The sequence below is a fragment of the Prinia subflava genome, chromosome 6 (genome assembly GCF_021018805.1).
Source record: "Prinia subflava isolate CZ2003 ecotype Zambia chromosome 6, Cam_Psub_1.2, whole genome shotgun sequence".
NCBI lineage: Eukaryota > Metazoa > Chordata > Aves > Passeriformes > Cisticolidae > Prinia > Prinia subflava.
This window is the reverse complement of record NC_086252.1, coordinates 22531289-22675467: the sequence shown is the minus strand read 5'-3', so window position 1 is coordinate 22675467 and position 144179 is coordinate 22531289. Positions and strand designations below refer to the sequence as shown.

General features: G+C 38.8%; 3 protein-coding genes across 8 annotated transcripts; all 3 read left to right on the top strand.

The window, feature by feature from the left end:
- The first annotated feature begins 21843 nt into the window (after window positions 1-21843).
- Window positions 21844-49901, top strand: TANK (TRAF family member associated NFKB activator). Of its 5 annotated transcripts, none has more exons than XM_063400660.1 (11): window positions 21844-21985; window positions 22528-22664; window positions 26709-26855; window positions 29926-30034; window positions 30873-30985; window positions 38077-38256; window positions 39547-39617; window positions 41734-41852; window positions 43505-44085; window positions 48393-48561; window positions 49748-49901. In XM_063400660.1, exons 3-10 carry the CDS (start codon window positions 26757-26759, stop codon window positions 48558-48560), a joined length of 1440 nt encoding a protein of 479 aa, XP_063256730.1. In that variant the 5' UTR covers window positions 21844-21985; window positions 22528-22664; window positions 26709-26756; the 3' UTR covers window position 48561; window positions 49748-49901. The 5 variants fall into 5 exon arrangements, with proteins under 5 accessions (XP_063256730.1, XP_063256728.1, XP_063256727.1 ...); XM_063400658.1 differs by adding an exon at window positions 25307-25422 and having other exon boundaries at window positions 48393-49901; XM_063400657.1 differs by adding an exon at window positions 25261-25422 and having other exon boundaries at window positions 48393-49901.
- A 31644-nt stretch (window positions 49902-81545) lies between these two features.
- PSMD14 (proteasome 26S subunit, non-ATPase 14) lies at window positions 81546-127242 on the top strand. Of its 2 annotated transcripts, none has more exons than XM_063400653.1 (13): window positions 81546-81747; window positions 84925-84974; window positions 86542-86615; window positions 89054-89105; window positions 103116-103187; window positions 103513-103632; window positions 104752-104822; window positions 105791-105941; window positions 117687-117794; window positions 120909-120983; window positions 123317-123442; window positions 124581-124643; window positions 126816-127242. In XM_063400653.1, the coding sequence occupies exons 4-13, from the start codon at window positions 89058-89060 to the stop codon at window positions 126912-126914; spliced, it is 933 nt and encodes a 310-aa protein (XP_063256723.1). In that variant the 5' UTR covers window positions 81546-81747; window positions 84925-84974; window positions 86542-86615; window positions 89054-89057; the 3' UTR covers window positions 126915-127242. The 2 variants fall into 2 exon arrangements, with proteins under 2 accessions (XP_063256723.1, XP_063256724.1); XM_063400654.1 differs by lacking the exon at window positions 81546-81747 and adding an exon at window positions 81754-81950.
- Window positions 127243-128445: 1203 nt separating this feature from the next.
- On the top strand, window positions 128446-137429 carry TBR1 (T-box brain transcription factor 1). Its single transcript, XM_063399830.1, has 6 exons — window positions 128446-132025; window positions 132460-132614; window positions 132941-133062; window positions 133404-133562; window positions 134419-134480; window positions 136586-137429. Exons 1-6 carry the CDS (start codon window positions 131334-131336, stop codon window positions 137427-137429), a joined length of 2034 nt encoding a protein of 677 aa, XP_063255900.1. The 5' UTR covers window positions 128446-131333.
- The last annotated feature ends 6750 nt before the right edge of the window (window positions 137430-144179 follow it).

Here is a 144179-nt window from a genome sequence, read left to right as displayed (position 1 = left end):
TATTGTGATTGCCACTGGGAGATCTACATTATAGAACATATATAGAATAAGATATTATTTACTTATACAATAAGAACATTTCCCCCAGCTTGCAGTTCTTGGAGCTCTCTGAGAATGGAGCTACCTAACAGATGCCACACGTTAGCACAAACATCTGATTCAGCAGCAGTATACCGAGTCCTGAGGGCCCAGCATTGCTCTCTGGAGCTGGATCCTGGGTGCAGACACCCTCGGGTGCTCAGCACGCCATGGCAGCAGCTTGCTCACACAGTGCCGCCTGTGCAGAGGCAAACTGAGTGGGAGGGCAGTGGTTTCCTGGGACACTGAATGTTAGGCAAGGCCTCAGCACTTCCCTTCACATCTTCGGTGAGTCAGAACAAGAAAAGTGGTAAAAATAGGCATGTGGGAGGTGGGGAAAATGCATTATAGTTCTACTTTAATTGCAAATGGATCATTCAAGTCACAGTGCCTTTACAGATATACAGTTTTGTATTGTGCAGAAAATAGCAATGGGAGGCTTAAGGAGCTGCAGAAAGTAGCAGTGCTAAATGTGGGATAATCTTAAAATGGGTGGGTGTCAAATGTGTCAACAGGATGTCAAGGGATTACAATTTTTTAACAGAAATCATGGTGGTCATCAAGTTGTTCTTCTCTGCTGGTTTCTTCCTCCCTGGAGTTTATACTCACAGATACATAAAATAAAACAAAGAAAATATCCTCAACAAATTGATTAATTGTTTACAGTTCAAGCTTCTCTTGAGCTTCAATGTGCCTGAAGATCGCCAGAACTACTAATATATATGTTTCCAAAGTATGTCTTGAAGGGATCAAAACATAATCTCATGTCACCTGGGATTTTCCAAAGGACGACACAAGGTATACAAGTTCTTCTGAAGTATAATGATTATAATAATAATCTGAAGTGCCACCATTCAAAGCTATAGTCAAGGGTTTGCTCACAATAGCTGAAGCCAAACTAGAGCATTTTCTGTTCTAGAACTATTGCAAGTGCAGGAGATTTATCTCTTTACTTTGTTAAATAGATCTGAAAGTCCATTTCTTCCCTTTGATATGAATATAAAATCTAGTTAAAAACTGATTTGCACTGTGTATACAAACTAGAAGTCTGTTGTTCATTGAGAGATGATGCCATTATTCATCATTTGTATGTGCTGTAAATAGAACATTGTAGTTCAGGGTGAATTATTTGCTACTGAAGAATTATCTGTCTAAATTAAATCAAGAGCTCAAGCATGAAGCATTAACCAAAGGAAAAAGCAGAAGAAAAGTAAGATCAGGAAGAAAAGGTAGTTTTTTTACAGGGTCACATGAAAATTTTATCCTGGTGCTAGATGGCGATGAAAACTTTTCCTATTAAAAAAAAAGTGAGATTATTTATAGCCTGTGGTGACAGTGTGACTATCTAAGCTCTTGATTTCTCAACATTACATCTCTAGCATGTCTAACTATCTATAAAAAGTACCCACAAAATTCTGGTGGGCCACCTAACTGAACCTTCTTAAAGACAGACTGTTTTTTACTTCTGAAAATCTCACTGAAGAGCTACCAAGTAAAAAATACAGCATTTGAACCTTGCAATGACCAAAAGCACTGTCACACTTCCCTGATGCCTTCTGAACAAAACTTACACTAAAGAGCAAGACTTGTGCAAGATGAGAACACAACTTACATTTATTCAGTACCTAATTCTCACAATTGAGTGCCCAGGTCCCAGCTGGTGTTCAACACAGTGATGAATCTCACCAGAGAGTCACCTACACATACTGGATTCAGCTCTCCTTCAATCTGTCCCCAGAGGTATCCTCACTTTAATGTCTAATACATGATTATTGTTCAGTCATATCTCTGAAAGACCCTCAGTCCCTTGCTACACTCACACTGAAAGTGGAGCCCATGGGAATCTGTACCCTGTGGCAGATAGATGGGGGATGATTCTGTGTTTGTTGTGCTTTCAGAAAACTCTTCTATCTAACTGGAACTTGTCTGAGTAGACACCTACAGCTGAAAGCAAGGTAGACTGGTGACAACATTTTCATAGCAAATTCACATAGCTAGTATTGTCACCAGTAATATTAAAATATGAATGCCATAGTAATGACTACTATGTACTGATAAAGAATACATATGGAATTGCAGCTCAGTTTAGAATTTAGCAATAGAAAGGGCATCTTAAGGTATGCTTACAAGTATGCCTGCCATATACTACACTTCAGGACAATTGTCCTAATTGCTTAGCAAAGACATAGAATCATTTCAGAGCCCTGGGTACATAAAATATCTGGGTTTTGCAATAGGACTAGCCTGTGAGATTCAGAAACTAATATAGCTTCAAGTATTTAACTCTACATGCTGAAAAACATAACAACAAATCAGAGTTGAGCCATCAAACAATACAAACAAGATCAGTGCGTGGGTCTGAAAGCCAAGGTCTGAGGGATATTTCTATTTTAAAACTCCTTATTTATTTAGGCCAAAGAATATGCTTATTGCTTTACAAAATGGAAAATGAAAGAGGTCCTAGTTTGAAATAAGCAATAGATAAACCTTGGCTGCCAGAAAACAGAGCTGATACATAGATTTTGAAGTACCACCGCTCTAATCCTGTATTCATGACATTTGGCAAAACTTCTCTCAAAACCATTACACTTACATAAAAATTACGAAATAACCCCCCTGCTTTGTTACATGATTACTACTTCAGTTATCTCTGTTATGACAGTACACCAGAGGTCTCAGACTTTGAGAGTTCACATACTGCACAAATACACTGAAAACATTACTTACTGTTCCGAAAATTTTACTTTGATTTGAAGAAAATGTGAAGACAGGAAGACAGTAACAAAGAGTAATTTATTTATGCAGAGAGAGGGAGAGAATTAGTATACATAAAGGTAGCAGTATGGTATCTACCTTCAAATGACCATAATTTCTATGCAGAATGTACATCTGTTTCTTGTAATTAATTTATTGTGATGGACCATACTTTTTTTAACAACTTTTGTGGGGTTTTTTTTGTTTGGGTTGTTTTTGTAGGGTTTTTAGCTGCAATTACTGTTTGAATTCTTATTGATGTAATGAGGTATGTTCTTGCTCACTGCTTTTCATGTCTTATACATTTCTAAATGTTTTGTATTCAAGGATAGCCTCCATTTTTGAGGGAAAATTGCATTAGAGTACAAAGAAAGTGCATTACAGAGGAGACATATGTAGGGATTTAGATCTTTTGTTTTCTGTTTATTTTTTTCTCTTAATTTAAAGGAAAATTAATTCAGGCAGAATGTCTAGAGTTGATCTCTGGGTAAGGAAAAACATGATTATTATTCATGCAGCAGTGTTTATTTCCATCTGTCACCATAGCAGTTCTTTTAATAACTTATTATACAATTAGTTCAATAGCCTTTCTGCTCCTTTGCTACCACTGCAACATGAAACTCTCTTACTCCTATATTTTTACTGTCCACATTATACAATCCATAAGTAAATCTGTTTTCAATGTTTTATTGGTATGCTGCATGTATTTTCTGTGTAGTTTCTGAGATTAATCTCCTAAACACCTCTAGAAACTACATATACAAAATACATTCATAACGAACTGTGAGAGATGAAACCAAGGACTATTTCTGGAATCTATTTAAATAGTTCTTACATCTCAAATCAAAAATAAATTTTAAACCTGCAGAACTTTTCTGGAATTCTTCATGAGGACATGAGGGCTTCCATTAAACCTTCAGAAAAGTGGCTGAGCTCCTTCAGATCAGCTGCTTTTGGAGGATACACCAAAGGAAAACTAAATGCATGGGCCTTGTACTCCTTCACAACCCCACAGGTTGAACAGGAAGTTTTATAGAAAACAAAGGGCATACAGGATAAGATTCTATTTACAGAACCCATAGAGCTTACCAAAACAAAACAACAACCAAACGACTGCCTGAAATGTCATTGGGAAAGGAAGGGAGAAGTTGGGAGTGCAGGGGAGAAAGAACATGAGACCAACAGCATCTCTGCAGAAAAGGATCTGGGATCCTGCTGAGCACGGAACGTGAACCAGCAGCTGGGAGTTTGTGCTGACAAAGGCTGCATTAGCAAGGACATTTGGAAAAGCAATGTGGCATTGCTGCTCAGAGACGTTGTGGAATTCCTGTGGAATTTTTTTGAGATTTTTGGAACTTAGATGGGTGAGTTCCTCATGAACTACGTTTAACTTTGAAGGTGACTCTTTCAAGCATTAGATTGGGCTAAATAATTTTGGAGGTCTCTTCTATCCTAAACAACCCTCTGACTGTAAGTGTAATGCTGCAGAGGTGCAACTTTTCTCATTTTTGTATCTCATCTTTTTAGCTAGTTCTGCTTCATCAATATTCCTGGCCCTAGAGGATAAAAATGGAACCTGAGAGCTGACTTTATCAGTTCTGTTTCTAATTTCCAGCCCATGTATCTCTAAAGATCTGACATCTAGAGAATAATTTCCTGCAAAATCTATCTCACAGAATTACAGAGTAAAAAAAAAAAAAAAAAAAAAAAAAAAAAAAAAAAAAAAAAAAAAAAAAGTATTAGCTAAGGGAAAATGTTTTATTTCTATTTGCCTAAAATTGGGAGGGTGGGAGGGGAGGGAATACAAACATTTCCTAATATATTTCCCCTAAAAAATAGGAGGATTTGATAAAAACATTTTAAATGATCACACTGTGTATGAGATCAATTTAAAATCTGTTTAAAATTTATAAATACAGAACATGTGAAAAAGCAGTTGTGACTGCCATCTGATTAAAAAAAAAAAAAAAAAAAAAAGAAAAAAAAAAGAAAGGAAAAAAAAAAAGAGGCCAGGGACATCCATGGCCTGTGGAGATGCAGATGAACAAATCCAATGAATAGATATTGACATTTCAATAGTTGCTATTTCAGTAAAAAAACACAGAAACTTGCTAGTGAGTGTTGTACTGCTGCTTTTTACCTCTTATTGTAAGGCCAAAAAACCACCCGTCTGCCATTCTGAAACTTTAAGCAGTCTCTAAACAGGAAATGTAACTAAAAGTTTTATATCCGTAGCACAAATGAGAGCATCACACTACCAAAGAGCACAGAGCTTTACAGTTTCAGATCTGTAGTGACTGATTGCTGCAGTCCTGGAAGACTGAAAATGTATTAGAATTATTCATGGTGTCTAATATACTCCAGAAATGGTAATAGGCTTCTAAGTGACACTGTGGATGGTCATCACTGGAGAAGACAGCTTTTCCTGAATTTACCCCTCCTCACTCAGTGTTTCAGACGCATCCCTGCTTGCCTGAGATGAAATCTATGGGATAGGTATGGTGCTCTCCTCCTCTGTTCCTCATACGTCAGAACACGACTCTTAAAGCTGCAGCATATTGCTGTAAAGGCATTTCTGTTTTGTTTAGTTCAAAAAAATTCAAAACTCGTGATCTGAAATCTAAATGTGTTGAGAAATAAGAGAGGAAAGAAACTCAAATAAAAATAGGCATGCTGATAAAATATATGTACAATGTTGCACTGAAAAGGCTTTCTTTCTGTTGTAAAATGAAGATAACCACGGTTTTATGGGCAGCTGGTAGCCCATATGCCAGAACTACCAGATTTGAGTAAAGGAATTTGGACTAGTCTAGTAAGTGTGCTATGGGAGAAATGGGGGGAGATCCTGTAGCATTTTATTATACCAAGTGAAATGCCAAGAAATGTAGCTATTTCAGCCTGACCTGAACACATCACTGGGAAAAAAGGGACCCTGACCATATGAAACTTGATTTTCACCAAACCATGTACGATTTTTTCTCTTCACTCCTTTTGTCAGACACAGATTTTTTTCTTTATCATATGTTACAGGACTTCAGTTCTTTTTGCTCTTTCTAGGTTTGGGGGTTTTTATGTTGTTTGTTTGCTTGTTTGTGGTTTTTGCATTCAAGATGTTAACTTCTTTTTCCCATTTGAAGTATAGAAGCAGAGGTACTTAAAGACATGGTATTTGTGAATAAATTGGTTAGCTTCTTATAAAATCCATGGTTCATAGTAAAACTTTTGTGTACTAATGATTATCTTTGTGAAAGTATGTTTGGATTAAAAGTTTTCTTGCTATTGCACCTCTTCAGAAGTGCAATAGCAAGAAATATTGCACCTATGCAGAAGTTCCTTTCAGCATATACCCACAAACCTGACCTCCCATTGAAGTCACCAGCCTACAGGCATAGAATGTGCATAGAAAGGTATCTGCAATTAACAAAAAAGTTCTCTAAATATCAACATATAAAATGATGAGACAAATTGCTGTAGTGAAATTATAAATTGATACATAGTTTTCTCTATATAGAATAATTAATATTTAATAAATGAAACTGAGGCTTGATGGGTGTAAAGGAAATGCTTTCAAAGGTAACTTAGTCACCAAGAGATTCCACATAGCAGGCAATCTTATCACAATAAATTTACCCCTTCATCAGATACCTTGTGAAGTCAATCCTTCCTGCTTGGACACTCATTTGCAGCACTGTGTTGATGGAGTCTTTTGAGTAGTCTTCACTGGTGCAGGGCAAAAAGACCTGAGCAAGTCCCAAAGCTTGATTTGCTGATCTGCCTGAAGGTTTCCCTGCTAGTACCAAAAGTACAGGTCAGATGATAGCAATGATGAAGGAACTTGGTAAAAAATAGCTATTTTTGAGGAGGTCAAAAATTCAATGGCAAATAATGAACAGAATGTTCAGAATGTTTTCATTCCCTTGTGAATAAACCACAGAGCTTCTTTTCAAAGCGTGCCCACGTGAAGAAGTTGTCATCTTTGATACTGGTACACTGGGTATAGGCATAGAGAGCAGAAAATGTGGTAAGCATCAAGACAGAATATGGTACAAAAGAGGGATTAAACTCATCTGCTGTATATTAAGTTAAAGAGTTGAAAAGAAAGAAACCAGAAGAAGCAAAAAGGAATAGAGAACTTACGGTTTTGTTGTGAGGAAGTGGAATCTATGCACATTTCTGTGCACTAGAAATGTTTAGGATATATTTATACTGGAAACCATAAAGTCATCAAGTCTGTGTTTGATCTGCAAGCAAACAGAAGCCTAATTAGAGTCAGGTAATTCTTGGTTCTCCTAATTGGAAGAAACATTTTAATGAGAGCTAGAAACTATCATGGAAACAAATGGCACTAGATTGTACACAGATCTGATAAACAGTGATGCTCTAAGCCAAGGTTCCTCTTTGGAGTGGCTGCAAATTTTAAAAAGGGCAAAGAAAAGGGTCAGCAAAACATGAGACAGTCTTGTGCTAGACCTTAGAAGGGAGTCAGAGCAGCTCCCTCGGGGAGCAGGAGCAACGGGAAAGTCAGACAGAGAAACTATTAGCAAACTGTCTCTTGTTTATTCATAAAGTATGTACTGAAAAAGACTTTGTATTACCTGACCAGAAAACAAAACAAAGAACCCCAAAACATTCTCAACCATTAATTAACTTCTTCATGTGACAACCAACCATACAAGGTCTCATAATATTGGCTGTCTGCTTGAGTCAGGGAGCAATAATAAAGTCTTCTGGTAAAAACTACCTGGTTTTGAGAAATGTAGAACACCAGTTCAAAGATTTTAAAAGAAAATTTTAATTTAAGACATTATCAAGCTCAGAAATGCGAAACTCACTATAAAATACCTTAGCAAGTCCAAGGCTATCTTAGCTCTGATGAAAAATCACACAGATTGTTGCCAAAAGGAAAGAAAGATAAACTGAGCTTGCAGTTGCTACTCTATCCATCTGTGGCTGAAAAAGAGGAATGGAGAAAAGGAGACAACGTAGACCAGGGCCGGTCATCTTTTAAGCAGAAGGTAAAATGTGACTTATCAAAAACCAAAATAAAACCTACTCTTTCTCCTTGTTAGCTCTGCTTTGTTAATATTAGGCTAAATTCCAAAATTAAATCCACATTCTTCTAGATCAGGCAAGTGATTGACTGAACAATGTCAAAAGTTGAATCCATAGTTCAAAGGGCAAGTTATATCCAAGCTGATGCCCACCAAATAGTTTTTAGTTTGTAGTCATTGCCATCAATATTCCATGGAAAAGACTCAGTGTGGAAGCCAGCTGTCATGTGGAAATATTTTCAAAAGAATTTTTGCAGGAAGAAGTATGACAGGAAGAAAATCAAGACTCCAAACTTATTTATGAAAATGCAATAAGAAAGATTTATGAAAATTTATTGTCTAGATCACACCATCCTATCTTTTTATAAATTATGTGTTTGTAAATACCTCTTTCCTATACTTTGGATAGGAATACAGGTCTGTAGTTCACCAGATTCTCCTTCCCTTTTCAGAAGATGGACATATTTGGTTCTTTGCTAGTCAGCAGGAATTTTCCCTAATAATCATGGCTTTCAAAAGATTTTTTAGAGATGCCTTACACTGAGGAAAACCAACAAGCTCCCTTAGCAATATGAGGTAAATCCTATGGTCTTAACACATGCCCATTTTCTCAAGCTGATTCTCATTCAGTTGTCTATTGTGAACTGTTTCCATGAACTTCGCTGCTGGGAGCAGAGATCTGTGAGGCCTTCACAGGAACAAGATCTGTGAGAGCAGACCTTGCCAACAAAGACAGAAACAAAGACATCCTTGGAGTCAGCCTTCATCCTCACAGTATTAGACTGCCTGCCCCATTCATCAAGAGGAACCATTTTCTGAGGTCTTCCATCTATTGCAAACTGCACGCAAGTTTGTTCAGCTTTTTTGCTGCCCACATTCCTTTCAGTTTCAGCTCTAGCTGTAGCTCTGGTCTTCCTAGTTCCATCCTTGCATGCCCAAGCAATACTTCCATATTCCTCCTTGATAGCCTATCCATGTTCCTGCCTACTGTACACTGTCTTTTTGTGCTTGAGTTGTCAAGAGGAAATTATGAGAATGTGAATGGTAATTATGTGACATTATGAATGATCAAGAGATAATCCAAGTTTCAAGACTGTATTGATGCAAAATCTGATTGATCTGAGAATATGTTCCACAGATAAAACATAAGTACTCTGTATTATTCCTTACACTTTAATAATTCTGGGTTTCATCTGGAAGTTCACCACTGTCTCAGTGGCATAACACAAAGTCTTGAAATCCATCATATAAAACAATTACTGGGAAAACTACAAACCTGAAATTTTGTGAGCAATCAAGAAGCACCATCTGTAATACTCTGTTAAATGTATATTACAAGAAAAAAATTGAGGCAGTATGTCTATTGTTTTGATATTCAAAAATATATGACAAACCCAAATGTCAAACTGGGTACTTAATGAATCATGCTGTTTTATGACATACACACAAAAAATATGAAAATTAAGGTCATAAGAGGACAGCACTTCTAATAATTTCCAAAAACACCTTTTCCATTTCAAATCTTTTAGTGCTTTTGTATTTTCCAGCAGACTATTTATATCCTTTGTATTATTCATGTTGACATTAGCTGAGACATGCTTACTAACAATCCTCCTCCCCAAGGATTAGCAAGAAAAAAGTTTAAAATAATGAGGAAATGGGACCTGAAGCATAGAGGAAAAATCCAAGAAGAACTGGATAATCTTAAGGTAAATGTAATTTTTCTAAATTAATCCCCACCCCTAAACTTCAAGTCAGTTTTTTTTTCTAGAAGCCCTTCACTCAGCCTTAGCCAAGCTGTTTGTTTGGGTTATTTTTAGCATTACCCTACTGCTAAACACAGTCAGGTCAAAATAAAATAAGGGTAGAGATAAGGAAGATACAGAAATCTGCTAAAATAAGTAAATTTGGTAAAATAAATATATTTGGTAATATAATAATTGTATACTCATTACCCTTGCTGCCAGGACAACATTTGTAGGGCTCTCAAATATCGAAAAAACATAAATAGATGTTTGCTTTCAAATCAATTAATTTTGAAAACTTACCTATTTAAACAAGAACAACAATTTGGTTCAACCCCCCCATCCAGTATATTCTGAATGCTGAGTGGATTTAAAGGTTCAGTCAGAAGATTACACTGGATGTTGTGAAGGCAGTGAGATGGGACAGTGAAAAATTTGCACTACAGAGAAAAGACAAAGAGGCCAGAGAAGTAACGAGCACTACACAGGCTAGAACCCAAGAAGTCCTCTCCTTACTTTCTGTCACTTCTAAAATCTGCTTCAACATATTCTCTTTTATTTTCCACAATCCAGTGTCTTTTGTTATTTTAATAGTGAAGAGCAAGAGAGCATCTTGGCAAATAGACTCTGTCTTGTTACAACTGCAGCCACTCTTTAGAAAGAACTTAAAGCTGACAATGATCACAGCTCCTTCAGGTTGCTGGGTGAAAAATCAGAGATATTGCAGTGGCTGTACCATTCAAAGGCTAGGGGATGTCTGAGGTACAAGAAGCAGAATAGGAAGGAATAGCTGAGTTAGAGAGAGTTGGTGGAGTCTGGGCAAAGGCAGAGCAAAAACTGAGAAACGCTTACAAGACATCCAGAAGCAACAGAGAATGAAGACAGGAGGATCTAGAAGGAATGGAAGGGAAAAAGAACAAAGAGAAATATCAGTGTATGCTGAAGGAAAGAAGCTTTACCTAGCATTGCCCAGCTTTGTTGGCAAAAAAATCTCAATATAGAGCACACTTCCTAAGATGCTTTGCATATTAATTGGTCGCCAAAGGTAGGAATAGGAGTGAAAGCTGTATTTGTAATGTAACAAAATACTACTATTATAGATGAAATAACTGCTGTCTGACATCTCTCCATAATTAACCTTTTTCATTATACTATATATCCATATTAACCTCTCATCAATTGCTGTTTTTTCCTGTAGTGAGATATTATCCTCTCATTTCTTTTAACATAAAAGTGGCCAAGAGATTCATTATCACTGTTTATCATCATTATTCCTAATGATATGATGAGGTATTACCCATGACATTTTACTGTGTGTCTGCTTAAGTAGATTGGGATTTGCAGCAAGGTCCTGTTTAGACACTGAATGAACCCAACAGTCATGTTTAATAAGTCTTATGTTCTGTCAGAAAAAGCAGCTTATTACTAATGAGATGTATTATGTTATTTACTACCCAAATAAAACTCTGTTTCTCAAGTATGCATGCCTGGGGCACAAATCTGACAAACACTTAGGGAAGCAAAATGCTGTCCAAAGAGACAGTGATTAATAAAGACCAGTTGGGGGGGTGTGTTGTTTCCATGTTCTAAAATACTGGCTTTGATATACTTATTTTTTGGAGTGACTCCAGTACGAGAAAACAGTGTAAGTATGCTAGGGAGAGCTTCAGGGAACCAAGAAATATTCACTGAGTCTCTGCCTACTGGCTGAAATGCTGACATCTTACATGGTATGTTGTTGGAGACAAGAAGAAAGCTTTGCTTAGCTACCAAAGTGATGTCTGTGTGTCTTCAGTTTCCTTAGCTGGAGTAGAAGCAGAAATGACAATTATGTTGAACTAGCATTACATTTTGCATTTCATTTGTATAACATTTTAGCCTGGTTCCATACTATGGATATGGCCTTCACTCAAAGTGAATTTGGCCTACACTCAAAGTGTATCATTCAATTAACACCAATTTGCACAAGCTACACTATGGAACAAAAACCATAATTGTTTTAATTCTCTGGTAGGATACTAGTGGTAGAACCTAAAACCTGGTACATACAACAATCTTACCCAGCTTTCTCACACCTTGGAACAGTCACATCTACAGAACTGATTACCTTTAATGGTTTTGTGACAATCATCTCCTTTTCCCTTGCTTTCTTCCACTAAAGTAGAAGTTCCTGCATTGCAGAAATCCCTAATTGATTCAGAGATCCCAACAGGAACTTGGAATGGATGCCTAGGAAGTGAATACTATGCACAGAAGATTCCCTGGGTAGTTTACTTCACCTTTTCTACTTCTGCTTTGTTTTATTTAAAGCTCAACTAAACACCTGCCAGCTGTCCAGAAAACACAGTAAAGCCCCCACCACAGAGGAGACAGAATACAGGAGAAATATTTTGGGAGAAATACCCAGAGGGTGTAATTACTGATAATAGTTATTTTCTGGTTACTTTCATGTAAAAGAAAAAATTCCTACAGAAATTAAAAGAAATAGATTATATATTCTATAGAAGTGACCAAAAAATCAACAAAGAGAGAAAAATGCTATAATCTACTCTAAAATTATATGAATAAGCATAATTTTCTCCTATTTAATTCCTCTGCAGCAATTCTGCTTAAAATTGCACAAGAAAGTTTGTAACTTTGTGGGTTTTTCCTGTTTCTTAATTGCTTACAAACTGTTCAAATATGTTTAGTTATATTTTTAATTATTTTGAACACAGATGTGTCTCTCTCCTTGAGACTGTCCTTTTTTTTTTTTTTTTTATGGAAGAAGGCTGAATTTTAACTATTTTTTACCATGTTATCTATAATCAGTATGAATCTATTAATTGATTTAAATGTTTTACTATTATGACAATCATTTAAAAATAAAATAATTAAACCATACATTAATTTTTAAATGGCTGGCTTTTCTCTTGACACAATGGAAAAGAAACAGAATAATGTCTTTGCAACACAGTTGCTGTAGTCAGACATTTGGGTTATGAGTTAATACACAACACATTGTCTATAAGTGGCTTTATAGTGAAAAAAGAGTTTCCATACCAAAGAAAAGGAATAAAATGATTGTTGATCCAGTCTGGTATTGCCCAAAACTAAGAAGGAGCTAACCTTTGGACTTGGGAAAGCAGAATGGGCATTGCATAATCTCTGGGGAAAGAGTAAGGAAGAGGTTGTACCTATTTTGCTGTTTCTCATTGTTCCCAAATGGATAAATATTAATTGAGAAGTGCTGTTACATATTTTATGACATTCTGAGTACACGTTCTGAAATCCCATGAGGCCTTGTTTAAATATAAATTAATCCTAAACTACACTTAATTAGCATTGCTATCATTGATTTTGCTTTTTCTGCTGTAAGGAAGAATACAATATCTCAGACTTCTGCTTTTTTCAAATGTTAAAATATATGATGGAGGTGAAGAAGTGATTTCGGAGCTGAATGACTTCCTGGCAGGAGAGAATCTGACAGGATGGCATTTTACTAATTAAGAAGAGTGCTGGACTAACCAGATGGGAAAAATACATACTGAAACTTTTTTTCTTTCATTACTTCTTTTTTTTTCCCCACAATACAATGTAGAAATAATCAAGGACAATGAAGGGCATGCAAAGAAGAACTGGTAAGTAAGGAAATTCGTTAGCATAAAATAAACCTACAGAAATCAGATAGTAATCAAATAATCCTGCTTTAATAAGATCAAAAATTAAGCAGAAGCCACTGATGTGAGCAAGACATTTCTATGTTCAGACCCATCTCTAACATAAATGCACAGTGTGATTTCTGGCAAATCAGTCAGGACTACATCTACACAGACATATTATCTCCTAAATCTAGTGTTTAGATATCATCATGATCCTTGAAAAATCTAAATGAAGGAGTTCAAGAGATTTTCTATCTCCTTTAGAGAAGGAGAAGATAATACAAACCACCCAAATGCTAGGGACAAAGTAAGAAATACACTTCAAAAAAAACCCAACATGCCATATAACAATAAGAAGGTTTTTCTAGGTAAATTAAGCTCAATAAAGTTTCCAATGACTGTAAAAAAAATGTAAAAAATGGCAAAATTGGAAAAGTCAAAATGGGATAAATAGCAATGCAGAAAAAAGATGTACTCCTGTAATACATTCGTAGCAAGACAAAGACAAAGGAAAGAGAAATCTGCTACTCAGTGGAGAAAAAATATTATTAGAGATTATGTCAAAAAAGTTGATACCTTTTTTACTTTTCTTCACTAGAAGGGTCAGCCTCAATCAACTGGCTAAAATAATTAGTCTCAGAGACAAGGAGAGAGAATACAGGACAGGATAATAACTTAGATAAAATACTTTCAAACCAGCTGAGCTCAAACAAATTCCTTTCAGATACTTAGAGAACAGAATAAAGACATTTTGGAGTCATTAGCTACAATCTTTGAGAACTTGTGATGAACAGATGAGCTTCTCAAAGAATGAAAAAAGACAGATGTCATGTTTATCTTTAAGAGCAGAGAACAGAAGAAATCGGGAAATTACATACTGTTCTGTCTTTCATCCTGAGAAAAATACTGGAGCAAATAATTGAACGAGTTTGCTTAAAAGCTTAAGTGTTTTTGTCCCATTTTAGGGATATAAAACAGTCAGCAAGTATTTGTTGAAAACTATGGTGGAAAGTCAGCTGGATCACGTTGTCCAGTTTGTTCATTGTACCTTGTGGGAAATGTGGTTCAACTGAAGAATAATTAGAGATTTAGAAAAAAAATCTGTAAGAAAGAACAGAAGGTCCCTTGGGAGGCTGTGAAATCTTTATCACCAATATAGATCTTCAAAACAGGCAAACATATGTTAGAAATGGTTTAGGTAAAGCTGATGCTGCCTTTGGCAAGGATGGTAGCTTCAGAGGGCTGTTCCAGGCACCAGCAAAGTAGAAAATCAGTCAGTAAAACTGATTGTCAAAAGCAGAAAAGTGCCAATGACCTAATGCCTACTTTGCCAAAAAAACACGTAAACATGGTTAAAAGGAGACTGGAACCCAAAGACTGTTGTAGCCAAGAGAGAAATAGAGTCTCTATAATCTGTCCCAATTAGTCCATGCAAAATCTAATTCTCATCTCCAGGACATGTGACTAGAAAGAATCCAGAACTACAGAGTATTACCCAGAGACAGCAGCTATACTTAAAACACTGCTTTTCAGCAAGCTCCACATTCTGTGTTACGAAGTTGTGTACCAGAGGCTGTAGCAGCCTCCGTGAAGCCCCACTGGTACCATAATCCTAAATTCCTTTTCTGAATCTTGTCTTTAGTTACTCTACAATCTGTCAACAATAGTAACGGATAGGCTGGAAGATAAAAGTGTGTGAGGGGTGGGACTGATAGAACAATACTTTATCTGTCCATTGCCCCCTGAAAATTTTGAAGAAAAAACTTGAGAACCCTTCTTTAAGTTCCAGGCCATAGTGTAGGTCACATCTTTTAAAAGGGAGGTTTAGAGACAGCTGCCAGTTTGGCTGTACTTCAGATTATGGACAGAAAGGCAAGGCTAAGCACCAGCAAAGGAGATCCTCTGGTACTTCATTTTCTTACTCCAAACTAACCTGACATGTATGATTTTATCTTTCCTCGTTTTATCCCTCATATTAAGAGTTGCCTTCCTTAATGTTTTTTTACCTGATATTGTTTTGCAATCTAAAATGCAGTTGTTACTCACTGCTGCAGGAACTGATTTTTCAGTTCTATATAGATTTCTCCCATTTGATTTAATACACAATAAACTGACTGCAGTGCAATTTAAGAGCACTGGCAGGTATGTGATGACACTATGGAAATGGCCAAAACCAGTTCAAATGAGGGTATTTTCAAATGATACAAAGGCAGAAAATAATATGAGCAAAATGCCACTTCAAACATGTCATTCATGTTGCTGTGTACACACCCTTGGTGTGTATCTAAAGAAGTAAATTGGTAATTAATAAATACAAATTAATGTATAATTGCTTTTATAAGACTGTTTTGAATTATCCTATTCTAATGCAGATCTCTGTTACAAGCCAAAATTCTCTTACATCTTTTGCTTCCCAAAAGCCAACAATAAGTGGATACAATGCTAGAAGAGCAGGTGTGTTTTCACTCAGAGGAAGCAGCTACAGATAAGAAAATGCCTTAGCAGCTGATGTATCAGAAGACTGAAGCTGTGCCAGACGAAGTGAATGTGTGCATGTGTGTGTGTGCACACGCGTTTTGCCACTGTAATTATGCAAAAAGGCCCAAACCCATTGATCATGTGTTTCTCTCTCTGCTTCACCGGGAATAAATCTTGAGGTGTGACAGCTCTTCCAGAAAGCCAGAGTTATTACCAGTGATGTCATTTCTGTATTAGAACTGACAATACACAATGAATAATACTTTTTTTTCTTTATGTTTTGTACATATATTCCTGTTTATTGCATGGTAAGAACAAACTTCATTTGCAAGAAGCTGGTCTGAACTTTTATTATCATTAGCTCCTCTCAGCTTCACAGACGATGAGACTCTGTTCAACCCAGCACAGCGTGAAGGCACAATGAGCTACACAGCACAGGGCTTCAAGCTTTCTTTGCTTACAGCTGGGAAAGATTTACCACTAAATTCAGCAGGCACAGCTGCTGATTTCTCTTTGGTGCAGATATCAAGAAATTTTAGTTAAAACTTGAGCAGCCTGACTGCTTAATGACTGCTCAATTTTATTTATTTTTATTTTGGTTTGGTTTTGATTTTTGTTTGGGTGGGTTTTTGTTTTGTTTTGTTTATTCAGTTATAGAACTTCACTGCAATGGTACATTTTAAGACTTACAGAAACACTCATCTGAGCATCTTATTTTTGTCTTGCCACTCTAATTAGTCACGCTTAGATCCACCAAACTCTCATAGTAAGATTGTGAGTATGAATCAAGAAAAGTGCTTTTAATCTCACAAAACTTTTCATTTATAAAATGATTTAAAAATTAAAACAAAAAGTTAGAACAACTAAATCACAAAAAAAAAAAAGACAAAGATGAATAATTCCAATAATTTCTTTTCAGTATGCAGATAAACAGAAGTACTTATTTTCAAATTTCACTATAATATACAATCAAATACTGTTGAAAGAATGTGTATCAACTCCATGTGTCAGGGAAATTATGGCTATAGTTTCAGTTGCTCTATCATCTTATAAAAATACTTAAGCAGGACTAGTGGTTTTGTTAAAAGGTTACACAGGAGAAGGAGGTTGCCTTGCTGTGTATTTACACAGACATACCTTCTATTAAGCCTTGTGAGCAGTTAGAATGACATTATGCAGCCAATCTGTTGGTCATCATAATTTAACTAGAAACACAGTCAAGTTATACACAGCATCATTGAGAAACCAGTTAAGGCTGATTATCTTTAATAAACTTGCCCAAAGGTTCTATGTTTAAAATGGATATTCTCAAAATATTAAGAAATAATTCTGAATGGATTTTCCAAGATCTTTGGAGCTTCTGCAATAGTAATGTTCCCTATACTTCTGCAGAATCCAGTCTTTTACAGGACGTTGTTTAATGTAGAGAAATTCCTACACATTTTTATCAGCATGAAGTCATTAACGTAAGAACATATGCCACATTGGTTCAGACCCATCTTCTCTTCAGCAGTGGCTAGAAATCAATGCCCTGGGAAGAATGAGAACAGGGCAAGCATATGTAATACTTCCTCAGAGTCTTCTCCCAGCTGCCAGCTATTTTCAGGTCAGAGAACTTCCTGAGACTGATGCTGTCTGTCTCTTTAGTTTCCCTCAGTGAATCTCTCAAGTTTTTACTTGTCCAATCTCCCCCTGAACACCAAAATTTTTACATCCTGAACAGTTCTGACGAGAAATTCCATAGGTATACTAACACAGGTCCATTAACATGACTTTGCATCAACACCTGTCTCCTCCTTCTCCCCAAACATTGGAATTCTATGACACTACACTAACCAAAATAATACTGTGGAGTCTGTGATCTTGCTGCATGACACAGCTCTCCTTTTTGTAGAAGAGGAAAAGAAGTCATAAGATTCCAGAAATTAAATGTTTCATTTCAAATACATCTTCCTTGACTTCTTCCACTCTTACTCCATGCTGAAAACCTAAATAGAGGCTTGGGATCAAAAAACATTCAATAAATAGTGCAAAGGTTCAGTTTATCAGTCATGTTTTCTTAAATTTAATATTGTATATAATGTGGTTCTATACAAGTCAGCTATCAAGATTTAATGAATTTTAACATGGAACAAAGAGAAAAGGCCTATGTAATGCAGTTGATATCAAAATATCTCACTTTTTCACATTGACAAATCTAAGGAATTAATGATTATATGTTAAATTTCCCGAATACTTGCTTCTATGGCAAAAGGGCATTCATGCTAGAACATGAATTTTCCAAGGTGTTTTCCCTACATTGTTCTACAGAAATCAGTTTCAGTGGTTTGAGGGGAAGTGGAGAGAGACACAATTACCATAAAACAGAGCTCAAGGGTCTGTCTGATAAAGTTTCTTTGGAGCTAAACTAAGAATCAGTGGATTGGCTATTCTTCTCAAAGAAGCATTACACTGCCCACCTTCTACTCCCTCTATACATAACACAGGTTATATTCTATACAGAGGAATAGCATTTGTTTTCCAAAGCTGTTGCTACTTTCTTTTGGTGTCATTACCATCACGGGCTTTTTTCTTCACAACATATTAAAAAGCATGTATTATATTTGGTACAGCAGTTGCTCTGTATGTTAACTGTTCCCACACACTCAGGGTTGCCTGTTCATGAACTGCTCCCTCTTCATGCAGGGTAACCTTTCTCCAGGATAGGGAGCCTCCAGAAATCACTGACATCACGTATGGCAATAAGGAACATTGCACGGGGTCCAAAACGGGTTTGCAGGCTGTTTCTGCTAAAGGCTCTGTTTCAGAGAATGACTGACTGCACACAGTTGCATTTAAGGAAGTTCTTCAGTTGGGTATTTCTCAGTGGAAGTTCCGAGCTAATATTAGTCATAAGCAGCACAAAACCACATTTCATAATCCTGTTGATACTCCTGCAGGCAGCATGAAGATTTTCTATACTGTTACCAAAGAGATGAGAAAAGAAAATCCGAACTTTTTGTTCCTACACTCTGTAAAGCCAAGGAGTGAATTACGCTTATCAGCTTCAGCATCCAGATACACTGAAAAAGTATAAGACATTACTTATATGCTCCAAATGCATATGTCTGCATTTTGATTAAATATCCTTTAGTTTCTGGAACCCAGAAACTAACTTTTTCTGTACAACCTATAGGTAAATTACATTCTAAGTTTTGCACAGGCTCATCAACTACTGTCCTTGATGTTGGGAAAAAAAATAATCAGCCTCACCTTCCTTCACACTGAGGAACGACAACATTTGTTCTAAATGAATCCACAGATCTCATTTTCTGACCAGGAAAGGATTTAATTTCAAGATCAAACGCTTTTTATTTTGTTAAAGCAGCAACAGATTAAAAGAACAGTGAAACACCCCAGAGCAGCAGAGACTCTTTCAGCACCCAGCACACTCCTTTGGGTTCAGTCTCTATGTTCTGGGAAAGGTTTAACATCTGACGTGAGCCACCTAGCGTCTGAACGCATGGCTACATTAACAACTTGCAAGAAACGTTTTAACCTCTTTCTAGTGAAGCCAATTTGCATTTATAAGCTTAAAGATCCATAAAAAAGAATCGACTGAGACCCCTGATGAACTGCAGCCTTTTGCCAGCGGCTCCAGCAGCAGCCTCTCCTGAAAGCAGTGAGTTCCTCCCCAGACCCCAGTGCAGTGTAACCAATGAGCACAGGGCTAACACATCAGCACAGCCCAAGCAAATTCCTGTTAAAATACCATTTCAGAAGTAATGTGAAACAGCAAGCTGCATATAAATGATGTTAAATAGGCTGTTTGACCCACTGAGCACAAACTTGAATTTTCACTACGAAAAAGGTATCAACTTGCTAATTCCCAATCACCAAGAAGAAACAAACAAAAAACCCGAAACAAAACCCCCTACCAACAACAAAAAACTCCACTCGAAGATTCTAAGCATAAGTAGTCAAAGTAACACTTTCTCTGACTCTGAACACAAAGTGACATAAAATAGTAAAAACAAGAAGCCCTGCACCAACACTCCCAAACCCCAGATAAGTGGTTTGAAACTGTTTTTAAGATCAGTAGATTCCTAAAATCCTAAATAATTTTTAAATACAATGACATACGCTTCTTCTTTCCAGCTATCTTTTGAGGACTACATATAGCAATCCTGCCTCGACAATGACATAAAAGTATGAAATATTGATGTGGGGCAGAAATACAGAAACTTGTTCCTGGAATAGCTGTAGGGAAGGGAATAAAGAGACAGGAGAGGAGAAAGCAGAAAAACAAAGAAAGCAAGATGAGGAAGAAAGGAGAAAAAGTAATTTAGTAATGTACTGTAAAGCAGAAAATGCTCTAAAAGATCAGAGATCAAGTTAGCTACAAAATAGAGATTTTTGTGCTATTTTCATGGCTATTTTTCTTTTCTTCTATTTAATTTATTCAAAGTTTGGAGGTCTCTAAGATTATCAAGATAGGTTAATGTAAAGCTTGTAAAATACACCCTATTGTACTGTAGGAAGAAATGGAAAGAAAGAAGGCACTAAATAATGAAGATAGAAGAAAAATCAGCTTCTCCCATGTTTTAGTGTGAAAGAATATTACTGATAAAGCACTAAAAGATTAACGCATATGATTTGAAAATTCATGGTTATAGATGGTTGTCAGTTTTGAGTTGCTGAGTTTGTGAGACCTTCACAGCAAATTTACATTAAGTACATTCCTAGAATTTAATTAACAATTTTTCTCCTAAAACAACTAACAAGCAATGGTAGTGTTTCAGAGGTCGTACACATGTTATGGCTCTATTTGAATTCAGGTAGCCATAATCTTAGTTAAGGCATGCTTATCATCAGACAACACCCACTTGTAGTTTTCTACACATTATCCCTTTCTAAAGTTAAATTATATAGCATCTATTGATCTGCATTAAGAAATATGGGTTATATTTCAGCTAATATATCCATTATAATTTTAAGTGCTTAACTGCTTGCCAAAACTGACCAAAAAGGTAACATGTAGAATTAAAAGAGAAACAATAGCCTTTTTTGCCCATACCCTATTTTATTAAGACACCATAGAATAAAATTTTAACAATGGACATCTCAAACACTGTCTCTGAAAAAGGAAATTGAATCCCCCTTTCTTAGAAATGCTAAAAGAGCAAACTGCCTCTGAATCTTAATAGTTCATTAGGACCTCACCTGAAGTTACTAAAAATGGCCAAACAGGCAGTATATTTATAGGCTCATTAAGCTATCCGCCTGTAAGTCTCTTTAGCCTTAGTACAGGCCAAAACAGACCAAAAGACTTGCTAAAGTGTTTGCAGGAAAGATAAATTATAATAGAAATAATCTTCAAAAGAGCACAAAGAGCAACATCTGGCGACTTTTTGAATATGTGGCTATGTCTGGGTTCAGTCCTCAGGCTTCCAAGGGCAGGTGGCTGGTGATAGCTGGAACGCAAGTTCTGATCTGTGAGTGGGCAAAGCAAAAAGCTCTGCCCTGGAAGAAACACCACAGCTCGGCTGTTCACTGGGGTTCCGAGACAGCCGAGACTAATTCAAAATCCATAGCGCTTCTCTGCCACTGGCTCTTGTGATGGTATCCTGGGCAAGTATGAAACAAACGCCTCATGTTCTCCCGTCAGCTCCCATCCTCCTACACACCTTCGGGAAAAAAAGTTGTACTTATACATGAGACCTAAAGGGAGAAGGGCTTGTAGCAGTAGCAAAATTAAAACTGTATGTTTCCATTATTCTTACACATAGTATTGGTTGCCTGCATGAAATAAAAGCAGGCGGGGAAATGCCTCAGTAGTAACCTACAAAAGACCATTCGGAGAAATAACCCTGAGCATGAAAAGTATAACATATGTAACTATTGATATGTCACTCAAAGTCATGGAAAGACAGGAATAGGAAAAGGCTGTGGACATCGGGAGCAGCACAGAGGCTGCTTGAGCGGTCTTCTGCAGCCGGGCGGAAGAGGCGCTGCCCGGCAGCCGGAGGCGAGCGGCCAGGCTGCCAGCCGTGAGCGACCCCGGCGGCTCCGCCGGCCGCTCTGCTCTGCCCTGCCCTGCCCTGCCCTGCCCTGCCCTGCCCTGCCCCGACCCGGGCAGCGCCCCGTCACGGGGCGGGGAGAGGCAGGGCAGGAAGTCGGTTCTGGTTCCTGGGTTAAGGCGCCCAGGCAGGAGCGAGCGCCCTGTGCCGGGAGCGGCCGCGGGCTCCGTGAGGCGCTCGTAAGTCGGAGTGGCTTTGGAAACCGCGCGCTCCCCGCGCTGCCGTGAGCGGCGGGGCTCGGCCCGGGGCCGGAGCGCGGAGCGCGGCATCCCGAGCCGGGGCTCCCGGGCCGCGCTTCCGCCCCCCGCTCCCGGGGCTGCCGCTTCCCCCTCGGCGCGGCTCGGGAGCGGGGCCGGGCCCGCGTGGTTTGCGTGCGGAGGCGCTCCGGGAGCGGGGAGTCGGGGGCCGGGATCAGCGGGCTCGCCGGGAGGCGACGGCCCGGGCGGGCGAGCGCAGGAGCAGGAAGAGGCGGCTGCCCCCGCGGGCAGCGGCGGCGCGGCGGGGGGAGCGAAGCCCAGCGCTCCGGAATCACCGTGCCGAGCCCTGCGGCTGCCCTGCTCGAACGCTGGGTGCCCTGAGCGGCTCCCGCTGTGTTAGCCACGCATCTCGCCGTCGGGCAAAGCAGGAATTGTGTCTACTCAGAAAAAAAAAACAAGGGAAAAAACAAAACACAAAAAAGTACAATGAGCTCTCAGTCTCTCACAAATGGTTACCTCAACAGGCTTCCAGTTCCCAAGATGATGGCAGTGTAACTTACAAAATATAGCGATCAAAAAATCTGTTTTGAAAGCAGAAACACGTAGAGAAGTACTTGCGGTTGGATAGCACCTGTGTTCTCATCTCTCATGAAACTGAGAGGTAGGAAAGTGTATTATGAATTAATGTGCATATACACGATTAGCTAAAACCTGTCTTTCAGAATTTAAGGTGGTTTTTGAGGCAATATGAAAACTATATGAAAACTAGTGAGCTGTGAAGCTGAGATTGCAGCAGAAATATGTTGCTAATCTTTGTGTTGGAGTTTTTTAGCATTTGACTAACAAAATGCATATTACTATTTCTTTTTTCCCCTGCCACTTATATCAACAAACTGTTTCTGATTTGAAGCAAGTTTTTTAAGATAATCTGGAGGTTTCATTTGGTGTGTTTACTTAGAACTTTGTCTTACAACATCAGCTATACCCAGTGGTTATCCAGTGTACAAGTCTTTACTCAAATATGAAGCTCCAGTTGTCATTGCCATAGCTCCGGCAGCATAGCACTCACAGGTATTCACACCTGCAGGACAATCTCTGTAACTATCTCTTCCTCTAATTCTGTCCCTGTTAGAATAAATGCAGCATTTTGTAGTTCTGCATCTCTGCTGACTACATATTGCTGTTAATGTCTCTAGGATCTAATGAATATCCAGAATGTAAATTGCTAAAGATCAGGATTGTCAGCTTTGAGCTGAATTATGTTCCAGCTGCCATTTGGATACAGCATAACTAATCATAACTGATTAAAATAGCAGGGATATTTGGGTTGGGGGTTTTTGGTTTGTTGGTTTTTAGGGGTTTTTTTTAGGGCTGTTGGGAGGGAGTTTTTCCTCCTCATTGGATGCAGGGAGAAGGGTAAATGACAAGGAACAGTTGGCAAATTCCCTGATAAATATTGATGCCTATGGAGGAGAAGCAGGAAAATGAGCCAGTTTTTCTAACTGCAAGGAGTTCTGGATATGAGACAGATAACATAAGAAGCAGTTATTTATTCCAGCAGCAGGCAACCCGGGGTGTGACTACAGAGTAGTTTAATCCAATCTAAATCTAGACTGCGGCAGTCCTGCCCACGGCTCGTCGCATGTTCCCACTGCCTCCTTGTGCTGGTAGTAGTGCTCCAGCAGCCTTGCAGTGAGCTAGCTCCAGTTTTAATTTCGAAGATGGTTTTTTTAGGGGGTTTGTTGTTGCTTTTTTGAGGAAGTAGGGAGCTACTTTGGCATACTCAACTGTGTAGCATGGAAGTACTGACAGCAGTGCCAGTAAGCAGCAAAAATGCAGGGCCAGAGATGGGGGAAGGCTGGTCTATCCTTCTCAGTGGCAGTGCAGACTTGTGACAGTGTTACATAACTGTGACTTAATGTTACGACTCAAAGCCACTGCTGCTGTTGAACACGGGAGTTCTGTCTGCCTATTGGGGATTGCTGTCCCTGTGCACGCTTCCTTGTGTTGGCGTGCCATTTGAAATGGTACTGACCTGCATTAAAACGAATGCAGCAAAAATATATGTAGTATTTAGTTGTAAACTGGATTGGTTTGCTGATACAGTTTCCAGCAAGGTTGCTCATGCTGGAAGTAAAGGAAGGGTAAGGTTGAAGAAGAATGTCTAGGGTATGGGGCGAAGATAGGACCAATTCCTCTAGTTACAGTGCCATCTTGAAGTGTCAGTGTCACTACTAATGGCTTTCGTTGACTTTTTCTCGCTGCATGGAGTCTGCAGTTTAGGGAGCTACCAATAAGTAATTTTTCCACGCCAAGTAGAAAATCAGGCAGTGCTACAGTTCTGCCTGTTGGATCAATTACTTTTGATACCATCAGTCCAGATGACAGCAGCACTCTTTGTTAATGTTCCCAGTCACAATGAATGACTAAAAGGCTAGAAATTAGATAGAAGATTTAAATACCACTGTTCAAATGGATGTTTGAGTTTGCATGAATGAAATTAAGACCTTCATTTTCCGTGAACTGTGAGTCACATGGAGCTGAGCCCTATTCTCTCCATTAGAAGCTGAACATAATTTCTTAAATCCCGTTGCGCTCATTTTTTGTAGTTATCTCTTATGTCTAAAGGACATGCCATTTACTAGGTAAGTTGTTAATAGTGGAGGATTTCAGAAGAGTAAAAAATCAATACTGATGCAAACTTCGCAAGCTTTTAAAGATTGTGATAACACACTTTCAGTCACTTTCAGCTGTAACAATGCCCTCTGCAGTTTAGCACCTGTCCCCGAAGGCAGATATAATATCTGATTTTATTCATTGAACTACATAGAACAGTCCTTCATTTGAAAAGGAAAGAAAGCCTAGCCATTCGGTAAAAGGTGTGCCCCAGATATGAGCGTGAATATTCCATTTAGTGAAGGGATAGCGTTTGGGGGAGGAAAAAGGTGGATGAAGTAGTCTGTGTTACTAACAATGCTTTGAAACAGTGTGCACTGTTGGAGATTATAAACTACTGAACCGGTGTTTAGGAAAACAGAACAAGTCAAAACAGACAAAGCCTTTCATGTGAAACAATGTAGGCCTTTTATGCAAAACTTGTAAGCTTGGATTTGAGTAACGTTTATCACATCAAAGGATCCCTAAAAAATTCCAAGTTGTTGAAGAATTCGCTTTGCTGCTATTAAAGTACAGCCATGCCAGAGGTGAGATACAATTGTTTTTCCTGTATGAACATATCAGTAAAATAAAATTTGCAGGACAAAAATATGTGATGTCCATACAGTACTCTGTTGAACCTTCTAGAAAAGTCCGACCACATTTCTGTATTCAAGCTCTACAATAGGGAAGATATTCAAAAGCAAGGAAACATGAACAAAATCTTCAAGCTGCAATCTTCAGAATTTTGAGCAGTGTCCAAGGCAAGTTACCCCCATACTCTTCTTGCTGGGCTTATCCTCATATTTCTTTAGTAGTATTTGTGGTTATGCATAATCCCAGGAGATAGTGAGAGAAGATAGTGGCAGTCCATACTGCTTTAAATACCAGGAGAGATGAAATTGCTAAATTTTTTTTGCTTAATGCTGTTATCTTTTTTACAAGGGGCCATGGGTTGGGGTTGAGACTTCACTAACTTGTTCTCTACTGTACTTGTATAATGCTAAATTTTGATCTTAAAATTAGTATCCTATATTATTGTAGAAGCAAATGACCTGTGTTTGCAAAGTTCTTGAAATTGGAGTTTAATAGTGTTCTAGTCTTATTTGTCAAAGTTCACGAGCTGTAGTTTTGGCAGTTGTAACTGAAATTGTACACAAAGTGTAGGTTCGTTATATTGTGTGAAAAGATCCAAGTCTTGATAATTCATACTGGTTGGTATCACTGATTTTTAGATAAAAGATGTTTTAACTCTACCTTAGGGTAGCTTGTGTTGACATTTTCAAATTTGGCACAGAATAGGATAGGTTTGTGTAATCTAATTGAGTTTTTATCTTTTTATTTCTTAATGCTGATGGGAAAGATGTGTGCTAATATCTTTACAAACAATTCCATGGGTGAGGGTATGAGTGTTAAGATCTTTCAGATGGATCTTAATGTCTTTACAAGCAGCAAGTTTGTTGCAGAGCCCAGGCAGTTTGACTCCTGAAGCAGACAAATGGGTCCTTACAAGCCTGAGTTTCTGAACTTTGGGGTAAAAGGACAGGTTCAAGGGGGATATGTGGAAGGCAGTTCAGGAAGGCTGTGCCTTCCTAGTACCTCAGCCAATGGAGAGGGCAACCTGCGGCCGGGAGTTCAGGATAAAAGGAGGCTGTGCCCTCCGAGACCGCGGGAGAGAAAACCTCACACGCCCCAGTGGACTCTTCCTCCCTTTATTCGAATAAAGTTGCAGGACCCCTCTGTCTCTGGACACTGGCTTTTCATAGTATGGTTTTTTCCACACAATGCCAAAAGCTGAGTGTAGCTTTGGTTATTAATGTTGTCTTTATTTCACAAGCTGATCTTGTTTGTCTTTTGTTTAAACCTATCCCTGGACATAAAATTAAATGTTGAGGTGAACAGAGTTATAGTTCAAGCTATGCTGTTAATGGTCAAACATGCTGCACGTATCAGCTGAATACAACAGTGGTACAAGTCATGCTATATATGATTTTAGTTATATACTGCTCTTTCTTAGTGTTCTATCTTTTTCCTTCTGATTACTTTTCAGGTCTGTTAATTTGACCACCTTTCCAGTGATGAAACAACATTGGGAATTATGGACAAAAACATTGGAGAGCAACTTAACAAAGCTTACGAAGCCTATCGACAAGCATGCATGGATAGGGACCATGCTGTGAAAGAACTACAGCAAAAAGTAGGTGTTGGATTCTGAATTCTCTCTTTGAAGCCATCCTTCTCATGGAGGATGGTACTACATGTACATACCAGTTTCACTTTAGCTATGCACACTTTAGTACATTTGTTAAAGTTGGAAATTTGCGTTATGAAACCGTGCCAGTACTCTGCAAAGTAACTCATTAGGCTTTGAATTTAGTAGGCGGGCTTCTGGTTTTTGACCTTGGATTTTTTTGTATTTTTATTAGTTTTAAAGGTTAAAGGAAAGGGTTGTCTGTTTTGGAGTATTCATGAGGTCTTCTAATGTAAAAACAGCAAAGATAGACATAAAATTTAGCTAACTTGACCAAAGTACTTTTTATAATTTAATTTGCCTTCTTAATTTTTTTTAATATTATTAATATAAATAGCTTAAATTAAACAATTTTTATGACAGATGTACCTGAAAGTTGCCAGAATAAGTATTCCTCTTTTAAAAATAATAACCTGTAAATTTATTCTTTAATGAAGTAACAGAAAGTTTCTGGAGACATTCTGACCAGTAAGAAGCACCTTTGAAGTTTTAGTTAGTATGTAGCAGAAAACATTAGTTCAGTCAAAATTCCTCTAGAACTTCTCAAGTAGGACAGCATATCTCAAAGCTACCAGGTTTTGGCTTTGTCATACTCATTTTATCCTGCATATTCTGCCCAGCAATGGAACCTCTGTTACAGGAAGGCTTGAATGTTTTCATTGCCCCAGGACTCAGTAAAACTGGTAGGCTGGGACTTTGTTCAGGGGCCGATGAACCATATTCTGTGTCAAGTTATGGAGCAGTAGTAGAATCGGAAGCAGGGAAGGATCTAATAGAGAATACTCTGATATTTGGGCCCAATCTTGCCATCTCCCTGCGTGACAAAATAAACTAGCCAAGGCATCACAGAACACATTCCAAGTCAGTCATGTGTGCAATCATCCACTGTGCAGTCTGTCTCTATTCATAGTCTTGCAGCAATGCTGGTGCAAATCTGTAGAGGTTTCTATACATAACAAGCATAAGTAGTGTGATTTTTGTGCTGAAATTGCAACTAATTAACAAAAGGCATGACATTTTAGAATGTTTAGGGATCTTTTAAATTCTGTCTCTTAGGATGAACTATTAACTATTTGAAGGAAAGGCAGTTAAGTTAATACTCCTGAGTCATCTAAAAGTACATGAAAGAATCTTCTGACCGAGAAACAAGGCATCGAGTACAAGATCAGAGCCTTCTAAAGTCTGTGCAAGAAAGCCAGAGAAGTGTGAGATTGTCAGTGCTAAGTGAACTGAATGCTTGCAAGATTGCTCTCTGCATTTTCACTGGCTCAGAAATTAAAAATTTAAAGCCTTTGATAAAGGATTACTACCAGTTTAAATCTTTGTCCTAATCAAACTTTCAGTAGTTGAATTTTATGATTTCAAGAGAAAAAAAGTATTTTTTTCAAGAAGAGTTGATACAAAAATTACTTGGGTTTTATTTGTTCCTTTTTTTCACCAAACTCCTGTTTTTTGAATGACCTTTGTACAGTGCTTTACTCCAGTAAGTTCCTCTGTTCATTGTGTGGCCTCCACACTCTGTTGGATTGTCCACCATGCTGTTGTTAACAGTTTACTACTTAAGTTACCGGTAGGCCACTTGTTTTGCCAGTCTCTAGAGCTGGGAGCCATGTCAAGCACACAGAAGCCAGAGTCATCTCGGCCAGATGGTGTTTGATACAGATGGATGGTTGGTTGTCATGCAGATCTTCTAGTTGGTAACTTGTTGCTGCCATCTGACTCAAGGAATAATTTGTGCACACTGGCTGTCAAAAGCATCTTCTCTTCTGTCTGTTTTAGCTGTCATGTCTGTGCTCTGTACAGAAGTGTTGACAAGACATTGCTGTTGTACATTTTCAATTTGGTTCTCAGTGATTTTTCTGCTTCATGAGGTCTCTTATAGCTGCTGGAGTGTACTGCTCTTTGATCACTTTTTTTTTTTTTTTTTTTTTTAAACACACAACAAAAAATCTTCTCATAGTACAACTACTACCAACTACTACCTGGCCTTTTAAAATCAATTTTGCTTGTAGATTTTTTTTTCCTGCCTGCTTTACAGACAAACACAACGGACAGTAGGAGGGTATAGAATTTAAATGTGGCTAAGATTTGAGAATTAGATATAGCACTATGGATCACCTATGAATAGACGTGAAAAAAATGCTGAGTCTTGTCCCTGATGATGACAGGTGGTGACCTGTTCAGTAAGAGACATATTCCTAATTTCAGAAAAATTTCTGAAAGTTTTCTTGTTGGGATTTCACAAGTTTTCTTGCTTGTTTTTAACACTGCTGTAACTGCAGCATTAGGCATGTGCTAATGAAATAATAGTTTTGAATATTAGCATCTTCCTGCCAGCTGGCCATTCATTCAATTAATGGACTGTCTAGCAAAATTTATAGTTTGATGAAATACAAGCAGTATTATTAGAGGAGTCTGTGTGGCCTGTTTATGGCATAAATTGTAGTATTGGAGACAAAGGATGCTTACCTTTTTTTTGCTTCCTCCCCAGCCCCATTATGTAGGTTAGAGAAACTAGTCCACTACATTCAAAGAAACGTACAAAACTTTTCATAGGCAGTCAAAATGGTTTACAGAGTATATGTTGTATGGAATAAACAATACTGTTTTCCATTAAAAATTTATCTTTTTAAAAGCCTATTTTTATATAATTTGTTAGAAAATATGGGGATAAAATCACATTTTTCTATAGATAAGCTAACTGACAAGCATTCTGAAGAATACTAAGATTTTAATTTAAACCTGATATATTCTACACCTGTAAATGAAGAATCCTAACTTAAAGGTTACCCTTTACAACTTTCATAGCTGAAAGAGTTGTTAAAACTCAGGGGTTATTTCCTATAATACCTTTTCTAATCAGTACAGTCCCCAAAAGATGGACTTGCCAAAGGTTTTTACACAGAGGACCACAACTACAGTTATCCTTAAAAATCAGAGCTGCTTTTTATGTGCCAAACAGGAGACCCCTAGTCAAAACAGAACAAGATTAATGCTAATTAAATTATATTTGCAGACAGAAAACTACATGCAGCAAATACGTGAACAGCAGGAAAAGATAGAGCTTCAAAACAGCATTATTGTAAAACTGAAATCACAGTTGGCTGCTCTGAATGCTAATAGAGGTATGTACTCCAGTTTGCACATTATTGCTTTTTATGCTGTGTTGCACTGATGAATAGTTCTGACTTTGTTACTTCAGTTTTTACAATATACATATTTCAAATGAGTATCATACTTTCCTGTGAATGTGAGAGTTAACACAAATGTGCCGTTTCAAGATCTATTTATAAAATTCAACACTTCTGGGGTCTCTCTTTATCCTCTTCAAGAAATGGTGAGATTTTCTATAGAGGTAGAATCTGCTTACACTGAAGCCAATAAAAGTTATGAAAATATGGGTTCAAATCATTCACTACAATTTTTTTTAATTGTTGCATAATTATTTTTGCACTTACCTGTTAATAAATTTATCTCAGGTTGTTCTAGATGTGAGTGTTACGATTATATGTCTTTTATATTAGAGAATCTTGTGATGCTAATCTTATTGCATAACCAAAACTTTATAAGCAGGTAATTCTCTTTCAAATCAAATAGTCATTGATGGATAATTTTTCACTGTTTGACTGTATTACACAAATAAGAGAAAAGAGTCAAAGTAACCATGTGTTAATCTGCCATGCTCATTAAATATTTATTCACACTAGCCTAACACTCCTGGTTTTCATAAATACTAGCAAAGTGGCTGACTTTTATTTTTAAGAGTACATGTGCATTTCTTTTTTGCTGATTTAGCCTTGCATTGTCTCTAAGCACAGAATTTAGCATCTCTTGCTTGTTTAATTTGAAGGCTCAAAGAACATAAAGAAGTTAATGTAAGTCTAGCCTCTTTTAATTTTGCTTGTACTTGGAAGCCGACTGTGAAAAACGCAGCGACAGTCAGTTGCTTTTTTTTAATTTAAGGCAATGCGCATCCTTACATTCTGATGCATGAAGACATTGAAACATCCAACTTACCTTTCAGCCAGCTCTCTGAAAAACTGAACATAGCAAAGCAAAGAGAAAAACTCCTCAAGGTATGTTACCTGCAGTAAGTTCACTTTTGTGCTGTGATTATACTATGAAAACCTAAGTGAGATTTTTACTGGTGCATTTGACCTGCACATGAAGTGCACGAGTGTTGTGCCACTGCAGCCTGTGTAGGTGAACTAAGCGTTACCTTTGGTCCTTCCCAGTGAAATCTCTGTTTGGCCATCAAGCTCTCTAGAACACTTTTGGTCATAAAGCAGGAACTTAGTTGTTTATTTATTTCTTAACTTGCCAAAACCCAAAAGAGGGCTTTTTCTTTTTTATAAGAGCATTTCACATTGTGAACAGTCTCTGTATTTTTGCAAGAAATGGAGAATCTGCACTCAAAAGTGGTGGAGTGGGAAGTGAACGATCCATTGCTCCGGAGATGCTGATTTGTTTGGGTTTTTAAAATAGCCAGTGTTAAGATGATGTCTCTTCTGCCTCTCCTCACTGAAGTAACATTAAGATTTTCACTACATCCTATTGAGTGTAACAGGAGTAAAGTAATAGCCCAGAATAGCTGAGAAATGCCTTGAATGGATTTTATATCTTGAGAAAAGACAATGACAGAGATGCACATTTTCTTATTGTAAATCATCTCATTGTTGTTTTTGAAAACTGTCCTGTAACATAAAGTCTCCTATTTTTGAATGTGAATCTCCGTAGCTCCACAGCAGAGACTTTGTAAGGGTTGTAAAAGACCCTTGTGAGAAATTAGGCATTAGAATTAAAAATAATCCATTTCAGGATTTATTTCCTAAGCTACAAACAAATTAATTGTGCTAAATTCACAGAAACACATTTTTTATCAGAAATGGAATTCCATTAGGTCCCAAAGGTAATTTCATTGGATTACTGGTGCTTGCTTAGTTATCCTGAAGGAATCTTATATGAGACTAAGCCTTTGCAAACATTTTCAACATACTGTCCACAAATATTTATATACACTCCTTTTCTATTTAAAAGAAAGTCTTCATATAATTTTTCTACACCAGAATCTGTAATTGTAAGATGTAATTTCTTCCTAATCTTTGCACTTATTTCGATTACAACACAACCAAAGAGTTAATTCTTTGATGGAACATCTTTGCATATTTTTGCAGTTTCCTGTCTTGAGCTGGATAAAAATTGTATCTTACGGTTGCACATGAAGATCTGACCAAGTATTCATAGTATTTCAAAAGTATTTCATACTTTTCTTTCTGAATGCTTACTAAAGAACAATAGTTCTAAGCACACTAGTCATATAATGAGTTAGGAGTGAAAGGAAGCTGTGTTATCCTCCCTTCTTATGGGGAAACACTAAAATAATGTGATCTCTAAAGAAGATTATAGGCAATGCATTAGAAGCTGGAATCTTTACCTCTGGAGCTATTTTCCTTATGGAATGTAGGTTATTTTCTTTATCTGTATATTTGTTCTGTGTAGTCAGTAACTGCAGTTACCTCTCAGCAACAGGTATATCATCTGGATTTTTCTTCTTCTATTCCATGAACAGAAATATTTCTGAAATACCTCCATGCAGAACAAACTGTAAGTCTGTCTGCATGGTGGCAAATCTGTCTGCATTTAAACCCAGGCACATTGCTATTCAAATAAGGCCTTTTTAGAGGGGATGTGTAGAGATTTAAACCCATGCAAAGTTGGGTTGACCCAGCCTATTCTAGCTTCCTGTTACTGGGAAAAAGCATGGAGCTGAGGAAAGTAAGTTTGACTGGACAAAGGCTGCCTTCTCCAGAGGCACATGGATACATCTGCACCATCCTTCCAATGCAAGGAGGACCCTGATGTTGGGTATTGTGTTTGGTAAACGTGCACTGATCTGGCAGGAGTGACACAAAAATGTCCGGACAGCACAGCAGAGGCACACACACGTGTACTAGCTCTGGCTGTGTCTTGGCCATGCAGTTCATGGCTACGAGTGAAGATACACAGCAGTGTATCTACACGAGTTATCATCTTCTTGAATTTAAAAAACCCCACAGTAAGCCAGTGGAAGTCATGCTTCAAGGGAAAATTGGACAACTCCATGGAAGAGACATCTGTTGAGAGTTAATAAATAGATTGAAACTATTACTAAGAAGATCTGAGAATTTATTAACAGATATATCATGAGTATCTCCTGTTTTCTTGTACTTTTTTTTCCCCAGATGTCAGATTTTGACATCTCTTACACTCAAAATCCATCATCATGTCACTGACCCATATAGTTTTCTTGTATGTAATTCAATAAAGTATTGGCTTTTTCAGGTATTGAAATTTGGAACTTTGAGTATTCTATTTGAAAGCCTGTATTTTTCTAATCATATTCTATCCACATTCTGCTCTAAACCAAATAAATTATTCCTGCAGCCATTGTCCTCTACAGTGCCCTTGAAATTCAGAGCCTCTCCCATGGCAGAAGGTGCTTGGGTTTATTGATACCTTTTTAAACTGTCATTTGCTAAGTCCTGTGGGATTTTTCAGCGCACTGTATTCTGTCCTGCAAAAGTTAATAGAAATCCTGAATTGATTATAATAGGTGCGTGATTTGAGCTTAAATTTCAGGGGTTTAAAATGAGGGAGGAGCTCTTTTCTTTGTTTTCTAGTAGGTGGCCATACATGCTGTTGCCCAGGTCTGTTGCCTGTGTGTCATAAAACACTTTAGGATTTCTTTTGTTCACATTTGTCTTCACTGAAAGAGGTGAGTGGGCCAGATGGTCTTGGTGGTCAGTACTAAACTATATACAAGATTACCAGAATTTTTCAGCCCTCTGCTTGAGAAGACCATATTGCTGCCTAGTTTTGAGACCATGGCTAAAATTTGTCAAGTAGGAAGAATTGGGATCCAGCTGCTGTCTCAGAGCCAAAGCTGTGCAGCAAACCAAAAACCTTAGAGATGAGACCATGTCAAGCTTCCACTTTTTAGTACAGCCAGACATCAGAATCCTTGTGAACTCAGTAAGACATGAAGCTAAAGTCAGTTCCTGTGGCAGGAAAACATGCTTATGATCCCATTTTGCTGGTTCAAGAATTTCGGTATTAAACACTGTCTGGAATTTGTTCGTCAAGCATGAAAAGGAGGAGGAAATTCTATGTCAGGAATGAATGATGCAAATGTTACAAAATTCTTCATCCTGCAATAAATGTTGAGCTCTTCTTTTTTTGTGCAGGACATAAGCAGAGGAATGGCAGACATATAGTAGCCATCTGTATGTTCTAAATTATGGGGCTAAAATTACTTACATAACTAAGAGCAGCTGCTGCAGCAGTCTTGTGGAGTTCCATGTTCCAGTCCATACCAGCTTCACTTGTGTCAATTTGTTTCCTATCTTTAATGCAAAGAAAGCTGTACTTGATTTTTTTGCTGGCTGATAATATTGTGCATTTAGCTGTTCTTTGATGCTGGTACAATGTGTGCAGTAGGATTAGGCCCTAATATAAGATATAAGAAATTCTGGTATTGATAGCCTTTTCTCCTATTGCTTCATCTGTTTCATCTGTCTCTACCCAATAATATAGAAGAGTTTGTGGGGAAACTGTTAAAAGTCACAGTTAATATTCCTTGAGACCACTTATAGTTCATCAGTTGAATTGTGTCCTTCCTTGAAACTACCTGACCATTTGTTTGTTTCAGGAAGCCACTGAAACCAGCCATTGTAGCACACTTTAGGGAAAAATAAAGGGACCTGCCTTTGCTGCAGTACAGTCTGGGGGCTGACTGGCTCTGGAGCCTCTCTGCTGGAAAGAACTGGGATCTTGTTAGATCTTGAGCATGAGCCAGCAGCGTGTCTTGAGAGAAAAAAAGGGCAAGAGCTCCCTGTGTTGTTCTAACAGGAGCACAGCTAGCACTCCCAGAGAAGTATCTCCCTCTCTTCAGTGTTCTCTGGACTGCATCTAGAACACCACATTGGGCTTGGGGACCTCTAGTACAGGAAAAACTTCGACAAACTACAGTGAGTTCAGCAGAAGCCCCACTGAGGGGCTGGAGTACATATCCCATGAGAAGATGCAGAAACTGCTTCTGTCTAGCCTGGAGAAGAGGTGGCTTCAGGGAAAGCTAATAGCGTTCCTATGCCTACATTCAGTTTATCAGGGAGATGGAGCCAGGCTCTTAATGGTTGTGCATGGCAGGAGAATGAGACAATGGGCAGATGAAACAGGAAAAGTTCAGACTGAACCTAGGGGAAAGACATTTCACCATGAGGACAGCCAGGCATGGGAAGAGGTTGCCCAAAGCGGTTGTGCAGTCTCCATGCTTGAGAAATTCCAGACCAAACTGAGTAACATGATCAGACATTGTAACTGACCATGGCTTGATTAGAAGCTAGAGAAACCTTGAAGTCCCTTCCAATTTCAGTTGTCCTCTGATCCTATAAAGCCTCTGCAGAAGAAAAGATACTGATCTGTTCATAATACATGTGTAACCACTTTGCTGGCAGCTAATACCAGTTTGCTTAAAAGATCCATTGTGTTTCCAAGTACTTAACTGAGCAGGTATGACCTGTGTAACATATTTATAAAGTTTATAAAGCTTATAAAGTTTATCAAGCATTAGCTTTGTAATCTTAAGCCAGTTTATAGGGGTTACCACATCATTGCAAACCACCAGGCACAGTATTGGAAACTCTCAAGATCATCAAGCTATGAAGGGTTGCATTATTGAAAGATCCCAAAAGGTGTAATTGTTTTTCCAGTGTTTTTCCTGGAATCCTGATGGTGCACAGGAATGATGATTTCCATCAGTATGTACTGATATGTCTTCACTGTAACATGTTGCATGGCTCTTCTCATGTGTCTTTTTTCCCTGCTTGCTTAAATCTTGTCCTCACTTCCTGCAGATGTAGGAGAAATGGTGGAGAACTACTGGCCCTTAATGCAGTGCCCCCAGTTATCTGAAGGCCTTTGAAAGCCCACATGTGAATTGGAGCTGTAATAGTCTCAAAGAGATAAATTATGCTGTATCACAGGCTCAGTGAGGACATTTTACTGTCCTTAAGATACAATTGTTCCTCAAGGGCAAGTGTTATCTTTGATGAAAGCTTTTTCCTAGGTGTTTGGAATTCCATCAAATAATGATGAAGGAAAACACAGAAAAAACTGTATCCCCTTACCTTATTTAAATGGGAAATTGAATTTGACCTGTCAGAAATGCAAAGCATAGAAGAGATAGGATTAAGGAGTTTTGCTGGGATTAAAACATGCCATTTTTAGACAATGTTTTGAAATCGCTGAGCAGAAGAGGCTTAATCTGGATACTTAAAATACCACACAAGTCTGGAGTTACATTGAAGCTCTTACTGTAGATTTGCTATTCAAACTTGCAATTGAGACTATAAACCAATGGCTTCAAAGCTATTTTTTCTGCAGGTTCTTCTTTTTTATCCAGCTTGTATAACTTTTGAGGCTAAACAGTTGTGTCAGCTGCATGTACACACATGCTTAGCCAGCTGGTGTCTTGGTAAAGCAGCTCTGGACCTATCCCTGCATGGCTGTCTTTGTCTAGTAGGGTAGCCCCTACCTACCTAATCTCCAAATGCACAATCTCAGCCTATGTAAGTTCCATTTGAAAATAAAACAAAAGGTCTTGGAAAAGCACTTAGTTGCTTCTTTCCTCTTCATCTTACCCTACCTGTCTACAGACTAGTTAACTGCATTTCACTTACATTCTTCTTTAAAAGTTAACCCTTTGGGCTTACTTCTCTTGCAGAGACAATCATGGGGCTTGGGGACAGTTTTTGTGACACTTGATACAGTTCTCTAGATTTCATAAACTAACAACTATAAGGTTTTCATAGCAGCAGTTTTTAACTGTAGGTTGATTCTTGAAAATTTTTGCAACTACTGTGTTTTAAAAATATTAAAAATTGTTTGTTATTTTCTTCTTTATTCCACAAAAATCCCACATAGTTAAAAGTTCCATGAATTACTAGATGGATCATCTAGCAGCCAGGGCTTTTTTGTTCCACAGCTCTTTATAGGACTGAACTATTTGCAATACAATCCTGGTTATACATAGAGATTGGAGGATGAGAGGCTGGAGAGCAGCCCTGCAGAAAGATGTCTGCAGTTTGGGCTGATGGCAAGTTGATAGGAGTTAACAGTGTGCCTTGGCAGCCAGAAGGGCCAGCTGTGTCCTGGGGACATCAGGCACAGCATCGCCAGCCGGGCGATGTCCCGCTCTGCAGTGGTGTAGCCCCACCTCGAGCACTGTGTGCAGTTTTGGGAGCCACAAAAAGGACATCACACCATTACAGCATGTCCAGGGACGGTGACCAAGATGGTGAAAAGTTTTGGGGGCGCGAATTAGGAGGAGCAGCTGAGGTCACTTGTTTGTTGAGCCTGGAAAAGAGGAGGCGCAGGGGTGAGCTCATCGCAGTTGACAGCTCCCTCAAGGGCGGCAGTGGATGGGAGGAGCTGCTCTCCTCTCTGGTGAGCAGTGACAGGAGACAGTGGAATGAAATCACAGCAGGGAAGTTCAGGCTGGACATTAGGAAAGGGTCCTTCCCTGAGAGGGTGTGGGTCACTGGAACAGGCGCTCCAGGGAAGCTGTCATGGCACCAAGCCTCTCAGAATTCCCAGAGTGTCTGGACAATGCTCTTAGTTCTGTGGTTTAGGTTTAGGTAGTTCTGCCAAGAGCAGGGAGTTGGACTTGACCTGTATGAGTCCCTTCCAACTGGAGATATTCTAGGATTGTGTGATTATGTTCTTGGGTTTGCTCAGTTTGCAGAATTATCACCGTATTCAAAATGGTGTAAGATTGAAATTAATTTAATACTATTTTATATATCATATGTGCAAAATATTATACATAAAATGTTAATGTAAATGATACAGTAAGTGAACCAAGAAATGTCCTTATTTTGTATAAACACTAAGATAACTTTCAGAAATTCAGAAGATACAGTTGTTTTGAGTAATCACCTATGATGAGTTACAGCTATGTGTAGTGGTAGAAGTTCTTTACTATCAATTGAAAATTATTAATGTAATATACAAGACTGATCCTTACTTATTATGCAAAACCTACATTTAGCTTATTATAGACTGCTGAATAGTGATATCCGCAAGCCTCAAATTTATTAATTGTATTGGTGTTTCTAAAATTATTTTTTAGGAACAGTTAGACAGTGAGAGCATGAAATTGAAGCAACTTGAGGACAAAAGCAATCAAAAGGAAAAGAAGCTTTTATCTATTATTTCCAATCAAGATGATAAAATAAGAAATCTGGAAAGCAGATTGCAAGAATTAAATGAAGCACAAAAGGGTATACAGATGCCAGCGTATAAAAGGGAGGTAAGATAAGAAACCAAGTAGAGAAAAAGTAAAAAAGACAACGTTTGTAAATTACTACTTCTTTCAAACATGAAATATTTGGAATTCATACTAATTATTCTAAGAAATCTATTTTAAATTTCATCATTATATAAGTACTAGAAAATTATCAAATTATACAAAGCACATAGGGAACACCATTAAATACATATTGGTTAGTCGGTTGGTTAATTATTTTATGGTATGTATTGAAAATTTTCATATTTGTGAAAACTCCAGATTAGCATTTCTGGTTTATAATTTTCAGTTGGAAGTTTTCACCCAAACTGAGTTGATTTTTTCATTTTTATGCCATACTATTTTTGTTACAGAACAGCATCCAGGGTGCTATTCTGTCCTTGTGGGATAGCTAGAGTGCAGTCACTGCTATGAATCTAACCATGTATTAGCTACCTAATTTAAAGTGAACACAGGTAAGCAGAGGAGCACAGCAACACGGACCTTGTTGCTATCAGACTTCCTAAGCATTGCTTAGCTTACTGTGGCAAGGACTTGCAGCCTGTGTTGCTGGGTGTAGGGCAGCTCAAATGCATCTGCAGGAGCTGCAGCCATGCTTCAGCCTTACAGGTAAGACACATCTGTGGTTATAGGCAAAGTATCAGCTTATGCAGATTTCTGAGCCTACACATCTTCAAAGTCAGCTGTTTGGCAGGCATGCTCAAGTTCGTGTCTGGCTTGGAGCACATATGAACTACCCAGGCCATCTGGTAATGTAGCTCTAGTGCAACTGCAGCTTAGTGACTGGTTATTATGAAAACTTCCCTCAATGCCTGGCAGATGTAAAACCATGTAATACTGGAGTGAACCACACGGTGGTAGTCAAAGTTAATAACTTATTTAAAAAACTGCTAGAACTCCTGACATATTTGCTTCCTACGTGTTCATTGAAATTTCCAGTGAATAAATTGATTTTTAAGAGGTAAAATAGCTGGGTAACAAGATTATACAAAAGACAGAATCTTACCTTATATATGACTGAAAATGAATTACAGTCAAGCAGTATTCTTAGAACTAGTTCCCTTTCAAGGGAGTTTGAGCAGAGAAATGCCACACTGAGTTAATAAGTTAACCTAAAAGGAACTAGGAATTTCATACAAACTGCTTTTGTCATTTTGACAATGCTTTGACAAAGCTTTTGACAAAACTTTCAACAGGACTAGGTGAAGGACCCCGTGACATTTTTATTCCTGTCAAGGTGAAGCACAAAATTAATATGCTAACGTGCTCAATATTTTCATATTTTACTTCCAGGGGAAAAGTAAGAAAGTTGTTCCAGATAAGCCTGAATTATCTCTAGGGATCTCTGGTATTTCACCTGAAAGGTAAATACTTCTGCAGCATTTTCAAATTTGCTTTTGGCTTTTCTGCAATTAAGTAAGGCCAGCTATTGCCCTCTTTTCTACACCATACCTGAAGAACTGGCTGGGCAGCAAGTTGGGAGGGGGGAGCTTCAAAGGTCAAAGAGCTAATGCAGGAAGATAATAAAGCCAACAACCATGTGGAATCATAGCTGGGGCTGTATGGGGGGCTAGGCTGCAAGGGAGAGAGGCAGCCAGTTGGTTCAGCAGGAGGTTAAACTCTGGGAAACAGCAGTGGATGTTAATGCTGGGGTTTGGATAAGCATTAGCTGCCTTGCATTGGCTCTGCTGGACAGAAATGTATAGCCACTATGGATTAACTGATGGCAGCACAGCACAGGAGCCTGCTGTGCTGCCAGGAAAAGGTCTGATAGGCAGCATGGAGAAACATTCTTGGCCCGATCCATCCTAAGTGAGATTGTTTGAAACCAAGTTTATCTGTAAGCTGAAGCCAGCAAGTCCCTGCTATGATCAAGGGCTCAAAGGCAGTAGATTTCCTCTTCTGCCAGTGATTTTGGAAAAATATTGACCAAAATCTTAGGTTTGAATTTTTCATAGAATAGGCAGTAATGCCACTTTTAACAACTTTGCTGGGGTCAAATAGAAGATTCTCTAAGGTTAGGGGGAGTATTAAGGGAAAGTATCAAATTCTTGCTGTCTTCTTATTCTCTTGCCTAGGCATCTGCTTTTGACCACTCCTATACATAGGCTAGGTGAACCACATGGATCTTTAGTCTGGCTCACTACTCTTTTATGATAAGAAAGAGAGGAAATAAGACTTTAATGTTAGAAAGACTTGTTTGTCTTTTAGAATTATATCTAAAAAATGAAAAACCTTTACGTATCTTCTGTCTCCCTGCTCTCAAATAGCTTCCTTACCTTACTGTTTTCTTGGAAAGAGGTATGTGACTGGTAAGATTACTGGTAATCTTACACTAGTAAGATTATAGTATCACAATGTCTAGCAAATTAAGACTGCTTCTAAAATACCTATATTTTAATGTTCTGATTAGAAACTTCATTTTTTTTATTTCTTATTCATCAAAACGTCTGGAAATCATCAGAATATGTGAACAGTAGCAATTTCAAGTAGATCTTTTTTTTAAATGAGATACAAATAGACATTTGTGTCGTCAAAAAGAGAAACATGACAGAAGTAGGAACACAGTCTGATTGCTATATGAATAAGCAATAGAAAAGGGAAACAATTCACTGGATTAAAGAAAAATCCCTTTTGAGATCTTTTGATGTAAAGATGCAAAAAAGAACACAAATCTAACTTCACTTTTTCATATTTGAAGTTCATTTTATAAATTCCATTATATTGTGCGTAAAAATATAAATTACTCTACAAGTTTATCAAAATTTCACAGTGGAATTTTATGGATGCATGAGTAACTAAATAACAGTGCCTTTGGGCAAATAAACTCACACCAACATGAACTATTTTTACCATCCTCAGTGCAGATAACTAAATATCAAATTTCCATATGATACTCTGGAAAAGGTATAATACAATAAATCCCTCAGAATAAAAAGACAAGTCATATGATATTGTATGAAACCAGAGGGAAGCAGTTCACCAACTCCTCCCCAAAAGGCAAGGTAGACAGAGAAGGAAAGAGCTGTAACAAATGCTTGTGTGTTCCTTCTTCTGTAGTCTGAAGTGCACTGGCAACAACAGACAACAATTAATGTTCACAGTAGAAGCATCTAATTTTCCCTAGAATTGAGGTAGAAACAGTACCCTTGGGAAAGATAAACTCTTCCACAAAATACCTGAAAGACTGAAAGAACTGGAAGGCTGGATTTTTGGGGGTGGTCCTTGCAGGGTCAGTTCCTATGTTCAAATATATATGTGTATGATATGACTAAACAAACTCTTTGACAACATTTCCTTTTCTTTTTTCTGCTTGCTTTTACTGAGGAGAACAAAAATATGTATACATATGTTGAGGAACAAGATATCCAAGAAAAGTCGCTTATATCTTGTTTTTCTCTGGTTTAGGGGTATGACTAGATTAAAGGTCACAACAAGCTGAATTGGTTGACTCTTTAATTTACAATTTTGATCTTGCAGAGAGAATCTGGAGACCATTTTCCAGGACATGAAAGAAGAGTGTCATCGAATACGTATGCTAGCCAGAGAACAAACAGACCAACTGAGTATATTTAAGATAAAGCCAGAACCTGAAACTGGTAATATCATACTTAAGCTCTTATTGTGATTCAACTGTTTGAAAGCTTTGCTTTATATTTGAAAATACTGCAAATTACACATACATAGAAGTACTTCCACTGTTTACCATCTGCCTTTTTCAAGTCTGTTCACATGGTGCTCAGTATTTCACCAAGAAAACGCACCGCCAGTTTTGGCATTCTATGACGAATGCTCCAAATCACATGCTAGAAAAGACAGTCATCACATCAATGGCTCTTGTAATTGTTTTGTCCCTTGGAGTGAGAGGCAGGCACTTACTACATGTGATATCCCATCATACTGTGTGAATGACAGCACTTGCTTGCTTTTAATTTAGCTGTCAGTTCAAAAGATGTCTGCTATGAATGTCTCTAGCCCCATATCTGTTAGAGGAAAACTGCAGGACTGAGGAGACTCAGAGGACTTATTTTCTAGACTTCCTTGTGCAGACTTCTAAATACTGTTTTCTTATATGGGACAAGAACTTAATCCAACACTTCCTGAAAACAAAGGGAAGGCTTGATTTTTGTTGAAACTGCGAGAGATCCTGAATGTCCAGTTCTGCTAATGCTTACCTTTAATACAATGTAAGCTACTATGGATATTCTTTACTTACTTTTTTTCATAGTAAGATCAGACTCTTAAGTGATTTCAATAAACACCTGCCAAATGCACACAGTTGAAGCAAAAGATGCTGATTTCAGCACTTGATTTTAATTTAGGTCATCCATTACTGAAGTTTTGCTACATGAAGTGCTGACATGTATCCCCGTTGCTTCAAATTGCTCTGTCTGAACTGCATTGTGATAGTCTGACTGTATGCTAATAACTTCATTATTTGGGGGTGGGAATTTTGGAAGAAGTGTGTTTGGCAACTAACTTTACAAGAATGGTTTTAATTTTGCAACAAAGTGCCTAACTCAACTGTATGAAAAGCCATACGTGATGTAAGCCATATAGATAAAAGAAGTGCTAAAGTAACTGTTTGTAAAGGTATACATGATGAAAGCTATATAGATTTAATGTTTGATTTGTTACTTCTGTGTTCCACTGTCAGAAGGCTGCTGTACAATCAGTTTTTACTGAAATTATTCTCTCACCTGATTAGGAGTAACCATTACTATTTTTATTAATATAGTGCCAAAAATGAAGGGTCAATTCTCGAAACAAAGGGAAAGCATGGTCCCATTTCTGAATAGTTATCCAGTTTAAATATTTAGCTAATTTGGAAACCAGTGGGAGATGGGTACCTGAATACCTTCTAAAATCGTGCTCATGGTGCCTAGCATGTTCTTGGCACTGTGTGAAATGGTTTGGATTCCAGCTTCTATTTCTGCCAGAACACTTCAGCAAATTTGCAAGTATGTGTTAAGAGTACGGGACAACATAATTTTCAATAAAATGAAAATGTTTATAGCCATAAATCAAAGAGAAATATAATTACTAGAACGGAGTATTTCCTTTTATTTCTGTTCTGATAGTTTTTGTGTCAGAATTCTTGTGAAAGAAAACTACACCTCAATCTGATTTTAAAGAGAAAATAAACAGTTAAAAAAGCAAGGAAGCAAGATGATAAAATACCCCAACATCACATTTTTAATAACTATATTTCAATGGACTATTTAATATTTTCTTCATTCTTTCTTCACAGAAATACAGTTTTCCATGCCGATACAGTGCACTGATAAAACTGATGAACAAGCAGAAGAGCTTTTTAAGCCTCGGGTTATAAAAGATATAAATAGAGGTGCATCATGCATCACATCTATCACACCAAGAGGAGTGGGCCAAGATGAGGACAACAACTCTGTAGAATCACTTTCTAAATTTAATGTCAAGTTTCCACCTACAGACAATGACTCTGCTTTCTTGCAGAGCACTCAGGAAAAACCAACAGTTCCTTGCACTGGTATATCTGAAAACATGCTTCAAGATCATCATTTTAACCTGGAGCACAGAGACCATGCTGTTAACCTCAGTAAACTGGAACCTAACTCATTTGAAGCTCATGGCATTGATCTCATGACCTCAGCTTTACAAAGCTTAACTACTGTTGACAAAACAAACCCCTCAGATCATGCAAAGATGCCCACAGAAAATATCTGTGACAAACCATGTTTAAAAACAACAGACAGTGGTTTCACATTTGTACCTAAGCACTCAAACCAGGGTGTACCTGAAGTACTTTTTTCTTTAGAAGCTGCTGGAACAACCGTCAGAGGTCCTCATCAGGTATCTTTCTATAAATATTCCACATTTCAAAAAATGGTAATGATTCAGACACGCATTTTGCAGCAATCTTTGAGACTGGATTAATGTATTCTCTAAGAAACCTCATCAGTCTTTTTTAAAGACAATATCTTCTGTCATTTCTTCTTCTTCCTAATACTGCAGAATATGTTCAAGATGCTTCTCCAGTGAAATGTCAGGAATATAAGCAGACATAAGCACTGGATGCTTTTACAAATTTCAGTTCATCTAGATATTAATTGCTTCTATATCTATTTCAAAGCTGTCATTAATCCTAAATTGCCCCCTAGATTGCTTTCTGTCTACCCTTGATCTCAGTTGTATAGGGCACACATTTGTTTTAATTGTTTTTCATGTACAGCAGAGAATAGGAAAAATGAACCAATTAAAAAGCTAAACAGATAAATACTTTCACTATGAAAAAATACCTACTTTTTGTCTCAATCTGAGGTATCAACAACACCCTTTTCCTCTGCTCTAAGAAACTTAAATTTTTGTCATTGTAGGAAAAAAACATAATTATATTTTCGAATGAAGGAAGGTTTGCTAAAAACACTTTCTTTTAGGTTTACATATGTAATTTGGGCTTAAATTTCAGTTATAGCTTGAAGTCCATGGGAGTTTCTGAAAAAAAGGCCCAGAAGCTGTAATGCAGCAAAACATATTGGCGTGTTCTGACACTCATGTCCCTGAATACTTTGCTTCTTTTGTGTAATGTCCTGTCTCAGCTGAAAGCTGGCAAAATTGTGGAGCTTTATAGACTGATTTGGTGTTTGTTTGTTTGTTTATTTATTTGTGTGGCTTTTCTGGTGCCTTGTGAAAGGATGGATTTTCAAGAATAAGCAAATAGCGATAATTAGGAATTCTCTGAGGGTAGAATTCTCCTATTTTTACTATTTACATGGATGAAGTTTTATGTTCTTTCCCAAAGACCAGATAGATGCAGCAGAAGAGCTTTACCTCTCCATGTGGTCACTGCATGACCTGCAAACCCAACATTTGAAAACTGTTGTAGGACATGATAGCCTTGATGTTTTCTTCTCCTAAAATTTACCCAGTCTTGTTTAATTTTTTATTGCAATCCACTTTTGAGTGAAAACTTTAAAGCATTGAAAGATTGTTAGTATAAGCTTGATTTTTTCAAAAGTTATTTTAAATATCTATTTGTAATGTAGGAGATCTCAATTCTTTACTAACTTATTAACTACAGTTTTTATTGTATTTTTCATTGGGTCCTTAGTTAAAGTTGTGACTAAGTTAAACAAATTAACACATTTATTTTACTGCTAGTAGAATTCCTGTGGAACTGCGAAGAATTCACTCCATTGCTTGTTACTATCCTCCTTTTCTGTATTCCCTCTCCAGCCTGTTCTTTTACTAGTTAGTCTGTGTATTCATTTTTCAATAGATGGCACCCTGCATTGTACATTACAGCAAGGGAAACAGCTGCTATGTGATTATAAATTGATAGGGGAGTATGCAGCTTAAAAAGTACAGAACAGTGGTTGGATAGCAGGACACCTTTGACCATTGGTATTTCTGCAAAATAAGGAAATGAATTTGGAGCCAGCATTTAAAATGTGAATGATCTGTTTTGTGGAGAAAAATGTACTAATGCTGGCACTCAGAGAACAAGACAGCTAAATGGTTAGTATTTGAAAGTCATATCTACAATAGTGCTGCATTGATTAAAATGTTATTTCTTGTCCAGAAGTTTATTTGAAACAAGTATTACTTTAGAATCCATTAAATATACATCTGTGTATATCAGTATATTTAAATATCCATCACTTTTATTCAGCTGATTTCAGAATAGGTTTTTAAGTGTTTTTCCCAATTAATTGGACTCAGCTCTAGAGGTTTTTCCTGACGGTAAATTGTGCTAAAGATTTGGTTACAGATAATACATATGCAGATGAAAATAGTATTTTTTTAAAGTTATTTGTATGCATGCCCTTTTCACTGTGTTAACCTTAGCAAAATTTATGCATAAACTTGTTCTTAGTATTTTTACCACCTTTCTAGGGGGTGGTTATTCTGCTTACAGCTTCCATCTTCCCCTCCAAAAATGAAGGAAAAGCCAAAAAGGAGAGAATTACATACCTCTTTTTTTCTTAGTGTAGATAAAACTTTCAAGTATTTACTACATATGTTAACTTATAAAATGGAAAACCCCATAAATGCAATAGATTTGGCAACAGCAAGTTCTTGGAACTGCTCTCAGTTGGTGTAATAAATTTAGCTCTTTCCTTCTATGTGGATACTAAATCTAAAAACTCAGTACTGTTTTCTTAGAATGTAACTTTAAAAAAAAACGTGACTGAAAAGAGCAGTAGATTAAAATAAACATGGATATTAGTGAACCTAGGATTTTACAGACTACATTTAGCTGAGACTTTCATATAGATGCACATGTTTATTGGTATTTGCATTATTTGGTATTTCAGGGAGTTATTTCCACCAAAATACTTCTAAGTATGTTCATGATTTTAAAAGCAAATCAGTAGTCAATTAATTTCAATATTAATGTTTTTGAAATTGAATGTCTGCTTAAATAGATCCCTGTTCTGACAAGGATATTAAGTACAAGCTTAGCACTCAAGAAATGGAAGTCAAGTGCCTGTGTGTGTGGGTTGCTGGATGGGTACCTCCCCTTGTTATGTTTCCAAGATGACAAATAGTTTTTACAATACTATTTTATCTTTTTTTTCAAACGGGGCTTTACATCATATCAGAAACAAATAATTCTAAACACATTTATGTAGTGTGTTTAAGTCTGTTAACTTCTTTAAGTGTGTTGGTGTCTAGATAGATTTAATATGCAATTTACACCAGCAACATACAATAAGTAGACTCTTTGAGCTGAAAAAAGTGGTGTGATTGCACTTAATTACTAATTAGTCAATTTAATTATATGGATTGCTGACCATAATGAAAGACAGTAAATCTGCTATTGCTATGTGATAAGCTAAACACTGTTTAAATACAGAATGGGCAGGAAATTGACTCCCAGGAAGTTCAGGGTGATTTAAAAAGAAGGTTTAACCGCTGAGAAAGCCAGATGAGTTGTACAGTGGGTTGCTGTGGGAGAAATAAACAATAGATTGTAACTATTTGGCAGGATGAAATTTAAAGAGCTGAAAATTAAGAATCATGGGTATCGGTAGCAAGAAATTTAAAACTTCTAAAGAAACAACTTTGTAAAGTTTTCTTCCTTGCCTTCCCATGTGTGAGTGAAGCAAGAGGAAAAAACTGAGCCAAAAAAACCCCTGTAGGGCACAGTCTCTTCTAAATTCAATCCCCACACAGAGCTCATATCAGCTTGCTGCCATTCTTTCTACTTTGTAGTCACAACAGGATGCATTTGGTTTTCAATTTACTCAAAACCTGATTGTCCTGGCCACAAAACATAACTATTTGATCTTGTGTTGCTAATACTAAAGTTATGAAGCTTAAGTTTTAACTTTACTTTGAAAACTGGTAGAAGACTTTTTGATTCCCATTTGGTACGATTCTAACTAGTGTACACTTAGACTCTGAGCTTAAGTGCCTTGAATTCCAATATTGAATAAACAGTGTTGCTGGCTGGAAACGAACTAGCTCAGGGACCAAGAGCAGTGCAGCTGCTGAACCAAATCCAACGTAGTTTATAGAATTGCCTGAATGCACAGGTAGATATTCAGAGGGTACCGGTGAGTTTGATGCTGTCATGGCAGGAGGAATCCCAAACAAGATTATTTATGACACATTTATACTAAAAGGCAGCCAGAGCAAGTAAGTACCTTAAGCCATGACATGGATGTAGTCATTTTGGAAGTAAACTGAAAAGTAGTTGTATGTCAATAAGAATGGAAATAAAATATGAATCATATTAACTCTGTACAGGAGACATTTTATTGTAGGGTAAAAATGTATTTCCTCATTTCTGCTAAGTGGCTATTGTGTACTATGACTTCTACAGTAAAATACTGAAATGCCAAGTTAAAGAAAAGCTTTAGTATGCAGCAGACTGATACCACAGGTTTCTGCTTATAGAAATAATTATCATTAATAGATACCAAGGTATTTTGAAATATTTGGAAGGATAGTGTGTTTATAAAACCTTAAAAAAACAAAGTCCTTTCTTGCTTTTCTCAAATGAGAACTCTCTAGTTAATGTCTCTAGCCAGGCAAGTGTAAAGGAATCCTAATTTAAAGAGGCAGGTATTTTTTTTAATATAAATATAAACTACAGCATAATGTAAACCACATTGTAAACCTCAGCAATAATAATTTTCTGTTTCTTTTAGCCCATTTGGCAGCCTCAAGACAATGATTTGCTGGCACAAGCATATGCAGACTCTGAACTGAATCAGTGTGGAATATGTGAATTCTGTCGAGAAGTTTTCCCACCATCTCTAACATCTAAGGAAGATTTTCTTCGGCATCTCAATTCCCACTTTAAAGTACAGTCTTAATGTATGAGAATTCAATGGTTCACTGTTTTTGCATACATTTATACATTTTTTTTTATTCAATAGTTATGGTAAGAGTTTAAGAATTAAGACTTCTTGTAACAAGAACGCATGACTGAAATTGTTTGTCAGATAAGCACATTTTTAGTTGTCTTTTGACAAGGCAAAATGAAACAAAGTCACTAAGTACTGTAATTCATATTATTGCTTATTATGCTTCACTATTAACTTTGAGAGTGATGTCAAACACTTTTTTTTTCCCAATTAATCTTTGCCTGAATAGGCCTGAAGTTGTGACTATATTTATGAATGTGGACTTTGCAAGATTAATGCCTTACTCTTGCAAAAATTGGTGTAATGCTAGGATTTTTTTTACAATGTCCAGTGATGCGATTATGTTCTTCCTGAAGTAAATAGGAAGAGAAGTAGGCCCTCATTTTTCGTTTATATTATATAATTTCCAAATTTAACTTACAATACTGAACTTCTTGATTCAGATTGTTGTAAAATTATCATAATAGCTGAATCCAGGTGTGCCAGAATTAGGATAGGCTTGTTCACTAGTAACACAAATTAATGGTTGACTTTCCCAGATGAATTTTTTACTAAAGTGAGTAATCAAAAGTAACACAGAAATGACCCTTTTGCCAAAATAGAACAGTAATGATTTTATGAACATCTGTTACATGTTATTAAAAAAAATTACCTTGTTCATGTACCTTTATAGCATAAATAATTACTAAAAGTGCTTTCAGGGAACAGGTTATATTAATATGAAGGATAGAAAATGTTAAACTTTCCCCAAAACTAGTAATACCAAAGATTATTTGCCTTCTCTTTTGGTCTGCTATGATGGATTGCCCAAGTCTGGTACAGACTAGAAAGGAAAGGGGAAAACCTAATCACCCAAATCTCAGTGACTTTATTTTTAACCTGAATATGCTTAGTGGCTTTCTCAATGCAATTAAAAATCTGTGTTTAGTTGAAACATTGAAGTCTGATAAAGTTTGCACATTTTCTGGATTAACTGATATCAAATTTAAAATTAGGGATGTTGCCGGGTATTTTAAATTAATGATAAAGCATGCTTGCTTTTTGCATTTGAACTGAATATAGAGTTTGGCCCTGATACGGATAATTAGCATTAATATTTTCATAGCAGCAAAGCACAACCTTTTTTCTTTTTAAAGATTTGTTTGCAGGTGACAAATTTCTGGAAGAACTAACACCTGCGAAATTTTTAGAAATGGATTTTTCTGCAATTATTTTCCCTATTTTAAACATGTCATGTTTGTGACGGGCTGTCAACAGAGTGTACTGTAATAAAGAGCGGTGTACAGCGCACGTCTGCTCCATGACCTGGAGGAAGAGTTTGTTACTCCTCGGAGCTCGAACCCTGCGGCCCGCAGCGCTGCCGGGCGATGTTCGGGGTGTGAAGCGCTTCCCGGAGAGCGCGGCTGGGGGTGGTGCCCGGGAGAGGCACAAGTTCCAGCCTTGGCAGGAGGGACGGGGATTCGCACATCTCCAGCCAGCCCGACACGCAGCACCGTCTCGTCCTCTCAGCCGTGAAATTCGAGCTCAGGAGCTGGCGTTATTAAGAGATGCACAAACTGCGAATCACCTTTGAAGAAAATAAAGTCATCTGTTTCTCCCCCCGCCCCCACGCGTGGATGCGTTTTCCCCGGGAGCCCTGCGCCGAGCCCGAGTCCCCGCGGGGACAAGGCTCTGTGTTCCTGGGGCAGCCTGGTGTCCTCCGCAGCCGGGGCACAGCGGGGAGGGCGGCAGGAGGTGGGGGGAACACGGCTGACCAAAGTCTCGTCGAGCCGCAGAACCCATCCATCTCCCGCCGCGAGGGCTCCTGCTTGGTGCGGCGCTTTAGGAAGATGTTTAATCCTGCGTTCGCAAAACTGTTGCTGCCTGAGGGCATACAGATAGGCTCGCCGATCAGACCACTGCGAGGAGCACTCGCGGTGTTTAGTTTTTAAAGAAATAAGAAATAAATAAATAAATAAATCTCACGCTAAGCAGTTGTGAGCGACTCGAGTGCGGTCCCTGAATGGGCCCCCCTTATCCAGCTTTCCTGGAGGCGGCTGCTGCTGCCAGCAGGGACATCTGCTTTATTACACTCATCAGAGGAGGCTCAGTATTCCTCCCCTTCCCTCCCTCTTCCACACGAGCTCAACCCGGCAGAGGAGGTTGAATCCAAATGGGAAGCAGAATGTCATTAAAAGTAATAAATATGGTGGAAGGAACTTGAGGGGACAGGAAGAGCAGCAAACTCATGCCAAGGTGTCCTACCGAATTCCACCTCGGGCAGGGCCAGCGGAGCCCTGGCCGGGGCAGCCCCGGGGCTGGAGCAGCTCCAGGGCTCCCGCACGAGTTCACTGTCACCCCGCCCCGCGCTGACGGTGCGAGCGTGAACCCCCCGCGCTCGCAGAAGCGCTCGCAAGGAAACAAACTGCTCCCGTTTCCTCTCGGGAGCTCTCTGAGCGAAATTCCTGTCGGGAGCTCTCTGAGGGACACTGCGGCGGTACGGCTGCCTCAGCCTGCTGCGAGGGCTCGGTGCCGGCGGCCGGGTAGAACACATGTAGATCCTCTGTCTCTCCGGCTAGCTCGACAGCTGCTCGTGGCTCCAGTAATTAGACTGTCACTGCTTGTTAGAGGAGAGGAAAACGCTCCTATGACAGATTCCACGAGTGCTCTGTTTGTTAAAATCTCGCAGAAATCACCAGAGCATTAACTGAGATTTCTTATTTCTCTAGAATCAGAAGGAAAGAAGTTCCCTCTCCCATCTCGCACTCCAATCAGATCTCTCTTCCGACTCCCATGAAACCGTGAATTCGCTCTAAAGGCTGAGGAAGTTAGCTTCCTTCCCCTGCCTACCCGGGAGGAAAAGGGAGCTCCCTGGCCTTATGAACTTGCTTTTAAAACCCCTTCCCACTATGGCTGTATGTAACCAGATAATAGAAATGCAGTCTTTTCTCCATTAACTGAGCGGAGGAGTCGCTCAACACACGATCCTTCCCCATCCGAGATAATTCAGAGGATGCTCGGGAGAGGCTGTTCCCCCTTACGAACAAAAGCACTGGAGGATCAAACCGAGACGCTTCTACCCCCACCCATGGTTCACTCAGCAGATGAGACTCAGAGGAGGCGATTTCTTCCCCTCCCTACCGTACATTCCCCTTTCCCCCGCAATCATACAAGGTTAACTCAACAGAGGAGTCTCAATCCAAATGGCAACTGGGATTGCATTAAAAAAAAAAAAAAAAAAAAAAAAAAGGAAAAAGAAAAAAAAAAAAAAAAGGAAGGGGGAGAAAAAATCAGAAATAGGGAAAGAAAAGAGAAAAAGCAGCAGGCTGATTACGAGGTGTCAAAACTGCCAGGAGCAAGAAGGTGATAGCAATCAGGGGTGAGAAGAGTGCGCCATTCGTGCGGGGCAGCTAATTATCCGTCTCATTTGAGAAGAGCAGCATTCGAGGCAGCAGCGTTCGCCTGCTGAACGGTGACAGATTGGCGCGGAGGAGAGGGGAGGTGTTAAAACAATGGAGCCGGGCTTGCGAGCGCTGCTGCATGCTAATCAGCCCGGCCTCCTTCCTTCCTTCCCTCCGCCTGCCTGCCTGCCGCGATCCCTCCTTCTCACTGGCCGCATGGCAAGCCCAGCGCTACCCGGCCCCTCCGCAGCAGGCGGCACCGCACCCGGCATAGGTGGTAACCCAGAGAGAGTTCCAGCGGGACCGCGCAGCGGGGCTGGCGGCACCCGCGGGACCTGGCAGGCTGCTGGGCATCAGTGGTAGATTTCAGAGCTCGCCCTTGGCGCCCGGGCTGGCAGGAGCCCGTCAGTGCGCTCCCCGCAGGGGGCAGAGGCGAGGAGCTCCTCGTACGAGCCCTGCGCCTTCTCCGGGCCGCCCTCCCGGCTTCCCCCCCGCCGGAGGCCTGGCCGCAGCCGGCGGCGCAGCGGGCTGTCCCGAGACAATCTATTGCCGCAGCCCAGCCCAGGCCGCCGAGGTGAGGGAAATCAGAGCTGTGCCAATTACTGATGGACTGCGGGGGCTCCGCTGCCCTCTCAGCTCTGCACGGGAACTAGAGACCGGAATGCTAAAACATGCAGTAAGCAAGTGGTACGGCCTCTCCACCACCGCCTTTTGCCTCTTGGATTGCTTGGCCTTGCAAGCCTGAATGACTCTGCATGTACGCAGTGTGTGCCTTGTGAGGAGGTACTAAAAGGTCTGGCCCTCTCGCAGACCAGGAACAGCCATTCCCTTTCACAGACAGTGCAATGGGTCTGCAGAGACAGCAGAAATGCTTTCTGAGGGATCTCTTTGGCCCCAGCTTTCCCGGGAAGTCCATGCTCCGCAGGACTCACAGGGCAAGCCCCGGGGCTGGAGCATTAGCAGCCCAGCTACAGTAAGTGCTCCACTCTGCCAGGGAGAAGCAGAGGAATGAGCGTTGGAATGTTTACTCTCCAATATTTCTCAGTTTCCATTCCATCCTGCCCTGAAAGATTTTTGATTACTATACACTTCAAAATAGTATTTATTACAGATTTACATAATCTGTATGTTTTATGTTAAGGCAATAACACATTGATGCTGTACTACTGAAAGGAGTTAATCTAAACTATGTAGTGTCTGTTATAACAGAGTTCCAACTAAAACATATCCTTGCTTTCTGGCACTGACAAGAAACACATATCCAGAAGGACATTGCCCAGCGCATTAGGTAAACTGCCAGGTGAAGCCGTTGCTCGACTCCTGAACCTTCACTGGGTTATGGATCAGCACTTGGCCAAACTAAATTATGTAAGTCTGTGTGTAACCTCACATTTAATTAGACAAATGTTATTTCAAAGAGCATGTGCCTGGTTTACAGCGGGATTCATGGGGATAAGAAAACACTGAAAGGGAATAAACTGGTTTAGGCCTGAGGTAAGCCGCATGATAACTCAGGTTGAATGCTATTTAAAATAGATTTGAGTGCATGTACAGCTAGGCGGTAGTAATAGCGTTTAAATTTTGTTATTCTAAGTCTGTCGTTGAGTGTACTTGATGAGATTGTCCATGAGCATACAGATGGTGAGATTTTCATGCTTCTGTGGCATACTGACATCTCAGGCTGTAAAAATAAATTCCCAGATCGCTGTAATACCTAAGAAATAGAAAAATGCAGTCCACCTTAATGCTCTACATTTGAGTCCTTTATGTTTTAAGAGATTTTATGTACTAGATACACAAGTTTGTGCACATTGGGAAGACATTTACAATATAAAGCAAAATTTGAGATAAACTCTGCACCCTTTTTTAGGTGCTTCTGAATTTAGAGATATGGGAGATAGAGATAAAAACTTGCCTTTGCTATTAGCTGTAATTTTTTTAACTATTATTGTAGTTTGTTTGTGGTCCCTCGCTACCAAAAACCAGGCTGTGCCAAACCAATACATTTGCACATAAGGATAAAAGGCAAAAATAAGTTTTCATTAGGTCAAGTTTACTTTTCATTAAAAGATTCTTGGATTGTTTCTTGATTTCATATATTTTTTAAGCTGGAAACAGACTATTGTATCCATTTTGATGATTTACTCTAAAAAGGTATTTGGATCAATGACGAATGCCAAGGTATCTTCTCTAATATAGTAAGTTTTTCCTGCCTAAGAAGCCATAGTGTGGAGCAATCCATGCATCAGCCTGTGCAGCTCAGATATCAACGCTGATACTGCTCATAAATACCCAGGGTAGGGCATCCCTATTGGTTGCTGCCTGGCTGAAGACAAGGTGCTGTGCTTATCCAGGTTTCCGAACTGACCGAATTAAAAATTTAAATAAAAATATATAGCAGGGTGATGTGGTGCAAATGAGCTAAAAGAAAAACGTTTTGTAGAGACAAGTACATAGTTTAAAAAGGTTTAAAATATTCAATTGGTGTAAAAAATAACTACTTGTAAAAACGTGTGTATTTTCATTATGCTTAATTTGCCATTCAAAACAAGTTTTTCTTAATAAGCTCTATTGTTTCTATCTGTTTTGTGAAATGTAATACGTGTGAGACAGAAAGCAGACTCGGAATGTGAATGAGTCTTGTTTTCTCTTTCTCTCTTTCTTTCGTTTTTAAAATACAACTTTATTCATAGTCACAGGGATGTTTAAGTTGAGAAAAGGATTAATGGAAGTGGCATGACACTTCTGAGGTCAAGATCTGAAAATACGAAACACGAAATTCTATCTACCAGTCTTCTCCTATATCCTATTTGCGTGCGATGGAAAGTATCCATAAGCAAAACACTCTATAGTTAATAGTTATGTTTTTGCTCTCAGCAATGACACGAGCTTTGTCAGGTTTTCACTGTTTGTATAGTTCATTAAAATACTTTAATAAATGACTCGTTGTTTTAAAAAATCACCACGCTATCACCCGAGTAAAAACATCTATATCCTCCCAATTTCTGCGGTGTCAAAAGTACAGTCTCTGAGGGCAAGAGGTTATGGAGCTTTCATAAAGGTTTCCCATCTGTCATCAAGCACAACATCGAGCTCTCTAGGTGCTGTGAAAATGATTTTCTCTGGAATTCTCCAGCCCAAAGATGCCATCCTCTTAATTACAAGCTTTTGAGATAAGGAATGCCACTGAATTCCCTGGAGATTCATAAAAGATATGCAAAAATAATCTCTTCTCTTGCTTGCCTGCCAGGGCTTCTGTACCTGCCCACAAGCTAGTCGGCTCATTTGCTAGGTAATGATGGATGAAGCCAGGCAGTGCATCTGCACTGCTGCCCCTCCTATCCTTGCTGGCATGCAGTCTTTCAAAGTTTCTTCTTTATAATTGACTGCCAGCAAAGGAATGACAAATAATGGTTGAGATTTGTTTTTTGGTTTGGGCTTTTTTTCTTTTTGGGGAGAGGTATAGTTTGTTGGGGAGAGTTGTTCATTTGTTTGTTTTTAATTGATCAGCTGCCCTTCTCACCATCATGAGCCTCCTTTACATGGGTTACTCCACACACACACACAGGATAACAGAATGAGACAAGTCCTTGAGTTCACGGAATATAAGATGTTCTAATGAGAACATCTGCTTATAACAGTTGCCCTGAAAAAAACACAGAAACTCTTCCTGGGGTCAGTGCACAAGCAGAGTATATGGACATACAGGGTGTGTGAGACAAGCCCATGCCTGCTCAGCAGAAACTGAGCCTCTGGTCAGGTGACAATCCTATCTACAAATGTCCATTAGCACTTTTCCAGCGGTGACAACCAGGTGAAAGGCCATTCGACCTACCAATTTATCAACAGTCAAGTGTTGGAGGCTTCTGTGGGGTTAAAGGGATTACAGTAATTGTAGGAGGAGGTACAGAACGTAAAGTGAGCAGGAAAAAAAAATCACTGTAGTTTAATGCAAGTTCTCTGCCAGTACAGAACCAGCCCAGAAGAACTAGCTGGCTGGAATGGTACTGTTCGGAGTGCACATAGACCTGGTGATGGATATGTCTGGAGAGGCTAAGCATTGTAAATCTGAGCTGTATAGACTGCATTTTTAATATGTGGAAACATGTACATAACTCTGGACATAAGGGTGGGGGCGTAGAAAAAGCCACGTCCAAGCTCAATAGGATCACAGGAGAGAAACCTCGGGCTCCATGCCATCCGAGATGTGAAAGCCCACAGAGCCTCAGCAGCCAAAATCGCATACACTGATTTTTTAATAGAGTTCTTATGCATGTGTCCATTTAACTGCGGTTAATACAGATCAAATAAGCTTGTTACTTATAGATTCCCAGTTGCCTCAAGTGATACAAGACAGCAGCAACAGGAATATCCCTAATTAGAATGGATTAATCTGATTTCTTTATTCAGGGAGTTTAGTGTCCCTAAGTATTCTAAGAAAGATAAAAATCTTCCAGAATAAAGCTGCTAGGTTTAGACCTCCTTCTGCCCAGGGAAGAGCAACAGCAGGTTTACACCTACCTTTAATTTACTTTTTTCCATACTTCTGCCATTACTTCTAACTACTTCCTCTCATTCCTATGTATCATTTCTGAAATCTCTTTCAGCACACTTGCATTTTCCAAAGTTTTTATTCCATATAATTCTGTGTACACACAGAAGCATTTCAGGCAAGTAATATTGAAAAGAATACGCAGCTGGAAAGTAATATGAAATGTCATATCAGTTGGTTATGAAATATCTTCCTACACCTTAGCAAGAAATTAAGAGTCATCATTTTAAAATTTACTTTGTGTAGTGATAACTTGGCATTATATGCCATGACTGCAAGTGCAACTCTTTGAAGATGTGTAGTAACCTGTGAATGCCTCTTCTAAGAGAAGAAAATGCTGTATGCTTCATAAATTCTTTTAAAGTTAGTTTAGTTCTACTTTTTAAATTTTATTTTTTAAGCATGTGCATGTTGCTCCTTTACATGTCTCACTGATCTACTCACAAAAGAGACGATCTAAGTGATACCCACACAGACAACTGGACACTGTGTGCCTTGAGCACCCCGTGTTCCACACAAAGCTCTGTCGTGGTGAGCGATGGCCAAGTGTGCCAAGAGACCAACACGGATGTCACTGGCAGAGAGCCTGTAGGCATGCATGCAAGCTCACCAGCCCATTGAAACACGACAGGTGTAACTGCAGCAACGATTTATAAGTTATTCTTGTTTTTACTTTCATGTAGAATAGCAGGAATGCCAAGAAATGCCCGTTGAACATCACAAACACAGAAAGAAAAGGCAGTCCCCTCAGCCTTTTTCGACCTCGCCATCCAGTGGAAAGTGGATGCAAGACCTGGAAAGTGATGTGATTCTCAGACCTGTCAGATCTCTTAAGGGCCTCAAAGGAATCACACGGCCACCAAGTCCAGCTTCACTTTGATTCAGTAGCCCATCACAGAGATCACCAGAAAAGGCGATCAGCAGAACAGCAGAACAGCAGTTTCCTAGCCTTTGCGTGAGGGTAGCAAGGTGATAAAGATTATAAGGCTCCCACAGCATTTCAGAAGGTCTGTATTTTCCACTGGGCCTAAGTGACTTTTCTATTAAAATGGTTATTATAAGAAATTGTGGTGAAGAAAATACTACTATATAACAGGCTGGTTGCATCCTTTGATGAAGACTTTGGAGAAAACTCACAGACAGTAGACTTGCTGGCTTGCTTTCCTCAAAATTGGTACCTTTCCTTTCTGAGATGAAGCTAAGAGGGCATTAGCTTTCTTTTAAAATGTATTTGTGGCATGTGTGGGTGTATTTGTGCTGGGAGGGAAAGTTTTTTTCTTTATAAACAAAACGGTTAATTTTAAAATTTTTTAGCCTAGGCTAAAGGGACATCCCTTTCTTTGTCTTCAGAAGCAATGGCACAAAGTTTGAATCTCTACGCTTTCTCTTCCCAAAATAAATGCCTTATTAAGATCAGATACGTGATGCCCTAAAAAAAAAATAAGCAACAACTTCCAGGTCCAAGCACGCACAACAAACCTCAAAAAAAACCTTGTCCAAAATATTTTTGAAGAAACAGACTAATTTCAACCTTTATATTTACAGTTGCAAAGCTGCAGTGTAATTCCATTCAGCTGGGTTCTGAAAGTTTTACTCGGTGGCATTTTCTGAGGTTAACTGTTTGCAGTGATGAGATGCTGTGAGCAATAACACATCTCCCAGAGGGACCTGTGCCTGAGAGCACTGCTGAACAGTTGAACTGCCATGTCTGCTATATCACAGCCTGGGATGTACACTGGACTGATTTTACCATCTTATTTAAATGTGATGGTTTTCTCATTTGTTGCATTGTTTGTATTAATACGAATATCTTGTTATGTTTGTTTTGTCTCCTGGGAGCCAATAAAGCTGTGAAGTTTTTCTTTACACCAAATGCAGCTCTACGGGCGATCAATCAATGGGTAGTTTTTGGATAATCTGTGAGAGTGAGAAATCTAATAAAGCAAGCAACTAAAAAAGGAAAACAAAGTCTATTTTCTGTTAGGTTAACTACGTCAGGAGTCAGGCTTTCCACCATGCCTTTATAAGATATTTAAGCAACTACATTTTACTATCAGGGTAGCACCTCACTAAATTAACTTTCTGACATATAAAGGAAAAAGTTTAGATATCATGACCTCGGCATCAATGTGGTTTACTTACTTATACAATTAAATTTACTTTGACACTTGCATTTTTCCCCACCTCCTCCTCCGCAGTGGTATACGAAAACACATTAATGCAAAATAAAGACCAATCATGAAGTGAGAAAACAAATAAGTGACATTTTAAAATTGCTATTGCTTTGCTATACCAGGCATGATGTTAAGAAATAGGTAGACAAAGATTATATAGTTAGTTTCTAGGTCGCAACAAGGTCCATAGGAAAACATGCCATTTAATTTCAAGGCAGCAGTTCTCTTATCACAACAAAATGAGTTATCAACAGATCAAAATAACAATCTGAATTATCTAGCATTAGTGGCTGAACTGAACAGCCCCAGATTACGTGATGAATTGTTAAATTGTGGTAGCATTGTTTTGGAATTGCTAATTAAAAAATAAGTAAACCCCCATGACTCTGGATATGACAACTGAAAATATCCACAAATTATTTAATAAATGAAGCGTCTAACAACTCTAACACTTCCTGCTCTCCTTGTTAATAAATGTAATTTGAGGTAGATTTATAAAATCTCCCATCTAAACAGTGAATTCATTACGCGACGTTCAGATCTCCAGATGCCTATGGACTCCTCGGAATTAGGTGTTAAATAGACAAAAGTGAACCAAACTGCCTTTAAAAGCACAGCATGACCATGTAATTCTTTTTCCAGTTTGTGGTAAAAAATGATGAAACTTCTTTCCAAGTAGCTATCACCCAGATTTAGTGTGAAAAGTAGTGTAATTGTAATTCACGCCATCAGGGTCTATCACTGATAGACTATCAGCTGTTCTGTAGTTAGGAAGGCTTTCTTTTCAAATAGGAAAGCTGCCAAGTGCTCTGTGATACCTCCAGCAAGCTTATCGGATGGAAGATCGGAGCCAAAACAGCAGCTGCACACATATGCAAATTGGCAATTAATAGTATAACATTCTGGGGAGGGTTGGTTTGGTGGTTTTTTTTAATATGGGAAAGTATAGCAGAGCTACCTTAATATTAACCTTAAGAGTGACAGGGAACTTCTTGCCTGAGCGGCCAAAGAATAATTACCCTCTGGAGAGACTTTCACTCTATTACTTTCTTTCTTCACACAAAGATCAAAGCTTTGTTGTCCTGCCGAGTTTTTCTCCATCATGAAAGTTAACTTCAGGGGATTAAAAAAGAAAGGGGGATACCTTGTAGCTGCAACTCTCGAAAGCATGAAATCGTGGCGATTCGCGCTTCCCTCCGCCCCCCACCAAATGTCAAAAAAACCCCCTCCCAAAAAGTTAGGTCGTTTTGTTTTTTGTTTAGGACGCTTGTCCTGTTCCCTGAAAAGATGTTCTGTGCTACATGGGACTCTTAAATTTGTTATGGATACTCTAAACAGCGACAAAGTAATTGAAGGATTAGTTTTATATATTTTCCCCAGGCTGCCGCAGCGAACCAGCTTGCTTTATTTAGCCCAGCGTGTATGAATACAAGACTCCCAATTAATGCAGTTGCTTGCTTAAGTCAGAACATTGCCTTTCAAAGGATCCTCACATGATCCTTTTCTTGTTATAGCAGGCTGGAGCTGGAGATTTGCGAGGCTGCTGCATTTCACACTAGCCCATTTCGTCCCCAGCGCTTTCCCCAACGTCTGTCTGTCTCTTCTAGGACAGGCGTGGGGTGATTAACTGATGTTTTCGATAATCTGTGAATTCTTAATAGTCTTATTTTCACGTTTAAATATCTCGGTGTCTTTAGGATTAGGATTCTCCAGGAATCCAGGCCAGAAAGTTTGCTCCTCTCTAGAGGCAGGCGCCTCAGGAAGGGATTTGCGTGGCGCGGTTTGTGCGGCGCCTGCCTTGCGGCGGCAGCCTGCCTCCGACCACCGCCACTTCTGCCGTCTTTTCCCGCGGCCACGGGCGCTCCCGTCCTGCTCCCTCTGCATTCCCCGGCTCAGTAATTCCCGTGGCAGCGGCAACTCGCCGCTCCGCTCCGCCGCTCCCGGCGCTGCTCGGCGGGCGCTGCCGACGGACCCGCAATCAGTGAGCGCCTCCCGAGCCGCGCACGGAGCCCAGCGCCGGGGGCGCTCCACGGCCCCGCGCCCGGCTGCGCCTCCCTCCGTCCCTCCAGTCCTCCGTCCCTCCGTCCCTCCACCCTCCATCCCTCTGTCCCTCCGTCCCTCCTTTTCCCCAGCCAGCTCCTCCGCGGCTTTCCAAGCAGCGCCCAGGCATTCCGACAAAGAACGCTCGTTTGGATTAGACGCTAATTCTTCACCGTTCTGTTCCACTATCAAATCAACATCGCACACAACTTAGAGGAAAGCCGGGATATAAAAAAATCCCTACGTTCTGGTTTTCAGCAGGAACTGGAAAATATACCCATTTATATTCACAGATCCTTAAAAAGTCCGGTCTTTGAGAAGGACAATTTGCCCTGAAATATCAGGGTTCCAAAGGCAGAAAGACGCAAATCCTCACCTGAAGTCGACTAGAGCAAAAGGAAGACTAGCTTACCTAAAATATCAATTCAATCGGACACAGACAGGAAAATCTCTTTGTAGGACATTCATCAAGCAGTATTTACATTCTGAAGGGTTACCCTGTTTGTTGGGAGAGCATAATTTGTGATGCCTTTTTCCAAGTTGCAATACCTTTGTCAGTTCACTCCTTTATTTTCTCCAGTGTCTCACAAACATAGAACACAGTCATCTTTCAAAAGTGCTTCAGTTTGTTTGAAAACTTCCTTCTATTAATGCTCACAATATGCCAAAGTTTATATAGAATACAATAGGACCTAATAGTTGCTGTCATGAAATCATTCGCTTTTCAAGTTTTAGTTTGAACAAAGAATGGCCTTCAACTTTTCTCATTAATGTATATGTTTGTGAATATATAAAGAAAATATTTTGCCTTCACAAAATCCTTTCCTTCTTCTGTTTTCATGATGACATAAATCTCATTAATCAGCTAAATTTAAAGAACAAGGCATAGATAATATTGAACACATTGTTTTAAACCATGTAAGGCATAACCTAATAAAAAAATTGTGTTTACAGTGTCATGTCAATCTACTGTATCCAGAAAATTCAGAACAAAAATAAAGTGGTTATTTTCACTATTAAGGAGAACAGGGTTTAGACCTTCATCCTGAGTTCACTTAATTAAAACTGCACACTGGAAAACATGTGGTGCTGTACAACTGCATGCAATGCTTTGAGTATTTGGTGACATCTGGACTTGCAGAACACAACCTCTCTTTCTCAACTTTGGGTATGGTTTCCACACAATTAGTATCTGGAAATATTTGCATCAGATACACACACACACACAACTGTGCAAAGAGCAATTAAAAAATTTCTGAGTACTCTGCTCATACACTTTTAATGTATCTCACTTTAGGAGACAATGTTGTGGTGTTTTTTAAAATTCTCATCTCCAGATAAAAAAGGAAAAGGTGGGTTCATGGCCTATTGCCTAATAATTTTTGAATTTGTGAGCAAAGTTCAACCAATTTGACTGAAAAATACTCATTAAGGTATTGAATTTTTTCATTTTTATAATTAAGAACAAGCTTTGTTACTACTATGTGAAAGGTATAAAGAAGCCAACCCTTATTAGGCAGCAGTTGGTTGATCAAAAAAACCTACATAAGCTGCTGGACCTGTCTCACCATGTGATGTCTCTTACCTACCTAGCAGGCCAGAATTCAAAACTAGAGGTGAAGGGGAAAGCCAGAAACATGCTGGGGATGTTCCATTAAAGGAACAGAGCATGTCTTGCAGGTCTTAAGATACAGAACTAACCTAAGGATAACTTGGGATACTGAAGAGATAGGAGTCGGTAAGGCAGTACAGGAAACAGAACCATAACAAATCAGTTTTGATGTTAATTGAACAGCTTTTCACTTTAACTATTTTAATATTTCATTCACTGTTTTACATGGTCCTGAGACAATAGGTAAGAAAGAAATTCACAGTGAATTTCAGAACTTTGTCCATCAAATCAGTATCAATTTTTGTGCTGCAGAAAGCAATCCTTCAACTTTTACAGCAGTTCATTGGGGGAGAAAAAACTGGATGTACTTTTACAAGTACATTCTCCAGATGTTACTAAAGAGAAGCTGTGAACAGCAAAGATTGAAGAAGAAAATAAGTCCATTAAATGTGAGGGTAAAAGAAGAGTCATACAGCCAGCAGGCTCCTATGTTGGCTACTTCCATTCAATTTGAGAGACAAATGAAAAAGAACTTTGTTTTCTTACTATTGCTTTTCTTACAATATTTAAGCACTTCAGTAATACAGTCTTCTAATGTTAAAGTTGATGCTATATTGTTGCACTTGAAGGGTGAAATTTGAACAGTATAGACTAAATTGCTTATTAAAGTTAAAAGAAAAAAAAGATTGGAGAATTCTGTACAAGAGGAGACACAAGGCATTCTCTAGAATATTGCCCTCTTGAAAGGCAGAATTGCTCTTCAATGAGACAGAGTAAACTTCAGAATTGGATTTTTCTTGAGAAAGAGAGAAAGAGAGAGAGAGAGAAAGAGAGTATGAGAGAAAGAGCAAGAGAGAGAAAAAAGAGAGAGAGAAAAAAAAAGAAAGAAAGAGAGAGAAAGAGAGAAAAACAAAGAGAAAGAAAGAGAAAGAGAAAGGGAGAAAGAGAAAGAAAGAAAGAAAGAAAGAAAGAAAGAAAGAAAGAAAGAAAGAAAGAAAGAAAGAAAGAAAGAAAGAAAGAAAGAAAGAAAGAAAGAAAGAAAGAAAGAAAGAAAGAAAGAAAGAAAGAAAGAAAGAAAGAAAGAAAGAAAGAAAGAAAGAAAGAAAGAAAGAAAGAAAGAAAGAAAGAAAGAAAGAAAGAAAGAAAGAAAGAAAGAAAGAAAGAAAGAAAGAAAGAAAGAAAGAAAGAAAGAAAGAAAGAAAGAAAGAAAGAAAGAAAGAAAGAAAGAAAGAAAGGAAGGACAGTACAGGAAAGTAATTAAGGTGTGACAGAACCAACATTTCTAAATAATATTTGCAAAACCTTACTAACCCTGGCTAATCTGTGGCTATTCCAGCAACTGTAGTCATTTCACTGAAGATGTTTTTGCAGAAAGTGAAGAGATCGCAGTGGAAACTGATAACTTCCACATTTGAGAGAAGAAAGCAATGTTCCTATGGATATAAACCATAGAGGAGTAGAGGAGAAAAGTAGAAGTAGAGGAGAAAAAAAAGTCCTCTGAAGCTAAGCTAATTAGATAATATAATATTAAAACATTAAAATTAATTTGCTTGGTTTGTATAATGAATTTGCAATATTATTCACTCATACAGAATATTTTCAGCAATAATTCTAAGCAAATTTTGGATGTGATATTCAATATATAAACCCACATCATCCATACATAACTTACAATGAATCAACCCCCCAAGAATAAGTACTGAGAAATTAGGTAAAACCCTAATCCAGCATACAGTACTTAGTAACTGAAAGGCAAGAACAATGTTGTATTAGTTGTAGGACTGCTACTGTTTGTCTCTGTCGATTTAAAGGGATAGATCTATAGATGGTATGAGAAAAAAAGTACCATAAACATTTCATCTCAGAGAGACCTTAACTGATTAGGAAAGGTCACAGTAGGAAAAATCGAATTTTGTATGATCTGAAATACTGGAGCTGGTCAGATGTTCACAATATATTGCTCACCAAGAAACTGAGCCCAAGAACTATTAAGTTTTTTGGTGAATAACTTTGAATAATTAATCCTTCTGAGAAAATCACAATCTGTTCACCAAGAGTTCATGAAAAAAACAAGGTGAATAATTCATTATGAATTATTTGACCAGTTTTAGCAATGAGATTCTAAATCTGTCTTCTTATGGATATTAACCTCATTAATACTATTTAGATACAATGCTTAAGGATAATTTAAATGATGAAATACTGCACATCTAATATGATAGAATTTAAGCTTGTGACTTTCTTTTCTATTTCTTGTAAATACTTTGGAAACAAGTCTTCATTAAATTTTTTAAAAGGCTCTGTGTATCACTTTAGAAGCACTGTTAGTCTTGGAACAATTGATGCAATAACAGGACATTCTTAAATAAGAAGACAGCCTTGATGGAAGACAGATCTAAATGTTTAAAATCTGAGGGGCTATACTGCTATAACGTATAGTTAGGCACCTATAGTAAGATGCTGTCATACATGAGTTTTAGGGAATCTGTGAGTATGTCTAGTCCTGCTCTGGGAAACAAAACTTCTATGGATTTGAAGGAAAACAGGTTCATATTCCCCATTTTTCAATATTTACAAAACATTAATTATAATAATAGCAATTATTGTACAATAATTTAAAAATGGAATAATGTTACAACTGATTTCAGATTGTTCTAATGTGCCATCCTAAATTAACACATTTAAACATTACTACACTATTTCTGTTTAATTATAAACATGAAATTGTTTTAAATTAATAGCTAACATATCCTGAGCGACATATAGCCAACTACACAATTTCATTAGTTAAAGCTGCAGTTTCAAGACACTTTGAACTCCTCTACATCGGAGCTGCCACTGTGCTTTGTGCAAAGTGTTTCTGCCTTCTCTCCTGCATCAGAGCATGGAGGCCTCTGTCCCCCACTGCCTTCCCACAGAGATGAGTTGTTTCATGGCAGAATTCCATTCAGGGTGAAGCCTGACAATATAACTAGGCTGGTCTAAAACAAATCCCCTATAAAAAGAAATTATCCAGCTTCTGTTTTGTTCCCAAACCTAGCTCCATCCTCCCTGGCATAGGTAATGATCTGATCCCACGGAGAAGTCAAAGAGACATAAAAAAAATCTTATAAAATATACTTGTCTATACTAGAAGAAGGCCCCTGAGCTACAAGACAGTTCAGTTTAAAGTCAGAGGAATGAAGGTGCCAGTGAAAATGCTGGAGAAGAGCACAGCAAAGAGAGCTCAAGGGAAAGCGGTGGTAACATATGGCCAAAAGTAGGGTTTGCAGCAATCAACATTTAGATTGGCTTCAGCTTCAGTGGAACCACAGGCTTGGATTTACTGTAAATAAGATCTAATTCTGAAGGAACTTCCTCAAAACAAACATAAGGCGAGTCATTTCATACTCCTCCTCCAAGAAAAAAACCCAGGAAGCACATCAATTACAGTGATAGTAATAGTAATAGTAACTTACTTCATGTAATGTATTTTCAGCCACTTGGCATACAACATGTGAGTCTACCAGCTGATTATACTTCATGCTGAACTGAGTTTTACCTATGCAAGATTTAATCCGACCTTCAAAGAATATTTTAAAAACATTTAGCTGTAAATGCAAAGCTATGCATTTTAAAAGTTTTTCACTTTTTACTATGTGAAATACATTACTTTGAAATGTCAGTAAAAGCCTCTTAAAAGAGTAGCTCTCTCTGGAATAAATTTTACATTTAAATAATTCTGAAAGTATTCCTCTGTTGGGTGGTATGATGTTAAAAACCATTTATCCATTATGAAACTATTTACTATGCCCTATTTATATACCTCATTAGTATTTTCAGTACTACTGTTTAATTTTAGTATAAAATTTGAAATTATGTAAAGATAATACTTCCAAAGCAGTTTTCTTCTTTACATTTCATTGAAGTATATGCAATACACACACTATATATAGTAACAATCCACTGTTTGACACTTAAAAATTATGTTAACCATTGTTTATATAAAGCAAAAATGTCACAGCAGCATGTTGGTAGAAGGTAAAAATGTGTAGAGGTGGGATTTGGCTACATTGTTCGTATTCACACCAATTATTCAATTGCAGATCAGTTTGAGGAATTTTCTTCTTATTAGCTGAGTATTAGGGGTTTTATCTCTGTGCATTTTAAACTGGAATTAAAGAGTGACTGATCTCTGCCAGTTTCCTCAGATGTGGCATTCAGAAATGGAATCTTCCCAATTTAATTTTTTTTCTCCTCTGTATTGAAACAGAACTATTACAAGACAGGACTGCAACTATTTAAAACTAATGGCTATGCAGTTATAGTTTTTATTTCAGCTGTACTAATGTTTTAGTCTAATGTTCCTTCATAGGACACCATAATAATTTAGGAATTTTGAAAGAAAAATTTATTAATTCATATATCAGAAGATTATGGATTGGATTGACAAGATTTCATAGTAACAAAATTTTAGAGGAAAATGTAGTAAAAACCTACTAGTAGAAAAATGCTTATGGGAGAAACATTAGCAGTATTTGTATTCATCACTTCTTGCTAGCTAATTTTCTCATAAGGTCCTGGAGAGACCCTGAGCAGATCTCTCATAACTGCATCTCCTTGCAGTACTGATGGGTTACCTGATGGAGCTCTATTGCTCTGCCCAACCAAAGAATGAACTTTTCCTCTTTGAGGCTATGTAGCTTTTTTGAAAGGTTAGTTCTTTCATGCTGTTGGATGAGTTTCCTGGCCATGAATAGCGAGTGAGATGAAAGGTCCACAGAAATAAGTAGCAAGTCTAGATGGGCATATCTTGTTGCCTTTCAGCATGAAAGAAAGGGGATCTAAATGTAAAAAAACCCAAAAAACAAACAACAAAAAACCCCAAACCCAAAAACAAACCCCCAAAACTTTGCAAAAACAATAGATTATTATCCATTTATTAAGAGTGTGAGATGAGACCTCCGCCACCTACCAAGTCATTCCACTTCAGCTTTAGTTCACTAAGCTTTTGGCTGCTTGCTTTATGATTTTACTGAATTTTTTTCAATATTGTGTGACGAATTTCATTGAGAATCTCAGCTCCCATTAAGTCAAATAAAAACATGAATTTTTGCACAAATAACTTAAAACTTACCTTTAAAAAATATCAGTGATTTAATAGCGGACAGCGGTAAGAACGAAAACGTATCTGTTTTGGCTCTTTCTCTAATCTCTCTCTGATATTCTATGAACTATCTAAAGGGATAGACGAAAATATCTCAGTTTCAGACTCAATTGCTTCAAGCAGCCTGATTTTTAATTTTTGGTATCTTTATGGTATCTTTCCAGATCTTGTGGTTGAATTACAGTCTTCTGAATATTATTGTTCCAAAATGATCACATTGGTTATAAGGATAAGCAATTATTATATTTAGTCTCCCCCAGTTAGTAATTTCAAATGCTCCAAATATATACATATCAAATTTCAGAAGTTCTTTAAGTGCAGGTACACAGTCTTCTTCCACTCCATTTAACCAGACTTGTACTAAGATGTTATGTAATTTCCATAAAGTGTAGACAGTTCACAACAAAGCCTATGATATGTTTTTTTTCAGTACTGTGTTGTTCCCTCTAACATACTTTTTTTTTTTTAGGATCAGATAAATATGGGCATTGTGTGCTAAGTAATCAAACTTGCAGCTAAAAAATGGATTTATGGCTTTTGAGATAAAAATATGTTGTCTGCATTTTACTATTTTTAAGGTTGAAAATTTCAATTAATTTATAAAAGAACTATTTTAGTATCTGTGATTGTGGTTTAATTAGTAGTGCTTTAGAATGTCTGCTATGGAGGAAAGAACAACACATATCATGTAAAGGAGTGAGCTCAGAAATGCTGTTGTTAACAAAACGTGCTAATACAAGAGCAGGACTGAAAATTAGGCCATGCTGTTTTCACACTGGGAGAAGCTATTGAACTGTTTAGATTTTAGAGGGAGATTATTTTCCTTCTGAAGACAACAGCCTCCCTTTTGTTCTTGTCTCTCTTCTATTCCTTAAGGCCATGACTTGATCCTGCTTTCCAGCATCCTGTTTTCTCAAAACAGCAATATAATTCTACTTTCAGCAATACTCTTCTTGGAGGAGCAGACAAAAGAAAGTGGCTGCGAATGGCCAGCAAAGAAGACCTGTCAACTTCAGATAGCCACAAATATGAGATTTCCAAAAAGATTAACGGCAACAGCTGATCTGTAAGTAGCAAAACCAAGTCTTCTCCAGATAAAAGCTTTGTTCAGGCACTCTAGCCTTAATTAAATAATACCACTTCATTGATTTAAAAAAAAAAGTTTAGGGGTTTGCAGGCATATTTAAATTAAGCAACAAATAACATGAAGAAGTTCAGAGACATATCTAATTGAATATGTTTCATCTCCTCAGTTTACCCATCAAGTGCTCTATATTTTAAGAGTTTATATTCAAATATGTATCTTAGATTCTGCAAATTTAAAGATAGTCATTTTGGTCTCACTACATTATTTTTAACGATGTCTTTGGTGCTCAGTTTAATATTAAGCAAGATGATTCACTAGTTAGTTCAGCAAAGAATTCCATAAATGGTAGTATCTGTGAGATCATTCTTGCCCACCCTCCACTCAAGCAATGAGGACTCCCTGTAATACAGTTTGTAAGTCGTTGTCCAGTTTAAATCTGTCATGCATTAGCGCTTTCATCCATCATCTTTCAAGTCTGAACGCGTAGTTTAGAATTAATGAAACTAGGCCTTAGTCTTATAAAACAACTGAACATTTCATTTTGAAAAGCAGATACTGCAAGCAGCCTGACTTAAAAATACAAGGAAATTCTGGATCCATAATTCACCCTCCACCTTCCGACCCCACCAACCGCCATATTAGTGTGCCCCCACCAAAATACCAGCTTGTGTTTACAGTTTCGTTTCTCCTGATGGTGGATGGGCGCGTGTACACGCACTCGCTCTATGTGCACTCAATAGGATCATGATCTGGAGAGCTGAAAATGTAAACACAAGCTGGTATTGTGGTGTGACTAGCGGTTTGTGGTTTCTTTGTTTGAATATTTCAAAAATGGCACACTGGCCAGAACTTAAGAAGAGAAAAGCAGAGCTGCTACTTACACAAAAATTTGATGGTTCCAATGCTTAGATTTCAGATAGATAAAGCGGGCGGCATAATACTTTATTTTTTACATAGTTGACTACGCTTGAGGGCAGGAATTTTGTTTTCAGGGATAGATAAAACACACTTTTGCCCTTCATTTCACATAAGGAGGAATATCCTGCTTATTCAAGTGCCCAGCAATTGGTTTCTTCAGATTAGGAATGCTCTATTCATCTCAAGCTGTCTGTAATCATGTGACTGAAGTAGAGATATGGTCAAGCATTCACAAGACTAGCACATTTTAGGTGAGTACAGCTCATTCTCTTTTCATAAAAAAATTTATTGCATCATAGAGCTGACCATTTTCTATTATTTAAGCTCGAACATGGATTCATATGTGGACCCCATGGAGAGCCCCAAAATTACATATCTACAGAGTTACAAGAACACAGGCTTAAATTGGTGTAATTTCAGATTTTTCTTTCTTTTTGCTTCACTGAAAGTAAGTGAAGCAGAGTTACTTTATGAAATCACCATGAGTCCAAAAGCTCCTCTATTTCTTTCTAAGTACATCAGCCAGTCTTAATAAAACCTCATAATATCATTTTACTACTGTTCTGAACATGGAGGGGAGGAAGGAGAGAGGACTGAAATTCATCTTATAAAGTACTGGATTATATCCAGATATGATATATTATTTTATTTTTATACATTAAAAAATTTTAGTAAGCTTATCAGAAGTAGATATTTGAAGTAATTTTTTCCCTCAATAATTTATTTTCATCAGTTGCAGACTGGTTATAAGACCTATTACACATACTATACAAGCTTATCACTGAAAATTTAAACAACAACTGAAAGCAAAATTTAAGAAAAGATGGAAAAAAGCAGGGTGGTCTTCTCAAAATAGTGGAAGAAGTCCAGAAATTTCACCAGTACTAATGCAACAACTCTTTATTCAAGAGAGGGGCAGTTCTAACTTCTATGTTCCCTATAAGAATAGTGGTGTTATTCTTGTAGTACTCACAACTCATGAAAAGAGCATCTAGTTTATAAATACTTACCAGTTCATTTGATCGGAACATATCTGTCTCATAAAAAAGGAAATTCTTTCTTAAAGTATGAACTATTACATTACACACAAAACCATATAAGAGTATTAATCAATTTTCCTCTTCAAATACTTTTCATGTGTATTTTAGAAAGACTTGATTACTTTACACAAACTGCACAACTGCAATGCCATCATAAGGTAGAACATCTTGCCTCTTTTTAATACATTACTCTATATAAGCACCCTCACAAAGACAGCTTGTGAGCTTTTCACAAATTATAATAATGGAACCACCTACATGTATATCAGTGCTGACAGATCTGGATCATCTTATTTTCACCTGCAGTAAGTTCAGAGTCAGCTAAAAACTAAATTATACAATGAACAGCTTTGTTGTAGGAATATGCATGGCCTTATTTTCCACCAACATTTGCAGAACAAACGCATGCAGCTAGCATAGATATTTAATGTAAATGGTAATAAATACTAGTGAATTTGCAATCTCTTTTTTTTCATCCAAATTGAAGATAAAGTCCATCGGTTTGGGGTTTTTTAGAATTTTACATGCTGCTCTATAGATGGATGGTTTTGTCTACACAGATGCACACCTGTCCAACAGCCATTATCTGCAATAGTTTAATGTAGAAAAAGGAAAATGTATCCAAAAAGTTCTTCTTGCTGTTAGTTGAAAGCAGTAATAACACAGTAATGAATTAGATAAAGAATTAACTAAGGCAGAATTCTGTGTTCAGCTACTACACAAAACACCATAAAATTTTGATGACCATTTGAAATCAAGACCTTTACTATGTGCTCTTCTAAAGGCAGTGGCACTTCTGGTCTAAAATAAGAGGAATGCAGCTGAGATAACCATGCCACTCTGGAACACCTCAGTTTTAAATACCAATAGTGACCAAATATAGACCAATGAGACCAAACACTGGTTTCATGTTATGCCAAGGAAGGTTTAGACCGGGTATTAGGAAAATATTAGGAAAGCATTGTAAGCATGGCCAAGCACTGAAATAGGATGCCCAGGGCATTGGTGGAATCACTGATCAAAAATCATGTTGATGTAGCACTTGAGACACGGTTTATATGTGAAGGTTTTAGGTTAACTGTTGGAATCAATTATCAGGGGTCTTTTCCAACCTAAATGACTCTATGATTCTATTCTTGTTCCTTGGGCATTGTAGAATGGTTTATGCAAAGATGGCTTGAGTCACACAGAACACATTTGTAACTCAGAAGGGAAAGACAGCATTATTCAGTGTTCCCTTGTGTTTGAAGATGCACCTGAACCATTTTTTCTAAAGAAATATAAATATATATTTCATGAAAACATGAAATAAATTTGTGTGCAATACGACATAATAATACATGCCTTCCCCTCCTACTGGCATCAGTCAATGTAAAAATAAAATAACACTATTGTTCTTCAGTAAGCTGTATGAAAGAGTACATTTAGCACTCTCAGCTTCTGGGAAAAAGAAAGCACCCTGTTTCTTCAACTACTAAAATGACAAAGATCTCAAGAGGCAAAATATCTGAATGTCCAAATTTAGGTAGAGTGCATTCTTCCTCCATAAAAATACCACTTTATTCAAAATATAAGAGATAGCTCCTTTTTCTGTCACAAGAAAGACTTGATATTAAGGTTTTTTTCTATTTGTATAGTAAAAATGCTAGAACCAATGAGAAACAAAACTTAACTACACTATAACAGCACATAATTATAACAACACACAAGTAAAAAAACAACCTTACACTATTTTATTGATGACATGAATATAATCCACATCAGCCCAGTATATGTGAAACCAAATTTCAATTAAAAGAGAAGTATCTCAACTACCTAGAACTTTACTGGTAAGCAGTGAAGAAAGTTTAACAAAGATTCAGGAAATAAAGACCTGAAAGAAGCACCACAAAATCAAAAGGCCTACACCATGTTAATAATGTGAACAGCTCACCAGCTTTAAGTAAAATGGTTGTTTGAAAACTAACTGCAGTATCAGAAGTATTTTCAAGGAATTCAAATCACAATTACGTTTCACACAGTGGGCAGCCTATTCTTATGCTTCAATACAGTTACAGTGGATTGCACTTATAAAAATTTTCCTTAAATATTTGCATTCCTAACAATATCAGTCACATAAAAGTATAGATATAGACTGGACAATTTCCACATTGCCAGAAAAAAAAAAAAAAAAAGTTACAACAGCTTCAAACTGTTTTCTCAAAAATGAAAAGTAGAAAACATTTCCTTAAAAATTTTGTCCCACACAGGTGGTCAAAAGAAATGGGTTAAGACACCTGGGCTTTAAACCAAATTTTTATACTTATTTGAACACATCATTTGATAGTCTACACATGATGATCATTACTGGTAATTATTTTTCTCTTACTAACTTGAGAAATAAAACCATAAAAGATTGCATGAAGAAAATTTGAATGAACTGGATTTCAATGTTTTTCAGAGGAATGGAGATCTTAAAAGGTTACTGCTTATGTACACTATTAACAGAATTTTTTGCTGTCTTCCATTATAAAGGAACATTTGAGAGCTGGTTTACCTACCACTTATTTAAATAATATTAACTATTTGTGTATTACTGCTACTATAAAATCCCAGATCTATTAAAAAGAACAAAGTCAATGGGTAAAGTGGAGCACAACATTTGACCTTTGAAAATATTTGTAAAGTTTTCCTCATTTTTAGAGGGAGAGAGATATTTTGCTGAGTGGTTAATGAATTCAGACACTGACCATTTGACCTGGGTTTTTGAAAGTAATTAGCAGCTCCAGTTACCTGAAAGATGGAGCTAAGATGAGCAGGCAGTTTTAAATCAGCGCATTTCTAATTAAAAATGATGTTATTTACAGTCACTCAATAGACGTTGTAAGCATCTGTGCCCATAAAGAAATATGCAACAAAGGACTGATGATTTTTAGAGGCTATCCACAGTTCCTGAAAATAACAAGTGAAGGATGCTGAATATAAAAGGCAATTGTTAGCTAGAGGAGATTATGTTTCTTGCTTAAACACATTTTTCAGGTAAACTGGAAACATGTTATTTCATAAATTTTTATATCCAAGTTTTGTGGAGAAAGGAAATGTTCTCAATAATGAATGTAAAATTAAGTTGAAAGGAGCAAATAATTGTGTTGGCTTGGTGGATTAATACTGAGAGTGGTATCCCAAAAGTACAACAGTGTAAGTTTTAAGTATACAAACACTACTCAAAAACTCCAACCTCCTAAGTACACAAAAATAGTATAAGGTTCTGTGGCATGAGGTAGTTACTGGGGAGTATAATTGCTGTTAAAAAAAGATTATCAAGATCACCACCATTGAATTTATTCCACCCCAAATTCCCTATTGCAAATATGCTATATGAATAATCATATCATATTTCAGATATATTAAACATATATATGAAAACCAGTCAAATACTCCAAAGCATTTTTAAAGTGCTGACATTAACTCTGTGACCTGTGGACTATGGTAAAAAACTGCCTGTGGAGTATTCTTTGTCCTCAACCTATGTTTCTACTGCAATTCCTCATCCACTGAAATTTTTACGACTTCCCAACTCGAAAGAGATTGAAAACTACTGCCATATACTGCCATACATAGTAGGAAATCAAACAAGAGCCAAAGCAAACTTTAACGTTTGAGTTGTATCGGGTTTGAATATGACCAAAACTCGGCAGCAGATACCTGAGCACTTCCTTGCAATTCAGTAACTTTCAGGCCATTTCAGTTATTGCATTATCTGGGTATTAAACCAGTTACATTGATGCAATCAGGTAGGTAGAAAAATCAGTGGTCTCAAGCCAATTTAAGATATTTCTGTGCTATAATAATTCAAATCCACTTTCTTCAAAAGACTCCATACCAGAATTAAGAATGTGTATTGTATTACATGTTAACAACCCAGCAACTTAAACACCAGTAATACAACAGTTTAAGACCTAGTGAATATTCCTTTCTCATTATCTGGTTTCAATAGTCTTATTTAAATACAACAAGCTTTTGTATTTACTTTTGCCTTGAATATTCTTCTTACCTGGATTTCGACTCATTTTTATCCATGAAACAAAATATAATAACTTAGACAGTGCTGTGGAGATTAATAGTTAAACAGCAAGAATAAACAAGGGAATCATATTTATTCTTTTCAGCAGAGTAACTAAATATGAAATTAAATAGTAAAATAAAGTTTAAATTTAATTAAAAATAATTTAATTTAATTTAATGAAGTACTCAAAGAACAAATAAATTATGCCTTAAGCACTTGATACTGAGAGTTGCCTCATTAGTTCTCAGGAATTAAAAAAATCTTGCAAATCATTTTATAAAACAATAGGATGTGCAAGTGTAATATTTGCATCCACCTTTTCTGCATGGATAAAATGTCTCACTCTTTGATCATCTTAGCAAAAAATATCTGGAATGCATTGCATTTTCCACACCCTACCTTTGCAGAAAAAAGGCTTAGGTTCAACTGGTGCTTGAAATGATCTCCGGACCTGGAATAAGACAGGAAAAAAAAAGTGGTTAGTAGTCAAAGAATCATGACCCCCCAAATGAAAAAAAAAAAAAAAAATCTGGAGGAATATTAATTAAAAAAAAAAGAAGTTGAAATTAGAAATCTGGGCAGTACTCAAAGCTTCTCCAGATCCCTTCTACAATGGAGACTAAAACTGCCACCACATGGACCCAAATATTTAGGTCTCCAAATACCAACTGTTACAACATATAATTAAAGTAATTTTATAGTTTTTAATCAACTGAATCAAATAAGCTAGTGAGATAAATTGCTACTGTATTTATTTATGGCATATAGCCAATATAGCTAAAATAAGAATATAGCCTTACCTGAATAGTTTATTGGCAATTGCAAGTACTGTGCCTATCAAAATTACATTTCTCTCAGTGTTTGTAAGAAGCTGGTCTATTCAATATAATAAAGCCAGGAAGAATTACATTTCTGACAATTTGGGTGCTACAAGAATGAAACGAATCTTTTCTATGTATTTCTCGTATTTTTTCTGTGACACAACAAAGAACAAGGCATGATCACAACTCCACAGACTGTGCACAGTCAAAAAACAATTATGTTGTATTTTATTTTCCTTTTCCTTTGACCAATGCCTCATGTTCCAAAAAGCTGAACTGACTGAAGTATATGACGTATATGTTTAATCAATAAAATAGCTATTTTTCTAAACCAATCAAGGAGGAGAAATATCTAGTTCATCTTAGCTAGCTACTAATAATTTGTATTATCTCAGAAAAATTCCAAATGCAACTGGGCTCCATCATGATTTAATGCTTTATAAGGACAGTAGAGAATTCTACGAAGGATGACAGAAAAAAGAACCAGGGTAATGAAGAGGAAAAAATGCCATGGTGTGTATCTTGAAGGGCTGCAAGAACTGAAGCCATCCTAAAAGGAGTCAATATATCGGATTGATAACTTTCAACTTGATAATTCTGAAGACTATACAGAAGTCACAAATTCAATGTCTAAGTTAGATATACTATCTTGTATTTACCTCCAGTTTCTATTTAAATAGAGAGTACAGGTTCCTCACATCCTGAGTAACAGGGTAAATTACAAATGATGAACAGACCTTGTTTTGTAGAGGCACCAAGACTGTAAATACTTTATTCTCTGCTATATCTCTGTGATTGGTAGATTAATGTAATCTCTAAAGATTTATTTAATTTAGGTAGAACTCTGTGGAATGAAGCTAATTAGGAATTCTTCCTTACTTCGTGTCATCAGAGAATTTTCAAAATCTGCAAATTGCAATCCTGTTTGTGAGTTAATTTCAAAGGTAAAGTCCTGGCCCAGCAGAAAAAATGATTTTTTAGAACAGTATCATCCCTAGCATCCTTTTATTTAGCTATTGTAATCACTGTTGTCATCCGTTGTGTCCTCCAGCAGCGCAGTCCCAGACAGCTTTTCCTAGGCAGATCTTTGTAAGTTGAGTTGAAAGCAATTTAATTTCGGCAAAATGGCTGCTTTCATTGTATACAGGACACCGAACCTCTTGTGTAGGACCTTTTCACCATGTTGTGATTGATTTTACATCTATTGAAAACAAGTCTGGTCTCTGCCATTTGTTTACCCTTGTATTCTCTCTTTATGCTTTGGTATGCATTTTTAATTAGATACACTCCAGTTCTTTCACCACTAGCTAACACTTTTATTTGGGAAGCAGTCTTTACTAGCCCTGCAAATATCCGCTGTTCTTTGCAATGTCAAGTCCTTTTCTCACCTTGCTTTGACTTGGTTATCACTTATATCACAAGTAATTCATCCATCTGTTAACTGCTCCAATTCACATTACTTGGCTTTATTTTAAAGATCTTAACAATGGTCAATGGTCTCATCTGGCAGCTGGTTTCTTGTAAAAAATGTGCCTTTCCCAAGTGACATTCTCGTGAGGATCAAAATATTCACTGAATGGGTTTTTATCTAGCAGTTTACAGGTCCCTCAGGCTCTCCATAGAACATATTGTATATACCCAGTGCTTTGGGCATGCCATGTGTAGCAATGTGGAGGACTTCACCTTCTTCAATTTCATTTCACTCTTCTCCAGCTTTCTGCCATGTTATCTTTACACATTGTTGGTTAATTCTTGTCAAAAGAAAAGAAAAAGACGATACATACCATGCGTCTACATGATTGTTTAAGTTTGCATCCAGAGTGTGCCTTTAAAGCAAAACTCTCAAAGCAGTTTGGTGCTTTGGTTTGCTCCGTGAAGCAAACAAAGTTTGGGAGTGATGGAAGTAGCACTGAAAAACAGCAGAGCCAAGACATGCTTCATACAATGCAAATGGGCATTCACCCGTGGGACACAAGGAGAGTTATCCAAAATAGAAAATGCTAACAGAAATGCATCATGCGTATTTAGCCCCACACATTTACTCCTTCTAGTCTGTACTACTCCCTAACGCAGACATAACCACAGAAATAACTGAAACTGGCTTTGCTCTCACTACCTGAAATGGATGAAAAGCATTATGCCAATTACACAGCACTTCTATAAAAGTAATGTTTCAGCCCAATAAGAAATATCTTAAGTATTAAAGGAAGTATTAAATTAAATTTTGTGTCACAAATAAGATGAAAATCTCCCACTGAATAAAGGGTGGGGGGAAAAAAAAAGGTGTAGTATTGTTCCATCCCACAGCAATCCAGAAAAAACATGCAGTATGTCCACTTTACATACCACCTTTCTCTTAATTTACAGTTTTCAATTTACAGTCTTCTACACAGTTATTTAAATAAACTGTCTCTCACAGAGTAGCACCTTTGCAATTGCCAGGGACACAAACCCACTTCTCTGTTTCCTCATAAAAATTTTCCATAGACACCCCCAACACAAGCATTTCCAGCAAGACTGATTTTTTTTCTTGGCCTTATCTTCTCCAGATGGTTTGTAGATAGTTCTCACAACTCAGCCATCACTTTAAATAGACTTAAAAAGACAAAAGTCCAGTTTCCTTCAGGACTGCATGTGAAACTTGTGGCTGGTGAAATTTCCAACATAAACAAGATCTTTTGGCACAAACTGGAGGGGGGCTGGGGCTGTGCTTACGGCTCACTGTAAGGAATGTTTGCTTTCTTACTATCCTCTCCCTTCTTAACTGGAATGGATTATATCCAAATACATTGTTACCATTCTTCTCACTCAAACTGCCTTTATACTTGTCATGCTTTAATGGGCAGGTCTGTAATCTGAAAGAGATGCAAATAGTTTTGTTTGCAGGTTTTCAATAATCATATGTTTCATGATTAATGAAGCCTCTTTCAAGCCTCTAACAGCCTTCTGCAGCTGATTGTAGAATTGTTGAGGAGTCTAAAAAAAGTAATCTCACTCATATACTATCTTTAACTAATCCTGTAAAATTTTATGCATTGTTTGTGACAAGAGTTGCTATTACTCTGCATGCAGAAAGGAGTTGATCAAGCATTGTACAAGCTGTTGGGGATGTCACAGAGGCCACCACCAGCACTTCCAACAGAGTGAGTGCTTGCCAAGGATAACAGAAGAAACCATTTCCCCATTTACAGGTCTGCCAAGACACAGTTCCAGTCCATTCCCAGGGTGAAAGGCTGCAGTTTTAAACACTATTATTCCTTCATGACTTTTTCAGTGTATAACTACCAAACATAATTCTAAATCAATCAAACAATCAATCAAATTGTGTGATTCTGGCTCTATTAGCCTCTCACAAAGATGATGTCAGCTCTTGCACTCCTTGATGTACATTCATTCCCCATGCTCTGTTGTACATGTTTAAACACAGAAAACAAAAATATCCAAAACTCCAATGTTTTGGTCAACCCACAGTACATCAGGTATTCTAACACCAGGCTTTCTGAAACTGTATCTTCTGTTGTGTTCATTTGGGGTTTTTGGTGCTGATGATTTTTAAAATATTATAACAGTCCTGGAGAATTCCTCCTGTCCCAGCACAAACAGCACTCTCTACATATATGATTTGCCAGAAAGTTGTGTCCAATCTTTCAGTGCATTCTTCACGGTCTACATGCCATTCTTAAATTTTGCCACTTAGCCATGTAAAATCAAATTTTTAATTACAGAGCTTCAGCAATATTGTGGCTTTAATCTAATCACAGACAGATTTGAAGGGAAAATTATATACCAGGAGTCAGGAAAAGATGATGTGATCTCTTAGCAAGTCTGATCTCTGTTGATCACTTCACTACAAACAAGGATAGGTTAGCATGGGGAAACCAGGAAAAATGTAAGGGTCCAATCAAAGCTAGTATTTACCATTTACAAGAGCCATCCAAATTATAAAAAAGGGAACAGACCTTGAACATTTTCTTGCACTGCATTACTGCAAATCAATAAATCAAATCTTCTATAGATTAGCACTGGTTAGACCAAAACAATGAGGGATTTGGTAGCATGCAAGAGAGTGCCCTTCAGATTAAATGACAATTTGGAAGTGTTTAACAACATATGGTCTCTTTTCTTTGACATATACGATTAAGAATATATCTTTTTTATATAAAAATATAAAATACCATCTGTCATAAGTTCCAACCATGATACTGCCTCTATATATCCAATTAATTCACTGTACTTTCTAGTGTAAATATTTCTCCTATTTTCTCTTTTTTTTCTTTCTCTGTAACTATATTTACTTATAAAATTTCAATAAATGTATATATTTTAAAAGTCAATACTATGACTTGAAATGCAATTAGGAATAACAATGAAAGTCTGTTTCACTTTGTATTTCAAAGAAGGGCCAAATCTCCAAATGGTTTGAAATGCCATTGCTCATTTAAGTCAGTAGGTATAGGTAACTATAAAGATTTAACTATGTTGGTTTTCCTTATCATACACATTAATCCAGAGAAATGCTCACTTTTCACAAATAAATATTTGTTTCTTTCTTTTTTCAGAAATGCAGGGTACCTTAAAAGACACATGATTGCAGTGTGAGAACCCAAATATAATGGGTATTTCTCCTTAAGATGTCAGAATTCCAGAGAACATGAAGGAATAAAGGGATTGTTCTCAAAATCATGGTACAAACCAGCAAAATACATAATGCATTTATTTCAATTCAATGAATTAATACTTCACCTCATTGATTTAATCCAAAAGAAAAATCTTTGACCAGATAATTATTATAATGACTTCTGAGAACATTAAAATATGCACAAGTCTCAAAATACAGCCTCAAGACTATTGCAGCTAAGTTTTGCCAGGTTTTAAAACAGGAAGGACCAGAACAGCCTGTTTGAAGCCAGGTGCAAGATTTCTTCTGTTTGAGACAAACATACCCAGATAAACATAGACACACAGACAGACACACATAGGTTTCACTCTTTGTTTCTGAGTAATTTGGCTGTGGGTGCAGCAATAAATTACACTAATAGGTTTTGTGTTAGTAACGTGAAAAAGAAATTACTGACACACAATTTAAAATACATTTTAAATCTCTAGCTTGTAAGAATCTTTTGGAAATTCTAACACTGGAGATTCCCTCAGCCTATGAAAGATTTAAAAACAAAATGGAAAATTATTTTGCTTTTCAAAAATGTTGCCCTTCTTAAAAAGTAGAATATCATATAATGATAATTCCTTTTCTCTTTCTTTGGATTAATTTTATACTTTATGTTATAAAAAACTAAGATTTCTGTGTCAGCTAAAGGGTTGTGGAAGTGGTGACTATATCGGTCTGAGGTTGTTCCCATGTAATTTATAATTTAGTACATTTTCACCTGCTTTCATGTAGCTGGTCTGTGAGCAGAAAATGCTGATCATCTTCTAATATTACATTCTTGGTCTTTAAAGGAACTTTCACATAAACCATGATGCTCTTCTTGGTCATACATGGCAGAAACTCTATAGAGTCCTAATAAATTGCTCGTATAGGTTCTTAAGATGTCCCAATACTTTCTGAAATACTTGCAGTATTTCAGTAACTACAACTGAAATCAAATTCTAAAAATTTTTATGATGTCAGCCATAAGTTTGTAAGGGGCAGTGAGATCCACAACTTGCACACATGCTGTCTGGTAATATGCTCCCTTGGCCTTGTGTTTTCCTCTTTCAATTTCCAACAGAGTTTTTGCTCCAGAGTTAACAAATGGGTAACAGAAATTCCAATTTGCTTCTCTGCATCAGAAAAGTTTGCATCATTCATCAGCATGCATGCTTTTATATGATTAACTCCCTATTATCTTTGCTTGGTGAAAATGCTCGCGCTTTCCTATTTCTGCTTGTGCTGGTTTTATACAGATGGCCACTCATATTTCTCTTCTCTAAATCCTCATCTTTTTTGTTATACTGTTTTTCAGAGGAGTGCATGTGATACTGTTCCTTTTACAGTAATCATTCTTTTATCGATGAGTCGTTTGGTGGTTTTTCTGCCATCCCATCGTGTCGTTGTTGCAGCCCTGGTGACATTCGGCAGTGAAGGGACGAGGTCAGCACACAGCCCCTCACGGCACAGCCCCTCACGGCACAGCCCCTCACGGCGCTCCACTCCGGCCCGCTCCGCTCGGAGGCCGCGCCCCTCCGGAGCTCTCCGCTCTCGGAAGCTCCTCCCCGCCCGCCGCGGGCCGGAAGCCGCTGCCGAGTGCCCTGTGAACCGGGAAGGGCTCGGTTTGAATGAGATCCGGCTGATTCACCGCGGCCCAGGCGGCTCCGGCCCAGGTGAGGGCCCGGCCGGCTCCGCGCCGGGGTGCTGAGGGGCCCCGCGGCGGCCCCCGCGTGGCGGCGGCGGGAGGGCGGCCCGGGGAGTCGGCCCGAGCGCGGGGCAGGGCCGCGGACGGGAGCGGGACGGGGCGAGTCTGGCGGGCCGCACCGGCCCGGGCGGGGAGCGGCTGGGCCCCTGTGCTCTCCGGTGGGAAGTTCGGGTGCGTCAGGGCAGCGGGGGCAGCTGCGAACGGGCTGGGGGAGGCGGCGAGAAGGGCCGCGGAGCGGCGCAGGGCGGGGGCCCGGCCGCTGGAGCCGGACGGGCCTCAGCGCCGCACGGGCCCAGCACCGGCCGCCTCCGCACGGCCCGGGCGGCCGCGCTCGTTCGGCAGCCACGGGCGCGGGCTGGTGCTGCGGGCAGCGGCAGCGCTCTGTGCCCCTCTGAGGCGCCTCACGGGCGGCAGCGCTGCTGCTCCCGGAGTGCAGCACTGCTCGATCCCCGCCAGGGCAGCCGGAGTTAGAGGGGCACGGGGGGAAGGGAAGGCGAAGCACTGGCTGGGATACCTGAAGGGGATGGAAGCAGAATTAGGTAGAAAAGGAGCGATAATCACAAATTAACGGCGCTATTGCTAGTCTACAGCTGACTTAAGTAATGTTTCTGTAACAAATTTGTGTCGTGTAGTTGGATACTTGTAAACGATGTGCTGGCGTCATGTCTTAAGGTTGCAGTTGGTTCCTGTATACTGTGGAAAAATAGAAAACCAACAGGGATTGAGATTTACTTTTTAGAAAGAAGTTCCATGTAGATGTATCTCAAAGCTATATACAGCTGAAATGGTATTAGGCAAACTGAAAAGAGTGTTTTGTGTTCATCTTAAAGCTGTCAGCCCTGGGAGTCCAAAGTGTCCTGTATGCCTCAGGTAGGGAGTAAACTTGGAAGAAGATTTTGTGGAGCAGAGCATTTGCTGTTTGTGACCTTATTGAGACAGTGAAAAATACCTGTTTGTGAAGAAATTCAGAAATTGGCTTGCATATGAATTGTTTCTGAATCACTTAGTGTGACTTTGAGCAACAGGGTTTAGCCTGTAGCTTAATGGGAAATGTTGTGTTCTATCAGCTGTTGTAACATGGCATTTCAGTGATGTTCATTTGAAAACTATGGTTTAGAACATTATAAATTAGAGAATACTTAAAAAATAGTATTGAATAATACCAGTATATAAATTAGTTTGTCAACTTTCTTGAAAGTGATTCACTCCTGACAAGAATTATGGAGTATAAACTAATAGTATCTATAACTACCTTGTAACATCTAGGATGATGAGAAAGGGCGGGTGTTAAGGACTCCCTGAATAATAGAGAACTGGTATGATGAGTACTTGTTGGACCACAATAGTTGGGTGTCTGCTTGCCTTTCTGCAGATTTCAGAGAAGGCCATTACTTCGTATATTACATAAAATTAATTCTGTCGGTTTCTGTGGTGGTGTAGCTTGTTAGTGAATCTTTGCTTATCTGTAAGTTTTATGTGAATGTACTTCAGCAGCTTTAAAGCAGTCTGTTTGAATCTGTGTTACTGAAGTAACTCCAGCTCAGCAGTGTAGTAGATTTAGGGTTGCTGTGCTTCTGGAGGTCAGAAAGCAGAGTCTGGGAAGCTGACCTGCAAACCACCTAGTCCAGCTCAGGGCTGTTGAGATTCAGGTCTGTGTGATCCAGAAACACGGTCTGGGATTACAGAACTGAGTATGGAAGCAAGAGTCGTAACTCTGGACTTGCACTGCTGAGACTGCATTCAGGCACAGTATGATTAAATTCCAGCTTTAATGAACAGTTTACTTAAAACTGATGGCACCATGTGTAATTTTTTTCTTATTTTCATACAAAATGTGTAGCAAGATAGACAGACTAGCCCCCTCCCCCCGCTCCCTTTTCACATGTGAAGTCTCTGTTCAGGTCTGATGACTTTAAGTGCAGTGAGTTTTTTTCTTGGTAAAATAATGTTTTTCTGCAGTGAACGATTTCTCAGCTGATTTACCTCTGTAGCTGTTTATTATCTCTAGTGAAGCTGAAATGGTTGCAGTTGCACCAAAAACCTTGAACCACTTTTGAGCACTGTTAATAAAATTGTTGAGCATCCGCTGTGTGTAGGTCCTCAGCAGATCTGGAAGTGCTTGTGCAAAGCTTGTAATGCAGTCTCAGGTGGAGAAACTGAGTTACTGAGGATGAAATGATTTGCATCAAGTCACGCAGTGTACAAACTGCAAAGTAAATTGCTGTCACCTGTGTGTAGCCTGATACTCCCTCCACTAATGGGGCGGTTCAGTAGCCATTGTATTCTATTTATGTCAAAGCTGATTTTGATGTTTATTTCTCTACTAACTCAAAAGTTGCCAAACCAGGAGAACTCTCTTTCATTGAGGGATCACATCGTGGAGTGTTAATGCTAGATAAAAATAGTGCACCGTAGTGTGAAACTCATGTGTCTTATGCAAGGAGATAGAGTAATTTAAGACTGTTTCAAGTTGATTTCAAAATACATGCTGAAACATGCCAAGTATAAACACAGTAGCTATTGGTTTATACCTATATCTGTGTACATATTTGCAAAATCCTTTTATATAACTTCATCCCTATGCTACCTAAGAAAAAATGTTTTCATTATTAAAACTTGCAGTTTAAGTGACTTGAAAATACCAGTGAACAACTGAGTGGTGAACCAGGGCTCTCCAAATGGGCAACTCTTTCCAATTATTACAGTTACCTAACAGTAGTATTAGGAGCAAATATTAGACACGGGTTTTAATATTTCTGTTTTCAGATCAGTTTTGAGATGCTCTGTGTATAGTCTCACTGCGTTATTAATATCAACTATTTTTCCCTTTTGAGGTAAGGACAGTTAAAAGAAAATTGCAGTAATGGAAGTTCGGATTTTTAAAAAACATCCTATGACCAAGCTTATTTTAGTTATGGTGTTTCCAATCATGGACATAGGTAAACAGACAAGCTATTTAATTTTTTTAAGCCATTAGTGACCATATTGATGTCAGTGATGAGTGCTTGTCATCCAAATCCTGCAGTGCACCAAAATGCAAGTTTATTATGATAACTGTCCTGTATTTTTTCTGATACACAACTATTGGCTACATTTACTTCTTAAAGTTTCACTTTAAACAGAGACTGTTAACTCTTCCTTGCAGACAGAAGGAAACAATCAAAATACCTTTTGCCAGCTTTGGAAGGAAAAGAGGTGAGATTTACTGTGAACTGTTTGTTTACTTTTTTGCCTTTTATTTATATATATGTATAATTGTAAGTATATGTGTGTGTGTGTGCGAATATAGGGAAAAAACCAACAGAGAAGTTGCTAATTAACCCAGCTTTTGCCCTTTGTGGCACAGCTAAGAGTCTCAGCTGTACGTTACCATGTGCCTCCCTGGGGAACACACCAAGCTTGCAGGGATTTGTTTCTTTGGTATCTTTGCAGTAAGTGGGGAAGGGAATGCAAGACCAATGGGTGGGCAGGTGGCTAAAGGTGAATAACTCAAGCCCAGTTGAAGAAGTGGCTGCAGTTCTCTTGTTGCCTGTGCTACTGGCTCTTGTGGTCTCTCCTGGATTGTTTCCTTCTCCAAAGCTGGCAGAAGGAAAGTAACTTTCTATTTAACTTGTTAGTGATTTCCACTCCAGCCTGTCAGCACTGAGAAACTCTGACATGTTCTTTCTCTTCCAATTTTCTGGTAAGGTGGACACATCATCCTTTGCTCTTGTACTACTTTGAGATAAGCTTCAAAAGGATCTCTGTTAAAATGCCTCAATTACTGAAAAACAAAACAAAAATCCCCCACCCAAACAAAAATCTGAAACCAACCCCCAAAGCCCACCAACATTCTTTGAGCAGCTTTAGCTTAAAGAATGATTTGACAGAAATGTCTTCTGGAGCCTGTATTAGTGTTACAAGCAATCAGCTTTTCCAAGACCTCTTTTTCTTTTATGCCAAGACAACTATTTCTGGGATGCAGCGTGAAGCCTCTCAGAGAAGTGAACAGGGTTAAACCCAGCATTTTTGATAGCCTCTCAGTTTGCTGCAGGGCTGCACAAATGGCTGTCCTGGCAGTACTGAGAAAGCAGCATCAAGTTGGTGAGCAGCAGCAGCTTCCTCATTGCTCCTTATGTTAACACTGACATTGAAAAAAATGTCTATCAAATCACGGCCACAGATCATTTCACAGATCTGTTTCAAAACACTGCTCTACAAATGATTGAGTGGATGCAATTAATGGGCAGTGTTCTTAGGGAGGAGGATAACACATTTTAACTCCTAGATTGAATGTGAAGCAGCCCTTTCTCTACCTGAATTCAGGCAAACCTAAAGATCTTTGTCACTTTTCCGGTCACACCAACTGCTGGAAAGCTTTCTGTACCTGCAGACTGCTCTTACCCTTGGTGCTTAGGGCATCTTAGTTACAGCGAGAGCTTGTAAAATAGTAAAAAGACACAATGGTTTCAGTTTCTAACAGCATTTCAAATGATCAGTTAGCTTTAAATTGCTTAAATGAATTATTAGAATATTTTTACATGTAATTTTGAGAAAAGTGGAAGCTTCTTTCTATTATGGATACTTGAGCAGGACATGGTATGTACCACTTCAAGGACTTGTATAGTAAAAGCAAAAAAACCCCAGTAAGCATTCTTTGGGTTGTTCTTCAATGGTACCTTGTCCTTTTGCAGATTATCAATGTAGCATTTCTTTTTACATGTGCCATGGCTTCTGAATTTTACTGGGTTTCTGCCTTTCTCCTTTCTATTTCCTTCTGCAGGGGAGAAACCTACTGGTGTCATCTTTACAGTCGAAAAGTGGGAGCTGCTGCCAAGTTTGTTCTCTGAGCACCAGGTTAGAAATGTGCATTTGCTTTATTCGTAAGGGGTAAAGTTAGCTTCATTAATGTCCAAAAATTTTGCTCAAGCTGTTTCAAGTTTTACAAAAACATTGTTTGAGGAATGGAGTTTATGGCTGAAATAACATTTAGATGGATTAACAAAAATTAAAATCTGTTTTGGTGAACATGATTCACTAACCTACATTTTTCAGATGTTTATACATCTCAATAAATGAATATGTTTAGGTCCATATAGACTACAGCCGACTAAATGTACCTTATCAGTTAATGAAGTTGCTGTAGTTGTCAGAACTACCAGTTTTAGGGTTACCAGTTGTAGAGACTAAAAGTTTCTTAAAATAAACCAACAACCATGATGGATTAAAATAATAATTTTAGTAGTTTAAATATACTTCTTAGTTACTCTTCAGCCCTCTTCAGTGTCACAGAAGATGAATCATTGTGGGTTTCAATGGAGGAGTATCTACCACAGAGGGGTAAAATGAACTGTAGTTGGCGTTCATTTGTGGTAACATTGTGACTGTTTTATTGAAGCCATTTAACATATGCTTACATAATATCTTTAAACAGCAACTTAACCTTTCCAAGGAAATCCTCCAACTTGACTTGGAATTTATTGTAGTTCAGGATTGAAAAGCATATACTCTGTGTGCAGCTTTTGCCTCTAAAAAAGAAGCTTAGTTTCAATCACATCACTGAAAAAGTGAAGCATAACCACTGACCCTTTAATAAACTCCTTTTTAATTTATATGGAGCCAGTGGAGCTTTAAGAAAGTACTTACTGCTAGGTGAGGCTGCACATGTTGGATTTGCAGGTTCTACAAAATTAAGAGAGTGAATATATTAAACTAATAGCGTGATAGTTCATTGAACTGGGAAAGTGAACTTAGCAAGTATTGCTGATCAATGTATCTTCGATATTGTTGTGAAGTTATTAAAGTAGGAAGTAAAATGCTGCTTCTTTGTGTGTTTAGAAGCTTTAACTATTTGTCTTAAACTTAAACTGAAATAAAGCTTGTTAGTATTTGCCAGTAAACATTCTAGCAATTATTAGAAGAAATTATGAAAATGGTGGTGACATTCATCTTCATCATATACAAAGAAAATATATTTTTCAAGGTCTTTTGCATAATTACTTTTGAAAGAAGGTTACTGAATTAGTATTGTTAATATAATCTGAAATCATGTATATAATTCTCTTATGTCTAATGTAATATCCACTTGGAGGATGAATGTATTTTGGAAATCATTGCTTTCATATCACCTAAACAGACTTTGTTGGGTTGTATTAAAACTGGTCCAATTAAGACCATAATCTTCAGTGCTGTACTTTGCATCTTCTATTTCACAAATTAAAATAAGCCAGTAAAACTTTCAGAAATAAAAGATTTCTGGAAGCCTTGGAAATTACTTGATTTGCTGAAAACAGCTGGTTAAAAATTAGTATTTAGTAGGCCCTTTTTTTCATTTTATCCATAAATTTTGTTGTATAGAGCTAAGAAGTTGAAAAAGCCAAGTAAGCATGGTAAAGTTCTCTCAAAGCTGGGGCAGAACCTGTACGTAGGTACCCACCATAAAATTGTAGATGTCTTTTCAACAACAGAAAGTGAAGAAATTGTAGAGAAAGAAACAGCAGTGTAATTTGTCTGGTTGGGCACCTTAACAACCTTTATTCCTGGGGATCACCCCTTTGAAAGCTACAAGACACAAAAACTAATGTGTTTTTTGGTTGTTGTTTTTTTAAGTAAGATCTTTCATTGATTGGAATAATCTTGCAGCAAAGCAATGGCACATGCAACACTGGGAATGTAATAAATGACTGTACTGTCACTAGTCTTCTAACTATATACACATTAAATGTTTACTTTACAGTATTTCTTTTAGTATAATGAGTTCATTAAAAAAAAGCTTTTGATGCTAATTCAGAGATCCATAATCTGCTTAGTGTCTTTCACATGTAGTTTTGATGATAACTGACAAGCTGTAAGTTAATTAGCGCGGAACTTACTAATGAGGATGCTAAAATCCTTACTTTAAGATTTTTATTGATGATTTCTGAGCAAACTAAAGTAAATTTGATTGTATATCTAATAAGTTTTAGGAACTTTCTGGCTGTAGGTACTGATCATAAGCAACAAAAATCCCCCAATTAATTGAATGATGGGAAAGTTTTGAGAAGTTTGACAAGAGTGGCCGTCTTCAGAAACGGGGATAACCCAAAACCAAAGCAATGAAACAAAGTCTGTTAATTAGCATGGAAGACAGCTTCTTGAATTAATATGTGGTGTTAATTAACAGGAAGTCTGATGTTGTGTTGTAATTACCACCAATATTTTTGACATACTGAGTGACTGAAGGTGAATTATATAGATAACAATTTAGTAAACATTTCGAGCTTGGGAACATTTTTCCTTTGTTTCTGTTTTTCTAGAAATATGGATAGACTTCTGCGACTGGGAGGAGGTATGCCTGGGCTGGGACAGGTTAGTATAGCTTGTCAATCTTTTCTTTAAAATTAATCAATTCTGGAGTGTTCCTTCTATTATATTATTATATTTTAAAACAGCATCAAAGAAACAGTTCATAGGAATAATCTTTGACTCAAGAGATTTTATACATGTATGCAAATCTTTGTTACAACCTGACTTTTTTTGTAAACATAAATACCTGTGTTGGCACTAAGTTTACAGAATGTTTATAAACATTTCTTTTTGTGTCTGAGCATTTAAAATTTGTATTGAAAAGCTTTGAAAGCACATAATACATTTTTTTAAAAAACAGTTTCCAGTGATATGTAATTTCAGAACATGGGGTATTCTAAATGGCCAAGCACATCCACATCTCTTTAATAAAGTATGCATTTCAGTTCTTGGATCACATTGTGAATGCAGCATTATAAGATACTGAAGTATACGTAAATTTCAAGAGGTAATTTGAATTGAATTTGTCACTTACAGGTTGTTGTAGCTACCTGTATGTGTGATTTATTGTGTCTTCTCTTGTTGATTTTCCTCACTTCTGTCACTACGCACAGCAAAAAGGCCTCCCTGGCAGCTGTCCTGTTCTAGTGAGAGACCTATTCCCATTGTGTGGCATCTCCTACCTCTACAGCAAGTCCTAGTGCTTTTTTCCTTGATCAACAGGCATGGCCAACAGTCTTCAGAAATAAAATCAAGCTGATCTTGTTACATTGTGGTGATTACTGTGGGTAAAGGGGAAAAAATAATCAGGAACTTCTTTGTTTGAGGTCTGTAGGAAGAATTATTTCCTTAAGGAGTGAGCTGCAGTGTGATTTCCTTTGTAGTCCTTTCCTTTGGTTGGCTGCAGTAGCTGGCCTTTCTCTGTTTCCTCATCTGCCTCCTGGTCTCTTTCTAAATTGAGAATCCAGACTCCTGTTCTTCTGGAGGAATCAGTTCTGTATGTCTTGGGCTTCAGGATAGGTGTGCAGGGTGTCTTTTGGGATGGTTGAAATTGCTAAACCCAAAGCTTCTTCTGGTTGTGTATAGTGTGTTTGTGTCCAGTATAAACTACAGGAGTAGTTTAATACTGAAGCATTTGGTGAAATATTCCAGGCTGATCTACAGACTCTAGATGTTTTGCCAAATAAGCTGTAACTTTTGGTGCATAATTATTTTTCCCTTTTTATAGCTAAAATTCTATTCACGTTCTCATAGTGAATCTTCAAGCCGCCCTCAGTTATTTTTAGTTTCACTTTCTTAAACAGTTATTTCTCTTGTTCCTCTGAGCTGCCAGCCTGCTTCATGACTCTTCATTTTTTAACATCTGTGCAGTCTAATCTCTCAAGCTTTCACTTCTTAGTCCTCTCTGAACTTGACGCATATCAAAGCTGTTTTTCAAATTTATGGTTAACTCTCTGCTGTTTCCTGAATTTTTCGTCTTTAACTTAAAGCTTGCTAGAAAATTGTGGCAGACAATAGAACATAACATTCAGAGGAAGCTCACTGAACTCCTCTGGTAGCTTTGGCCTACAGGGCTGCTCTGTGTTTTAGATGTGGAATTGTTCCTTAAATGAGTGGATGAGTATGTGTTGGATTAAAAAAAAGGCATAAAATGGAATTGCTCTTTACTCAAGTTGCTGCTTCTACTGGATGTCTTGACTACATTTGTAGTCTTTTGGTTTGTTGCATCAGCAGGAAAGCTTTTCAAATAGAATATTTTTATATCCTTAAAATACGGTGTTTCAAAGGACCTTGAAAGGTCACTTATATTTGGAGTATCAATTGATGATCATTGAGATTGAGAGATAATTCAGAGTGAATCAGATGTCTTTGAGATAGAAGAGAGGAGGAAGGTATTTTGTGATATATTTGGTAATGTTAGAAGATTAAATTCTTACCATTTGTTTGCACTAGAGTGTTTAAAACAACAGTGCAAAGCTTTTTGTTCTTATTGCTATGTCACAGTTGTTCTAAGGGTTGAACATAGTAAAAACATCTGAGTCATTCTTGCCAGCGTAAGAATCATCTGTGTATACAGTCGGCTACAAAAAGAGGCATTTTCAAAGTAATTTTATCACATACTTTGGAGATTTCTTGTTCTTGTAACTTGGAGTCTGCTTAGCAAGAGGACTGCATCACATGAAGTCTGCTAAGAGTCTGTTTGATTTGCTTTGTAACTGATGTTAAAGTACCAGCAGATGCTTGGTCAGCACTGTTCCTGTTTGATTTCTGCCAAGGCATTCTTTCTCAGTGACTTGCTTTAGCATTCTTCAAATGCACTTTAAATTCATGTGTTTGCAATATGCTTTTCAAGTCTTGTGGTGTAGTGTATTACACTTGAGAGCTGCTGTCACTGAATTTGTGGTTCTCTTTCCTTACTTCTCGCTCCTTCAGGATGCTGTTGAGTGGCTGATTTGCCTTCAGGTGTCTAGAGGTGGTCAGTGTTAAATCCCATCTACCCTAAGCCTGTCTTCAAATGGCTAATAAACAAATCTTTAAGGGAGTAATCTTAAACTGGTGCTTCAACAATAAGCTTTTCTTCCAGTGAAATGTGGCTCAGAAATCTGGAGCATTTCTTCTCTTTTAATCATGGATGGACAAAGGGCTGTCTCAGTAGGGCAGGAGGTGGACAAGAGAGAAGGGAGGAGAATCTTACAACTTTTTGGCATCACATAAGCCATTCACAGTATTTTCTGACAGTGCTTGGTCATTAACTGTGTGTTCTTTTTATGGCAAGGTACCTGTGTTTAGTTTTAAACTTGATGCCAGAAGTATGACCTCCTTTGGAACACTGCTTCATGCAGAAATGGTTTGTGTCTTACATGACTGCTGTTGTAGACCTGGTCCATAAGTTTGTTTTGTCTTGAATTTATGTTCTCATGATAAATGTGTAAGATGAATGAATGATTGAAGCCTTTTAGAAAAGATGTAAAAGATTGACAGTATTGTGGTGTCTCAAAGAAAATCTTATTACTTCAGTTTCCCTCTTGTAGTTCATGGGAAATCAGGATTTGTGAAATTAAGATTTTGGCAACGCCCTTGTTGTTCTTAACTTATATGGTCTCCTTTCTCTCTCCTTCTGCCCCTTGTCATGTTGGGTTTTTCTACTTACCTTCTCTTTCCTGATTCATTCTTTTCTGTCTGTCCCTGTTTGTGTCTCTGGAATACTGCCTACCACTGAATTTCACTTGTGGTTTAGTACTTTGATTTGCATTGTACATTTGCTGCAGACAAATGAACAGGTTTGTGGGGTACATAAAAGCGTTCTGCTTATGTAGCAGGCGGGGATTTGGAGCAACACTCCTCTTCATTTTGTATGCTGAACTATTGTTTGCTGGTGAAATCAGTTCCACATATGCCTCTATTAGGCAATCCCACTGCAAAGGGTGTGAGCAAATTAAGTGCATTTATAGCCAAGCTTTCTCTCCCCATCACTTACAGAACAGTAATCCAAGTGAAGCAAGTTCTTGTCCATACTAGCACATGCTGTCTGTTTTTCTGAATCCAGATGTGATAGGAAGCAGTGAAATAATGACACTTTTAAAAGAGGCTTTTAAAGTAATTTTTCATTGCTTGGTAGATATTTGAAAACACTCATTTACACTGCTCGGTTAGTGCAGACAACTGTTCTAGTACAATAAATGAAAAATAAATCTGATTCTGTATTTTTGAATTAACATATTTGGTGACAGAGGGGAAGGGGAAAAATTCCAGTGGGAAGGGAGGGGGAGACAGAGAACTGACCTGTGTCTCCTGAGGAGTGTTTACACCTTGACTTGGAATATAGAAAAAGAAGTGCAGATAGCTATTTTATTTGAATCATGGACTTGCCAATTAGCCATCAAGTGCTTCCATCTGTGAAATAGTTGATCAGATGGGTTAGCTGGGATGTTTCCAGATTAGGGCATTGTAAATGGCACTTGAAAACTGTCACTTTGATTAGGAGGTTTCAAATATTGCACTGCTTGGTGCTGTGGAACCTTTTTCCCCTCATAGGATCTTGGGTTTTTTAGAACATGCTTATCCTATTTAGTGAATCTGTGACACCATGGGAACTTGGGAGACCTGCTGCTGATCTAAAGTTCTGCTTCATGTGCTAATCTGGTGAGGGTGGTTGTTGGAGGACAGCACAGTGCACTCTTGTGTGGGGCTTCCAAGGAGGATTGGATGGTCTGGCAGACAGAAGAGGGTCAGGCTCAGTGTAGATCATTCTCAATTAACAATTAGATGCAATTTTCCTTGACTTACTTCATTAAGCTGATGTGTTATTTGAAGTATATGACTTTTTCTTGCATCTTCCATCTTCCATATATAAACAAAAGAGGGATAATCCAGACTTTCTCCTTTCTGTATCTCCTGGGTATGTATGCTTTATGTAGTTTGAGTTGTGGTGATGCACTGTGTTGCCTGCTTCTCTTACATTTTTGAAGCTTCAAATGCACCTTTTGAGAATATTTTGCCCGGGGAATAAATCTGAATTATTGCACTTAAAATTGTGCATCATTTCTGTGCCATTGCTTCTGAGATGTTTTCCAGCGAAGTTCTAAGTATGAAGAATGTTACTATTTCTAGAACTCAAATGTAATTCCCAGTAGATGAGATGGTGTACAATTTGGGTGGGTTAGTCCAGTTCTACTTTTTTTCCCCTGGAAGCTGTCAACCCATTTAAGGAATGAAAAATTTTTCTCAGTGACAAACATTTTTCATCCATTAAAAATATCCAACATGAAATCCCATAGAAAGTTCAGAAGATGTAATTGCCTGCATTATCTTCTGTAGAAAGTTTCAGAATCAGTTTTTATGTACAAAATATATGATTTTGTTTTAAGGAGAATAAAAACACTGTAGAGATAGTAAACTGCTGTTTTGCTTTCACTGTCTGGGATAAATTAGTGTTTTAATACAGGGTTGTTCAACAAAAGCTTCATATCAAATTTAGGGTCCAGGTGTGGTCTGGGTCTGGTTTTGCTGGACATGGTAACTCCATGGGTCACGTTAGGCTTGTTTGAAAGTTGCTGGAGATGGCAAAGCAGAGTTTGGCAAATGAGTGGTAAAGCTTATACACTTGAAGTACAGTTGAGTTATTGTAATGTAATTTGTCTCCTATGGAGCTGGTTGGGAGAGGGAAAGAGAAACCTGCTAGAATTGGTTTAGGAGCATTAATATGACTTTACTTAAACCCTGTGTGTAATTTGTGTTATAAAGGTTTCGTAAGGTAGGATGGCTGCACTACAGACGTGTCTTAGATATTAATCACAAACAAACATAAAACTAAAAAAGCAAGTGGATTGTGTCTGAGCTTTGCAGTTTCCTCTGATCTGCTGTTTTACTCTGGAGAACATTTTTAGCTGCCTCTTCTTGGCCTCAGATCTTAAACTTCTGTATTTCTAATAATCAGGCAATTAGATTCTCTTTCCTCAATTTAATTGGCAGTGTGGTCCAGCTGACTTTTGACTTTCCCAAGAAGAGACAAAGGAGGTTGGACAAGGAAATGAGTGTAACCATAATGAGAACATGGGGAAGAAAGAGTAAAGAAGAAGAGATATCTACATTTTGTATTACAACTATTTACTTGTAATGTTCCTTTCTGCAAGCAGGAATCAGCTCCCTTATAGTGATAGGTTTAATTTATTTCTTTTGGAAATCATATTTTTCTGAAATCCCATGCAGTTGAATATTAAGTTGCAATGCCACTATGCAGCACAAGGGTTTCTCTTTTCTTCCTGCTGTGTACAAGAGTCCTCTGCAAGTTTTTCTACAAAGTTTAAGTATTGTTGTGTTATAGCATTGTGGTCTGGTGCGTGTTGGCTGATTGGTTTGTTTTTTCAAGTGTTGCAAACAGCTGACCTTGCTGCTTATTGCCACTGAGTCTCCCTGCTTGTATCCAGGGACCAGCTCTTCACAACAGTGAAGCTACAGGCATATAGAGCTGAGTGCACTCTTCTTCACATGGAGGAGAGACCTTTCACTGCTTTGCCTCAAAAGTGTACTTTAGGATGAGCTTAGGCAGAACTTGCTGAGGGCTACCCTGCCTTCTTGGCAGAAATGTGTTTAGAATAAGACAATTAAAAATCTGCATTGGAGCAAGACTACTGGAGGCAGATGAAATTACATGTGCTGACTTATCATCTGCCTTGAGGCTCTCAGTTCTAGATCCCAGTCCCTTCTGTAATGCTGATGGGAGTAGATGGGTGGTTAGTCCTGGCTTTATTCTGCAGTGAAACTGCTCTATTTTCTTTTTATTTCCAGTAGACTGAGGCTGTGAAAAACAACAGTTCTTTTCAAAAAGATGCACGGTGTTACTGAGAATTTGTTTTGTGTCCCTAATCTTATGGCTTTTTGCTAACCATAACATTGTCATGTAATAATGGAACAGTTTGTGTTGGAAGGGACATTTAAAGGTCATTTAGTCCAAATTGCCCTTATGCTTGATGAAGAAAACAAACTGCAGTACTACTGAACACTTACCCCTTTGGGTTATGTGCCTCAGTGAATGTGTAGATTAAATGGGGTAAAGATAGAGGAAACACTGACCCAGGGAAGATTGACCTTAAGCAGCCATTTCATGCAATGGTTGTGTCAGGAACATTGCAGGAAGTCTGACTATTGCAAACTTCATCAAGGTGATATATGTAAATAATTTTGTATCATGAATACTTGTTAATATTGAGTAGTAAATGATTATTTCTAATAATAATGTTGTCTGAGTGTCCCATTAAACTAAAGACTATTTTTGTTTGAAGTTCTGCTTAGTTAAAAATAGTCAAATAATGAAACAAACCAACCAAAAAAAACCCAACAAAAAAACCTCCCCCAACCCCCCCCAAATAACCAACCAATGAAACAAACAGAAATACACCCCCGCCCCCCCCTCAAAAACCCTAGCAAAAAAACAAAAACCCACCCTACACACACACTAAAAAAGAAAACCACAGAACCACCCCACAGAAACTAAAATCCTAAATAAGCAGAAAAGCTAAGCAGTAAGATTCTGGCTCTGCACCAAAGAGGTGTTGGCAAATTTATGATCCCAACCCGTTTAACCAACTGCTCAAAGCTATACAAAGTTCTGTGTTTTGTAATTTTGGTTTTGAAGAGGAAGGGAGATGGGAAATGTTATATATTTCAAGTCCATCTATATTGCTGTTCGTAGAGTTCTGTTGTCAATGTGAACCTAGGTAAACTTTTTTTAGGAGACAGAATTTTGTAAAACATACTGAGACAGTTTTTATGTAGCCTGTTAAGGTGGGGTTTTTTTCTGAGATTTTTCAATTTAAGGTAGCAGTTGATGCCACAGTACTTCCTTAGTATCCCTAGTCCATTTTGGAGTCTCTGAGACTAAACATATTACTACAATTTTTATTTCATCTGACATATGGTGTAACAAGACAATGTGATCCTTTGAGAAATCTAGGCTGTTTGCTGAGACTTATGGTATTTCGTGGTCTGTTATGCATGCTTGATTATAATTGGTATAAAAATGGACCTAAACATACAAACTGTTTAGACATAATGGTAGCTTCGAAATCTAATCCTGTTGATGTGGAACCAACTACAAAACTGTGTGTGTAATAGCTTGGAAATAGCAATAAAATTTTGAACTGCTACTAGTTTTATGTGATTCACAGTGCCCTTTTTTATTGAGCTCACTGATTTTTAAAAATTTTTGTATGACCTCAATAATTTTCTGTCATGACTGATCATGTTAACTTCCTGTACTACAGAAAATGCAATACGTGGCTTCTGGTGCTTGTCATGACAAAGTTGTCAGAATCATTGAGATCCCAGAATATGCCTTGCTCCCTTTGCCACTTCCACATGAGTTGGTAATTTCTATAAGTGTATTGTCTCAGTACAGGAAAAAAATGGTTCCACAATCCCAACTCTGCTTAGATTTGTAGGCTTAGCGTTGTGTAAAAAATACTGTGCTGATCTAAGGAATTTCTTTATATCTTTATATGTATATATATTCTTTATATCAATATATGAGCAGGTTGTACCACTTACTGGCAAAAAGTGGAGAAGAGCAGTGGTGCTCTGGTGAACTTTCAAGGCCTTGCTGTCATTAATACCTCTACCTCCTCTGCATGCTTGCTCATGTTTGTCCTCTGCAGCTAGGATTTTGTAATGGTTTTTTTCCCCTTGTACGAAGCTATACACACAAAATTGAATTTACCTCCACAAAATAGTAGCTTTAAGCTCACTTTAAGTGCCTCATCCTTCCGTGCATCTTTTAATATGATAAATTATTATTTTATAATGATTGTCATTGCATTTATACCTCAGTTGCCTTTCTTTCCCTCACCTACATAATAAAATGTCGTCTTTACCTGTAACACTTATTCTGGAGGAGGTAGAGAAGGGCAGTGAAGAAAAATTGTGGGGTGAATAAATTCAAAAGTAATCAAGTAATCCAAAGGTGGGGGGGGGGTGTCTTTTTTTTTTTTTTTTAGCTAATCTTTCTCAATTGTCTTCGGATATAACAGCTGAAAATATGTAGTGAAAGGGTTAAGTCGGCATGAAAGAATTCATTTCCACTTTAATGACCTAGCCTTGCTGGGTTAGGACGATGGGGAACATGCTTCTGACTTGTACTCCTATTGCCAATTAACACCTCCTATAACAGGTTGCCTCAGCTAGTCATTGAAGCAGAGGCAGTAGAAATAGTTTACATGCAGCTTGTTTTTCACACTAGTTGTTTAATACTCACAAAATTAAACTATTAAAAGGTTCTTTCTTAGTTTACTGGGAAAGAAATAAAACATGATAGCAGTCATTGTTTGCTTGTGTGTCCTGTGTTTGTGCTTAAATTGTTCCAGTTACAAAAATAAATAGATGTAGTAATGATTCTTTTCTTTTACACGGTAATATGTTGTTTGGTGCATTAAAGCTGAGATGTGCTTTACAGCACTTAAGTTCACTGCCTTTGGATTTTTATTACAGCTGCCCCTGCAAAACTGAGTTTCTTTGAAACAGCTATGATGTATTTCAAAATCTTTTTTTGTGCTATTAGCATGAAACCAGAGCAGTGTTTAAGATCCATTGAAACAATGGAAAGTGTATCCATTTGTGGAATATTTCTCAGCTCCTTGTGTAATTAATCAAGTCCACTTTCTATACCTATCTGAATAAATCTAAAATAGTACAAATAAAGAGCAGTGCTCTAAAATGACACTTTAGTTCACATTTAATAATAAAATTGGCTAAATAATTTATGTTGGTTCACACTAAGAGAAAGGTGAAGTAATATCCCTAAAAGTGTTAACAAATTTGCTAAAAGGCCTGAGTAGGTAACACTTCAAGGCGTTAGTTTTTATCCTGTAAGAATGGCAAATGCCTTTAACACTTCGTCAACGAGGGCTACCCAAGTAAAGGACTGCTTTTTATATTGGATCATCTCTTTAACTATTTGAAACAAAAATAGTAACATGCATAAATTTAATATTACAGTGTAATCTTTTGTCCATAACTTGCATGTGATTCTTTTCTCCTTACAAGTCTTACTAAGAAAAAAAAATATTTGAATAGTGGTAACTTAATTTTATCAATTATTATAGAATTTGGAATTTTGCCATTCTAAACAAAAACAATCCTAAAACTTGGTTGGGTTTTATGTGGTGGCCATCAGGCAGCTCATTTCAGTGACTGGGAGCATAGAGTTGATTCAGAAGAAGCATCAATTTTTCAGTAACACATAACAGTATTTTGTACAGCAGTTCTGTAATTTTAATAATTACTGTATCCAGCTTACACATATGCATGTATAAGTTGGGAAAAAGAATGTTCAGTATTCCTTGCAGTTTCCAAATCAAATTTTTCTTCAGTTCTCCAAGAAATAATCCAATAAAGCTATAGGTATGCAATATTCACTATTTTGCAGTGAGATGGACAGTCTTCCAAAACTATGCAATGAGATAGCTGTCTTTTGAATATGATAATGTAACCAAAAATACCAGCAGCTCTTTTGCAGTGCAGACACAAATGCTTTCTTGTCTGGGTTCCTGATACCAGTTAATTTAATTTGGTGCTCTGCTTTGTAAGGATGGTGCTTCTTTGTTAAAGTTGGCAGGCAGTGAAGTTTATGAACAGTGGTAATAGCACATGCTGTGGAGGGTCAGTGTAAAATATTTGCCTCCATGTAGAGATTAGCTAATAAAATCTTTCTTCTTCTTTGCTTGATGAAAGAAATGCATAAACTTTTGTGAAAGACTACCAGAAACAGGCCAAAGGGATCTCAAAACACGTAACTCATAGCTGGCTCCCACATACTGTGTAACTAACATGCAGAAGCTGGGACTGTCATTCCAGGGCTGTGTTAGATTATCAGCCATTTGTGGAAAAGAGGTGATCAGAGATGGAAGAAATTGGTTCCTGTTTCCAAATGTGTCTGTTTTCAAATTTCAAAACTAGTTGGAAGACCCACATTCCATTTGGCTTTATCTGTTAAATCTTTGGAGGTTTTATGTTAAGAATTTGATGAACTTTGGTATAGAATTTTCTGGAGAAAAATGAATGTGTGCTTGTAGTATTTTATGTGGCAGTTTATCTTTGGTAGAAACACAATGTGGACCTGACCTATGGATCATTTCCTCCTCAAAGTTCCTAAATTTCAGTTCTCTTTTGAGCAGTTCATTGTAATTGATACTCAAAACAAAGGAAGAAATATTAACATGAAAATTAATACACATAATTGGTACAGTGCAATGAGGACTTTAATTTTCCCATAATCTAGCTAATAATTAAATTCTGTAAGAAGAAAAGAGCAGACAGAAAGAAGATAGTGAGGTCACACAAAGAAGCATCAATGACCAAGGAAATACTTGGTATGTGCTGTGTGTTTATAAGATGACTGAGCATTAACAAACCTGCCTTGTGTACTATTAGCTAAATTTTACAAGTTAGGTTAATTGGTTGAACTGCGTGGTAAGAGTTGAAACTCATGTTTGATATTTTTACTATGTCTTGCATGTGCTTAAAATGAAGCAGTGAAGTATGCATTTGATACCTCCTAATCTTTAATGTAGTAGTTTTTATATATGTTTAAACACATTTAGTATGTAAAATCCTTCACAGTGAATACTATGGCTTTAAAAAAATTGCAAAAGTTAAGCAAGTTGGTTTACACCAATGAAGAATTCTTTTTTGGATTAGTAGAGTTTCCCATGCCGAAAATAAATTGTTGACTGTGGGTGCTCGCAACAAGAATTCAGTGTAAGTTTGGAAAAAAAAAACTGTTTTAGCTCATAGAAAGCCTAAATGTTTGATGAAGTATCATATTAAGTATCCCCTCTTCTGCTCCATCATCAAGGTAAATAAGCATATGGATGCTCTAAGGAATATAGAAATCATAAGGGAATATTGAGAAGACCCTGCTTTAGTTCCTACCTTCACTTAAACTAAAGGTGATTGATTTGCCTTCTTGCAGAAACAAAATATATTAATGTTTGTCTTTGTTTCCTCCCTGTAAGTGGTGAATCTACTGACTGATGCTAAAATGAGAAAAGTTTTGAAGAGTAAGCTTTTATAAGTTGAGAGCACAGGCATCCATATAGAGGATAGAGCTGTGATTAATGCCTCAGATGCAGGACATGTGTCATTGTGACTTTAACAGACACTAAAAATTCTGTAGAGGAGAGTTCTATGATCCAGGAGCCATAGTGTCTGGACTAAGCTTCAGTTCAAGCTCCTGATTTTTGAGGAGCTAGTCTCAAACAGCAAGATTAACCTTCCAGAAATCATGGACCTATTTGTGCTAATCTGGGGGAGATTTTTATTACACTGTTTGTTATTTTTAAAATTACTGAATGATGGGATGGTTGCTTGAAGTGAATGTGGAACACATGTGGAATGCATTTGGTGATCACAGCATGGGTATTATGGTTCTTCCTAAAGCACCAGGTTACTAGGTTTTGTTATCTTCCTTCAGACCATCTCTGGTGTGGAACTGGTGGAAAATTGGGAGAGTGTTATGTATGAAAAAAGGGTTTTGTTAACTAACTAAATTGCTTTTAAAATTAAATTGCTTTTAAAATTAAAACTCGACTTACCTGGGCTTTTTTCTTTGCACTGATTAAGTGGAAACATAAGTCTTTGTGCTTTCGAAATTCTAAGTGAACTCTTCTAAGTGAATAGACTTACAGCAAGAGAGACACAGTTTAAAAAGTAAACTGACATGTTGATGGAGAAAAAAACCATGGGAACAAAATGATTGGGCATTTGAAGTTTTGCCAGTCAAACAATTTAATTGCAGAAAATTCGGGGTAAGTAATGCAGGTGCTCTGCCTGTCTGGTTCTGGGGGATGTTCTGGAGAGCTGCTTACAGAGTTTTTCAGTGTGAGTGCTAGAGGAGCACTTCTCCACTGGAGCATCTCACTGTTGGGCTAGGGCTAGGACTTGATGAAGGGGTGAAGCTGGTGAAAAATGGACCTTTGGTGAGAATGCTATGGAAGGTGAAAAGCAGAGAAAACTACTGGAAGATTGCTGATGAAAAGGCCAAAGTGACAGAAGAACTAGGAGTGAGCAGTAAGAAGTGAGGAAGGGCAAATATCGAGAGATGATGGTCAGCAGTATCAAAGTTGGAAACAGAGGTTTGAAGCTGTTAGGAAGTGGGTATGGTTGACAGATCCATGCATATATGTGAGTTTCAAAATACAAAGATTCATAATATAAAGATTGGATATAGAACTCTTAGATTCATTGACTTTAGGGGGGAAAACCCCACAACTGAATTTTCTTACTGTCCTTAAAGTTTTATTCTGAAGACTGATGTTTTTCTGTCTTTGTCAAAATCAAAGTATGCAGAAAGCCTAATTCCTGTACAAATGTAATGTGTTGATTACTTAAGTATCCGGTTTTATCTTCAGGAGGTAATGGCTTGTGTTGATTGCTGTGTCTTGTTTGATATTATGTGGATGCATGTTTGTTGATTTTTTTTCATTTTTAGTGAAAAATTAAGAATTTATTTGAAACTTTTTTCTCATATTTTGCTTATAACTGTGGAATCAAAGTTCTAAATCTATAAAGTGTTTGTGTAAAGGCACCATTTTTCCTCTTTTAACTTGATGTGGAGTATCTTTTTATTTTCCCATAGTTGCTTTGTTGCCCTTCTAAGTTTACATTACCTCATGCAGAAGTAAGCTGTGTCATTTCAGTGGAAATTTGGTAATAAAGTAATGAATGTGCTGTTAATTGGCTGTAATGAGGTGCACTGATATGGAATTCTGTATATAACAGCAATATTTCTCTCGTTCCTCAAGAAAGGGACATTTAAACTGCTGCCTCCTGTGTTTTTCAATTTCAGCAGTACACAGAACCTGCTTCAACCAATCATTCACACCTGGGACAGTTGTGCTAATTTTTGAATAACTACTCATAAGGCAAAGAGCAAAGTATTTTGTTCACAGCTTTTCCACCTAGGGATCAGAGGTCCATTTTTTCTCTCACTGTACCAGTGTATCTGCAAAGTACTCCCATAGCCTTTATCTGCAAGTCCTCTGTAGCTGAAAGCTGATGAAGCAAAGGGAAATTGCTGTTTGTGTTGGTGCCAGTTAATCATGCTAGCCCAGCAGCATTTACATTCACACCACTGTAAGAAACACATAGTTAATTGGAGAACTGGCCATATTTTACAGCTGACGAAGGTTAGCATTGCAGCAAGGCTGACTAATGGAAACTTATCTGACTCTTAGCCTGAATGGCTTGTAACAGGTTTGTATCCAGTGTAACACTTGCCTGCTTTCTATTTGGCTGCCTCTGGTAAGATTGCTCTTTAGTCTGTGTTGTTTGGGGTGGGGGGCAACAGGGTGATGGCTGGGTGACCTTGTACAAAATAATTTTAGTGACAGAAGGTGCTGTAAAGATTTGGGGATTGGGTGTTCGGCTTTTTGTTTTGTTTGTAACAACTACATCTGACCCATGCAGTCATAATTACATATGTATTTTTCTATAGGTTTTGTAATATGCAAAACAAAAGAAAATATTTAGAAACCACAGAATAAAAATGATGGTGAAAATAGTTGTTTATTCTTTTTACAGGGGCCACCAACAGATGCTCCTGCGGTTGATACAGCGGAACAGGTTTATATCTCTTCCCTTGCACTGCTGAAAGTAAGTGTTCTGTGTACATACTATGTCTGAATATAATGCTGGAGTTAGAGCACCTGGCAGCAGTCCAGAGTTAATGGACTTGTGTTGCCTAAGTGCTGGCCAGACTTATTTTAAAAATACATTAATACTGATTGGAACCCTCAGAAACTTATTTTAATTAGTTGTCTTTTGTTGGCTTTGTTTTTCCTGTTTTATAGTTTGTTACATTTTCCAAAAGTGCTACAAGTTGCAAATTAGCTACAGCTCAACAAAGGCTGAAAAAACTACCTAAAATCAAACTTGGACCTTCTGTTAAACATATGGTGTCATTTGGTCTTCATTCCAGATGTTGAAGCATGGCCGTGCTGGTGTCCCTATGGAAGTTATGGGTCTGATGCTGGGGGAATTCGTTGATGATTATACTGTGAGAGTGATTGATGTTTTTGCAATGCCACAGTCTGGAACGGTGAGTTTTTCGCATCTAGACCTTGATAATTTTATTTGCTTGTTTGTTGTTTTTTTTTTTTCCTGAGGGAAAATTTATTTTTTAAAAGCTTTTTGTGCTTTACCTCATTGAAGCAATCTGAAGGTATAAGCTGTGAGTTATAATACAAACAAGTCTAATGGTTAAAGAGTTTCAGAAAAAAAAATTTAGTCAAAACTTCTTTCTTAGCAAAGGCTAGTACTGAAGTGTGTAGATCAATATATGCAGATATTATGTCCTTTTTATGTATAAATATAGCAGTATAACATGACTTATAAGACTTACAAATTGATAACTTTCAGAACTCATATACTATGAGCCAGCAGAAAGATTCAAAATGTAAAAGGTTTTATTAGAAGTGTATCATGCCCTTAATTGTGATGGTGCTATATACTTCAAACTTACTCTCTTTGACACGTCTTAGTTGCATGTCTCTCAAAAGATACTTCTGTGATTTGAAAAAAAAAAAATGTATTTAAATTTTGATTAAGAATATCCATTTTATGAACAGATGAAAGAGACTAAAGAGTCAAGGGGCATAACTGGAATTCATGATGCTTTGTTTTGTGTAACTAGAATGAAATGTTCTTAAAACAAGCATGAGATGATTGCTTTGTAACTCAGAACTGCATTCCATGAAAATTTCAAATTCTTTTGTCCTGAGTTTATTCTATACATGTGCATAATATAAAAATCTGCAAAAGGCCTGCAAATATGTGATATTTATCTTGAATAAAATGTTTAGAGCTGAACTTGGAACACACAACAGGCCACTGTTTGCAGAGGGGAAAAAGGTGAATTCCTGTGCCTATTTAATCATGTTTACTCATAGTAAAGATTACTTAAATAGCAATTCAAAATAATCTTTTAGCATTTTAAATCACAATGAAATCAATTTTCATGTGATTAAAAATCACATTGAAATACATTTCTAAAAATTGTATTTTGCGTTTAAGGGTGTTCTGTCATGTAGTACTAAAGTATTCAGGTTGCCTTTTTAAACAGATGCTTATGAATATTTTGTTTGTGCGAAGTTACAAGTTAAAAGATAATATTGCTTCATGTACAACTACTATGATTTTTGTCTGTCTTTTAAATCAGGGTGTCAGTGTGGAGGCAGTTGATCCTGTATTTCAGGCAAAAATGTTGGATATGCTGAAACAGACGGGGAGGTAAGTCACTGTAAAGGGGGCTGACAATAAGTACTCCCTCCACGGTTTTTAGAAGAAACGGCTGGATTTCTGCAAAACTAGTGATCTAAGACCTATTAATAATGTTTAAAAATAAATAATTGCCCCAGAAATTAGGTGAGTAGCATAGCATGTAATTCAGTCCCCCTCATGCATTTCAATTGTCAGGAGATTGTCTCTCCTGTTAAACCTACAGCTTTGATTATTGCCCAGAAAGATTAGAATGCTGCTCAGTTTAGCATAGGTGATTAGTACACAGAACCTGCTTAAAAGATTAATTTTTTTATTTAACCCTTTAAATAAAATTTTTAAAATTTTTGAAGTTACAGTTTATCCATGAGCAATTTTAATGAAAAGAAAGGGAAAATAATTTTGCAAAAGATCCTACTATTTAAACAAATTTTTATTTCACTCCTACCTCTCAACAGTTGTCGTCTGCTTGCTCAAATTCTTTTACTGTGGGAAAAACTTCAAAATTAATGTTAGCAAAAGGCTCAGCAGCTGAACAGAACAGTGCAAATTGCTTTTTGACTGAGTTCCTAGTTCTACTGCTGGTTTAATTGATATTTAATCCTTTCCCACCGTTGGTTCCCGTTGTCCGTGTCTGAAATGGACTTTCTGCCGTGAAAATTCAACCTTCGATGCCAAGGAGTTAAAGAGTAGATATTTACTCAAGTGCTGAAAGGGTAAAAACTGGTTCAGGGAAGGTGTGGTAACAGGGTGAAAAACTGAAAGCATGATCTACCACTGCTAATGTGTATCCCTTAATGATAGCCCTCTTTTGTCGCATTTATTCACGTCCATGTTTTCACCATACTATGCTGAGTAATTTAAATATTACTAATGGTGTTTTTTCACAGCTTATCATAATTTATGTCCTGATATGATCCTATTTCTTCTTGTGATGAGTGTTTGTATTTTTAAAAATCTCAATGTCCTCTTTATTTCAGACCTGAGATGGTAGTTGGTTGGTATCATAGTCATCCTGGCTTTGGCTGTTGGTTGTCTGGTGTAGATATAAATACTCAGCAGAGCTTTGAAGCCTTATCAGAAAGAGCTGTTGCTGTGGTGGTGGATCCCATTCAGAGTGTAAAAGGAAAGGTACAGTAGGCTTGCTTTTTATTTTTAAGGTACTTCAGTAACATTTAATACAGAAGCGTTGTAAATAGGTTTAAGTGCTTGATTTTTGGAGGCCCATACTGTATTAAAAAAAATCTTAAAACCAAAATGTCATTGTAAATGAAAAGATCTCTTCCAGTTTGTTCTGCATCTTACATAAGTAGTCCTTAAACTGGCTGAAAGTCTTTGACATTGTCAGTACACATAATCCTCTCTTAATATTTTGCTATTCAGCTGTCACTCAACAGGTTTACAACTAATAATCCAAGTATACATTGTTTTCTAGATTACATTTTAGCTACAAAATCTGAGATCAATTACTAACAAATTGGAATAGGTTCAGCCCCAGTAACATGCGTACTAAGAATGCATTGATTTGCAGGCGTTGCATATGATGATTTTTATTAAAATTCTTATTCCAAATGTTTTGGGCAATAAAACTTTACAGAGAAGTTGATATCAAGCATTTGAATTTTTGAGAAGTGTGCAGATAAATGATTAAGTACGTTAAGTTATTATGAAAAGAGATTAACTTGCAAAGCATATTGGGTTATAGTTGTCCTTTGTTGAAATCTCTTTTGTTCTTGTTTAGTTCTCTTTTTATTTCTTTCTAGCCCCATATGCCATTTTCCTATTTCCTGCCTCATGACAGCAGGGAGCAGCTCTATTATCACCTTCACAGAGCTGTCTGCAAATGTGAGAGGCAATTCGATTTTGCTCAACCACAGGGAGAGTGGATTAGAAAAACTACAGAACGTACAGAAATTGGCTAGGTGGTTTACTGCTTTAAAATACTGCTGAGGTGTTTTGTTTGAGCATGCACTCCCATTGTATTGCAGAATAATTATTGAAATGCGTCACGCTATATGTGGATGATATTCATGTAAATTTATAAATATTTTAAGTGTTCATCTTCTATAAAACTGTAGTATCATATTTCCTGTGAGGCAGATCTTATTAAAGATAACAAACACTATGGGTTCTCTTAATTTCACTGTAGAATGTTCTGAAGCTCCAGTTGCATTTTCAGGTTTTTTTTTTTTTTCTTCAATTCTAGATTTTATAACAAATACTTCTATGTAACAGGCAATTGAAAAATTACTAGATTCTGGTTGTTTGGAAGGTATTAGACATCTGTCTAAATTTTGTTCCTTCTTAAATTGCTTAAAGAGTAGAAGAAAATACAGGTAGTCTTGGCGAGGGGGAAAGATGCAGTAGAACACTTAATTATTCCTAACTTATTTTTCCTAGAACTTCTATTTTTCCACTCCAATAGAAATGTTGAAAAAGGATTCCTTTTGTTTTGTCAAAATATAATTGTCAAGACTATTACTAGTAATTAATTGAGACCTCACTAGCTATTAAATCCATTGAGAAGAAAAGCCTCCCAATAAGTCACACTGCTGTTATAACACACTTGCTCACTAAGTGCTTCTTTTTAAAATAATTTTATTGCCACTGTCATTAACATAGATATCTATCTTTGAAGTCTCTGAGATCTTCAGTAAAGTAATATTTGGCATATTTATTTTGAATGTGAATAAATTTTTGTCCATCTAAGCATTTCTCAGTTACAGCTGCTCTTATGGCATTGCTGCCAGTACTTGAGATTACTGGAAGTCTTGTAATGTTTGTTTTTCATACACGTTTTTTAACTGCTACAGTCAGATTAAATTACGTTCTCGGGTTTCATGTTAAAAAAAATTTACATCTGTCATGTTTCTGGCAAGTGCATACTTTAAAGCTTAGAAATAAAAAGAATCTCCCAAATTATGAATACCACTTGTAATTAACTTCTTGATTTGGAAGATGTGGAATGTGTTCGAGTTTTATGATCCTGGTTGGCAAGATCACTTACACTAAGATGTGTTTGGATTTTAGATGAACTGAGAGAAGAACAGATATTTTAGGGTTCAAGGGGGTTTCTTAGGTCAGGTTTCAGTGCTTCATGTGCCTGGCTAACTTATCATGGCACCCAGAACCTCTTGGTCTGCTACAGAGCTCAAGCTCAGCCTGTTTCAGGAGAGTATCTGCATTTGCCAGCACCAGCAAATGAAGAGCCCCTTGCAGAGGTAATTTTGCGGTTGTAGTAACCACTGTACTGGTGGGCTTGAGCTACGTGAGTCCAGGATCATTACTCATTATACCTTATACTAGCAGGACTGTCTGGCAAAAAAATACAGTGAGCATGTGGCATAGAAGATTTTAATATGGCATGTTTTGTCTGAGATTAGACGTATTTAAAAGCAGAGACCAGAATAACACATCAGCTAATTTTAAAGCTGCCTCAGGGCAGGTCCATGCCCGTATAAATTGCCATAGTTTATGGTCAGTGAAGCAGTCATGGTTGTGCTAGTGAAGAATAACTGGGGCAGGGGTTATTTTCATGTGTCAGGAAGTTGCAGTGAATTCTGATGAGGAACCTCAGATTCACCTTGGCTAGCTAAAACATTAAAAAGCAGTTTACCCTGTTACTGTAGAAAATGAAAATTTGTTCTTTGTTAACTGTCTTGTCTCCATACATGTTTTCTGCATAGCACAGGGATGTATGGTTGCAGATTAAAAATAAGTATACCTGTAATTCTCATAGTTTAAAAAATCAAACCAAAGTCATTTTATGTCTTAAAGCCAATGAGCAAAAATAAAAAGTCATATAAAATCCTTATATAATAATAAATTCCTCATATAGATCTATGGATTAAATGTCAACTGCTTTAATAACCTTTTTAGGACTGAGATATTTTTCCATAAATATAGTAGGACACATGAAGGACAAGTAATTCCAAATACTGATCTTACTACTCTACACACGTATTCTTGCATAACAAAGTGTGTTATTTTCATGACTGTGTACCACATTGTGCAATATTTAGGCTAATAGTGCTCTAATTGTCTGTGAAATAAACTTGCAATAGAGCAGTGAGTTTCAACTGAAGGTCAGTGGTCGCAGAACCCAGAGAGGAAAAGCTTTGTTTTAAATTTTTTTATCAGTTTGATTTCTTTGAATGAAGTCAAAGTAAACACGCTGAAATATGGCCAGTGGGGCTAGCTGTTGTTTCCTTTTATACTTACTAATAAACTTTTCTTTTATCCCCTCCAGTTTTCCAATCTGTGCAATGGAAGCTGTAATACATATTTAGAATATTGCACAGAAGCAGTAATTTCATTAAAGATCTGGAATACAGCTAAATATTGACATTTCATATCTATTTCCAACATACACTTTGAAATGTCTGAGAGCCATAAACCTTTGCCAAATGTTAAAAATAAGTGTGTTTTTTTGGACCTTAACTTAGCAGCTGTTCATCACCTCTTAAGGAAAATATAACTACACTAAACCCACTGTAACATAGTATCTTCAACTCCAAAAGCATTAACCTACGGGGTTACACTCACTGTATTGTTAAATTAATTAAAAAAAAAAAAAGTGGTGTTTTCCTTTTTGAACTATTTTAAACTTTGGATCTTTATTATAAGAAAGTCACCATTTAAAAAGATTTGTTCTTTTGAGAGCGTTAACTGATTAATAATTGCTTGCATAAGGCTTGATAAAATGTCCAAAATTGTCAGAAGTCCATTCTGTACGTCTGAGAAGCTTGTTGGCACTTGGGGTGTTTAGCAGGTTTGGTAGCAAAATCTCTTACTCATACAGCAAACTTTCATTTCTGTTAAGCCATATTTTTTCCTAGCCAGGCACTGTCAGAAGTATTTGTAGGATGATTTGTTGGTTTGTGGCAAAATTCTGTTTTTTGATTGTTTGCTGAGGAAGATAGTTGTCTTTGCAATAACTTTTTTATAACTTCTGTTTCAGTCACCTCAGACAGATAAAAACAAATATGTTATGCATCTTAATCTTGTGCTTAAACCAGATCCTACCATGTTCATAAGAGGATTTTGCTGTCATCCTTTATCCTTATCTTCAACTCATTCAGATGGTAAAAGAAAATAAATATGTACATTTGGGTAGCCTGGTAAATCAAAGCAATTCTAGTTGAGAATGATCCCTGTAGATCATCTAGCCCAACTTTGTGCTGAGCATACTTTCAACATTGAGTTCAGATCAGCTCACTTGGTTTTGTCCACCTGAGTTCTGAGATTCAACAGCATCCTGGCAATTCCTGTTCCAGTATTTTATTTTTCTTGCAGTTCTTTTTTTCCACTTGTATGCAGATGGTCAGCAGCTCTCTTTTCAGTTTATTACCACTTGTCTGCTGCCATATACATCATTGAAGAACCTTGTTCTGTGGTCTGAGCAACCTCTTCTGGAATTGGAAGGATTTTTAACTTCAAAGAGTCAGAATGTGGGCTGTAGTCTGAAACCATTTTGTGCATGCAGTTTCTTTTCATTGGCAGTTGAAAATTGCTTTCTTTTGTTCAACTTAGGAGATCTTTAGTATTTTATTCTAAAAGGAGTAAAAATGTGCTGGACTTTATAGTTATTTTAGTAATTTTTGAAGTATGAAAATAATTATTCGTATTGTATTGGAGGGAGAGAAAGACACATGCTGATTTTATCCTCCTTGCCACATGGGAAGACCCTGAGGAGAGCTGGAGGACTCATTTTAGCAACTTCTTTCCCTGTTCTTGCCCAATGATACTTGTAAAGCTAAGTGAGAACCTGTGTGTAATTAGTGATGTATATGAGCATTATGGGTTTGTTAATACCTGGCTTCAGGTTTTTTTGCTTTTCAGAGCAATAGATGGTCATTTTGTTGAGTGCTGACCATAAAAATAGTGATTTGCAAGTTGTTTGGTCTGTATATTACACTGTTTCAGATTGGTGACTTCTGTTTTTGTGCTGCAAATCAGTTTATCATGAAAAATATGTGTGTGAATGGTTTTATAATTTGGTAATTACTTGTTAGTCTAAAACACTAAAACCAGTAGGAGACAGCAATTTAACAATTAATTTCCTGAATATTGGAATTACCATCTAGCTTCAAGATTTTCTTCAGTCGAGCATGTTTTACACCAATTTTTTGAAAGATTGCATGGTTTTAAACCTCCACTCTTTTATCAAACTGCTATTATTTTTCCTTTGAACTTTTCTTTTTCCCTTCTTTGTTTGAATTAACCACGGGATTTAAAGAGACTTTGTTTTTTAAGAAGGCAGAAAAAGAGCAATCCTTGATATGAGATGTGTGGAGACACTAGTGTAATGCCTGAAATTTAAAATAGCCCATTAAGAATAAAGTTTGTGAGAGGTGTAAGCAGATTGGAGCCACCTAACAAGAGTTCTTTAATACACCCAACTCCTCCTCCCCACTTCATGCACTTGTCTTGTTTTTTGCCTTAGTAAGCCTTCCCTAGACACTAGTGAATGCAACAGTCTTTAGGGTAGAGTTAAAAATAAGCAACATGGTTGAAATTAGTAATTAAAACTAAACAAAACAGTTTATTGTTACCATTTTGGAGACATGCCTATGTATTGTGAATTATTATGCAGATAGCATTTAGAAGAAAATGTATTTTTAAATGTGATGCCTACAATTTTGTCAGGTTCTTTTATACCTGGAACAACTTCCATTCTTAGAACTGGATTAGCTAATATGATTTTAAATGGAAAAATGCTCAAATGGTTAACATAACTTTGCAGTAGGTAATTTGGATTGAAGTGTTCTGCACAGTGTATAGTACTTTTAGATACCCTCACAGTACTCTGCTATTTCTTGCCATTGGCTGGACAGAAACATCGTGGTTTGATCTAGGGAAGAACCAAGTGTCCATAGGGGCCTGGTTTGGAGAGTAAGGAAGTCACATGTTCTGGGTTTGGTGACTGTTGATTTAGTTAAGATTGATGTTCTTTTGCCTGGAGAATCATATTTGTAGGAGATGAATTGTGTCTGCATCACAGGTTGGTGATGGGGCCACTTGGCATTTGCAGTTCAGGCTGTGTAAACCTAGGCATAAACTCCATGGTTTTATTACTACCAGTGCATCACTGTTTTGTTACATTTTCTAGAGTGGTTATACATACCCAGATTAACATATATTGTATATTTTACCTCCTATTTTTTTAATGGGGTGCTGAAATTGTTTGTATCAATCCTAATGTTCCAAAATTTGTTACGTAATGTCCTTTGGACTTTTGATTTAATTAAGTAATGTGTGTTTACCTACTAAACAATTTACATAGGTTACTTGAGTTCATGCCCTTCCCTAAAACAGAAAGTTCCAAGACTTTGTTGAAAAGTATTAAATGTTTAATTTCCTTTTGCTGTGTTGGATGTAGAATAGTCCATTTATCTTCATGAAGGCATATAGCTTTAAAACTTGTGGCCCAGCTACATGGCAGTTATGGATGCATGCCCTCACTTGTCAAGATAAATGTATTATGCTGTAGTTCTCTTCCTCTTCCAGTATGGATATTGAAGTTGTACTGCAGATTTGACCACAAGTAAATAATTCTCCAAGGAAGGAGAAGGAAAATGCACATACTCCTAGGAATATGTTTTCCAGAGCTAAAATTGACATTTTATAAATAATTTCCATGTTGCAAACTTCAAACTCACAATCACAGCAATTCAGTGATATGCATTTGGCATGAGTCAGTTTCAGTTCTTAGTGCTTTTCATTGGAAATGGCATAAAAAGTACGATTTCTTTGAATTTTTTATGTTGTGGGCTTGCAGGGGACAGAAGATGTTCTTCACTTGTAGTTGTCTAACAGTGCATGGCAGCATAAATAACGAAATGGTCATAAACCTGAGCTGCACTTCTCTGGTCACATGTTTCATTTCATTTTTAAAGAATCTAGAAGCAAACTAAGCACTTGATAACAGGTCAGTTGCAGGTGATAAAAGAGATTTTAGATGGGACATTACTTCTTTTTCCACACCTGGCATAACCACACTCTATCCTTTGCAGTTGTCTTTAAGCACTGGTATGTTTGTTCATAAACATATGGCATCAACAATACATTGCTGTTTGAATTCCAAGGACACAATGCATTTTTAAAGATAGTCACCATATGTCATAGATTCTTCACTGGAAAAATATTGATGTTAGATTTTTTAAAAAATTTAAACAATAAAGACTGACGCTTAACTAAAGTTTACCACTAAAATATAGTGGGACTTGAAAAACAGAATTATTTCATTCAAAATTGTTTGGAAATTTAATATTGCAAGGATTTAAGAATCAAGTGTGTGAAGTACTACTGAATTAATCCTTTTTTTTATTTTTAATACCCCACAAAATTATGAAGATGTTTAGAAAAACTGATAATATTCAGTTGTTATCAGAATCTGATAGTAAGAAACTAGAGTGATAGCATTTACACTTCCAGGAGAAGCTAAAAAAAGTCTGGCTACTAAATATCCAAAATTGTAATCAAGCCCTTATTTTTAACAACTGTGTGGAGACTATAAGAAGCCAGATTTTTGTCTAGCTAGCAGTTGAGGTGTCCAGTACTGAGATTGTGAGTAAATTTTAATCATATTAATTACAGCTGTCCTGAAATTTACGCAGGACATAATTGTAAATTTTCTTTCTAAAAATACATTCTGTGAACTCTAGTATGGGCTGTTGACCCCAGGCAAATGCTAAAAAAACCCTCTAGAGTTATTGTTTTTTAGATTGTTATGCATTTTGAAGCTAAGACAGATGTACAAAAAGATGCAGTTTTTATTTTGTATTGGCAGCTTCCAAATATTTAGTATCTATTTCCAAGAACTGCAATTAGTAAAGCATCCATGGTACTGAAATCCACACATCCCACAAGCTAATTATATTTGCAAGGTCAGATTGAATACATATTTTCAGAAAAATAAAGGGTTATATAAATGTGTCTTCTACTTGGCTGTTATATCACAGTTTGTTGATCTGGAGTATAATGTGTACAATTCACAAATTTGTCTGATAACAGAAAGTGGTGTGTGATTGTGTTTATTTTACTAACCAGTATATTCACAGCAATCACTTCCAAATATCTCTCCAGTAAAGATGTGTTAATTACAAAACAGACAAGGTCTTCTATTATATTAAAGCTACTAACAAGAAGACAGCAGGAATCACACATGTAAATAGCATCATCAACCCCTATTTTAGTCCTCTGTTTTGATCTGTGAGTTGCGCATAGACCAAAGGTGCTATTAAAGACTCAGTATATGAAATAGGCAGCATTATATGAACAAAATTTATTCAACAAGAAAACAGACCTTTAACATGAATTTAACAAGCCTGAGAAATTATAAACTCTCATATGCTGCAGATTCATGCAGTGATAATAAACAAAAAAGGAAAGTAAGAGGTTTCCTTAAGCTAGCCAAACTGCTAATGGTTTTGTTATAAGCTGTCTGCTGTTGAAATGACCTCTGAAAAGTCTGGAGACACTTACACAAGGAAAAATTAAATGGTCAGAGTGGTGAAAGAGTTGCACTATGGAAGTGCATTTAAAAAAATATTACCTTCGAATTTCTGGAAAACATCCTAATAGCATAGACTTCTGGTTAACTTTTTAATGTCTTTTTAGGAAAGGAATTCAGCATGGAGCTTGAAAACAAATTTTTACTAGAAGAGTACATGCTGTATTTTATAGGTTATTTAAGTACAATGAAAGCTTAAAATTTTTGGTTGGGAAATACTGACTTTTTGCAATAAAAATCTAAGCAACTGAGTGGTGGTTTGTGCTGGGTTTAATTAATCCTTAGAAGTTCTTTGTTCAAAATACTGTGTCTAAAGTTTCCTTCATAGAATAGAGGGTGACCATGTTTCTGTCATCAGCCTGCATCATTCTGTACTTCGAAATACACAAACATAGAGAGGAGACTTCAACTTGTACACACCTCCAAGTGCTCACTGGGGCTTTTTTCTTGGATCTTACTGTGGCATAATTAACACCTACTTCACCCATTGCTCATTAGTATACTGGACATTAATGAGTCTATTTATTTTTATGTAATCCTCTAAAGGTGGGACTGATTTATGCTTGCTATGAAAAAAGCAACTACATTTCATAGAAATGAATATGTAGGATTTATTATTGTATTTATGTTTTTATTGTGTATTAGGTCTAAATTTAGCCTCCAGGTTGCTGAGCATGTTAGTTTCTTTAAGATGGTTGCTATAGTGATAGCAGCAAATTCCTTTAATCTTAGTGTAGTTAAAGTATTTAGTTATCATTGGTCATCACAGTGCAGCTAAGACGAAAAATAGCATTTGCACATGGACTTTTTATACTCCTGAGATTGTAGGAATCATCATTTTATCCCTTGTAAATGAGGAATATTTGGTATTTGTGATTTCAGTTTTTCATACTGCTTTCTGCTAGATTTATATTTGTTCTCCTTAGGAAATACTTGCACGTCATTCCTTCAGGAGGACAGATAGAGAGTGCAGTGTATTCCCATGCAGCTTGTACCCGAAACATAGTGAAAGTTACTTCATCAGAATGAAGATATTTGAGCAATATTCAGTATCACTCATAAATAATTCAGTAACTTGTTCTCATATTTTAATGTGAAATGTAACTAATCTGAAAATTCTAACTGAAATGTCGCATTTTCTTGTAAAAAAAAAAAGAGTTTAATATTTTTTTTATTTTACATGGCTCAAGCCCTGAAAGAAATCCAAGCTGGACAATCCATTCTTTTTGGATAAGCTCAATGTTGTCTAGTAAAGTTCTCAGTTAAATTAAAGTCTAGAAGTGGGGCTGTTAATGGGGTATAAACAACTCCCTATCATTCTAGTGTACTGCCAAGTTCATGTTTCTTGCTCCTCAGGGTAAATTTTTGCTTGCTTAGTTTTTTTCCATTATCTAGCTAGTCTCTGGAGAACCATGGTGTGCTTTTTTTTTTTTTTTTTTTTTTTTTTTTTTTTTTTTTTTTTTTTTTCCCTTGTTTGCTTGACTTTTTAATTTATATTTCCTGTTTGTTACAGTTGAGCATTTCCAGGTGTTGATGAATTAGAGCATCTGGTTAAAACAGAATACAGAGATACATACAAAAGCTTGTCACAAATGTTCTACGATAGAGAAAAATAGTAAAAAATGAAAAAAACCCCAATTACTAGTTATGTTATGAGAAAGAATGTAAAGATATATAGTAACAGTTTTAGATATTTTGCGAATTCTTCTAAATGTAATTCCTTTTTTTGAACCATTGGTATCAGATAGCACATTTCTGCTGCATTCTAATTCTGAATTGGGGTTTTTCTATTGTTCAGAAAAAAAAATCGCTAGTAACTCACTTTGGGTCACAACTGAACATTTTTGATAAAGAAGATCTTTTTTAGGAAGGTTTTCTGCATGCAATTTGAAAACATGGCATATGCAGGTGGATCTGGCCAGCAGCTGAGAGACCAAGCAATAGCCTTTAGTAGCACTCGGTCAGTCAACACCACTGTCTCACTTGGATCCCAAAAGTAAATCACAACAGGTGGGGTTTGTGGGGGTTTTTTATTACACCTGATGATTTGTTTTTGTTATAAATACTTGCCAATTCATTTCATTTCCACATGAAGTACCTTAATATTTTTTCTTGTAATCCTAAAAAATTCACATTATTTAGTTATTAATATTTGTGTAAATGGAGAGGAAATTGCTGGAACAAGGTGGGAAACTCAGTGTCACTTTCTCTGCAGACTTTCAGTGACAGCAGTTGATTTCTTGTTTGTTCAACATAAACAAGGTTCAAGTCTAATTCCTCAAAATACTCACCAACCATGTAAATGGCCAACTCATAGTACAGAGAAGAAAAGAATAAAAGTTATTATAGAAAAACTGTTAAACAGAGATTTAAGTTAATAACTCTTCAAATACATGCAGACAAGATGCCTGCAAAGTCTGACTGCTACTGTTTTAGTGGATGTGCAAGGCTGCACTGGTTCAGTTCAAAGACTGGAACCTAAACACAAATTCTTCTTGCAGTTATGAACCTGTGCTGGTCAGGACACAGTAAGAGAGGTTTTGAGTGTACTGTTGGTACATTCTTAGGTCTGTTTCAGCTCCTATAGGTTTTGGATAGGGGTGGGGGTTTTATTGCATGGGACCATGAATTTCTCTTTCCAAAAATTTCCATAGACAAATTTAGCACAGGACAGAGTAAGAATCAGTGATGGGTTTACATTAGTTGCCATGAAATAGCACTGAATACTGCCTACCATGTACCTTTAAATCATAAATGACCTTGGTTTTCTTTTTCTCTATTTTTTACTCCTGAGCATGACACTGACAAGGACTTTTTAATCCATCAGACAGTTTATAGACCCTTTCGTAGTCACAAGAAGCAAAAAGCATCTGACTAGAAGGGAATACATGGGGCAAGTTCCTTGCTGGCTATAATTTTGTTGTCATTTCAAGTATTGTGGTAGTATAATTGATGTGACAGGACTGGGCTTTAGACTTGGTCCCTTAGCTTGTGCTCACTTTCAGTTTTAGTCTCTCTCTGTCATTCATTTTGATTGGATAAGATTTAGGTGACAAACATATGCATAGTTTTGAGGCTTAGAGTAAGTGTACATAAAATTCAATGTTATATGGTGATAGAATGTATATAAAACTTACAGCTCCATGGAAGAGGTAATAATTGGTGTCACCTTACAGTACAAGGTAGTGTAGTGTGCTGATCACATAGCCAGCAGGAGGTTCTTTTTTATTAATATTATAATTAAATGATTTTCTGGATAAAGGCCAAAAACAGATGAGAGTTGATTGTGCCTTGTCCACTGTTGCTTGGCTCTATTAGTTGCATTTTCTAAAAAGAATTGACTTGACATCTTGTTTTTACAGGTTGTTATTGATGCCTTCAGATTGATCAATGCTAATATGATGGTCTTAGGACATGAACCAAGACAAACAACTTCAAATCTGGGTCACTTAAACAAGCCATCTATCCAGGTAAACCTAGTGCCAGTAGTCCTAGAAATTGCAAGATTTATTCATCAATTTTTGGGGAAGGTACTTAAAACAGTAGGTTACAAATTATTTATTGTTCTCTCTATTGCATTTTTCCACATGCATTTATAATTGATGGGATTCATCAACGGACATGTGTATGTGAGAGGTTTAAAACTGAGCCCTAAATTAGCTACCTGAGTGTGAATGCATGTATTTAATGTGTACAGCAAAGATTCAAGTATAAATGTATGGAAATGCAAACTTTCAAAAGTGACAATTGATGGCATAACATGCAATGCAAGGCAGGTGCTGTTTTCAGTCCTGCTGAAAAACTGCTGCTTATCAACATCTCAGCTTTCCTCAAGATAAGTTACTTGTGAGCAAATTATGGAAAAAGTTCTCTCTTTTCTTTTTACTCTAATTTTATAGAGGTTCTTGTTTATTATGTAGTCTACATTAAACCTTGTATTGTGTCTTAAATAATTAATCTCTGATTTTTATGTAATGCAGTAATTTGCTGAAAAAATGGTGCAATGGATAAAATGGATGCCTGATTGGCTTCTGCTGTAATGTTTTTGAATACACATTTGTGAAACTTTATTATTCAAAGTTTGATTTCTGAAGTTGGCTTTCACTAAAAAGACAAAAGTTTTGGTCTTCACTGAAGCAAGCCTTTATTTTGAGAAATAGTTTCTATCCTGAAACAAGTATCCTCTGGAGTGATAAATGCTTTTACCCCTGTCATTCTTCTGCTTCAATGTTTTTTCCTTTAAGAAACTTTTCACCCTTACTGTGTATTCTAAAGGCATTTGTCTTTGAAACCATGAAGCCCAGTTCCTGCTTTTGTTTCATTACTTGAACAATAGAAGTAATATTTTGCTAGGTAAACATTCAAATAAAACCCATCCACTAGTCAGAGCAGAACTGAAATAAGGGCTGAACTCGTGCTCTAAGAGAGCCGTCCCGTGGGAGGTCCTAGACCACCATACCCCTGGCTTGAAAAAGATAAGTTGCTTTTTGGTAACTAATACATTGAAACTCTTTGCTGTTGATAAAAATGCTAGCAGAGAAGCATCTTAAAAATTGAAGAGCGTCTGCTTCAGGAGGCTGTTTTACTTTTGATTTTTGAATTGGTCAAAACGGCGAACAATAATGAGTATGAAATAAGCAGCTAATACTCTTGATTGGATGTAGGCAAGCCCATGCTTGCATGTTTCAGGGCTTTTCTAACTGGGCTTTTCTAGACCATGTGTAATGCTTTCCCTTGGAAACCCCTGCAGTATTGTTCAGCTTCATTATTTTAAGATCACTGTCACTACAGCGTGGCATATTTTGGCCGTGGGATTTTGGGTTTCTGTTATTAAAATGGGTAGTTTTTGTTTGTGTTGATTTTTTGCAAGCTGGCAATGAGCTCTTGCAAATGTCACTGTTAAGATAAAAATCATAATTTTAAATGATGCTCTGTTCCTAAAGCTGCAAGAGCTCTTGCAGTGCTGTTTTGCTTTTATTTTAAGCCATGAATAAAATTCTGACCCAGTTGAGGACAAAAGCAAACTAAATATTGATTTCAGCTAGGCTAGAAGCAGGAATTATAAGAAATTATTTAAAATCTCAAGAAGAAGAATAATACAATAGGACATGCCTTGGCATCATTCCCTTTTTGTGTATTTGTTTTTTTCTTGTGTTTCCTTACCAACAGCTTTCTTACAGTTGTTTACCTTTTACATTTGCCCACTCTTTTAAGGGGTAGTTTTTGGAAGGGGGTAGGAAAGGGAGAAGATGGTGGGAGAAGGCAAACGTGTTTGTCAAATTTTAAGAACTTGAGAAAACTTCCTAAATTTCTACTCCTAAGTTGATACACAAACACCTAAACCTCATATGCAGTCATTTTGAGTGAGATAAGAAAATGGCAGTGGAAATTACTTGCTAATGGTTTCAACTGTAAATTCCTTTGTTGATGATAAAACCCATATTTTACAAGTTCAACTAAGTTGCACAAGTAAAGGTTTTATATAAGTGCTAATTCTCATAACTTTTCAAGTAGTTTTTTATCTTTGTATATGTGTTTGGAATAGAAATCTGTTTAAAATGTGTGTATGAAAACATTTTCAGCTTCCATAGAGATGATTTTATAATGCTGAAATATTAAGTTGCATATGATTCAAATACACATTCGTTTTGTATAGCTCTAAATATATATTTAAATGCAAATAGGTAGAATGCTTGAAACAGAAATATTTATCACAAATTCAGCATGCTTTACATATGATATATTATATCTTGTTTGTAAATGTGTATTTCATATGTGAAATTTTATTTGAAAATACTCTATTAGTTGTGATGAGGATTGAGCATAGAATTTCACCTGCCCAAATATTAATACAACTCAGGCTTAAGTCATAAGTGTGAAAGGAAATAGCTAATCTGCATGAGCAAAATAGAAAATGCATGCATACAGCTATCACTAAAGCTAATCTCAGTTGATCAGATTGTATTTGCAAAGGGCATAATTATAGTGAAAAAGGTGGTTTGTTTTTTTATTTACCGTTAAAAAATAAAATTAGTTTTAATATCCAAGGTTAAATTGATGCACATTGTCTAACTGAGTTTTTGCTTACTTCAATTAATCCCTCTTCATATTGTACCCTGGAGAATAAACTTCGGAATGTTGACAGTGGTTATAAATAAATAGATAGCAAATAGTCTTTTGTTTGTAACAGAATATTTTAGTAGAGTATTTTAAAAGAACTGATAACCAAATTTATTGAGAGAGGAAGGATTTGAGAGAAATATGTTTGTGCATATGTATCGGTCAAATGTTTGAAGGCAGTTACCATTTTTTCTTATTATAGTTGCTTCTGTGTGAAAAAAAAATCTGGTTTAGAAATAGAAAGCATAACTGTCAGTTAATGAACACAAAAAGAGAAATAGAACCAGGTATATTTACTTCATATCTCCTTATAATCTCTGTCTTTTTTTCTTTATGGTTTTTTTTTTTCCCTTTTATTTGTGTGATGTTTAAAGCTGTTTATATTGAAATTAGCTTTGTCTTTCTGGTATTTCTTCATTTCAGCAGTGAGTGATTTAACTCAGTTTCTCCCCTGAATTTTGCAGGCACTAATCCATGGACTAAACAGACATTACTATTCCATCACCATCAACTACAGGAAGAATGAACTAGAACAGAAGGTAATTGTTTCAGCTTAATTCAGACTACCAGGAACATTATACAAACTATTTAAAATTTGTGGCAATATTCTGATTTCAATGGCTAGTAATTGTAATTTCCAGTAATTGTTTTAACTCTCCTGGAGTAGGTGGCTTCTCTTCCAGAAAGCACTTGAATGTACAGTTGTGGTGATGAAACTTTCCCAAACCACATTCTATTGACCATCTGAATAGTTCAACAGCATTTTTGTCCGCCTTATGGGAAGCTGTCATGCTGTTCTCTGCACCTAAGTTTGTCCAAAGTTTGGAGTTTTCAGTGGTGAAGCTGAAAGATGTACTAACTGCCTTCAGTTTTCACAGGCTGGAATTCCTGAAGCTAGGAGAATTTTTAACTTATGTTTTCCAAAATGGAATGTATAATCAAGGGATGTTGGGTTTATTATTTGCTGTATTCACTTTGACAGAAGGTACTTCCAATTGGTATGATTTGGATTCCCTAAGACATCACTGAATATCAGGAAGTAGTCATGTTCTGCGTTTACAGAAGAAATATTACAGAGTTACTGACAACAAATGTTCTTTGTTATTTTTGCATCAAACTTCTTCAGGTTACATGCAAAATCTAGCTTGAGAGTCTCAACCAGGAAAACAAAAAGGAAGGAAAAAACTTACTTATAATCTGCTGAAGTTAATTCTTGAAAAACCAGATTCTATCCTCTGTGTACATTCTCAGATATGTCTGTGCATTTTCATGGCCTTGTTAGGGTTATAAATTGATCTCAAAGCTTATGATGAAATGGCCAGAAGAGTTTTTTCACAGAATTCAGACTTTTTGAGTTACAAGTAATAAGAAAAAAACCCAGTTTCAAATAGTGGAAGAGTATGTGTGCAAATTAAGGAGTTGAAAAGAGTGTGTGAAGTGCACAACCATTTTTGGTGCAGTATCAGACTTCCAGGACCTCACTGTTACTGAAAAGAGTAACAGATTCAACAAAAACAGCTCTCTCAGGAAATGTCTGTGAGGCTTCCAGAGGGTTGTTGTTTCCAGTCAACAATTTGGCAAATCCAGTCTTGTCTGAAGTTCCAAGTGTACTTTTGTCAATGGCTTTACATATTACCTTTGCAAGCAGCAGAATAATCTTGACCAAGTTAGGAAGACTTTAGTCTGTGAGGTAACAACTCTCTCTCACATCTTTCATGAGGCAGCTTCATACATATCTCAAACCCCCCTCGTGGTGGTGGTGATCTGTTATCTCCATCTGTGGTAAGAAGAGTACATGCTTCATGTATTAGATTAGGAGCTCATCACACCAAACCTTAATTTTAAAATCAAGATAGCCTAGCTAAACTGTCCATATGCAGTTTGCCTACGACTCCTTCTGTCAGTAGCTAAGATCTTGCTAACACAAATTATGACACAAACTTTCAACTCAGTTCACATGTTCCAAAGCCAGGTTTCTTTGGAAGCTCTGCATAGGATGAAACAGGTACTTTTATTCAGGTGATAGCAATTACAGGGATTACCAGTTCTCAAAAATGTCAGGTAAATGTTCACAAATTGAAGGCAAGCTGAAACTATTTGCTGAAAAGGCTCTCCCTTCAGTCATCAAGTGTGCAGGAGATCCACAAAATACACTTCCTTTATGCATGAAAATAAAGAAATTGCTGTTGTAGCTATTCCTTTGTTTTTTCAAGATTACATGAAAATGTCAAACCTTTCAAATATTTTTAACAGTGCTGCAATTTATTACCATCAAATCTCTGCACATTTTATCTTACGGTTTTTATACTTGTTTATTCTATATGAAGCAAATACACACAAGTCATGCTTTGGTCACTTTCAAAGTTTATCTTAACTGTCAGTTGCTTGCATGCAGATCAGATAATCACTGAAGCCTGTGACTACTTTATGAATTTAATCCAAGCATTAAAATATTTTTCAACTTTGTCAGAGGCCAAAAGCTTCAACTATTCCACATACGGTGGCTAAAGTATTCAATTTTCTCTTAGCCTTGCTACAAGGCAATTGCGCATTCTCAACCTGCAGCAAAAGTAACAAATCACAGAAAACAAATCTACGTATTCCTGTCAAAGTAAATGTGACCCATGTTTTCATGCCTCATCTTCATATTTAGGATTCAAGAAGTTCAGTCTTTAAAAAGTATGCAAATCTATCTTCTACTCTAGCCAGAATAGTTGATCATTGTATTTCCTCTATTTAAACACTGACATTGTGAGATCAATATTTTTTTTAATATTCTTCTTACTATAAATCGGTTGCCTGTCAAAGCAAATCTTCATAGTATTCTGAAAGTATTTTGTGGTGAATGCTCTAAAGAGGTTTTGTCTTGCAGATGCTGCTAAATTTGCACAAGAAGAGTTGGATGGAAGGTTTGACACTTCAGGACTACAGTGAACATTGCAAACTCAATGAAACAGTAGTGAAGGAGATGTTAGAATTAGCTAAGAATTACAACAAGGTATTTATATCCCATAATGATAGTATAACTGTAGCTGTGTTTATGAAGTGAAGAAAGCAATTGCTTAATTTCAGAAGGAGTTTTTTATCAAAAGCTTTGTTCAGAATGACTGTAGTTCGTACTAATCAGCCACGCTGGTTTCTGGGTGAAGGTGCCAGATTAGCTCCTCAGGCATTGCCCCCAGACTTTTTGCCCTAAACTTTTGTCAAAGTGTTTATTTACATGCTTTGGTTTGAAATGTGAGTAACCATATCGCTTTTGTATTTTTAATTGGTGATGAGACTATAAGATTTCTGTAGATCAAAATGAGCAGTGAATGATATTTTTCAATGCTTCAGTCAAGGACTATTTGATCACTGTAGCAGAGTAAAGGTTATCTGTCTGTATCCATCTAGTAATAGGCTGTAAGTATTTAGAATACATTCCAGAGCCAAATTCAATGTTCTGTTTAGAGAAGAAATTTGTTACTGGTGCTGTAAGTAAGAGGAACTACAGCAACTTGTACTGTTTTAGTACTGACACACTTAGAAATATTTCTTACAAATACCAGGTCTCAACAAGCATTCTATGAATAGTAATCATGTGACTATTTCTTAATAAGTGTTATTTTTTTAACTCTTTAGAAGTCCTTAAAACCAAAATTCAGTATTACATTCACTAGTTAAGTTAGTGGATGAACTTCATGAAGACAGTGTATTTGAAGGCAACATAACAGCATCAAAATATATTAAAATAAATTTAACAGTACAAAAATATATTGAGATCAAATCTCCAATAGTTGAAACAGTGTAGATAATGTTGAGTTTGGTTGTAGTTTACTATTTTAACCATTTTCAACTATCTTTAACTATTGATACCGCTCATTTAAGATTTTTGCTTGATAATATTTTGGTGAATATCTGACAATAAAACCATTCATACGTATTTGCCTTGATCTTTTGCACTAACACTCAGTAATTAAAATCACGTCTGCTGAAAAGCTGAAGTACCTTTCCTTTTGACTTTCTGAAATGTGTTGCTGTTTGATTTTTTTTTTTTTTTTTTTTTTAAGGAACAGAATTGTATTTTGAGAATTTGTGGCTTGGGGAAAAAGTAAACGAAATCTGAAACACTGACCTTTTCTGTGTTTCTTTCACAGGCTGTTGAAGAAGAAGATAAGATGACACCTGAACAGCTGGCAATAAAAAATGTTGGCAAGCAGGTGAGGTGTGATGAATTAGAGTGAGGTGGAATGATATGCTTCGTTCATTCTAAATACTAATTTTTTACATGCACATAGGTGATTTTAGTTCTATGTGCGTGATATTCTTAATGCTTCAAATAATAAATTTATTTTTGTTGGACGTTGTGCAAGGAACAGGGCCATTGACTGTAGGTAATTGGCAGAATATCTGCCAATTCTACATGGGTTTTTATTATATGCTGAGGAGCAGTGTTAAAATTCAGTAGTTTCCCTTGTCCTTCTTCATTTGTTTTAAATTCTTTTAAGAGACATAAAGAAACCCAAGTCTGTGTCAGAGAGACCCAAACTGCAGAGACACTTAAAAAATGGTGATCATGGAAACAGAGGTGAGGGTGCTGTGTTTGTGCATTATCATAGCTGAAGAGCAGCTCACCCCTGGCCTCCGTTCATGAACACTGTCAGTGCTCAGCTCTCAGACACCCTGGGCAGGCAGGCTGAGTTCCTTTGTATTGGTGTTTGAGGAAGACTCCTTAGAACCACAGCTGAAACTGAAAACAGCCACTCAATTCCTTCCATCCCCTTGCAATGTTAGAGTATAATGTCTTTTTAAAGACTCAACAAAAAGCTATTTCTGCATTTGATTTCAACATAAAGGTTGGGGAAATGTGCTCTTGTGAGCAAAAGGAGAGCAAAGCAAATTTGTAAGAGCTTGTGTTCAAGAACGGCAATGGAAACAAGAAACAGCTTTTAAAATATCTAGTGTGTCCTTAAAGAACCAGTACTTATTGTATTGCTAGTAGCAGTAGAGGAATTTAAAAGATTCTGCATTGCTCTTATGTGTCAGCTTCTAGCAGCAATGTCATAACACATCTGCACTATTGTTCAGTCACTCATGTATTTCTGTAGAATTCAGAACAATGGAGTTTATGCACACCTACACATACATAAATATATACATATAAAATATGTAAGAAGGGTTGTATTTTAAGGGTTATGATGTCATCTCAAACAGAACTTGCACTTCACTAGTTGTTACACATATGTGAAAAAACTCCATTTTGATATGGTTCTTCAAAAAGAATTTTTTCCTGATAAAATTTTTGAGTTTTCTTTAAATTAAAAAAATAGTTCAGTGAAGTAATTTTCAAGTGGTTTTTTTTTAAACAGCTTAGATAAAAAACTTTGTAAACAAGCAGCCACGCACAATAGGGATATTATGTTATTAGGTGTATAATTTGCTAGTAACAAAAAGAATATTGGAGAACTGTTTGATCTTTGAAAAAGAATTTTTTAAGAAGGGCAGCGTACACAGATTCAGTAGCACCATTCTATATAAATTTAGATGGGTTCATTCCATTATGACAATAATTCCATCTTTTAAAGAAGATACAATTCCCATGCATGATTGTCTTTCATATTTTAATTCCTTTACACGCAAGAATTACTACAATAATACTATAATAAAGTTTAGACATCTTTTTGAGGTATGCCTGATATTTTTGCAGTATTTGGAGATTATTTCATATCAGTGGTGAAACTGAAGAAGTGCATGGGTATGATTTTCAACCAGAAATAATCTTATTGTTGCATGCAGATGCCCACAAATGCCTACATCAATTGAGTAATAGTGTGTGGGGATATGTATTTTCAGAAAACTGCTCAGGCTTAACATTCAATTCCCAAGAGCATTTGAACAGGGCACTGTTCACGTTTCATGTTTTTATGGGTGTGGATACACTAATTTTCTTGTGCAGCCAACACAACTATTCAAAGACTGTGTTAGATGATGCTTGAATCTTTGTGGGATTAGAACACACATTTGTGCAAAGATATGAAAATAAATTGCAATGTACCAGGACTAAGATTAAAATGTTGGCCTTGGTGACATGTATAGTAAAATTCACATGTTGTGTGTTGTCCTTAAAACTAAGTGTCAGCTGCCACAGTTACTCTTGATATGCTGAATAGAAACTTAATTCCTAAACCTTCTTCAACTTAAATGTTAGTATGAATTAATAAATTTTGTTCATGGAAATTCATCATTTGCTAGGTCTTCCTAGAATGGAAAATTTAGGAGCTTTACTAGCCTGTGTTCATTAACTCACAGACACCTTAAATAGACTTGAAGTAAATGAAATCTTCCAGAGACATGTTTCAGTCATTCCTCTCATGGCCTCCTTTGTATTTCAGGACCCTAAACGTCATTTAGAAGAGCATGTGGATGTGCTGATGACCTCAAACATTGTCCAGTGTTTAGCTGCTATGTTGGATACAGTTGTATTTAAATAACTGATTGGTAAATGTTTGTGATACTTTCTGTGTATATTTGTTTATTCTTTCTGATACTCACAAAACAGAGACTGTTGAGGCTCTATTTGATTAAACGGAGACATCTGACTTCATTTGCAATGTAAGTGCAGCACTATAACACCTCTCAGTCTCTAATTGTGCATTTGCTTCAGTTTCTTTATGTCAGGGCCCTCACAGGTTCCAAAGCATTCAAGAACACAATGTGGGAAAAATTTAGTATGTTTTCATTTAATAATTGGGGGGGGTGATCAGTAGTACATATATATTTTGATTGTTGCAACATAATAAAAATACATTTACAAATCTGTCTTAAGTTCTGGACAGTGTTTTTTGAGTAAAGACAGCGGGAATTAACAAACTAGAAAAAGCGTTGGTAAACATTTGTTTCTCTCCACTGTAAAACTACTGAGATACTAATTGCTAGGAAAGCAAAAATTCTCTACTGGAATTTGGCTCCCATAGATTACCAGTTACTCTCATGGAGATTAAAACCAAAAAAACATAGTGCTGAATTCTGAGGATGTGCAAAACCAAAAATGCTGAAAATTCCTCTCTCAGTTCCCTTTGAATATTATTCAAACCCTAATATCTACAGAAGACAACTGACCTTAAAGGAATTAATTCAGTTGCTGATAACTGAATCACAGAACTCTCACAAGCAGTGTCATAAATAGCAGTATTCTGAGAATAAACATTAAAGTGACAGAGGCTGCTCTAGGTTCGATGAACCCACCCTTCTGTGAGAGAATGTACATGAGATGTCCATTAATACAAATATATGGAAAGAGTCCCAACTAGAATATGACATTGAAAACCATTTCCACTGACTGGAGAGGGAAAAATTTGCAGGCAGGCGGGTGGTTTGACTGCTTGGTTTGAAGCAGGCAAAGCCAAATATCTGGGTTTGGGGAGTGACTCTGGGTTTTGGGCAGGGACTGATTGGAATTTTTCATTAGGGGTTTTTTTCTCAAATGCTGGGTGTTGATTAGGCTGATTTCATTCTTTTGTCTGGGCAGAAGTTTTCTTTTTACTGTTGGTTTGGGGCTTTTTTTAATAAACAGCAACAGTAGTGGCAGGCAAATATCTCAAAACTGTCCACATCTCTTGTTGAAGATAATTTTTTAAAAATTGGCTTCTTATTTGCATACTAAGGAAAATTGCCTTATTTTCTGGTTTATGCTGATATTTACTTACACTTTACCATTCAAATATTTTTCTTTTGTTTGAAATTTCTTATTGAGGCCTTTTAATTTACTATTTTAGACTAACTCTCTCTCAAAGTATATTTAGCGTGCACTTACTTCAGAGGGAAACATGCAGATTTTTGCAGCTGCCCTCCTTATGGCCTTCCCTCTGCCCCCACAGTAGGCAGTGGAATACCAGACTGGGAAAATGGAGACATACCAAACCACATTTGCGTGCGTGTGGTGAAATGGAAGTTCTTTCTGGAGATTGCCACTGCAGAGCCGCGGGTGGGTGAGGAGGGCTGCACTGGGGCCTCGCCGTTTCCGGATGCGCACGCCCGGGGTGAGATGGGGCAGAGCTGATGGAGGGACCTGCCCTGGGGCTCCTGTGCCAGGGGGCTCTGCAGCCCTGCCGCTCTCTACTCCCACACACACGTGTAACACCACGAGGAGACAGAGTTTGGCAGGTCGTGGGTAACATGGCACTGCAGAACAGGAGAGGAGCTAGCGCAGTGCTGCAGTGTATACATGCGTGAGAGGCTGGTGTAAGCAGGGAGACAAACCAGTGAGTCTTACATATTCTAAATTAATTTTGACAAATGTACATCTTGCAGAGGGTAGCTGAAGGGAGTCTGTTGGCGATGCAGAGCTCCTGTAGTATAAGCTTGTGCTGTGGTACCCTGCTTTCTATTCACTCCTCTGTTTAACTTGGAGGCACGATTTTCCATTTACCAAGATGTTACATGAATAATAAAAAGGCAGGTTTTTGGGGCATCCTTCCTTATTTTTGTCCGGTGCTCTAGGAGCTACACAGAGGATTCGGAAGAATTGTGTGTATGCCGTAACCTGCAAAGCAGCAGCCCATGTATGATGTTGGAGGAAGAAAGAGATTTTCAAGCAGCCACCTTCTGAGCCTCCAGCCGCAATGGAGCAGACCTTCATTAGCAGCATGACCCCTCGTCACCTGTCAGCGCGAAGGACGGGCATATTGTATTAGCAAACCTCACTCCATTCTATGACGATTCTGTAACACCACCTGCCATTGCATATCCCCCCTATTATACCAGTTTAGGAGTTGTGCACTGAAGATTTTTGGCATATATTAGCACTTCCATGTGATTGGCAGTATACCACTGAATTCATTGCGGCTCCGCATCTATATGGCTGTAGCTCTGTAATTCAGGGCAGCGTTTCTGAGGGTTTATCTGCATTTTGGTCCATCTCCTGCCTAGATAAGTCCATGACCGTTCTGTTGTTGCAAACAGGGAAAGGGAAGGGTGAGCACTGGTGAAACAAGTGTCAGAAATATTAGTTAGAACTGATAATAATGAAGCTGTTTTCTTAACACTGAAAGAAGGTGGTGTATGGAAAGTTGCATGCGCTGAACCACTCGAGTACAACAGTGAACTGCTTGCTCTTTGCTTCATAAATTATCTTATTAGGATAATTTTCTTGCAGAGAGTGTGTGTGTGTCGGCATCTATGAAATACCAAATAACCGAAGTAACTCACGGTTAAGCAACAGAAAAATAAATGGCCACGGATTTGAGAGCATTGAAATACACATTCTGACAAGTCATCCTGGTTCTAGTCTTCTCTGGATTTGAGTTTACAAAGTTTCAGCCTGGCTTCAGGCAGTTATGCGGTGGTCCGGTTTTATTATCTGATGGTTCAGACTGCATTATCTGTCAGTGAAATTTGAAGTTGGCAGCTGATGTCACCTGGGAAGAGATGTGGTCTGTAAAATACCTGAAGTCCAAACCACTAAGGGGACAACATTAAGAAAAATGGAACAAGAGAGCTCCTGCCTGGTTAAAAAAGCCCAAACCCACAAAAAACCGAAAAACAAACCCCATGGTTATAAACTCTCAGGCAGCTTCCCTAGGAAGAGAAATTGAGACTGGTGCTTGGCAAAGGCGGGGTGGCGAGTGTGCCCTCTGAACTCTTCAGGCACATTTTCGCGCCTTGGAGGGTCCCGCTTTCAATCGCCCGCGGCTCGGCCGGGCACAGGGCGGCAGCCCCGGCCGGTCCCGCCGGTCACGGAGTCCCCGCAGCCCCCGCCCGCTGGGAGCGCAGTCCGGGCCGCGGCTCCCGCGGAGACCCCCGGGCAGAGGGTGCCGGCGGCTCCTGCCGCAGCACCAGCGTGGTTTGGTTTGGGTTTCTCAGCTCCGATCGACCCTGGCAAGGGTGCCGCCAAAAATCTGCCCCTCCCGAGAGCTGCCCGCGGGACTGAGTCACTGAGGGAAGGCAGGCACCGAGAGACGGATGGGGAGGTGAACGCCTTCCACGCTCTTTTGCTGATTATCTCCGGCATTACGGCTCCCAGATAAAATATTTATTTACTAAAGAACCCGTAAACATCGCGGCAAATACATTAGGGCACTTCGGCTGCGGGGCTTATGATTATTTCAGAAGTTAAAAGAGATGATAGCGGCCGCTGTCAGCGGGGACGGAGGGTGGATTTTCCCCCGCGAAACAGGCACGGGTGGGAAGGGTGGGGGCGATGCGCCGGGGATCGCTCAGCGGAGCCGGGGAGAGGGACTGCGCCCCGCCGGGGACAACGGCGGGGGTGAGCTGAGGGCAGCGGCCGCCCGGCCCCGCGCTCCCCCGGCCACCGCTCCCCAGAGCGCCCCGGAGCCGCTCTCCTCCCTGACGCACAAAGGTGGGCTACACGCACGCAATATTTGGGGAATCGCAGGGCTCGGGTTTATCTTCCAGCCGTAGTCACAAAAAAATTTTAAAAAGCTAGAAAGGTCACATAATAATGAGCTCTCACAGCAAACACACTCTTCCCTTCCCCCTTTCCCTTCCTTCTATCTCACAATAAAATCATCTCCTTCAATTTGCCATGATCGTCGCGACCAGGAGCCAGGTGATTATCCTAATTAATGTCTATCTAATTAAATTACTGTCAGCTGTTAACCAATGGCAGAAGCCGTTTCATCCTCTCCACAAGCAGCAAGATCAAAAGTGAGTCTTTCCTGATTGCTGCATAGTGTCAATTGGCCAATCTCTTCTCCCTGGGAAGGGAGGAAAAAAAAAAAAAAAAAAAAAAAAAAAAAAAAAAAAAAAAAAAAAGTAAATCAAACGTTTGGGATGCATTTGGTAGATGAAGTGCTTTCTGCCTAGTGTGGGTCCCAGGATGTCTTGCTTCTGATACTAAGAAGCCCTTTCAGATCCAGGGACTGAAGGGTTATTACTGTGGTGCTAGAGCTATGCAGCTGGAGCATTGTCTTTCTCCCTCTATCATGCTCTCCAAGAAATTTCTCAATGTGAGCAGCAGTTACCCACATGCAGGCGGATCTGAGCTTGCCTTGCATGATCATCCCATTATCTCGACCACTGACAACCTGGAGAGAAGTTCACCTTTGAAAAAAATTACCAGGGGGATGACGAATCAGTCAGATACAGACAATTTTCCTGACTCCAAGGACACACCAGGGGACGTCCAGAGAAATAAACTCTCTCCCGTCTTGGACGGGGTCTCTGAGCTTCGTCACAGTTTCGATGGATCTGCTGCAGATCGCTATCTGCTCTCTCAGTCCAGCCAGCCCCAGTCTGCTGCCTCTGCTCCTAGTACCATGTTCCCTTATCCCAGCCAGCATGGACCTGCACACCCAGCCTTCTCCATCGCCAGTCCCAGCCGCTACATGGCTCATCATCCTGTGATCACCAACGGAGCTTATAACAGCCTCCTGTCCAACTCTTCTCCGCAAGGCTACCCCACGGCGGGCTACCCGTACCCCCAGCAGTATGGCCATTCCTACCAAGGGGCACCTTTCTACCAGTTCTCCTCCACCCAGCCGGGGCTGGTTCCCGGCAAGGCTCAGGTCTACCTGTGCAACAGGCCACTCTGGCTGAAATTTCACCGGCACCAGACGGAGATGATCATCACGAAGCAGGGAAGGTAAGCACCGCGAGGACCTTTCTGGGTGTTGGGGCTGAGCCGCGGACTTCGCGGCGGGAGCCGCCCGGAGCCTCCGTCGCCCCGGCGGAGCCTTCCCCCCGTCACCGCGGCCCCTGCCCTGGTGGCCGGGAGCTCCGGTGAGGGTCCCCGCCGGAGCCGGTCCCCGCAGGAGCCGGTCCCCGCCGGGGCAGCCCTCTCTGCCTTCCCGCAAGTTCCCGCGCCCGCTGCCCTCATCCCTTCCCGCAGAAAGCTCGGCGCTCCGGGGAGGGGGTTTCTTTTGATTTTTATTTCCCGGTCGCTATCGCGAGCCGTGAGGATAAAGCACAACGGCTGCTGCTCCGCGTGTGCCCGTCGCTGCCGGTGGCTTGCTTTCCTTCTTCCCTTTCTTTTTATTTTTTTCCTCTTTTCTTTTCTTTCTATTTTTTTTTTTATAGGCGCATGTTCCCTTTCCTAAGCTTTAATATTTCTGGTCTCGACCCGACGGCTCACTACAATATTTTTGTGGATGTAATTTTGGCGGATCCCAATCACTGGAGATTTCAGGGAGGCAAATGGGTTCCTTGCGGCAAGGCGGACACCAATGTACAAGGCAAGTTCCTCCAATTAACACTTTTCCAGACACATATGTAGGTGAGAATGATTAATTAATGCCTTTGCGGACTGGCTCTGGCGACTTAAACACAAATGGGCCAACGATGATTTTTTTTTTAAGAAAAAAATTTAAAAAAGGAGGGTGGAGAAGAAAGTAAAAGGTGTTCGGAAAAAGCTGTTTTAATCCTTGTCATTTAAAATGAAGGGCGTTTTGGCAGTAAAATATTGGCCGCTTAAGGGGGTCCCTTACCCTCGTGTGCAGAGGCAGAACCGGGGTACAGGCGAGGACTGTGATGTGGTTGTGTTTTTTGTCCTTTTGCTTAGGAAACCGGGTGTATATGCATCCCGACTCCCCCAACACGGGAGCCCACTGGATGCGTCAGGAAATCTCCTTTGGGAAACTAAAACTTACAAACAATAAAGGAGCATCAAACAACAACGGGCAGGTCAGTGGGGGAACGCAGACGCTGCCAGAATTATTTTTATTTATTCAGTCAAAATCCTACAGTTTCCGAAAGGACGTGTATTTTTTTAATTTCTAGATCGTGTCGTTAGGTGAAATTAAAAGGGGGGGAGGTGGTGGTGGTGATAAAGTCCCCACATTTTATTTTGCCACGGGCCTCGCCGGTCCTGAGCGCGTTGCCCAAGCTGACACCGCTGTCCGGTGCTGCCGGGGAAGTCCGCAACCGTCCCGGGGAGGCGGCGGGCATCGCTCCCCTTGTCCTTCTCGCTCTAATTTCTCCTTTTCTCCCCGCGTCCCCCTCCCTCCTTTCGCCATGCCTGACAGATGGTGGTTTTGCAGTCCCTTCACAAGTACCAACCTCGCTTGCATGTGGTGGAGGTGAACGAAGACGGGACGGAGGATACCAACCAGCCGGGCAGAGTTCAGACATTCACGTTCCCCGAGACGCAGTTCATTGCCGTCACCGCCTACCAAAACACCGATGTAAAGAGCTCCCTGGTTTTTTTCCCCTCGCGGCCCCCCGCTCCCCGCAAGGCAGCCCACCAGGCTGGCTTGCCTGCTGCCCACCCTCTCCCGGGTCTCCGGGGCCGGGAGATGGGGCTCCCTGTTCCCCATAGCGTTGTGCCGTCCCTCCCTGGCCAGCCCCAGGGCGGCCGCAGCCTCTCGGGCCGCCCTCGCCTCAGGAGCCCCCTCCGGGCCCCGCAGCGGCATCGTCCTCCCCGCCAGGGCGGGCGCGATCCTGTCCCTCTGCCCGGGCTGGGCGCTGGCCCGCGGCGTTTATCTCTCAGTCGGAAACAGCTTAGTTAGCTGTTAAGCTGTTAGCTTAAGCTTTAAGTCTGCAAAGATCAATTAACATCCTCATTGATTGCGCCGGGGGTGACGGAGCAACTTCCTCAAATTAAAAGCTCGTTAATGCCTGGATGCGTTTCGGAGTGGTCTGGCTTTGCTACAGACTGGTGCCCCCTTTTCAAATGACATATGTTCAGTCCACATTCTCGCTTTAATTATTTTGCTCGATGCAAATGCAAACTCCTAGTTACCGTTCTGCGGTACGTTTTGCCTAATTTCTGGATATGAGTATATTCATACCCATGCACTAGGAATGCTGAACACGTCTCAAAATATGGGGTTAAATATTGGGCTCTTTCGTACTTTTTACAACAACGTAAATCTTAAAATTAGACTGTGAATTCTATAAGCATACCAGAGCTTATTTTTCACGATTTAAAGACGGTATGATTGACTAGAGTAAAGCTTGATCCTTTAAAAACGTGTTGGCTGCAGTGGGGTATATTTTTCAGGCTTTCACAACGTGTGCTCTGCTCCTCTCTTTCTCTAGATCACACAGCTGAAAATAGATCACAACCCTTTCGCAAAAGGATTCCGAGACAATTATGACACGTAAGTAAACCGGATTTTTACTACCCTTCTGCCGGCTGCACACACATGTCAAAGGGGGGAGATTTAGGATGAGGGCTGGCTCATTTCACACCGAGATGTGTAATGTCAGGCTTTTCCCGAGCCCTGAGGAGGGAGGCACACGCCCGCTCCCGCACGGGGGCTGTCCCTGCAGCGCGGCCCTGCGCAGCGCTGAGGCCGCTGCCGCGTCTGGGGCCGCGCTGCCCGCACCTCAGTCCGCATCTCGCTTTGGCACTTGCGGCGGTTTTGTTGTTGGTTTTTCCTGGCACGTATCTTGGCGCCTCTTTCCAAGCTTCCGTTTCACTTGCGCGTAAGGGCTCCGAAAGAAGCACCCGAGCAGCAGGGGCTCAGTCCCCGCCAGCCCGCCGGGTCTGCATTACTCCGAGGTCCGCAGAGCCGGGGTCCCGAGGGAAATGCCTTCGTCTCGTTTTATTCTTCGCAAGGGTTGAATTTTTTCCCCTCTTCTCCGTTCTGGGTGGAGCTAAAGCCTCTGAAGTTTTAATCGCGGTCTGTCCCTGTTCTGCCTCTGGCCGCCCTCCTCCGAGGCGTTCCCAGCGCTCTGACCCCGGGCCTTGGCGCCCCGGCCGCAGGCGGCTGGTGCCCCTCCGACTGCGGCTCCGGGGCCTCACCGACGCTCGGCCCTGCCGCCTTTCGCGGCCCTCGGGACAGAAATGGGGGAATCCCGGTCTGCAGGCGCTGCAGGCTTCCCCTGGCCCGGGGCACGACCCCGCCCGGCATTCCCCTGCCCAGCTTGGGGCAGCGGGAGCTGGCTGCCGCAGGGCTGCCCACACACCCCGAGGAGCAGACGACACGGATGTCGCCTGTCCCGCTTCAAGCTCTGGTCTGTGGGACGGGCCCCCGGCTTTGAGGAGGAAAAGCTTTTTCCCCCTCTAAACTGGAGAGGCCTCACCTGGCCTCGATCTCCTCGTCCCGTGTTTATGTCAAGCGCCCGCTTCAGCCTCCCCGCTGGACCGCGGTCCAGCAGCCACCAGCAGCAGCAGGCTGTCAGGGCAGGGGTGGAAACCACCTGAGAGCTGAACTCGAGAGCTGAACTAGTGCGAGAGGGGCCCGGGGCCGAGCTCCAGCTCTCCCCAGGGAACAGCCTGTGGTGCGGTCGCTCTCCCCCAGGGTCTCCGAGGCTGTGTCTGGGAGCAGTCTGCCACCGGGAGGGCAGCGGCGGTCCCCGGTGCCACGGAGAGCGGCAGCCGAGCCCGCCCGCTCTCCGGGAGCGCTGCGAGACTATGTGCGGCCTTGGGAAAGGCTGCGTGGCCTTCGGCCCCAGCCGAAAGTGCTTTTCTCTTTTTGATAGGGAAAAAACTTTATAGGGCGTCACTTGAAAGGAGACGGGGGGAGGGGGAAGCTTCAATGTTGTCTAGCACGTTGAATTTGTTTAAGGGCCAAGTTTATTTTGGATAAGAAATTCCAGGAGGCGTGGAGGGTTAATTAAAGCACAGTTTTAGCCTGAATTAAATACAGATAGTAGTTATTCATCCATTAAAGTTTTTATAATCGCAAATTGCAGCCCAGCATGGGAGAATTATATATAGGCCAAGCAGGGAACACTGGAAGTGTCTGGCTTTACATTTCCTACAGTAGGTGTTTAAAGATTAGCTTAATTTAAACTCAGTAAAATGTTGATGGTTCGTCTGTGACTCCCAATAATAAGTGTTAAACAGCCGATAGAATTCCGTAGTCTGCCACTCATGCTGCTCGCAGCAAATGACCGGGCTGCCTGTTGCGCGTGTGGTGGCACCGGTCAGCGTGTCACCGCGCGGGATTCCAGGCCTTTGGGTTGTGGGTTCGGACCGGAGCGAGGGAGCTCAGCCCCTTCAAGGCATGGCCAACCGGTTCCGAAAGATTTGCTCTCCATGCTTGGCCCTGTATTTCCTCTTCCCCGCTAAAGGCCCTCGGCTTTGCTGATGCCGGAGGCCAAGCCCGGAGAGGAGCGCAGGCTCCGGGGCGGGCCGGAGCGCGCTGGGACGGCGCCGTCCCGTTCGTCCCTCGAGGGCCGCGTTCGGCCGGGTGCCGCGCCGAGGAGGGCGCCGGGCTGCGGCGGACACCCAGCTCTCTCCCCTTCTCTTGGGCAGGATCTACACGGGCTGCGACATGGACCGGCTGACGCCTTCCCCCAACGACTCGCCCCGCTCGCAGATCGTGCCCGGGGCCCGCTACGCCATGGCCGGCTCCTTCCTCCAGGACCAGTTCGTGAGTAACTACGCCAAGTCCCGCTTCCACCCCGGGGCAGGAGCCGGCCCGGGGCCCGGCGCCGACCGCAGCGTGCCCCACACCAACGGGCTGCTCTCCCCACAGCAAGCCGAGGACCCGGGGGCCCCCTCGCCGCAGCGCTGGTTCGTCGCCCCCGCCAACAACCGCCTCGACTTCGCCGCCTCCGCCTACGACACGGCCACCGACTTCGCCGGCAACGCGGCCACGCTGCTGTCCTACGCGGCCGCGGGCGTGAAGGCGCTGCCGCTGCAGGCGGCCGGCTGCGCCGGGCGGCCGCTGGGCTACTACGCCGACCCCTCGGGCTGGGGGGCCCGCAGCCCCCCGCAGTACTGCAGCAAGTCGGGCTCCGTGCTCTCCTGCTGGCCCAACAGCGCGGCGGCGGCGCGCATGGCCGCCGGCAACCCCTACCTGGGGGAGGAGGCGGAGAGCCTGGCCCCCGAGCGGTCCCCCTTGCCGGGCGCCGAGGACTCCAAGCCCAAAGATTTGTCCGACTCCAGCTGGATCGAGACGCCGTCGTCCATTAAGTCCATCGACTCCTCCGATTCTGGGATTTACGAGCAGGCCAAAAGGAGGAGGATCTCCCCCTCGGACACCCCGGTGTCCGAGAGCTCCTCGCCCCTCAAGAGCGAGGTGCTTACCCAGCGGGACTGCGAAAAGACCTGCGCCAAGGACATCGGCTATTACGGCTTCTACTCGCACAGCTAGGCGCGGCCGTCGGCCCGCCGTCCTTTTGCACAATAACTCCTCCGCGTTAGCGCACTGACCCCCGCCCCTAGCTGCCCCATCCGTGTCCCGGCCCGGCCCGGCGCGGCTCGGCCCGGCAGGGAGGCAGGCAGGCAGGCTGAGCCGCGGCCGCCGCCGCCTCCCCGCCCCGCTCCCCGCCCGGCCCGGTCCGGCGGCGCCCCGGGGGCGCGGGGGGCACTGCCGCACCGAAACCCACTGATCAGTAGGATGCTTAGACTCTCAAACCGTACAGCGCTTCCTTCCTTTTACCACGGATGGATTCTGGGGGAAACAGTAATAGTGGGGAAAACAGCCTGTGAAATGCCTGTACATAGTATTTATTTTATTGTAACAGATTACTTTTCTTTGGTTCAGTTTATTTATTATTTGTTTGGATTTTTTTTTTGTTTTGTTTTCATTGTTAAGTCACAAAACTTAGATCCTGTTTAAATTTCTTTACCCCATTCCCCGCTCTTTGCTCCCTCTTCCTCGTGCCCCTCCCCAGGTAAACACTCTTCCTAAATGCCTCTGGAAATGTCAGTGGTCCATAGCTGTAGCAGCGGGTAATGGGTTTCTCACTTTCTCTCCAATTCCTCGCATGAAATAATTACGTGGTGCCCTGGGCTAACACAGCTAAGGAATAGCTCAGCTTTCCCTTCAAAAGAAGAGAAATACGTCTCATAGGAAAGTCGATTAAAGGAGCATAACGGCTTCTGGAACCAAAATTAACTTCCTCTTATTTTTCTTTGAAATAAATAACTCGAGATCAGCAATATTATTATTTTTGTGGAATCTCCCTTCTCCTACCCCCAAGTGCCAAATCCATTACTGGTCCCCGCAGGTGCCAAATATGCTAACAAACTATTTTCAAATTTCTTTGCAGTTCCCCCCTCTTTCTTTATATTGCTGTAAATCTTTGTAATGGATAATCTAAAAGAAAAAAAAAAGGAAGAAAAAAAGAAAAAAAAAAAGAAAAAAAAAAAGAAAAAAGATATAGACGACTGAATTGTTGGTAACCATAGTGTAGTCCAGTGAAGATGAGTTGTGAGTTGTATATTTTACTGCATTTAGTTTTGGAATTGACTTTTTCATAAAGTAGCTAACCGAGATCTGACTTCCTGGGGAATCAAATGCACATCGAAAGTAAGAGTGATCATTCTTGTAAACCTCTTATTATACTATCGAAGGAAAAGTAATGTCCCTCCAGGACTCCCCCCCGGCGAAGCAGAATAATAAGTCTTCGAATTTTGAGTAGCAAATCTATAAAATTATCGCATTTTTATATGGAAGAAAAAAATTACGAACTGAAATATGCATCAGGCTAAATATTCAGTCTAGATTACACTCGACGGGGAAATTTCCTAATAGAAATTCAGGGTCATAAACGTGTGTATATTTTTGACTCTTCTGTAAATCGAATGTTGTGATTTTTATATTTGTTCTGTTACGTCTGTGGAACTGAATAATTTATACCAGTACATGCTCCATTGAGAAATGTTTCGGTTTTTGCCCGTTTGTATCGTCTGTGTATAACAAGTAAAATAAACCAGGCAAAACGTTAAGGTCGTGTTGGAAAGAGCACTTCGGCGATTTGCAAGTTAGATTGGGTGGGACCAAGGGGAAGAGGCTGGCGGACCCTCGGGCCGCCACAGGGCTCTGCAGCGGGAGTGCCGCCGCTGCTCTCCCTGCCAGAGCTGGTCCGCTTCCCCGCGTTTTTTCCGTTTTTTGGGGGGGTGGAAGAGCGTAGGGGATCGTGGTTACACCGCGTGGCCAAGCGTGGAGGTTTGCAGTCGGTGAAAGAGGGAGATGAAACCCCGTCGGTTTTGAGCGGTTTATAATTATCCCTGTGTTTGACGCTTAAAAACCCTGACAGCACTTCGCAGGCGGGAGAGGTGCCTGGCGCGGGGCGGGGGGTGCCATCGCTGGCGGAGCAGAGGCGAGGGACACAGCGCTGCCCGCCCGCAGCCTCTCCTCGCCTTCCCCGGGCGGAGGCTGCCCTGGCGGAGCCCCGCAGTGCCCCCAGGGCGGGCGCCCTTTGGGGAGCAGCTTGCCCTACCCGCGGGAGCGCAGCCCCCGCTCCTGCAGCGCTGCCTCTCCCTCTGCCAGCTTCCCGGGACCCTGCCCCTTTGGAGACAACCACCTGTGGGCTTTAGGACGGGCGCCGGCCCGGCACCTGCTGGGACCCAGTCCGCAGGGGCTGGGAGGTAACAGGCCGGGCTTACTCTTGATTCCGCGCTGGGGTAAGCGCGGTGTTGAGCCGTCAGAGGTATTCTGTCCTGCCGCGGTATTGACGGCGGGCACCTGAGCACGCCCGTCCCCTCCACCCCCGCCAGGTGCACACCCAACGCCTCGGCCGCCCTCACGGGGCCGCGCCGCCCCGGCCCTGTGCCGGCTGCGGGGAGCGGTGCCCGCCCCGCGCTGCCGTCGGGCTCAAGGCCCTGCCCCGGGACCCCGCCCGGAGAGGGGCCGTGGGGACAGTGCCCCCCGGGCCGCCCCTCGGAGAAGCGCGGGCGGTGCGCGCCTTTCCCCGGCCGCCTCTTCCCGAGCGGCGGGGGCCGGCGCGCCTCACGCGTCCCCCGCGCAGCGCCCGCACCCCTCCGCCTCCGGCGGGCCCCGGCTGCCCCCTCAGCGGCAGCGAGGGGCTGTCCCGGCGCCCTCCCCGGGCCTTCCCGCTCCCTAAATAACCCGTGGCATGTTCCCGGCCCCCTTTCCCGCTCTGGGCCACCAAAAGCCGCCCCCTTCTCCCCCCGCCGCTGCCAGTCCCGCTGCGCTGCCCCCCGAGAGGGCAAAGCGAGCGGCCCGAGGCACCGCGGCCGCCCCGCCCGCCTCCCCTCGGCCGCCGCGGGCCGGGGCCGCTCCCGCCGGGCGGGCACCCGGGGCGCACCGCTCCTCACCGAGGTTCCGCCAGGTTTTATTTAGCGGGGGTTATCCAGCGGGTCTGGTGTAAATGCGTAACGTGTGACAGGTCTGAACAAAATTCTTTCCTGTGCGTGAGTGGTTGATGTTATTCCATAACTATTTCGACAGGATAATTCCATAACTATTTGTGCGAGAGACTGGACGAGATAAGGGCTGCCGAAGTTAAACAGGCTATTTCCTGTCGGTAGGTCACTTTATTACTATTATAAATTTTTAGTGTATTATTTTTAGAGGTGCACCTCTAAATCTGCTAAACATATGTTTACCAACCCGTTAAAGTGCATTCACCGAGGAGCAAAAGCACGGGTTTTGACCCGGGGTGTTTAAATTGAAGCGTGTGCAGTTTAGTTGAAGCAAACCCCCTTATATGAATTTGTTGAACAGCAATTAATTAATTGCATGAATTTTACGTATAATTTGTATTATTATTCTAGGCATGCTGAATGGGTTTTAATTTAATTATTGTGTAAAATAATCTATTCAATTTTCCTTCCTTTATTTAATATAGCACAAAATCAAACTTCAATCTATAGAAAGTAATTTGAAGTTCCTCTTGGTAATACTTTCTATGATGTTTCACATTAATACTATATCAAATGTAATACAGTGATTTACGCTCTACAGATTTTGCACAAGTACGCTATGCATATTTGATGACACATTGCATATTTTAACAAGGTTTTTAATGACTGATTGAAATGTTTGCTAAGATATTTTTTAAGAGCTGGAGGAGAAATGGTTGTGGAAAATGTGTGTAATAGAATAGTGATAAGGATGGGAGGGTTTTGATTGACAGTATGAGGAAGCAGATGGATGACTAGGTAGGTCAGAGGTAAAGATGCCTTTGACAGCTTTTTAAGTTCCTTTGGCCATTTTGGTCCAATGAATCATGCAAAACATGTGTACATTACCGAACTGATGTCTCTGCATCGTTTACTGTTGGAATCCTCATCTTTTCAAACCCACCCTAACCTTCTTTCATCACCACTTGACGTGCTATGTCTAAACTAGATTGCAAGATCCTAAGAAGGCAAGAATCTGTCTTGTATTACTTGTCAGCATAAAAAAAAAAAAAAAGAAAAAAAAAGAAAAAAATTAGGGGAAAAAAAATCATGTAAACCTATGGAGCTAGAAGAACAACTGCGACAGATTGGCAGAATAGGCGTAAGGTGGGACACGTTCTTCTTAATTTTCACTGTCTGGTCATCACTCCCCTCCCCTAGGTAGTGCTCAAGGGAGATGTGGTGAACAATGATTTTTCTTTTTTTACTCCCCCAAATGGCATAATCTGAATTTTCATCAGTCTGATAAGAGACCTAATTGCATAATTTCCTTTTAACATTATGCAGTGAGTGCTGTTGCTATAGTTAAAATGGTTTTCATTGCAGTCTGTTTTTTCAGGTGCTTTGCATGTCCCTCACAAATTACTTTGTCAACTGGAAATGCTCTGATTTTTCCTGTAAAAAGGTTACTGTTTTTGGAAATCTTATTTAAATTGCATAGGACAATTTTAAAATCTCTGTGCTACAAAAAAGCATGTGTGTGTATTGGGAAAAGCAGAAAGAAAGGATTTTGCATGAAAGCACATTTTCCAGGTACGTTCTGTGCAGAATGGACACAAGTTTTCATTCCAAGTATTAAAACTTGTCATAAATGTGTTTTTCAGCAGGGAATGTGTCACTTGCTAAGGTACGGGGGCAAAGTCAAAGAAAAAAATATTGAAGCAGCAGAGTGATAAGCAGAGGGAAGGCAGCAGACTGTTTGCATTCAGTACCCAGCTCTTTCCAGATAATATATTTGTGGTAGGTCTAGAGAGCTTACTGGTAACGTTTCATGCTTTTATCGGAAGGCGTATTAATCTGGAAATGCAGGCAAAATCATCGCTTATTTCAGAGCAGGGTCCCGTGAAAGCTGCCTGTTTGTTCAAATACGTGTGTCTGAAAAAAACCACATATTGTTTGAAATATATATATATTTAACTCTTAAATTTTTGAGCATGTGTAATATTGTACTTCTTGGATGTAGAACAATTATGAATCCATTAAAATCCAAGGCTGCCATTGCTGATTCGATGTAACTTTTGACCTTATAAAACATATTACCCAATAAAACCTGTGATGTTTTAGTCATGTTATTGCTGTGATTTGTCGTAGTTGGAGTGTTTGTAATTCTGAGGGGCTGATTTGAGTATGAAAGATCTTCTTGGTCTTAAGATGACTTTTTAGGCCAATTTTCTTTTTTGAAACTGAAGGCAAAAAGGATGAAAAACTTCAGGTACTTCTGTTTAAAACTGTCTATACAATTACAAGGATATTAAGCTTTAAATAAGAAACAGCTGGTAATGACTTTGAATCCGTTTTATGAGACATTTTAGGTAAAATGTTGATAGCTTGTAAATGTGTATTTCTGCCTTAGTCTCTGATCGTGCGTACAAGTTCATATGTGTGAACAACGTAAAGTAAGAGGTCAGTCCTACAAAGACTATTCACTTGTCTAAAAATTCACAGACATAAATGTTTTCAGGATCAAGGCCTTTTTCAATAATTGTGATAGTCATGTACCTTGAAGTGACTGACTGATTTAGAATACACTTAATAATTTGGTATTTTTTTTAATATAGCATAAACATTGATGAGTTACCAAAGCACATCATCCAAGCTCCCACTTCAGTCATTTGAAATATAATTTTTTGGCTTGTTTGGGTTATTTTTTTTTGACTGACGGTACTGGCACATAAATTAAACTTTCTAAAAGTCATGTCAATTTCTGTGGGCCTGCTATGGAATTCAGTTTTCTAAGTAAGATTTTTTTCTTTAACCATATTTAGTTACACACTGGCTGCTTTTGTTTATCCAGGAAGCAGATAATGGTCTGGGACTGAAGGGTGAAGGAGCAACATGGATATTTTGAGTTGAGAGAAATTTTATGCTGCTGAAAGGTGTCCTAGTTTAGATGAAGACACCCACCCACCCACCAAGGATTAAACTGAAATCATCAATGTAAGCTAAAAAATGTATTTTATAGTTGATCAACACCCTGATTAAAGCTTATTTCCTTTTGTGAAAATGTTTGCTGTCACATTTTTGACTTTGAGCTCAAGATACTGGTGTTGCTCTCTCACCCTTCTGTCCCAGACCTCCTGCTGGAGACACAGCAGAAATCTGGTGGCTGCTCTCTGGCCCTGGGGAAAGCTGTGGCTCATCCTACATGGTCTGGGGAGTCCACTGAGGGCCTGGCAGGAGCACCTCCTGTCTTGCCTCTTGCTCTGTGATCGGTGCCTGCACGTTGCTGACTGAGATCTGAGGTGCAGTGACACAGGAGGGACTGCTCCTCACGCTGCATCCCCCCTCAGCAAACCCCCGAGGCATCTCCCCTCTCCCCACGTCCCCACTGCTTTCCCACTGTGCTTCTAAAGCATGAGGGGTTTGTACATAGGTGTTACTTTGAGCTTTGTGTAAACTCTCTCCTGGAAGCTCAGTTTACTCTTACTGAGTTAGGAGAAGGAACCTTTTCCTCGAATCAGTTGCAGGGTATTGAGGAAGAGGTAAAGGGCTTTGCTTTCTCTGGTCAGTTCCTGACATTCCTATGGAACCTATCATGCCTAAGTGATGAGGGTAGGGACATTTTTCAAAAATCTTCAAGTGGCTTAGTCACCTGTGTTTAGAATTATGAAAATCTCACTGAAAAATCTCCAGTGTTTATGGTTCTAAATGATTTTTATACTTTTTACAGTTTAATTCTTGGGCACATCACTGAACAGTGATTTCAGTTATGCATTGAGGATGGCATTTGTTGCAGAGTTAGGGTCAGAAT

Bases quoted from the DNA above. Each gene is read 5' to 3' on its own strand.
- TANK (XM_063400656.1), top strand. From the start codon at position 26,757: ATGGACAAAAACATTGGAGAGCAACTTAACAAAGCTTACGAAGCCTAT. The intron at 30,035-30,872 runs GTATGTACTCCA...TTTTAATTTAAG, and splicing joins TGCTCTGAATGCTAATAGAG to GCAATGCGCATCCTTACATT. The intron at 39,618-41,733 runs GTAAATACTTCT...TTGATCTTGCAG, and splicing joins TCTGGTATTTCACCTGAAAG to AGAGAATCTGGAGACCATTT.
- PSMD14 (XM_063400653.1), top strand. From the start codon at position 89,058: ATGGATAGACTTCTGCGACTGGGAGGAGGTATGCCTGGGCTGGGACAG. The intron at 105,942-117,686 runs GTACAGTAGGCT...TTGTTTTTACAG, and splicing joins TTCAGAGTGTAAAAGGAAAG to GTTGTTATTGATGCCTTCAG. The intron at 124,644-126,815 runs GTGAGGTGTGAT...TTTGTATTTCAG, and splicing joins TAAAAAATGTTGGCAAGCAG to GACCCTAAACGTCATTTAGA.
- TBR1 (XM_063399830.1), top strand. From the start codon at position 131,334: ATGCAGCTGGAGCATTGTCTTTCTCCCTCTATCATGCTCTCCAAGAAA. The intron at 133,063-133,403 runs GTCAGTGGGGGA...CATGCCTGACAG, and splicing joins CATCAAACAACAACGGGCAG to ATGGTGGTTTTGCAGTCCCT. The intron at 133,563-134,418 runs GTAAAGAGCTCC...CTCTTTCTCTAG, and splicing joins CCGCCTACCAAAACACCGAT to ATCACACAGCTGAAAATAGA.